Below are 139,869 nucleotides of genomic sequence, written 5' to 3'. Positions count from 1 at the left end.
GCCTGAAGGACGGGATTAGGACGAATAGTAATAACAACACTTATTGAGCACTTACTATGTGCCAGCCACTGTTCCAAGTGCTTTACATGAGTTGTCACTTAATCCTCGCAGCTACTACCCTGTAGTAGTACTATCAATTTCTTTATTTTATAGATGACAAAACTAAGGTTAAGCTGTGTCCAGAATCACACAGCTAGAAAGTAGAGGCTGTCAAGGAAAGAACCCAAATTGACTCACTTTAGAACATGCTCTCTTAGTCAACCTATGCTCTAAGTTCTTTGTTAACTCTGTCATCACACACTTAGTGGTGAAGTCTACTTAAAATTTATGATTGTTGCTTCGTTTTTATTAATACTGTCTTTTATTTTTTCCCAAAAGAATAAAGTTACCTATTCACTTTGAGTTACCAAACTCTTTAAGCATTCTGACTTGTTTAGTTTGACACTGAATCGTGGTTGCTTCTTATGTTTTTATGTTCATTTTGGGGACTGATGAATAAACTGTTTTCCAAGTGTTGCCAGTAGAATTTGTATAATCACATCTTTCATAATTTTGTTTATATGTTGAGTGTACTGTTATTTTGTGTTATGAATTTTTTTTTTAACCAATAAACAGAACACGTCTCAAAACCAAAAAGAAGGAAAAAAAAGAATATATCGAAAACTGTGAAGCACAGTGCAAAAACTGGTTAGCCATTCTAGCCCCATGTCTCCTGGAAACATGGCACGGCCCCTGAGAGAGGCTCGACGGTACGAGTTGGGGGTCCCTGTGCCTCAGCTGGGGAGGGGAGAGCGTAGTCAGGAAGGGAACCTGAGGAGACAACTTGAGGACAGAGAAATAAGATCAGTTTCATTTTTCATTTTCCTGTGATCTCTGATCTGGGAAAAGGAACTGTCTCTGGGTTTCCTCTTATGCTCGACAGGAAATTCCTGCTACGTAGCCTGTTGGGTAACAAAATCAGCACACTGAGAGGAATTGAGCTGTGGTACCGAGGGGACCAGACTGTACTGGCCCAAGGAGAAGCTGGGTGGGAAACCTGGGTGTAAAATGTGGTTAAAATGGCTTCTTTGGAAACTTTCCCAAAACTGTTATATTCAAAATATACTTAAGCAGTTAAGAGGGGAAACCTAAACTCATGTAAGGAGAAAGCTGTAAAAAAAAAATTTTCTGAGCGCTTAAAACCTATTTGTTGACTATTTATCGGAGATTATCAGAGACGGCAGCAAGACCTGCTTAAGCTAGTAATTTGAGTACAGAAGCATCACATCTTCATAGAAAATTACAGGTGAAAAAGATGGGAGAAATCTTGAAATATCAGAACAGAGAAACTTCTTCCTTTCATTTTGATCTCAGAGACGGAAAGAGACCAGGCCTTGCAAACGACCGCCAGGCTAAGATGTCCCTTGCAGGCCAGAGCCTCTGACTGTCCCAAGAACAAGCTGATTAAGGCAGGTTGTTCTTGGGTACGGAGCAAAAGGAGCCAGAGGGGTTTCCTTGGACCCCCCAAGCAAGCCCCGCCAGAGCTGGGTAGCTTGCAGGCTGGCCGAGCACACTTGGTGCAGAGAAGGATCTTGCTGTTTGAATTTGATATTCGGTAGCTCAGAAAAGGCACTAATGTTGTCATTTGGGGGAAAGGTTGCTATTTTGTTGCATGTCCCATCAATGTCATGGGTATGTTTTACTTTTATTTTGAATCTTGTGGAAGGAGAGGTACCTAATTCTTTCCAGTCGAAGGCTTTAATTGGGCCCTGCCAAGCACAAAATTCCTGTCTGGTTAGTGAGGTCACTAAACGTCAGGAAAAAGTGGAAATAAGTTTGCAGTTTGGGCGTAGGGGACCTATCTTATTACACTGATGAAAAGTCAGATGAGACAAAAAACTATGAATCTGTTTCTTTAACTTTTACTCATTCAGCATTCAGGGTGAAAATATAGGTAATTTGGTTTAAAAAGATCTATATAGCTTTTGTTATGGCTTTTTTTTTTTTTTTTTTTTTTCCCGGTACGCGGGCCTCTCCCGGCGGCGGCCTCTCCCGTTGCGGAGCACAGGCTCAGCGGCCATGGCTCACGGGCCCAGCCACTCCACGGCATGTGGGATCTTCCCGGACCAGGGCACGAACCCACGTTCCCTGCATCGGCAGGCGGACTCTCAACCACTGCGCCACCCGGGAAGCCCTGTTATGGCTTGTTTTTTAGTTACAAAAATTGTTTTTTCTTGTGACAAAAACTTTTAAGATCTATTCTCTTAAGCAACTTTCAAATATAAAAGTATGGAACGCCTCTTGAATTTGCCTGTCATGACGGGGCAATGCTGATCTTCTCTGGATTGTTCTAGTCTTAGTGTATGTGCTGCTGAAGTGAGCACTATTATGTGTTTTTTAAGACACAAAACCAAAACTGACTTTTGGGAGTTGAATTTCTTCTCTGTTACCCACACCTGATGTCTGACCTTTACGGTAGTACATAAATTTGGAGAATTCCACTCCCCTAAGTAAATCACGATTGCCCCATATGAGTCAGAGCTTAGCTGCTAGAGCTCCTATCATGGTGATGCCACCGTTCCCTCCTTTCCACACTTTCCTCAAAGTGTGCCAGGGTTCTCACGTGGGAGGGAAGTACTGGGTTTCTTGTCCCTCACATGCATTTTACTGTTAGGGCCACCACTGTCCCTCCCTCAGCATTTCTCCTTCCCTTCAGTCCTCCTTCCCTTGTCAGTCCTCCCTGGATCATGGACAAAACGGCCCTGGGAAAACAGCTTCGCAAACACTCTGGAAAGCCCTGACCGCCTACCTGATGGCAGCTGCTAGAACTGCAGGCACGGAATGAAAAGAAATATTTGATGACTAGTGAGATAAGATGCCTCAGGGAAGTGACTGGCAAATCCAACATATTCTGCAACAGCAAATTTCACAGTTGCCACAGAGACGCCTTTAACGTGACTTTCTCCAGCCAGCCTTTGCTGCCTATGGACATTTCAGCACTTTATGACCTGCTCTCTGCACAAGTGGCGTAGCCTCAAGTCTGCTTACGACTGAATGCCTCTTCCTTTATCATCTATGCCTGCATTTACCTGTTTGCCACTTTCCCTTAAGGTGACCCTTCCTCCTACCTGGGGTGCTGAGTATCCACCGTATCTGTTCTACAGCTCAGACATAAAGGCAAAGGCAAAGCTCCCGTTTCCCCAGAGGACAAGCCCATCCCCCACTGCTATCTTCCTACCGTTGTCAGTTCTGTACCTGGTACTTGTTGGTAGAATTAAAGGGAATTTCTGCCACCTTGGGGCTTTTCTCTCTCATCTCCTTCACAGAGCTGTAAGACTGCTCGATGAACTTGAGGAGGGCTGACTCAGAAGCATCCCCTGCTGTTGCCCACTGCCGGGATGGAGTTGGTATAATGAGCCCGAGAGGCAAGGCACCTGGGCTTGCCAGTGGTGTCAAGGAGAGGAACAGAATGGTGAGGGGTGCTGGGGGCATCACCGAGGGCCAGAAAAGAGATATTGAGGGGAGAGGGCAGGTTATACCCTGGACACTGAGGTACCCTTTACTCCCTTGGGCCTGACACCTTAGCTATGGGAAGGTACTCCTGATTAGCCTTAAAATCAGCCCGGTTGCAGAGGCCAGCGATTCGGGCCAGGATAAACCAGGTATCAGAGCCCTTGGCAAATGAATTCCCTAGGGAGAGAGAACAGAACTGTCAGCAGGGATAGGAGAGCTTAAAGCAGGAGTTTATTCACACCCCTTCTGCGCCCAGATGCTTCTCAGAGACAACATTTCATCTCCTCCACACCTCCCTGCTCTCCTCTCACTTTGCAGCTACCTTCTTGCTGTCTGGACTCACCACGCCCTGTCAGCTACTCATCACATTCCCCACATCCTTCCACTCTCCGACCGCCAACGCCACTAGTCACCAGTCTGTTCTTCGCTGGTGTCAGCCTCATAGATGGTCCTTTCGAACCACAGGTGGGCGACGGTCATGCGGTTCTGGGTGAGGGTGCCCGTCTTGTCAGAACAGGTGGTGGAGGTGGAGCCCAGTGTCTCCACCGCCTCCAGGTTCTTCACCAGGCAGTTCTTCCGAGCCATGCACTTGCCTGTCAGGGTCAGACACGCCTAAGGCCGTGAACAGGGGAGAGGGGAAACGGAGAGGAGAGCTCGGCTGCTCACAGCGCTTTGTGTTTTTGGAAATCTGATCGTTTTCACTGCTCTTTTAATTTTTTATATTTATTTCCCTTTTGTTACCACCTAGTCTTTAGAAACCCCATCTGTGGCTATGGGAAAGGAAATTAGGAAAGTGATTTCGGTTTGTACTTTATGGCAGAGTTTCAAAAGAAGAGTGCTTTCTTTTACCAGGGTATCATAGAGAATGATCTATTCCCCCTGGAATATTCCTCTCCCCCTCGATCCTTTCATCTTTTCTCTTCTGCAGCCTCTTCTCCATTCAAGTTCAAGCCACACTTCTTTCTCAAGTCCAGTCTTTCCAGGGACCACGGTGAGCGCTAACCTTTGATTGTGGCATAAGGTGCTCTGTGTGGAGGAGGGTTGTACCAGTAGTTTAAAAAAGGAGTGGGGAGGAGAGAATGATGAAACTGAGAAGGACTGTTGCAGCGCTGAGAATGACTTGAGAAGTCACTTAAACCAAAAGGTTTTTGTTGACCATAAATCCAGTGAAAGTCAGGTGTGGGGCAAGGTTATTTTAAAAACGAATGAATTCTTAGGCTGCGGTTATGTACAGAATTCTAATCATGGAGTTATTATTTATTTACATAATATCATGAGTACTGATGTTTTTGTGCTAGTCTAACCACACTCTGGGTATTATTCTCATTTCCATTTTAAGAAGGGTATTGATAAAGGAGAGCATACCCCAAACAGGTGATCAGCAAGACAAGGGGTCTGAAGATGTGTCACAGGAAGAAGGGCTAAGGGAAAAGGGATTATACGACCTCTCCCCTGGAGAGTTTGAGGGGACATAATGGCTATTGTCAAAGATCTAAAGGGTTGGGCTTCCCTGGTGGCGCAGTGGTTGAGGGTCCGCCTGCCGATGCAGGGGACACGGGTTCGTGCCCCGGTCCGGGAGGATCCCACATGCCGCGGAGCCACTGGGCCCGTGAGCCATGGCCGCTGAGCCTGCGCGTCCGGAGCCTGTGCTCCACAACAGGAGAGGCCACAACAGTGAGAGGCCCGCGTACCGCCAAAAAAAAAAAAAAAAAAAAAAAAAAGAGATCTAAAGGGTAGGTTTGTAGAAGAGAGAGAATTGACTTATTTTGTATTTCTTCAGATGGGAAAACTGGGACCAGACAGGGAACCGTATGTCTGTCAATATAATGAAATCCAGCTAGAGCAATCCAGCAATGAAATGAAGTCAGATAAAAAGGGGTGGGCTTCCCATGACTAGAAATCATCATCATCTCCTACGGATTTTATGCAGGGTATCTGGCATTGGTTGAAAGGTTGAATTTATATGGGCTTTGAAGTCCTTTCCAGCAAGAGTCTATAATCCTAAGTTAATCTTCTTCCATGAACTGATGAATAAATTGGGGCCCAGAGGGCAGTGAGTTGGCCAGATTCACCAGCCAGTACACCCAGGACTGGAACTCACTCCCGGTGATTGATAATCTATGCTTTCTGCATCGTAACTCACTTCTTTTCTCGTTAAAGAGAGAAGGCACCGGAAAATAGGGGTGAAGGAAGTCAGTGTAATTTGGGAGCTCAATGTACTCTGCACATGAGAGTACTCTGCCACTCTTTCTGTTCAGCCACGAAAGAGATACTAGTGATTTCATTTCCTTGGGGTTGTTTGTCTGTCCTGGGGCCACACTCCACCTTAGCTACTCACAGTGATGGTGGCCAGCAACCCCTCAGGCACGTTGGCCACAATGATGCCAATAAGAAAAATAACAGCCTCCAGCCAGATGTAGCCCAAGATAAGTGAGAGCCCAAAGAAAGTGACACCGAGGAAGACAGCCGCTGCTGTGATCAGATGCATGAAGTGTTCGATCTCCATAGCAATGGGGGTCTGGCCCACTGCCAGGTCAGAGGTCAGCGAGGCAATTCGGCCCATCACCCCGTGGAGTCTCCTGTGGCAATCACGATGCCCCGGGCTGTCCCTGTGGATGAAGGGGGAAGTCTGAATTGGAAAGGCTGTTGGGTTTGGTTCCTACAAAGAGAAAACTGTCAACAGTCAAAAACAAGGTGGAAACTCAAGGTCCCCTGAGAGGTTATAATGTTCTACTGTCTTTACAGTTCGCTTATGCAAGTGAAGGTCTCCTCATCTGAAGAATCTCTGAAGAGGTTTCACAGTTCTCCAGAGATACCCAATTTTATTGCCTAATTGCCTTCACTGTCAAGAAGGTCTTTGTTACACTTAGTCTAAATCTCTTCCATTGCCTATATGTTTCTTATTTTGTTCTCAGCAGCTGAAGAGCTTCTCCAGCCCCAGGAATAGTGGTTACCCTTCTGCTAGAATCCTGTGTTCCAATATCTCCCCATCCTCTAACCCAGGGCTACTCAATTTGCCGCCCCCATCCCCAGGAGACATTTGGCAAGGTCTGGAGGCACATTTGGTTGTCACGACTGAGGTTGCTACTGGCACCTAGTGGGCAGAGAGCAGGGATGCTGCCAGGCATCCTGCAACTCACAGGACAGCCCTCCTCTCCCGATACCACGAAGAACAGCGCGGCGCAATTGTCAGCAGTGTCGAGGATGAGAAACTGCTCTGACCGAGCCTCTTCTCTGTTTTGCTGGCTGGAGCCAGTCTGCCCCCTGCTGGGTGGCAGAGGCCATAACATGGCCCCTGAATCAGACGGGGAACTTGACATACCCAGGATGTAGCTTGAAGTGAGGGGCCCCACAAGGTTCTTTGCTCAAAATAATTCTTCCTGCTTTACCATGATGGCTGAAATTCCTACCATTAAAGTTACAGTCAGAATCACCCAGAAAAGCAACATATTATAGAAATAGCACTTATTTTCGAATCAGAAGGACTCAGGGCTAGAAGTTCAACTTCCAATGTACTAGCTGTTCACCCTGGAGTAAGTTACTTAAACTCTCTGAGACTCAGGTTTCCTCATCTTTAAAATGGGGTAAAAGCATCTACAAAGCTGTGAGAATTAAATGTTTTTAAAAGAGCCTAGAACAGGGTTGGGCACATAGTAGGCACTCAAATATTTGTTTCTTTTTTTTCTCCACTTAGATGAATTTAAGGTCTCCAGAAGGATGGCTAGAAAATCACACATACGCCTTGCAGGGTATCTCTAATCTGGCAGCTCCCACGAACATCATAGCATGAAGCGGCCAGTCCATTTTCAAGGTCACCTTCAGCATTATGAGTCTGAGAGCAGGTTCTGCTCCGACCGGCAGTAGACGAGTGAGGTCACTGCTATGTGAAGGGTGGTTCTGGAGCGCCTCACAGTATGAGACACTCTGCGGGTGAGCAGGAAGATACTAAAATAATTGAGAGGTGCTGAGAGGGTTTATTTTCGCAGTGGGTAGGGGTGGTTAGGGTATGGTGTCACTTATAGTCATTTTGTGCCGTGGTTTAATCTAGTTCTTCATTTTTCTTCCTTCTGCTATGGTTTTCGCCATGCTTGGAGAGACAGGATTTAATAACGAATCCCAATGTGTCTAGAGAGGGGGAAGGTTGATGTCAACCTTGGGGAAGGTTAAGAAGGCCAAGCCTCCCATATTCCAGGCTAGACTGACTTCTTCCTACGCCTTCTATACAATGCCAGAGAAATAGCTTACCATCTCCCCCCTACCCCCCATGAAGATGCATGAGAACCCAAAGAGAGATGTTTGTACCAGCAGCCCCGTCAAGGGCCACAGTGATGAAAGCAGAGAGGCAAGGGCCTAGGATAAAGGTTAAAGTGATGCTACCTGTTTGCAGATTGCACAGGGATTCCTCAGTTTAACAGTCAAGAGCTCCTTCAACCTAATTCCACCCTCTTGGTCACATCTTGGGTCCCTCTAGCCTCCTATTAAAGCCTTCTCTATTCTAGTCAGATCCCTGTTTCTTAGATGGAATTCCATCATCCACTTTCCCTGTTACTTGAAGCATATAATTTGTTGATGAAAAGCCTACTTTGGAAGGACAAATCTGAGCAAATTTCTTCCTAAAATTTAATAATAGGAATCTCATGTTTTTGGAGGAAGCTTGCTAACTTGCATCTTTCTGTTCAATCAAGTTAAAAAATTTTTTTTAATATATATTTTATTTTCTAGTTGGATTCTTCTTCAGTCTTAATGGTACTCTACTCCTTTAAGCTATTTCCAAATTAAATAATTTTATTACCAGAGGGGTCATTAGCAAGCTTTATTCCAGGGGAGGTTCTGTGGAAAGAGCATGGGCTTTGGAGACAGACCTACATTAGAATCCTTGATCCTCCTCTTTTTTGTTGAGTTGTGCTCTTGGGTGCTGCATTTAATTTCTTTGAACCTTGGGCTTTCACGTGTAAAATAGGAATAATATCTGTTGTATAGTCTTGTTAGAATCAGAGATTTCTGTGGCACTTGACACGTGCTAGGCATTCAATTAAAGAAGAGCTATTTCTTAGACACCCAAACATTTATTCTTAAGCATAAATGATGGTTTTCATGTGTGTTCCAGAGAGTTTTGCAGGCCTTCTTAAGCAGAAAGGATGAAGGAGGGGTTGACATAATGATATTGAGCCCCTTGGTACCACTTTGGCCAGAGCTGTCTCCCAGTTCAAGGATGCCCTAGATGCTAAGAACAAAGCCAAAGGTGTGAAGGGCACCTCTGGTAACTCAGATTTCCAATGCCAGTACCCTCTCTTGGGATAGTGAGAAGTTAGGGCTTACTTCAGGAGAAGAGTGACTTAGCAGAGCTGAATAATTTTCCTCCCTTCTGTGCTATTTTCAGCTCATAGAGCATAGTCCATTCACTAGATAGAATAAAAATAGCTACAATTATAGGGCACTTAGAGCGTGTTAGGTCTCGCGCTAGGCATTTTATTATGCATTATCTCCTTTAACCCACATAAAAATCTATGGAGTAGTGACTTTTAGTATCATCAGTGTACAAATGTGGAAATGATGGCTTTGACCTTTCATCAAAGTTTGTATAGCTCATGAGGGATGAAGAACGTAGACTATTTACTGGCTGTTACCTTCCCTACTGCCCTTAGAAGATAGAGAGGTCTGGAAATCTTTGTTTCAATCTTTGCTTTTGAATGTAGGCTACTTATGATGCGATATTCACCTTCCACACAGTTGGTGGAGAAGAAGCAGATATTTTGGGTCTCCAGAGGGTTCTCATTGGTGAAATCAGAGGAGCGGGATTGGGGCTCTGACTCTCCTGTCAAGGATGAGTTGTCCACCTGGGATGGGAGAGAGGACAGGTCATGGAAAAAAAGCACCCACATCTTCATTATTGACATGCAGAGAGAAGCATAAACTTACACACCACTGTGATCTCAGATCTGCACTTGTGACTTCTCAAGGTTCTGAACAATAAGATCATATTTTTTTGAACTGAGTCCAGGTCACTGCAGTGCTCTAAGACCATACTTGGCCTCTTTCCATAGCGTTTCACATCCCCTCACCTTACATCCTTGTGAAGAGATAAGCCGGATGTCAGCAGGGATCCGGTCTCCCCACTTCACTTCTACCAGGTCTCCTACCACCACGTCTTGTACAGGGATCTGAATCTTCTCTCCGCCTCGGATTACCAGAGCTTGCTGTGGGAAGGTGTTAGGGTCATTTCCAAAGCTTTTTGCTCCCCTCATCCAGTTCCTGGTCTCTTTCCCTCTGACTCCCTTTTCTTACACTGTCACTCACCCCATCATTCTCGAAGGTCTCTTGCAAATTCTTACCATCGCTCTCTGCAGGGCCCTTTGATGCTCCTCTCACTAAACTATGAGGTCTATCTTTCCATTCCTACACTTAGGCTTGGCTGTATGGCTTGCTTTGGCCCATAGGACATTAGCAAATGTAGTGCAAGCAGGCACGTAGAAAGTGCTTGCACACTGGGGCTTGCCCTCTGCCACCATATTGAATGTGCTCAAGCTACCCTCCTGGAGGGAGAAAGATGATAAGGAGAGAGGCCCCAGCTGTCCATGACATCTCAGCTGAGGCCCCAGACACCTGAATGAAGTCTTCCAAGGCCACCCAGCACCAGCCTAGGTCAGCCCAGATCGGAAGAACAGCCCAGCCCCAGAATTGTGAGAAATACTATGGTCATTGTTTTGAGCCACTATGTTTCGGGGTGGCTTGTTTAGCAGCGAAAACTGATAGCCTCCAAACTCCTGCTTCATTCTACCAAAACGTTTCCCACTGAACTCTTACCCAAGGAAGGAATTAAGTTACGTTGACACCAAAGGGAGAAGAAGCTCCTGGGCTATAATGCTAGAACATGATCGTGTCATTGGGAAACTTTGGAACTTATTCCTTTCCAAGCTTTCAAGCCCTGTGCCTAGGAACCCGCTTCTACTGTCATATTATTTCCAGGTTCTTTAGAAAAGTTTTATTTGAAAATAATCTAAACTTTCAAAAGAGTTGCAAGAATAAAAATTGTACCAAGAACACCCATATAACCTGTACCCAGATTCATCTGTTAGCATTTTACCCCATTTGCTTTGTCATTTGTTCCCTGTCTCTATATATGTGTGTATGTGAATATTTTTTTCCTGAACTATTCGAGGGCAAGTTACATACATCATGATATTTTATTGTACATACTTCAATGTGCATTTCCCAAGAATTAGGATATTAAATAACCATAATAAAGTTATCAAATTCAGTAAATTTCATATTGACACAATACTTTCACCTGCTGTCTGCATTCCAGTTTTGTCAATTGACCCAATATATCCTTTACAGCATTATTTTCTACTCCAGCACAGGATTTGGTCTAGGGTCAGATATTACATTTAGCTGTCATGTCTCTTCAGCCTCCTTTAATCTGGATCACTTCCCTCGCTGTTCTTTGTCCTTAAGGCCTCCCCTTTTGGGAATAGAACCCTAAAAGATTTGGGGTTTCAGATTATGCTCATTGGATTCAGATCATGCATTCCAGACCAGACCACTTCATGGATGTTATTGTGTTTTTCTCAGGGTACTTTTAAGGCCTGATAGAGTAAAACCTAAGTGAATGTCACCCTCATTACCAGCCTCACTCAGTTCACTCACCGTAGGAAATAATTCTTCAGGGGACACACAAATCATGCATTTGGCTACATTCTACACATCCTCCCACTAGATCCTTCCACATGAATCCTACCTGAGGTACCATGATCTTAAAAGACTCCATGATCTTGGAGCTCTTGGCCTCCTGATAATAGGAGAAGCAGCCGGTGATGATGACCACGACTGTTAGTACAATGCCGAGGTACAGATGGGGGTTGGGAAACAAAGGGCTCATCAGTAGGTCCTTTTCTTCTTCATCCTCAGAAAGTCAGCTTGCAAGGGTAACAGCCATTTTTTCCAGGTGGAAGAAACCATGGGACTCGGTGGGAGAGCACAGGGGCTGAGAAGAGTCTGAGACAGGCCTGGTTCTCTGGGCTTCCTTGTTAAGGAACCCGGAGCTACAGTGAGGGGCCAGCAAAATCCCAGGCCCGAGAAAGCCTATATCTTCCTCTCCAGGAAGGCTATTCATGAGGTAGAGTGTGGCTATTGAGGGAGATGGAGAGGAAGGATAGGAAGAGATTAAAATTCTATGAAAGAGAATGGACAGCAAAGTGCTTTGATGACCAGTTGGGAAGATAATCAAAGGATAGCAAGTTTCTGGGGGGAACGTTGTATCTCAGGGAGCTGAGTCAGGAGCTATCTAGATAAGAGGGAAACCAGGAAGGACCAAAGCTTCCTTAGAAAATCCTGGGAGTATAGGGATTTGGGCCAGAGGACTTCAGGAGTGCTAGGCTTCTGAGCAGAAGAGTATCGAGGGCTAAGCAGACACTGGGCTTGTCAGTAATAGTTGAACAGACTCACATTATCTTTGGTAGGGTCCTCATGGAAATATAACTGGATGCCATAGGCCACGAAGCAGAGACTGGCACCAGTCCACAGTAGGAGGGAAAAGCCGCCAAACAGTTGTTTACAGAATTTAACCCATTCTGGAGCAGTAGGGGGTGGGCTAAGTGTATTGGGTCCATCTCGAGCCAGGATTTCCTGTGCCTCTTCAGGGCTATGGCCCTGTGTGGAAAAGAAATAGGAGTGGATGGAGAACCATGAAACCGGACCAGTCTCCCATGCTCCTCCTTGGTTACCAGATGGCCATCCCAAGCCCCTCCAATGAAGAAATTCTAGAGTTAGGGGAACTTACATTTTGAGGGCTTTTATTTAAGTTTATTTGTGGTCATTGTATTAGTGGTTATAGTTGCAACAGCAGCAGCAATAGTGATAATAGCAGTAATAAATGATTTTGCTGTTGAACCAGCAGTTCTCAAAGTGTGGTCTGGGGACCCATGGGGTCCTGAGACCCTTTCAGGCGGGGTCCACAAGGTCAAACAATTTTCAGAATAATACTAAATTGTTCGTCTTTTTCCCTCTCATCCTCTTAAGTATACTGTAGAATTTTCCTAAGGCTACAGGGCACATAATAGCATAATAGCGTTAATGTTGAAAATATATGAGAATCTAGCTGTCTTCTATTAAAAAGCTAGACATGAAAGAGATTTGCAAAAATGTAAAATGCCACTAATTTTTTTTGTTTTGAAAAACATAGTTATTTGTCATAAAAATATTATCTGTACTAATATATAATGGTTGTTTATAAATGAGTTAGGAAATACTTTTTAATTTTCTCAATTTTAATTTCTAATATGATAAATATAAGTAGATGTAATCCACATAAGCAAAAGCTCTTTGGGGTCCTTGATGGGTCCCGAGGACAAAGGTTTGAGAGGTGCTGCCCTAACCCATCCTCATTCTCTCATCGAATCCTGAACCCTCTTTGCATAGTTACCATTTCATCTTTTTCTGAGTGTGTGTCCTTGGCTGGGCGCAGGTTAAGGGTAAAAACATTGACCTTGAACTTAGGGGCTAGATTTCTAGCCCTGCTTTTGTCCTGGCAGCCTCAAGGTCGGGAATGGAGACCCTCTGCCTCCCTCAGGGAGTTCCTTCACTCACCTTGGTTAGGTCCACAGACTATTTGGTGCTCAGCTCGTCCAAGGTTAATTTGTGATCACCCTGAGGGGACAGTAGAGTCATTGAGGGACAGGGAGTGACGCATCATTTCTAGGGGAAACATTTTGGGGAAGAGAGGTGGCACTGGCCTGTGTGATCAGTTTTCAAGGTGAGATGTTAGAAGCCTGAGGGTTGAGAGAGGTTTTTGGAGGGCAATTTGTCAGCACCCATTTCGGGTGTTCTTACCATGACCACTTCCTTCTTCAGGTCCTCCATCTCTCTCTTTTTTGTCCTCTTCATCTTTCTTTTACTCATTTTAGGACCCTTAGGTCTTGGGCTTGGATTCTGCTCACGAGGTGTCACGGTCCCTTTTCTCCCTCCAAGCCTCATGGCTCTCCCTGGATATGGCTGCCCCAGATCAACCGGTGGGAAGAAAGCAAAGAGAGTGAGGGGTGTGAGGGAATCAGGAGGAAGGAGGGGGAGAGGGGTGAGAGGAAGAATGGCTGAGCCGGGGAGGACCGAAGGAGAGAGAGAGGGAGGGTGGTCGGGAGGCAGCGGTGAAGCCCTAGATGGGGGAGGAGGAGGTGTCAGGAAGGAGGGCACAGGAGGGATGAGAGGAGCCTGGGGCCTGCGGTACAGGAAGGAGAGGGGTGAAGAGAGGGAGTCGAGGAAATGAAGTGTGGAGAGTACTATGTACCTAAGTGATGAAGATGCTGCAGGGCCCTGAGCAGGTGGGAAGTGCAGTGGGCTTCAGGGCACGCTGGGAGCTCCCCCCAGCACCGAGGCAACAACCAGGCCTGTTGTCACAAAGACCTCAGGAAAGTTCTAACTGAGAATCCACAAGTCTCAGTCTCTGGGTTTGAGAATGATTGGAGAAGTTTCTGCCACAGAGAGAACTGCAGTCTGATGGCAAGGCTAGAAAAATGTCCCAGTCTGGTCCTGCTGACCTCCAAGACTCAGAGGTACCCTAGATAGCTTGACTCAAAAAATAAAGCAGGCAGTCTGTGTGTGTGTGTGTTTTTGCTGAGGTGCCCTGCCCACAGACATTGACTTTGAGCTTTTGGTTGTAGGAGATCAGATAGCAGAATAGGTCAGATCTTGGACTTTTGAATTTGTCCTGGGTTTGGGTCCTGACTCCGCTGCTTACTGGCTGTGTGGCTTTGGGCAAGTTACCTAACCTCTCTGTGCCTCTCTTTCTTCATTGGTAAAGGGGGATGCCATCTGCATTGTAAGGTGGCAAAAGTAAGGATTGAAGCAGGGTGCTCCATGTAAAACACGACGTGTAACTTATATAGTATGTGCTCAATATATAACTTGAATTAAATATTATGTCTTACTTGTAGCTTAATGTGCAGCTCTTCTCAGTGAGACTAAAAATACGCTTTTCATGTAATAACCCTGAATTTCCTCACTTTAGTACAACATATTTCTGTCTTCCACTCACCTTCTTTGACATCTCAGTAAGTGGTTTGACCGTATTAACTTTATATGTTTTATGTGTAAATTATACTCTCCCTCCTTCTGAAAAAGGATCTGAAGCAGCTGTATATTTCTATAATGTACACATTTTTTTTTCAGTTATGCATGTCAACATACATTTTCCCTTTCTATTTTTGGGTATTTATTTAATTGCATTTTGGCTTGGCATGCTTTTAAAAAATATGACTGGATCAGAAAACATTCATCTTGGTGCTGATGTAACCCTCCTTCAGTATTCAGAAATAGAAATTTTCCCTTCCCAGCTGGGACAAATAATAGTCTGTTTCTTTAATAGATTGGATAAGGTTTTTCTTCTCTATTAAAAGTGTACCAAATAAAAACAGAAAGTCCCACTTTCTCTCCCCCCAGACTCAGATTCCCCACCACTGATGTTACTGTTGTTGGCAGTGTGCTGGGTATCCTTCCAGTCTTTTTTCTACATTTATACCAATAGTATCTATAAGGAGGTAGAGTCTTACCTTTCACAGCATCATTCAGCTCCCCTTTCATTTATGCAAAGATTTGCTTTTTAATGGCCACAAGGCATGCCATATTCTGTATTGACGGCGGTCTATTCAATTATTCTCACTACGGATGGATTTACAGGATATTTTCCTTTTTTTTTTTAACCACTGAAAGCACTGCTGCAGTGGCATCCTTACATATAGTACCTTTCGGCCCTTGAGCTTCAATTTATGTAGAATCGATTCCTGTTGCTGAATCATAAGATACTCTTATTTAAAACCTTAAAATGTTCTACCAGATTGCTCTTCAAAAGAGCTCTTCTTATCCATATCCCAGCAACAAGATGCAAAAATGTCCACTCCCCACACCTTTGATTATATTGGATGACCTTGACCGTTTTCATTTTTCCTATTATAATTGGTGAAATTTGGTATCTTACAGTTTGAATTTGCATTTCTTTATTGTCTATGTAGCATCTTTTTCTTATATTTATTGGCTTTCTGGACTTCATTTTCCTTTTTCTGAATTGTTGTTCTTATCATTTGCCCAATTTTCCATTGTTTTCTTTTCCTTATTGATGTGTTTGAAGGGGTTCCAATGCCTTTTCATATACATTACAAATATTTTCTCCCAGCCTTTGTATTTAATGTAGATCATAAAATCCCTAAGAGCAAGGTTAGAATTAAAGTTTAAATTGTTAAGTTAATCTATGCATCATCTATGTGACAACAGCATTTAGCCCAGCCTTGAACATAGGAGATCCCTCAAGGCAACTTTATTGACATAAAATCAAGTGAAATTAGTTTTGGAAACCCCGTTCTGTTCCACAGTTCTTAGCTCAAAAGTCTACCTCTTCAGAGAGACCTTCTCTAATTGCTAAATCCAAAATAGCCACTCTCACACACAGCCCTCAATCCATCACTTGTGGGCTTCACTGCGCTTTTTGCCCTCTGAAACTATCCTGCCCATTTATCTGACTTCTTGTCTGTTTCTCCACGGCAGTGGGGACCTTTTCAGGCTTATTCACGGCTTTACACCCAGCCCTTAGAATAGCACAGAGTGGTTCATCCACAAATAGTTCCTAAAAATAAGTTGAACGATGAATTTTCAGGTTTTATCTTAATGTTATAAGATTTGATACCCATCATTTTGGTCTGCTATGTTTTAAAACCTATTAGGGTAAATATGCTAGCATCACAGTTATCTACTCATTTGTTTCATAATCACTTATAAAAAATTCTGATATTCTTGCCTGATCACACTTGCTGCAGAATGTCACAACCAACATGTCATGTTTTACAAAAATACAATGAGGCTTTTAATTGATACTGGATTGGCTCTTTATAGCAACTTATTTTTATCTTTACTACATTCTATGTTCCCAAACAGCAGTTAAGTTTAGCTCTCCATGTATTCTTTTTTTTTGCGGTACGCGGGCCGCTCATTGTTGTGGCCTCTCCCGTTGTGGAGCACAGGCTCCGGACGCGCAGGCTCAGGGGCCATGGCTCACGGGCCCAGCCGCTCCGCGGCATGTGGGATCTTCCCGGACCGGGGCACGAACCCCCGTCCCCTGCATCGGCAGGCGGACTCTCTACCACTGCGCCACCAGGGAAGCCCTCCATATATATATTTTTTTAGTACTCTCATTGTGCTTTTTTTTCCCTAATATTTTAATTTTATTTATTTATTTAGCTACGCCGGGTCTTAGTTGCAGCACTCGGGATCTTTTTTAGTTGTGGCATGCGGGATCTTTAGCTGCGGCACGTGGGATCTTCGTTGCCTCGTGCGGGGTCTACCTTGCGGCACATGGGATCTTTAATTGTGGCCTGCGGGATCTAGTTTCCTGACCAGGGATCGAACCCGGGACCCCTGCATGGGGACTGCAGAGTCTTAACCACTGGACCACCAGGGAAGTCCCTCATTGTGCTTTGAATCTTCTTTAATAAGTACCATATGTCACACACACACTAAATCTTGAGTATAATTTGTTCTGGTTCTGTTGTAAATAAAAGCTCTTTGTATTGTATTTTCTAATATTTAGGGATAAATTTGATTTTTAAAAAATCGATATCTTGTACCCTGTAACTTTGAACTCATTACTTCTAGGACTTTTTTTTGTTGTTGCTGCTGTTGCTTTGTTTTGGTTGACTTCCATGGGTTTTTTTAGGTATTTAATCGTGTCCTGTACCAAAAACATATGTTTTTATTTCTTTCAGTTTGTCTCTTTATTTAGACCATATAGATACCAACTTCTTATCCGAGATTTCAAATGTTGCTGCTATGGCTTTTGTTATAGTTATCATTGTTTTCTAGACTTATGCATCCCTTCCTTGCTTCTCTGAACATGACTACAGTTTCCTATATGCTTTTTCCTCCAACATTTTAATCAGGAATAAATGTTACATTTTACTGATAACCTTCTAACAAATTTTGAAATGATTATTTAATCATTTTTCTAGTGAATATTCGTGGTTAGTTTTCTGTATAGTATACCGTCCTTGAATTTCACTATTTGGTAATAAAGTTATATATATATATATAAACAAATGTATATATAAGCAAATATATATATTTGTTTTTATTTTATTAAATTCTATCAAAACTGTATTTGTCTCATTAAATAGGCTGGGCCATACAAAATTTTCTTCTACATTGTAGTACAGTTGAAATAATATAAGAATGTTCTTTGAGGTATTTGGAAAAAATTCTCCACTGAATTCACTGGAGCTGAGGATGTCTTTGAAAGACTCATTTTATTTTAAATGTCTTCCTTGAACATTGATCTAGTCATTTTTTCTATTTCATCCTGCATTCTTAGCATTATGAATATTTAGCTTGTCGCCTGTCTCTGATGAATCATATTTCCTATTCTGTGGGTAAAAAGGAAATGGCATGGAAAGCATGTCTGCCTGGGTCAGAGGTTGGCCTTAACCTCTAACATTATATCCCATAGTAAGATTCTCTCACCTTTTCAGTAAGACCCTCTAAGATGGTTGACTCTTAATCCCCTACTGCATCCTTAAGGTCATGCCCTGTCCCTTTGGTTCTAATCACTTGGGTCTGCCCATCCCCTCTGGTCAAATGTTCATTGCCCAAGGGGAACTGGTTCCCCTTGCAGCCTCCCCAGTTCACTAAACCATTCTGCTAATCAGGCTCATTCCGTGCCCACAGGTTTACTGTTCCCACAGTTGCCGCTAAGTATGGCATGGTGGTGAAGAGAGCTGCCCTGTAGCCAGACTGGTCTTGGGTTTGAAATCTGATTATGATGTTTACCACCTTTGAAGCTGAATGCATACTTTTGCCTTTCCAAGCCCTAGTTTTCTCATCTGTAAATTAAAGATAACAGTAGTCTCCCTCTTACTGGATTAAGAGGATTCTTTCAGTCATCCAACCAACGTTTATTAATTGCCCAATACATGTCAGGCATCGTTTTAGGTGGTAAATAAAGGTGGTGAAGAGAAAAAAATCCCTGTGTACGTGGAACTTATTCTGGAGAAGGAGTCAGGCAAATAAAGTATAAGCAAAATACTATATGTATATATTTGTATACATATGAATTATATATATTAAATTAAAATAAAAATACATTAAAATTATATTCAATAAATATAAAAATTTAATGAAATATATTAAAATTTAAAAATATATATTTTAATGTATTATCTATATCTACTTATCTATCTAAATTTGAGGAAGTTAGTGTTTATGACTAGAAACAAAGAGAATGGTGAAAAGGTGTCAGAAGTGCTATTTTATTTGGTGAGGTCTGTGAGGGCCTTGCTGAGGAGGTAATGTTTAAGGAGTGATCTGTGTAAAGCGAGGAAGCCAGGCATGTGAGTCACTTAGGGAAACTAGGTCCCTCCTGATAGAGGGATCATCAAGAATAAAGGTCCTGAGGTGGGATTAAATGAGACTATACAACTAAAGGTCTGACGTAGTTATGGCACAGAGTGAGCGGCAGTTAATTCTCCTAAAACTCCTATTACAATCACCATCACCACCACTGCTAGACTTGTAATAAAGGGGCCAAGAACTGACTCCTGACGGGTATTCCAAGATCCTGGCACAGGGCTGTAAGTTTGGTGTCTTCCTTTCTCCAGTTATTAGGGAGAAACACACACCACCCGGCCACCCCTCCATCCCCAGCATAGAAGCATTCCTCCTTACTGCCCATCACACCCTGTCCGTGAAGGTTTTAGATGTCTGCTACTTTGATGAATTTCAAGGATTGCATCTACTTTTCCCTCCATCCCCCGCTAAAGACAGCACCCAGAACAGTATAGACTGTTAATTGGTGTTGGCCATCGGGGCCCCCTCAGCCCACCATCTCCTTCCCCTACCTGCTCATATTGAGAGTGGCCTGATTTTGGCCTGGGACAGAGAAAAGCAGAAGTGGCCCTGAGGGTTTGGGCCCATAGATTCATGGGCTTTCCCTGTGCTAGAAAAACCTTTATGGTTTTTTGGGGGGGGTTCACCTGCGAGGAAGGAAGGCCCCACTGTATTTTCATCTAGGTTGTTTTGCAACCTAATTTCTTCCCCTCTCTCTTGCTCCACTGACATCGTCTGTTCCCAGATTGTTTCCCTCCTGTCCTTATCTCCTGCCCTCTCTTTATTGCTTCCTCTGCAAGCCAAATCTTGCCACAGCACACATTTCAATACCACAGTTTGGGAGGGAAGCAAGTATTAAGGACAGAAATCTGAATTATGGAAGGGATTTCTTCTTTCATAAAGAAATGCAACTTTATTATTTTCAAGTACATACATAGTGCCTCAAACTAATGTCTTACAAAAAGTCACCAAGTAAAGGTCTTGTAGAAGGTTTCTTAACAAATACATAAGAACTGATGACAATTGGCCCATGCATTCACTATTTCTAAATGGATATTCCTAAAGTGCCCCAAAAGTATTGTTTTAGGAGACTACATATGCCACCCTAGCAATATTGTCTATGCTCTTAATTTACTAAACAAATGCCATTTTATTGATTGCGCAAAGATAAACTTTTGTCCATGGTCAATAAATCTCAAATTAATCAGGCCCAAATTAATATGGTTTCCCATTTAGTTTTCCAAGCCCAAGGCAATGACTCATTATTTCAAGGTACCTCTGATAAAGTAAAGTTCCAGTGTAATGAAGTAATAGCGTTTGGGAGGTTGTTTACGGGCCTGAGGTTTGTCTTTTTTGCTTCCTTCCTTTCTGCCTTAGGTCTTCCATTTTCCTTAGGTGTCTCTCACACTTGCTTTGTTCATCTAGGATTCTCTCTACAAGACATTCCCTAAGCCCTCTAAGCCAGGCTTAGAGAATGGGCAGAGCTGCCTGCAGAGCAAAGTGGAGGTGGGGAGGGGGTTAGGGAGGGAAAAGCATCTTCCTGTAGGAACCTGAAACCAACTCCTCATCTCAGGGGAAATTGGGCACAGTGATCATCAGCACGAAGGGCGTTGGTCTGGGAGGAGCAACCCTGCTGTCTAAGGTCAAAGGCAGGTCTCCTAACGCCCTCTCTTGCTGTCCAGAGGTCCTAACCACACCCATGACCTAAGCTGATTCTGCATGTCCCTGGAAGAGAGGACATTCCTGGGAACTTCTCAACCCCAATTCCAGCTTATGGCCAGGGACCTCCTTTTCCAGGTCTGGCTTGGCAGTGCCTGGGAGTGACGCAGGTTCATCCAGATGGGCATGAAGGGGAAGTGGGGAGGGGCAGGGAATGAGCTGGCAGCTCCCCCGCTCAGCACCACATGGAACTTCTGAGGACTTAGCATTCTAAAGGGCGGGGTGTTACCAAGCACACGTGGTGGAGAGGACTGGAGCATCTGTGACACCTAGGTCTCGGGGACCAACAGACCACAAACCAAGGGTCAGTGGGGAACACCATGGGCACACGGGTGTGGAATCTCAGTGAAGCCCCTCAGATTGCCTCCTGGTCCTGCCTCTGCTGCTACTCTGGTGACGTTGGAATTGGTTCTACTGGCGGGGTGCTCTAAAGCAGGGGTCCCCAACACCCGGGCCTCCGACCGATACAGGTCCGCAGCCTGTTAGGAACTGGGCCACATAGCAGGAGGTGAGTGGTTGTGAGCGAGCAAAGCTTCATCTGCAGCCCCCCATCGCCCCCCATCGCTGGCATTACCTCCTGAACCATTCCCCTGCACCACCCCTTCCCGTCTGTGGAAAAATCGTCTTCCACGGAGCCAGCCCCTGGTGCCAAAAAGGTTGGAGACCGCTGCTCTGAAGGGCAGGTCACAGAGCTGGAGCCCAGAGATCTATGTCAGACATCCTGAACTGACATTCTCTCTCCTTTCCTGTCCCCCTGCTCCGCCATAACCCCCTCTCCCACCTGTCCGCCCAGCTCTCCTCTGGCGCTTCCTAAATGGCTTTGACTGGGAGACGGGCCAGCTTCTCCAACCGGCTGGCTTCCCTTTCTGGCCTCAGGCCCTAGCACTCACCAGGAGGCACCATTTGTGATTTCCAGGTCTGAGGGGGAAGCAGGGGACAGAGTTGGGCAGGAAGCAAATGAGGGGTGAATGTGGGGAGTGGGGTGAGGTTGGAGAGATAAAGGGACACTGGTGATCTGAGACAGTTCCCCTCCTGGTCTAGACAGACCCCTGCCTTTCGGTGTTGATGTGTTCTAGTGGGAGGTGGGGGTGAAGGAACAGGGACCGGGGAGGGCTGGGGTACCCCTCGGGTCCTCAGGTGAGTTAGACAGCACGTGGAGTGCAGCAGAGCAGGACCTGGGGAGGGACCCCTGACACGTAGTGTCTGGGCTGATTGCTCCTAGACAGGCCTCTGGGGCAATCACCCCAAGCTGAATTACCCACTCCCTGCAACTCGACCTGCTGAGTTGCCTCATTCTCTCGCCCCAAGTCTTCTCCCCAAATGCCACCCCACTGTTTTCCACCCCTCCCCAACGCCATCCCTGCGACACCTTCAGGGCCCCACCCCCACCCCACCCCCGTCTTTCCCATGCTTGGCTCTTCTTTCCAAAGGGCTCAGTAGTACGTCTCCTTCTCCACCCAGCCTGTTAGAGAGATTAGGCACGGGGATTGCAGGGTGAGTTTAGAGGAGACAAGAGATAAATGCCCTAGGGGCTTGGTGGTTGAGGCCAAGCCCCTAGGCAGAAGGGAAGCCTGGGGAAGGGGCTGAGGAAAGCAGCTGTGGAAGGGGAGTGGGGGAGGGGACTCCATTAGGCCATGGATTAGGGGAAAGGAGAGACTTGCATTTAGTACAGGGGACGGTGGGCCCGGAGTGGTTTGGTTGGGGGTGAAAATACAAATGGCAACAGGGGCTGTTCAGGTAACAAGTGAGTTTCTAAAGGGCAGCCGTGCATTGTTGCTGTCCAGAAATGGGGCCCTGGGATCGACAGCGCCTGTGATTTTTCAGGAGAAGCCAGAAACTTGGATTCTATGTGAAAGCCCCTAAGTTTTAGATATTAGGCCAATTGAAAAATAAAAAACAAAAAACACCCGTACAAGATAGGGCAGCCAAACCAAACAACATTCATGGACCCTATTTGGCTTGTGGGCCACCCATTTTCAACCTCCAGTAAGTGATCAAAAATGCTTGTTGGGAAAAAAAAAATACATGGTTGATGCCTGGGAATTAGGAGGGCTGGGTTGTAGCGCCACTTCTGCTGCTTCTGGCTTTATGACCCTGAACGAATAAATTCACCTCTGCCCCTCTCTTTGTCTGTAAAATGTGGAGGTGGGACTAGATGACCTCGGAGGGCCCTTCTAGTTCTCATGTTCTGTGATTTCAGGTGGAAGGCAGAGGGCCTCAGAGACCAGTTGTGTGTTGGGTGGGACGGGAATTTGGGAGGAAGAGTTTCAGCAGAGTCAGGGCTCCTAGGACCCTGGACCCGAGGATCCGAGGGCACTGAGGAAAAGGAGCAAGGATCCGTAGTAGGAATGGAGTTCGGGTTTGGAGCCCTGCAGGGGTAGGTATCCACAGTGGGGAGTTGCACTTTGCTGGGGTCGGGGTGCAGCGCTGAGGTGCTTACCGCCTGGATATCGCCGCAGGATCAGCTTTCGGACCTCATCGTAGATGAAGATGAGGAGACTGTAGGGGAAGGCGCAGAACCACCAGGTGACCCTGAGGAGACAGAGGAGAGTGTCCAGAGCATCAGAGGTTGCTTCAAAGGGACCAGAACTTGGATCCTAGCAGAGGCCCATCTAAAGGGACACTCACTTGAGCGGGTACATGCGCAGGGCCACACCCATGCCCGGGCAGTAGGACAGAAAGGCCGCCAGCGCTGTCTCCTCCAGGAGCCCAAAAATCAGAATCTTGTTCCTGAAAAGGCAAGGAAAAGATGGTAGGTAGTGTTGGAGGGGAGGGCAAGGAGGGGCAGAGATCCAGGGTGACCCCTGGTGGTGGAAGGGAAAGAGGTGGGAAGAAACGTTGGGGAAAGGCTATACATGACGTATATAGCCTTCTCAAATGCTTCTCAAATGCTAAATGTAACCAAAGAAAGATTGTCTTTAATTTTTCTGCTTACTGATTTTACCTCCGATTATTGTCTATAACACTTACTTTCAGTCATCAAATACATGTTTCCTATGTGTTGGGTGATACGCTCTGTGCTGGAGATGCTGTGGTCAACGCAAGCTTCCTTCTGGAGACCCGGGAACCTGCCCTCACGCAGCTTATGATATTGTTACTGCTCCAGGCACGTGGCCTTTGAAGGTGTCGTCTCCCCAGCTTGTTCCTTCACTTCAGGACCCAATTATGTCTTCTACCCTCTCAGTGTCTCCTACAGCCCCAGGTAGTTGTTGATCATAGATATTCAATAAAGAAGGGAATGTTTGTAAAGTACTCAGAAAGGGAAAGCTCACTGGATAAAAAGTGCTGAATATATATTCACCACATCAGAACTGAAGAGCAGGGAAGAATAAGGCTCTGAGGACAGTGGAGTCGTACAGGCGGGGTTTAGTCCCAGCTGGGCCACTTACTAGCTTTTGGTTGTAAGCAGCAATGTTGCTTAACTCCTCTGAGTCTCATGCTCCTTCTGTGGAGGAGATAGTACCTTTATATCCTACGGCTGGTGGGAAGGTTATGGGAGATAATGCGTGGAGAGCTCTTGAACGTGGAACGTTCTTAGCTGTGTTTTATAATCCCATGCACTGCACCTCTTCATGGCTTAAGCCAGTGGTTCCCAAACTTTTCACTCATTAAGGATCCCTCTTATTTTTCTTCTAAAAAGGCCACATTTTAATTGATTTTTGTCTCTCCAGCTGCATTTGTTAATAAGTAATGGATATAGGGAATTCCCTGGGAGTCCTATGGTTGGGGACCTGCGCTTCCACTGCAGGGGTCACGGGTTCGATCCCTGGTTGGGGAACTAAGATCCCGCATGCTCCACAGCCAGGTCAAAAAAAAAGTAATGAATATATTTTCCCAATTAGAAACTTAATTAGCGATACACACGGCTTCCAAAGAGAATTGCGTGTTAGCATGTGATCGCTATAGTTCATACTTAGGCTTCTGCCTGACAATGACACTTTGGTAAGCTTGGGAATCTTCTTAGAGGAAGTGCTTAATTTCCATAAAGCTGTTTGAATAATGCACAGAGCATCTCTGAGGACCCCTGAGGGTCCAGACAGCCCAGGGTGGGGCATAAGGTGCTAAGGCTGCCTCGGGCCAGGTTACTTGTTGCTATTAGTATTCCTTCCCTGTCCCAGTCTGAATTTTGTTTAGTTTCTTTTCCACTTGCCTCTCAGATGGGCAGGATTTAGCCGGTCTGGTCCTGTCCCCTGCTTGCTCTCTCACCCATGCCCTGCACAGTCGGTCACCCAGTGTCTTGGTCCCTCTGCTCCTTGTTCTCTGCTCACTGCCTTGTCCCCGTTAGTGTTTTTAGCTCAGTGGAATCTCCTTCCTTCATCTAACAGACTTTCCCCTTTCCTCTCCCTAGGATCTCAAACGCTATTAACTTCACTGGAGTTTTGGTATATATATATTTTTTCTCAAACTAAGAAATTGTGACAAAACTCACGTGGGGACTTGTGCCCATTGTTTGCAGTAGAAGAAAAGAAAGATAATGGGAGTGATACCTTCGGCACCGACCACCATCCAGGCTGAGCTTCAGAGGAATCACTGGGTACCCCCCAGGTGCCAGGCTCTGTGACAGGTGAGCCACCCAGGGTAGTAGTCACGAGATTGGGCTTCAGAAAGAGAGCTGGCTGAGCTATTTCCAGCTGGGTGACCCCAGGCACACCATTTAACTTTTTGCGGGGGTCTCTTATCCATAGAATGAAAATAATACCTCCCTCACAGAGCTACTGTGAGGTTTGACGATGTCTGTGAATCACTTAGCACAGTGACTGGCAGGTGTAATTCACACTATAAGAACTTGACCCTGAGCAGCTCGCAGCTCCCACAAGGACAACATCACCACCACAAGGCAAGTGCTGTGAACTAGAGCTACCTGCGGAGTGGAGGGGAGCACAGGGGACCCTGTATTTAGGGCTGGGCCAAGGGGTGGGGATGAGTATAGAGTATAAGATAGAGGAAGGAAGGGAGGAAGGAAGAAGGGAGGGAGGGGAGAGGTAAGGGGAAAAGATGAAAAGGAAAGATGATGGAAGGAGACCATAATGAAGGAGATTTGGGGAGCAAATTAAAACTCATCAGAAAGAGTCATAGCCCTCCTTCCTCTTCGCTCATCTATTTCTGAAAAGGCTACGGATTTACAGCCGGGCAACTACAGTCAGAGACCCCAGCCGATGTGGGTGGGTGAGTGCGCCCTGAATGCGCTCTGCCTGGTGGGCAGGGCCGGTGGGCGGTGCTCACTTCATGCCCTGCTGGAAGACTGAGTTGCGGCGGGTCTTGCAGATGATGAGGTCAGCCCACTGCACGACCACGATGCTGGCAAAGAAGGCCGTGTGGCACGTGAACTCCACCACCTTCCGTTGCTCATAGGTCTGGGGGAGGGCGGGCAGAGAGAGGTGAGGGTGTGAGAGGAAAGGGTAGGAACAGGGTGCAGCGTGGTCCAGGGCAGATGTTAAACCCTGGGCACCTACTCCACCCTTAGCCCCCAATCCCATTGGCCACGACTGACCACTCCTGCCAGACGTTCAGCCCTACCCTCTCATATGTGTGCACCTGCACTTCCACAGCCCCACTCACCCACTCCTGTCCGTAGCTGTCCTCCAGGTCGTTCATGGACCGGTCGTCCCAGTCGAGGCGGATCCCCAGCAGCCGTGAAGGCAGGAAACCATTCTCTGCCAGGATCACGAAGTAGGTGAAGAAGCCACCCAGCGCCTGGATCATCCCTGTGGGTGGTGGGCAAAGGACAAAGGGCAGGGCCTGGGTCATAGAAGGTAACAGGATGGGACCAGCCCCTACGGGCCAGAGGAGGACGGACATCCCTGACCCTCGGGGAGTTGGCCCCTGTCCTGGAATTTTGCAGGGGGATCATCCCCTCCAAAGGCTGGGAAGAGCGTCTTCTTGGGGTTCCCTCCTGAGCCCCGGGCCCGGCCGCACCGATCTGTCCATAGGCCATGCTGATCAGCCTCTCGTTCACCAGCTTGTCTGTCTGCGGGTTTCTCGGCTGCCGCTTCATGATGTCACTCTCAGCTGCCTCATAGGCCAAGGAGATGGCAGGGACCTGTGCAAGGGGGCAGTTGGGGAGAGGACGGCAGTTGAAGGGAGAGGGTGGGAGCAGGGGATGATCAACAGTGAAGAATCTTTGACACAATTCAAACACTTATAAAGACCCAAGACCCTGGACTTCCCTGGTGGCACAGTGGTTAAGAATCCACCTGCCAATGCAGGGGACCCCGGTTCGATCCTTGGTCCGGGAAGATCCCACATGCCGTGGAGCAACTAAGCCCGTGCGCCACAACTACTGAGCCTGCGCTCTAGGGCCCACATGCCACAACTACTGAGCCTGTGCTCTGGAGCCTGCAAGCCACAACTACTGAAGCCCGTGCGCCTAGAGCCTGTGCTCTGCAACAAGAGAAGCCACTGCAATGAGAAGCCCGTGCACCGCAATGAAGAGTAGCCCCCGCTCGCCGCAACTAGAGAAAGCCCGTGCGCAGCAACGAAGACCCAACGCAGTCAAAAAAAAAAGAGACCCAAGACTCTATCATCTTCCAGGCTTTGTGCTCATCTTCTCTGCAACCCTCACAGCCTGCTCAGCTGTCCCTGATGCACCTTTCCTTCCATCTGTGGCCCACCCCTACCCACTGCACCCCCACGACTGCCTTGCCTGTCCCCTCCTCCAACCCATGGCCTCACCATGTCAGTGCCCAAGTCAATGCAGAGGATGGTCACAGTGCCCAGAGGCAGGGGGATGTTGGCGATGATGAACAGCAGGAAGGGGGTGATCTCGGGGATGTTGCTGGTCAGGGTGTAGGCGATGGATTTCTTCAGGTTGTCAAAGATCAGGCGGCCTGTGGGGAGGTTCTGAGGGCATCAGGGAGATCAGAGGGACCCTCCCCACCCCTAGCCCCTGAATCATGGGCCACTTGTCTACCCAACAAAGGGAGATTTTGCGTTAGAGGGAAGCTAAAGCAGGCGGTGGATGCCTGAGATCCTGAGTTGAGTCTGTAATTGGGGTAAAAGGCAGGGAAGCAGATGTGCCAGCTCAGACATCCTGGATGGCATCCCAGCCCGTGTAGCCCCTCACCCTCCTCCACACCAGTGACGATGGAGGCAAAGTTGTCGTCCAGCAGGATCATGTCGGCTGCCTGCTTAGACACGTCAGAGCCAGCGATGCCCATGGCGATGCCGATGTCCGCCTTCTTCAGCGCGGGTGAGTCGTTCACCCCGTCCCCTGTCACCGCCACAATGGCTCCCTGGGGAGAAGGTACAGCCAGGCTGGGGGTGCAGCCCCTGCATGTGCCTGGCCCTGACCCTGACCTTGACCCTTACCCCCTTGCTCACCTGCCTCTGACAGCCCTCCACGATGATGAGCTTCTGCTGAGGAGACGTCCGGGCAAAGACAATCTCAGTGTGGTTCTTGAGGATCTCGTCCAGCTGCTCTGACGTCATGTCCTTCAGGTCAGAGCCATGCACCACACATGCCTTGGCCTCTCTGGAGGCAGAGGCAGAGCTGGTTGATTCCCTGGTAGCCCACCACCCCTCCTCGCCACTGCCGGGTCTTCCCCAACAGCTTCCTTCTTCCTCTCCCTGACACTCAGTGACCTGTCTTTCCCATTTCTCTCTTTGAGGGGGTGGTGCTCAGTCCTCACCACGCGGCAGCATCACAGTCGTCAGTACAGTGTGCTGGGCCAGGCGCTACTTCCTTTATACGTATCTCGCTCCTACAGAAACCAGCAGCGTGGATACTACCCTAATTTTGAAGTTGAGAGAATGGAGGCTCGGGAAGGTAAAGTGACAGGTCCGAGGTTACACAACTGATCAGTGGCACAATCTGGCCACAGGCTCAGGACCAGGGAACCAGCAGTTAGGACCAGATACCCTCAGGGGCTGTTCAAGTGTCCAGTGGGAGAGGCTGAGTTGATGGGGGAGGGGTCCTACGGAGCCTCACCTGGGGTTGACCTGGCTGACAGGAATGTTGAGCCGGGCTGCAATGTCCTCCACCGTCTCGTTGCCCTCTGATATGATACCCACACCTTTGGCAATGGCCTTGGCTGTGATAGGGTGGTCCCCGGTCACCATGATCACCTGGCAGCAAGGAGAAAAGAGAAAAGGAAAGCAGCATTAAGGTTTTTTTTTTTTCTCTTTTTATTCCTTTCCAAAAGTCGGAAGAGCTAGACCACTAGATGGTGGGACTGGAAGATCCCAGCCAAAATAATGGAATTCTGTGTGTGTGTGTGTGTGAGAGAGAGAGAGAGAGAGAGAGAGAGTGGGTGAGGGGAAGAGACAACAACAAGCTGTGTTCAGGAGATCAGAGATAGTTTGCCTAACTGGAGGAAAGCCTCTCTGACAGAGTAACAAGTTAATGAGGGTCCCTTGGAAGAGCAGTCTCAGGATTGTTTAGGAGTTTGAATGTCATGGGGTATGAGGTTGTCACAGCTGGAAGGACCCCTAACATCTCCTTCATTTTACCAATGAGGAAACAAAGGCTTAGCAAGGAGCCCATGATTTGCTCCGGGTCCCAGGGAACCAGAACGGACATGGTTTTCCTAGTGCCCAGTGTGATGTCTGCCGACATCCTAATCAGACAGGGCAGGGACGGGAGGGAGACATTCCCTCCTATCCCTCCCTGCTGCCTTCCACCACCTGTCTTCTGCCTCTGACATCCCTTCACAGTGTGGCAAGAAGGTGATTCCTGACTGAACCGTGATATTCATTGCTGCTGTTGCAGAATGGATGGAGCTGGATGGGGAAGGTGGTTAGCATCTGAGAGGCTGGTAAAGAGGATGTTGCAGGCATCAGGAGGTCAGAGCTGGCTTAGGAGACCATTTGCATGTGGGGGTTTGTGGGGCAAATCCCACACATACTGAGAAGGAAGCCTCTTCACGCCCCGCTGTCTTCTCTTCCACCCCCAAAAGCCACCTGGGTCTCCCAGCTGAAAGACAAAAGCATCTTTGCAGTCCTCATCCTACTCAACCCTCTGAGGGGTTTGGCACTGTCTACCACCCCCTCCTTGAAGCCCTGTCCTCCCTTGGCCCCCATGGACTCCTTCATTCCCAGTTGCCCTCCATCCCTCTTCAGGTGGTCTTTCCCACCTGAGTGAGGAAGCAGCTTTGGTGTCGCCTAGCAGACCTAAGGTGAAACACTGACCTTCCCCAAGTGCCTTCACTAAATCTCAGCAGGACGGAGATGATGAGTCTTTCCTTCAGGGTCGTCTTGAGGAGTTAGTGGCCTTAGGTGGACACTCGCTAAGGGTTACCTGTCACCACCTTCCCCCTCATCGCTGGTTCCTCCTCCACTTGCCCTTCCTGTTGGTGTGGCCTGGGGTTTCCTTCCCCTCCCCTTTCTTCACTCCTGCTCTTGTCCTCAGCGGCAGAATCAAGCATACTAGCGTGTCTTTAATCTGTACTCACATGGGAACGAGACTGAACTCTCCTGTCCTGGCCCGCTTTCTTGAGCTCTCAACCATATTCCTGCTTTCCCTGAAACATCTCCCCCTGAGCATCTTACAGACCTTCCGATCTCAGGGCGAAGGGAACTCCTTATCTCCACTCCCCACCCCCACGGAGCCTTCTCCTCTGCTCCCCACCTGAGATACCATCCGTTCGCTTCATTCAGTCCCTTTATCTCCTGGGTCTTCTCACCTCCCCATTTGAGTTTGGTCACCAAGTTCTCAAAACAGCTCTCAAAAGTAACTACTCCACTCCTTTTGTCACTTCCCTCATTTGGGTCATCATCTTGGTATTGCAATAGCCTCTTATGCTGTCTCCGCAACCCCAGTTCTTCTCCAAATCCAGCCCCTCCTCCATCCAGGGAGCCTCCTAAGGGCTAGCTCTGCCCTGTGACACCTGCGGCCCTCTGTGGCTCTCAGGATAAGGCCCAAGTCTGGCATTTAAGCAAAATCCTTCCAACTGGCCCTGGCCCTGATTGCAGTCTCCATCTCCGGTGCTCCTCGGCCACCTCCCACTGCCACGCGCACACGCCCCGTGCAGTCCAGCCACCGCTGGGTACACACTGTTCCCTGCTCTTGACATGCCTTCCGCTCCCTCCCCGCTTTACAAAATGCTCTTCACCCTTCGGGGCCCAGATCAAATATCATGCCCTCTGTAAAACATTGTCCAGTTCTCCGAGGTGGACTTAACAGCTCCCTGCTGCTCTGAGTTCCCTGGACATGCTTTCCCCAGGCCTTGGTGACTGTTCTGATCATGGTAACAGGCTGCCTGGCGAGAAGGGGAGTAGGGGCTTTCCGGATGAGCTGGCCAGGCTTCCTATAGCCAGTTTCCCTCTTACTAGCAGTTTTATTTTGGGAAAGCTACTTACCCACTCTGAGTCTCAGCTTGTTTTATTTTTAAATGGGGATAATGATGCCTACCTTAGAGACAGAGTGGTTGCAGGGTTCAGAAATCACATATATGTGCATATATACATATAAGCCCTCTAGTGTGATGGTTAAAAAATAGCAGAGGGCTTCCCTGGTGGCGCAGTGGTTGGGAGCTGCCTCCCGATGCAGGGGACGCGGGTTCGTGCCCCGGTCCAGGAAGATCCCACATGCCGCGGAGCGGCTGGGCCCGTGAGCCATGGCCGCTGAGCCTGCGCGTCCGGAGCCTGTGCTCCGCAACGGGAGAGGCCACGGCAGTGAGAGGCCCGCGTACCGCAAAAAAAAAAAAAAAGCAGATACCTCAGTTCAAATCCTGGCTCTACCACTTACTAGCTGTGTGGCCTTGGGCATGTCACTTTGCGTCTCAGTTTTTTTCTCTGTAACTCAGGGAAAATACTAGTGCCTACTTGTAGGGTTGTTGTGAAAATCAAATGAGATCATACAGGTTTGGTGTTTAGAATAGTGCCTGATACATATAAATCCTCACAAAACAATGGCCTCTTTTTATTATTAGAATATCTGGCCCTTAGCGGGTGCTCAAAGACCCTATCTGTTAAAATTGTTCTGTGATTAACTTCAAGGCGTTTGTTTCCCCTGAGGGATCATGAGCTCCGGAGGCCAGGCACTATATCTTATTTGTCTTTTGTATCCCCAGTGCCTGGTGCAGTCCCTGGCCCTCAGTAGACAGGTTGAGTTGAACTGATTTGGAAGTAGGTGAGAAGTTGCAAAAGGAGGAACAAGCGAGGGCATCAGAATTGGTAACTGGACAGGTTAAGAGTGGTAAACGGCTGTATCTTGGAAACAGGAAAGTAACCAGGATGGAAGGGATTATTTTTGTTTGTTCGTTGAACTCCAGCACCTTGAACAGTGCTCAGTAAACAATAAATATTTGTTGAAGGAAGCACAAATGTCGTACAGAGAAGGGAGTGGTCATTGAGAAGCAATTGCAGTTGGAGAAGAGAACGTGGGAGAGGTATGCTTGGTGGAGTGAGGACTGGAGCTAGTCTACGGGGTTATGGGGCGGAGGTGAGTGGCCGCAGGCGAGAGCCTACTAATCTCATCCTAAACGGCTAGAGAGAGTGGGCACTAGCTGGGAAGGGGAGGACAACCAAATCTCCAAGATAAGGGTGACTGATCGGCTTGAAACCAGAATGGAAGGAGCCGTGCCCCAGAGAGAGAGGATTGGGTGTGGGAGACTGGTCACTCTGAGCAGAAGGGACAAGGGTGAGAGCTCCAAGGCAGGGACCGACCTTTCCTTGCAGATGGACGGCTTCTCCTCTCAGTCAGCAGGAAGGAGGCCAACAGTGGCCCAGGTCTCCCCAGGGCAGCAGCCTCTGCGGCCCCTGGACTTTTGGTGTTTGGGAGGAGGGACGAAGTGAGGCTAGTACCTTGATGCCTGCACTCCGGCACTTGCCCACAGCGTCTGGCACGGCAGCCCGTGGAGGGTCAATCATGGACATGAGCCCCACAAAGCAGAGCTTCTCCGTGGGAAAGTTCAGCTCATCTGTGTCGAATTTGAAGCCCCGAGGAAACTTTCCAGAGGGCAGATTCAGTTGACAGAAGCCTGAAGGGGACAGAAGGGAGGAGTGAGAGCAGCAAGGTGGCCGCCGGGTTGCCCCCAGAGCCCCTCATCCCACGGAAGCCTTTCTCAGCCCTGCTCCCTGCTTCTGGCCCCTCACCTAGCACTCGCTCCCCCAGTCCTCCCAGCTCCAGGTAGGCATTCTGGAAGGCGTCTTGCATCTCCTTGTCTAGAGGGACCTCCTTGCCCTGCACCAAGATGGAGGAGCACCGGTCCAGGATGCGCTCGGGGGCCCCCTTCATCACCAGCACGTAGCTCTGGGGGCTGTCTTCTCTCTCGTGGATGGACAGCTGGAGAGACGAAAGGCAGTTACAGAGGGGTCACACTTGTCTTGAAGCTCCAGTGCCCAGCACGGGGCCTGGGACAGAGCAGAGGCTGGTAAGGAAAACTCCCTTAATAAAATACCCCCTGATCCATCACCCATTGTCAACATAGGGAGAGTCTCCGTGTGTGGATGGGTGTTTGGACCTCATAGTCCTAACCCTGTAACCTGAGAGTCACCTTCCTAGAGGACATTCATTCACTCAGCAAATATTTACTCCAATCAGTTAGGACAAGCACTGTGCTAGGGGCAAGGTGGCTTTGTCATCAGCACGCCCCATCACCACACTGGCCTTAGGGGGGCTTTACCCCTATGGCTTTTACAGGACACAGCTGAGACTGCATTCTTGGCATTTAACAGATGCCCGCAGGCTGAGGGATACCCTAAGGAAATTTCCGATGTATGGTTCAACTGAATGGGATGGAAGGGTTGAGGGACTGAAGCCAGAGGATATGGAGCCCTGGGAAGAAGAGTTGAGAAAGTGACAAGTTGTAGTAAAGGAATGAAGGTTTGGGAGCTGGGTGTGGGGTTGGTCGTTGCAACCAGACATCTGGTCACCCACGTTGCCCCGGGGGATGATGCAGGGGTGAGAGGGTGCTCAGATGCTCTCTTTCCTGCTGTTGATTCCCCTTCGACTCTGTGTGCCCCTCACTTCCATCTCTCCCTCTTCCCTTGACCTGGCACCCAAAGCAGACCTGGTACTTATTGGTTGAGTTGAACGGTATCTCCGCCACCTTGGGGTTTCTATCCCTCATCTTCCTCACGGAGCCGCAGGATAGCTCAATGCACTTGAGCAGAGCTGACTCTGAGGCATCACCAGCTGTGTCCCGCTGCCAACAAGGAGAATTCAGTGTCACAGTGGAGGACCAAGGAGGGAGGGCACTGACATCCCCAAGGCAGCCACAGGGTGCAAGAGGGGAAGCTGGGCGTCAGCAAAGTGGGCGGGCTGTGGCGATCCACCGACCCCCTACCTTAGACACAGAGATGTTCTCCTGCCCTGCCTTGAAGACAGCACGGTTGCAGAGACCAGCAATCCGGGACAGGGCGGTCCACGTGGGGGATCGTTTGTCGAAAGTGGCCCCTGGGAGGAAAGGAGAGAGAAGCAGGAGCTTGGCTCTCCTTTAGACCTCTTATCTCACCCCACCCGTCCCACCACTCCAGTGCCCTGAACATCCTCCGGTCCCCTCCACCCACTCTGGGTAGAGCACTCAATCACCAGACTGATCTTCTGTGGTGTCGGCCTCATGGATCTGGTTGTCAAACCACATGTGGGCGACGGTCATGCGGTTCTGGGTGAGGGTGCCCGTCTTGTCGGAGCAGATGGTGGAGGTGGAGCCCAGCGTCTCCACCGCCTCCAGGTTCTTCACCAGGCAGTTCTTCCGAGCCATGCGCTTGGCTGTCAGGGTCAGACACACCTGGTGGAGAGAGAGGGCAATAAAAAGGGCTCAGCCTGAAGCTGGAGATACCCATGTCTTTACCCCAGACCATGGCTCTGTCCCTCCTCCCTTGATCCTACTCCACAAACACTGAGAGAGACCTAGGTGTAAGTCATGAATGTGTTCCATTTTAGACGTATTGCGCTGAGATCATGAGTGTATATTTAGGTGAAATGTCCAGTAGGGAGTTGAAGATATTTGGCCAGAGCTCCAGAGAGGGCCAGAGTAGAACAGGGTGTAGGTATGTGTGAGTCATCAACACCGAACAGGCACCAGAAACTGGGAGGAGATGAGCTTACTCAGGGGCATCAGGAGGAAAGCAGAGCTCTGAGGACTGAAGATCGGTGGAGGTGGGGAAGAGGACAGTGCAGGGGACTGGGGAGAGGAGAACCGGGGTAGTGATGAGTCACAGTCAGCAACGAAGGAGAGAATGCTAGGAGGGTGGACAGCAGTATCCATTTCAGCAGCAGAGTTAAGGATGGGAGAGGAGGAAAGGTCACTGGACTTGCTAATTAGTCACTGGTGACCTTGGAGAGAGCCTTGATGGGAGGGTTAGCCAGGATGAGCTCCAGAGGGCAGTGGGGAGATGACTAGTACAAGGGTTGTGAGAAAAGGCGACCAGGACAAGCTCTGGGAGAGAAACTGAGAGTGAAGGCACAGCCCAACCTAAAACCTTTCAGACTCAAACTCTGAGCCACGTATTAAATGATCTTTTTCAGACTCACATTCTAAGCCATGTTTTAAAGGAGAATCGAATATGTGATTTCAGGGGCTGGAAGTAAAAAAACTGCAGAGAAGCCATAGCCTCTCTTGCTTTTGAGGCAGGGTAGCAAAGCCCTCCCCTGGAGGCCCCTTGGCCTGACCCACTCACAGTGACAGTGGCCAGCAGCCCCTCAGGCACATTGGCCACGATGATGCCGATGAGGAAGATGACCGCCTCCAGCCAGCTGTAGCCCAGGATGAGGGACAGCACGAAGAAGGATACCCCCAGGAACACAGCCACCCCCGTGATCAGCTGGATGAAATGCTCAATCTCCATGGCTATGGGTGTCCGCCCGACCTCCAGGCCTGAGGCCAGAGTGGCTATGCGGCCCATCACGGTCCGGTCACCTGTGGCAATCACGATGCCCCTGGCAGTGCCTACAACACAGGAAGGGACACGAGGTTGGGTGCCTTGGGGTCCCAGGAACTGAAGTCTCATCCTACTTCCTGGGAGAGGAAAACCATCACAGAGTAAAGAAGCCAAAGACTGTGGGTCACTGTCATTAGATTGTACCTCCCTTGGCTTCCTCTCCCAGCATAGATGGCCAATCCCAGACTCAATACAACAGCCAATTATCTTCTCTTATACCTGGGCCTGGGGAGGAACCTTGCAAATAAACTCAAGGTTCAAACTGAGGAGATTCAGTAAATGAAATAAAAGTATTGCCTGTGGTATTTCAGTAAAATCAATCATTACAAACACAAAGTAAAGCGCTTATGGATTTTCCCTGTGGTCTTTTTTTTTTTTTTTTTTTTTTTTGTGGTATGCAGGTCTCTCACTGCTGCAGCCTCTCCTGCTGTGGAGCACAGTCTCTGGACGCGCAGGTCCAGAGGCCATGGCTCACGGGTCCAGCAGCTCCGCGGCATGTGGGATCCTCCCGGACCGGGGCACGAACCCGTGTCGCCTGCATCGGCAGGTGGACTCTCAACCACTGCGCCACCAGGGAAGCCCCTTCCTGTGGTCTTAAGTTTTTCTTTCTCAACACTAGGCACGAATCTCTACAGAAGAAGCTAGGCAATCTCTAGCCCTTATGGAGACATTCCAGGGGTCTTCAGGGGAGGAAGTGTGCTGGAGTGCAAAGAGCACGCATCGGAGCCAGCCAGACCTGGGTTTGCATCCATCTTTGAATTTCTACCTAGGGATTGTTTTAATAATGAAATGAGACAGTGTTGTCATACACCTAGAGCAGTGCCTGGCACATAGTAGGCACTCAACAAATGTTAGTTCCATTCATTTCCTCTCCTCTCTTCAAAGCCAGTTCAGAGTAAGCAATGGACATGTTTTACTAGGCATTTTTATCAATTGCGGGAAATGTAGAGCAAATTTCAGAATCTCAGTACATTAAGAATTTAGGAAACAATGTGTGGTGATTTTCACTATGATTCTAACTTGCTGAAGGAGGGGGAAAGCCCAGAGAAACAATACACACTGAAGAGAAATGAGAAACGGGAAGGGAAAGGTATGTATGAGGAGGCCATTTTCTGAGGCCCATGGTCTAGTCAGCCTCTTCCTCCCACCAGCTCTGGCCCTGGCCTCCCTCTCCGAGTCAGCCTGACTCTGCTCACTGGCACAACCAAAGAGGGCAGGGCTTTCGGTGGTGCTTGGACTCTGGCCACTCAGTGGCGGCAGCTCTGGGAGCTCTTCCTGGCCTTTGGTCATCTCTAGAACCCAGAGCAGTGGTGGGGCACACCGGGCAGCCTGTGCATGACCGACAGTTTCTTTTGGTGAAGCGCAGGCCAGGATGCAGCCTGAAGGAAGGTCTGAATGTTCACCTGGACTGAAAGCTTTCCTGTCCCTTCCCCAGCCTGGGCCCTGGTCAAAGCAAGGGTCAGAGAATGAAGCAACTAGTCCCAGAACCAGGAGAGATGGAAGCCATCAGTCAAACCAGAGACTTCTAGGAATCAAGGATGGTTTGGGGCATGTGCGTGTGTGTGTGCATGCGTGTGTGTGCATATGTGTACGTGTGTACGGGTCTTGGCCCATATCTGAAGGCTTGGGAATCTGCGCGGTCCTGGGGTGGACAGAACAGAGATCTTTCTGTGGGGAGGTGACTTTTCCCTGGAGTCATGCCGCCCCAGCCAATCCCCTGCTCTCTGGAGGGGGCTACTTCTGTAATACTCAGGGCTCTCTGCCCCTTCAATTCCCTCCTCCATAGCCGGGCTTTTGACAAGTAAGTACAGCCATAGCCCCCAGTCCTGCCTGGAGGCTCAGGATGGAGTCTCCTCCCTCAGCTGACGCTGGGACCAGGGGTTCCCCACCAGGCTAGGCTCTCACCTTCCACGCAGTTGGTAGAGAAGAAACAGATATTGCGGGTCTCCAGGGGGTTCTCGTGGGTGAACTCGGGGGAGCGGGTCTGGGGCTCCGACTCGCCTGTTAGGGATGAGTTATCCACCTGAGGAGGAAGGCAGTGTGGAGTCATCAGATGGGCAGACGCATTCAGGCACGCACAGCTGTGTCCTGACTCCAGCCACACTCAGTCTCCATGACACCCAAGACAGAATTACACTTGCCCTCATCACATATTTATAGCATTACTCAGCTATTGTCCCTGCTCTGATTTGGAATCTGGGCTCTCACTGACTTCTTCTGTGACCTTGGGCAAGTTATTTAACCAACATTGCCTCCCTTTACTCATCTATAAAATGGAGAATGGAAGTAGAATCTCTGCGTTGCACAAACTACAGGGGGTGCCATTCACACCGTAGTCAATGAAAATGGCACCGTCTAGGGTTGTGCATGGCATGACTTATGTGGCCACATGCAACCACCCGGCACGATTATACCATTCTTGCAGAGTTAAGTTAGGTAGCCTGTGTGAATGTATATAAAGCACCTGACACATAATAATACTCAATACATGATTGCTATAAAGTGGATATCAAAGAAACACCGGGGGTGCAGAGCATTCATGACACACAGATACAAGGAGGCGTACATGTAATACGTTAAACAAGGTGTGGCTGGGCAGTGTGGGGCAGGTGTTGACATCTGGACCTGGGCCTCCCAAACTTCAAACTTCTAACGGGCCCCTCTCAGCTTTACCCAGCTTGCTTTGTGGACTAAGCCAGTGGCTCTGGCCTGGCCCCCTCACCTTACAGCCGTGAGAAGAGATGATCCGGAGGTCGGCAGGCACTCGGTCTCCACCCTTCACCTCCACCAGGTCTCCCACCACCACCTCCTCCGCGTTGATCTGCATCTTCTCTCCTTCCCGTACCACGAGGGCTTGCTGTGGGGAGGCCCCGGGGATCTCAGGAGATGCTCATCTTTACCCCTACCTTCCTCTTTTGCTGGTGTCCCACCTCACCTCCAACCCCACCAAGGAGGACAGACCTTGCACGCTTAGCAACAGAATAGGTCCTGGAGTGAAGAGTTGGGGGGTCTTTTTTGCCCAAGCCTCCATCTCAGAGCCCAAGGAGTTGAAGAGATGAGTCTCCCAGAAACCTTATGCCCCAGCCTGGAGCCCAGCTCCGCCATCTACCTGAGGCACCATGTTCTTGAAGGAATCCATGATCTTGGAGCTCTTGGCCTCCTGGTAGTAGGAGAAGCAGCCAGTCACGATGACCACAGCTGCCAGCACCACGCCCAGATACAGCTGGTAAGGAGAAAGGTTTTGAGGGACCTACCCTTTTCCCAACCCGAGAGGGGCAGCTGCCACTCAGGATGAGCATTCAGTGCCCCCCTTTGTCTGCATCTGGGAGTGAGAACGGTGGAAGAAAGTCCTTCTCTCCAACCTCTCCTTCAACCTTCTAACCCCAGCCTCCTAAGACTGGAGGGGGTGGGGAAAATCATAGGGAGTTCCCAGGACTAGGACCTCTCTAGGGGGTAAAGACCCAGGGATGCAGACAAGCCCATTCAAGTGCAAAGGAACAGGGAGGGGCTGTCTCAATCGTGAATGATCGTGTATGTTTGTGTTGGAGGAGGAGTGTCTGTAGATATGTACAGAAGTCTCACCCCCTTTCAGCCTAAAGAGCAGAGGGGCTGTCAGCCTGTACAGGAAGGTCTTGCCCCCTGACCCCCACCCACTGTACTGGAGATTCAGGGTTGGAGGACAGAATCATGGGCTGGTCCAGGGGTCAGGCGTGCTGGCTCACATTGTCATTGGACGGTTCATCCTCCATGGCAGCCTGGATGCCGTAGGCCAGGAAGCAGAGGATGGCCCCAATCCACAGCAGGATGGAGAAGCCCCCGAAAAGCTGGCGACAGAACTTGACCCACTCAGGGGTGGTCGGGGGTGGGGTGAGGGCATTGGGTCCATCCCGAGCCAGAATGTCCTGGGCCCGCTGGTTGGTGAGGCCCTGAGGGAGGCAAGGAGAGGTGTAGGAGCTGAGCTCGCACCTGGAAGCAGCCAGGCCCCTCATCACTTCCCACCAGCTCCGTGGCAGCAGAATAATGTCCAGGTGGAGAGAAAAATCCCACCTGGTCGGAAGGGGTAGGGGACCATCAGGAGAGGCCACACGGAGGAGGTGGCATTTGCAATGGGTGTTGGAGGACTTGAAGGCTGAGTAGGATTTTGGCTGTGGTCCCCCCACCTCTGGTCAGCCTTGGGTTGAGACACATTTTGGTTAGGGCCCCAATAATCTCCTCTGGAGGCAGCCTTGATAAGACTCCCTGGAAAGACATCTCAATCGATCTCCACCCCCCCACCCCAACTCTCTGCCTTCAGATTCCCCCCCTTCACCAAGGATTCAAGAAGAGTCCTACATTACTGACCATGAATGTCACACAGCTTTGGTCACCAACCATCTCTTTCCCCAGAAAGCTTTGCCTGACCCTGTTGCCCTAGCCCCAGGCTGGCTCACATGCCCCCTCTCTGGGTCCCATTGTATCCCAGGCGTGATTCTAGAGCTGTACTCACTATATGGCATTGGAATTCCGTTTGTCTTCCTTTCTGCTGCTGGACTTTGAGCCCCTTGAATGCAGAGGCCACTTCTTAGTTCTCTTTCTCTCTGTCCCCTCATTTATTTAATAAATGTGTATTGAGCACCTACTACATGCCAGGCAATATGGTCAGTGCTGGGGATCCAGAGATGGACAAGACCCACAAGTTCCTGCCTTGCACAGCTTATGATCTCGTGGGGTAACACACTATAATAGACATTACTGCCAGATAGTGAAAAGTGTTACTTAAAAAAATAAAGTAAGGTAAAGGAAGGGGGTGTAGAATTTTAAAAAAGGCAGTCAAGGAAGGCCTACAGGAGGAGGTATGCACCCGTTACATTTCTGATGAACGATTTATTTTACTTTTCACAATGATGGGCTTGGCAATGTGACTGTGCCACTAACTATTGACATGAACGTGGGAAGCTACGCTCTCTCTGAGTCTCCTTGTTTTAATGAACAGGTCTCCACACCTGGCTCGTTGTAAGGATCATCTAACCCAGCGCTACATGCATAGCAGCGCCCAACGCGTTACTCTGATAATAGTCACGGGTTCCCCCACTATTGCATGTATGTCAGTTCCACGAGACAAGGTGTGTCACTGAAGCTGCTTGGGATACAGCCCTGCCCAGAGGCCCTCCAGGGCCTGGGTTTTAAGGAGTTCTGGCTTCCAGGCACTCAGGGAAGGAGCCGTAGACCAGGAAGCAGGGGATCTGTGTTCTAGCTTTGGCCCTGCCACCAACTAGTCCCTTGTCTCTGGGCCTCGGTTTCCTTAACCGTAAAGACGGTTGGCTTTGAGTTTTAAGTCCCCTTCTACCCTGAGGCTGCGTGGTTCTCTCACCTCTTTGGTGCCCTCCCTAGAAGCCCCTTCACTGACCTTGGACAGATCCACTTGGTACTTGCGGCCCAGCTCATCCAAGGATAGCTTGTGGTCATCCTGGAGAAGGGAAGGCAAGTTTGCTTTGGGGACGGAGGCAGACTGTGTGTGTCTAGAATGCAACTGTGGGCACTGAGAGCACAGCAGTGAGGCAAGGAGCATGGGGGGGTGGGCACGAGCTTTTCCCTGAGGAGCAGCTGTCCCAGCATGGGAGCCCTTTTCCATGGCCTGGCTGGGGGCTCACCATGGCCACCTCCTTCTTCAGCTCATCCAGCTCCTTCTCTTTCTGTTTTTTCTTGCCGCCCCCATTTTCCGCAGTGGTGGCCGCAGGTGAGTACTCGCGGCCGGCCTGCAAGAGGAAGGGAGAGCCCAGGGAGTCAGGGAGGACGGAGGCTGGAGCCTCTATTCCCCCAGGATAGCCTGGGATCCCAGGCATTGGGAGTGGGGGGGCGGGGCAGTGGATTCAAAGTCAGTGGTCATCCCAGGGGAGGAAAGGGGGTTGCAGGGTGGCGGGGACCCCAGGCCCTCAGTTTGAAAACGATTAGCAGAGCCCCAGGGCTCTACATTTGAACTTCGGGAAAGGCTGAGGGGCTCAGGACTCAGGAGCCCACTTAGCTTTTGAGTAGTTGGGCTCATGCTAAGATTTTGTTGAAAGAACGCTGCTCTTAAAGCAAAGTAAACAAAACCCTTAAAAACCACCATCCTACACTATTTAGAGTTGTAGAAGGGACTGGACAGGGCTGGGGGTTCATTGAGGGAGCAGTACCCTGTAGGGATGTCTTTGTTCCAACACCGTGGCTGCTTTACTCAGAGAGGAGTAGAGACAGTTAGGAATGGGGGTGCAGTTAGGAGTCTTTGGGGAGTCAGGGGTCAGGGCAGGGAAGTGTCTGGAGGAGGAGGGGAACCACAGGGTCTGGTGGTGGAGTGTGGAAATGGGATGAGCAGGGCTCACGGACTGAGAAATCAGTAGTCGGAGGACAAGTGCGTCCAGGAAATGGGCGCGCAGAGCGTCCTGGGAGCCCTCTCCATCCTGCCGCCGCCTCCCACCAGAATGCAGGATTTGGGGTTGGGGTGAGTCATGGCCTCTTGCTGGCAAAGGTTTCTGGGGGAGTACCCCCAAGCCCCCCTCGCCTCCAGCCTGGAATGTGAAGTGACTCCCCAACCCCTTTGGCCATGACACTTGGTACTAGGCTGCCGCTGCTTGGGCAGGATAAAAGGTGCTGGGAGGATCATGTGTCTGCAAGTCCTGTCAGCCAAGAAATAAAAGTTGACCTCAGAGCTGAAAAAAAAAAAAAAATTGCGACTGGGCAAGAGGCAATTCACAGGACTTGAGGCCCCAGAGCACAATGGGGTGAGGAGGGAACTGTTTGTCTAAAAATATAAGAAATTGTCTCTGAGCGTAGAGAATGGACTTGAGGACACGGGGAGGGGGAAGGGTAAGCCGAGACGAAGTAAGAGAGTGGCATAGACATATAGACACTAGCAAACGTAAAATAGCTAGCTAGTGGGAAGCAGCCCCATAGCACAGGGAGATCAGCTCGGTGCTCTGTGACCACCTAGAGGGGTGGGATAGGGAGGGTGGGAGAGAGACGCAAGAGGGAAGAGATATGGGGATATATGTATACATATAGCTGATTCACTTTGTTATAAAGCAGAAACTAACACCATTGTAAAGCAATTATATCTAATAAAGATGATTAAAAAAAAAGAGAAATTGTCTCTGAAGATAAATCTAAAACTGAAAATGCATGGAACTCTTAGGTCCAGGCATTCCTGGGTCCTTTAGTGAAGTCAGGTGAACTTTTCAACTGGAGCCTCGTGAGGCTACCATCTCCCCCTCCTCTTACTGGCCTGTGGTCTCCTCGCCGCCACCAGGCTTCCAGGGTCTCACAGGGGCCTTCTGGGGGAGAAGGTGGGGAATTTATCCTTCCAAGGGGTCTTGGGTGATAGGATAGGAAGTGGCTGGGGAGGCCTGGGGTGGCGTGACAAGTGCCTTCTCACCCCCTCTACCTCCCCAGGCTCCTCTCCTCCCACCTCCCTCGGGATGTTGTGTCCTTGTCACAGAGGCACTGCTCAGTTCCTGTCCTGTGCCTCCACTTTTCCACTGGACCCTAAGGGCCATGCCAGGGTTTCACAAATGAGCTTTTCTATACTATGATGAAATTCTTTTTTTTTTTTTTTTTTTTACTGTAAAGAGGGAACACCTGGGTGGGATCTACAGTCAAGGTGCTTGCCCCCCCCCGCCTTTTTTTTTGCACGATAATTCATTTTTTAAAAACAGACTTTTTCTTTCAGAGCAGTTTTAAGTTCACAGCAAAAATGAGCAAAAATTACAGGCTCCCATATACCTTCTACCCGCCCCTGCACGGCCTCCCCACCATCAACATCTGGCACCAGAGCGGTACATGTGTTACAATGATGAACCTACGTTGACATATCATTATCACTCAAAGTCCATAGTTTACATTAGGGTTCATTCTTGGTGTTGCACATTCTGTGGATTTGGATGAATGCATAATAACATATATCCATTATTATAGTATACGGAGTAGTTTCACTGCCCTAAAAATCCACTGTGCTTGGGGATGATACATTTTTTTTTCTATCAAAGAGGAGCCATCCAAGGAATGTGGCAGCTGCCCTGATCACAAGAGATCACGAATCTAACACCTGGAGATACAGAAGTCTGGCCAGTGAAATCAGGAACTGGGGTGGGGGAGGTGCAGAGAGAGGTGGACACCGTTATCACCCAGACACTAATGATCTAGAAGGATATGAGCTCTTTGCACGCTGTGTTGCTCAGAAGTGCTCTTCTCAGCAAAGGTGATCAGTAAATCTTGCATTTGTTTCCACGTGAAGCATCTACGGATCAAGGCTATCTTTGGCTTCCTGAACGCTGATCTTCCTGGGGAGACTGAAGCAGCCCAACAGGAGCGGGGAAGGGCTGTGACTAGTGTTACCTCTCGCTTCCCCAGGTGACTCAGGGGGGCTCATTTAATTGAATGGATTGAAACGTCCTGGATTCACAAATCTGATGCTTTGGATTCTGTCCTCGGTGGGACAGCACTGAGAAATGGATGAAAAGCAGCGAAGAGACAAGAAGCCAGAGACCGGGCTGGATAAGCTTCAGTGTGACCCTCCATGTGACCCTCTGGGCATTCACAGAGGAGGGGGCTGTGCCTGGGGGCTAAGGAGCAGAGCCCAGAGAATTTCTGTACATACAGGCATGAAGTTCATGAAAATTAGAATCAAAGGCATGGTTTAAAAAATTTCCCAGCCCACATACGTACGTCTGGCATGTACAGATGGTGGCTAAGCAAAGAAGCTCTCAGCAGCAGCCCCTTTCCCTAAGTGCCCATCCTGCTTTCCTGCCGGCAGGCGGCAGGCACAGAGCTGGGGACACACTGCCCCGTCCCCCCTCCTGTCCTGGCAGGGATCTCAGGCTCTGCAGCCAGGAGCCTGCAGAGATTCGGGGCCAGCGGGCTGCCCAGGCAAGAAAGAAAGAGAGGAAGCAGGACCACTCCCCTCCCCTCCTCCCTCCCCCATCCACAAGTCCACAAGTCCCCCTCTCTGGGCCTTGAGTGCTGAAGGAGAACAGAGAGTTCTTTCTGAGAAAGCCCAGGGCTGGGACAGAGTCGGGGCAGCTGGAAATCAGCCAACATTCCCCCTTCGGTGGCAGCTGGAGCAGGCCGGGCTCCCTCCCACCGGGGTTGTCCCTTCCCCCAATTCCCATGCTGCCCTTCACAGTCACAGGGTGATGAGGTGACAGTGAGCCCTTGCTCTGCAGGGAAAAAGAGGATTTGGATGGGGGGGTGCCTTCCCTCTTCAGGGGTCTCCTGGCTGGGTGAACTCCAAGCTCCCCCCTTAAGTCCCCCCACTCTCCCCAGCCTCAGTCTGGATAGAACCAGACCTGCTCTCTGACTCGCTACTGGGAGTGGACGGGAAGGGAATTCAGGGATGCTGGGGGGGAAGCACAGACCCCTGAAGAAGTCAAGGTCAAATCACTTCTCAAGCAGGACCTCTTGAGCTGGGTCCACCCTGTGCTAAGGTGAAGGAGGGGAGAGGTTCGAGGTCCAGCGCCTCAGCTGGGGACTCCCGTTCCCTGGGGGAACAAAAGATGTCAAGGTGCAGCTGAAGGTCCCCAGACAGTATCTTCCCATGGTTGTGAGCTCTTCCTCTGTGAAGCCCACACGTCAGACACAGCTCTTCACAGACCTCACGCGCCCTCACACTGTGACATCTATGCTCACTCATGCTTGAAGGTCTGCACGTTTGCAAATTTGTCTCCTGAGACACAAGCATAGGTGCTCACCCATGAATGTCTGTATCAACTGCAGCCTATGGAGAACACATGAAAACACACACACACACACACACACACACACTCACACACCAGTTCTATTTATAGCTCCCACCCTAGCTCAGGAACCCTGGTGTCCAAGCTCCGAGTTTTCTCAGCTGCTAATCTCAGTGTGATACCATGTCCTTGCCTGACCCCCTAGGCCCAAAGAGCCCTACAGCTCCCCACAGGCACCTTCTTTCCTCAGCACCCTCCCGTTGCTCCCCAGGCCCTTTCCCTCCCCGATCTCTTCTGCCAGCATTCCACAAAAGGAAAGCCGCCAGGGCGCAGGATGTAAAGGGATTGGGTCACTTTTCTCCATATGGAAATTTCATTTCCAAGCATTCAAAGCCCTGGCCCTGTCCCCCACCCCCTTCCCTGGTAGTTGTTAATCTTCCCCTTGGCATACCCAGTGCTGCAGAATGCCACAGGCTGGGGTGGACTGAGGGGGGTGCCTGCGGCTCTCACCAGCCTCTGGGAAAGTCCTCAAAGCACATGGCTTGCAGCCAGAGGACAATGCTGCCCGGGACATCCGGGGGCGCTGGACGGGGGGCTGGGGGCACGTCACTCTTCCTCCACACCCTCCGCCCAGCTGTCCCTGGAGCTCAGGGCCCCTGGAGCTGGTGTCCGGAACTGCTTGGTGACTCTGCAGTGGATGGCCCCTGCCCCTCTCTCCAACCTCAGATTGGACCCCTGTCCTCTCGGGCTGGGACTCCCAGAGGAATGGATACTTTCAGAGGGTGGCGAAGGCGGGGAGGATTAACAGTACCAAATGTCCCTTCAGCTGGGAGGCTGGGAGATGCGGTGAGAGAGGAGGAACGGTGGAGATGTGGCTGGAGGAGCAGGGACGGAGACGAGAGAGGGGGTGGAGGAGGGAGGGCCGGAGGGGATGCGAGTAGTGGGCTGCGGGGCTCGTGCTGGGGGTGCTGGTGGAGAGGACAGCGCTTGGGCGGCTGAGCTCTATGGGTCTGTGCCCTATGGGTCTGTGCCGTGGGGCTGTGCACACAGTCGTAGCCGGGACACTGTCAGTTCCAAGTTCAAACCAGCCCACTGCTCCTCCCTCCGTATCCCATCTCCACCTCATCCTTTCCCTCCAGCCTCCCTCACCGTCCAGAGAGCCCTACTGCTCCCCCCAGAGAGGCCCCTGCTCTTTGGGGATACTCACCCCACGGCCCATCTTGGGGCAGAGTGGCTGAGGAATCTAGATGGGGGAGGTCACCGGGAGGATCCCAAGCTCACACCACCAGCCTGGGGTGGCCAGAGACCCCAGCAGACAGACAGTGAGCACCAGGGTAGCTTTAAATAGGTCCCTCTCCCCCTCCCCGCCCTTCCCCTTCTCGGGAAAGAAACGTTTGTTGAAACAGGATCTCTGAGGACTCCTCCCCTCCCGCCCCTTAAGCAACAGGCCTGTGGAAGGTCCGTTTGTCCCTGCTGAGTGCCCCCCCTGGGCTCCCCTCACCCTCCAAGCCCTGGCCTGGGGCCACCACTGCTGAGAGCAGGGAGAGGCTGTGCCGGGCTGGGAACATGCCCCTTAGGGACAGGCTGAGCGGGAGCAGTCCCCTCAGCATCCCAGAGGCCAGATGCCATGAGATCTGACCCTTCTTCTTGTTTTCCTGTTGGGGAAACTGAGGCTCAGGGAGATTGAACTATTTGACCTGATAAAACAGAGTCAGAATCTGGGTCTCCTGAGTCTACATCCAATCTCCCAGAGAAAGAAGCAGAGACTGTTCCTTCCAACTGTAGCGGTGTTGGGGATACTGAAGCCAGGAAAAGGTAGTGTTGGAACCCCAGGCCAGCCCTTGTGTATGAAGGGGGCCCCGGTGAGAGTCAAAGGCAGCTCAAGGAGCAGCATGTAGTCTGCTTGGAGATGGAGGGGAGAGGGTCTCCCAAGCCCTCCAGATGTAGCCTTTCCAAAGTTTGAGAATCAAGACTCCTGGGGCCTGGGAGGTGGCTGGCGGAGGGACAGGCTGGGCACAGAGGAGACAGCCCAGCAGGCTTCCCAGATAATATCTCTGGGTTTCGTTCACCTTTGTTACAGGCAGGACATGCCACTCCCTTAGTTGAGGAGCTCTAGGCTGAAATTATGCCTGGGGTTTGTGGGTGCGTGGGGAGAAGCCCCAAAAGAGGCAAATTCAGAGCTTCTAAGAGATACATGGAGATCAATACCAAGTACCAGACCTGTGAACTAGAAAGGAGGGCTACAAGCTTCCTTCTTCTGGTGGGGAAGGGAAGGCAAGTCTGCAGCCGGCAGGATGGAGGGTAGGAGACAAGGGGCCGTTCTTCAGGGAAGCATGGGAGAAACTGAGGAAGTGCCTGGGGAGAGAGGTGGGCCCTCACCTCTGGCAGGAAGGGGGTCTGGAGCCTGACACCAGCCAGAAACAGTGGTAGAGGAGATGGCCAGGAAAGGACCCTCTGGTCTAGAGGTGGTGTTGCTGCTTGTTTGTTAAAAGAGCCAAAGAATCGGGACAAAGGGAGGAAGCAGGGAACCAGAAGGGGCAGAGAGTGAAGAAAAAATCCGGTGCCTGCTTTCTCGTGGGAGCAGTCAGCAGACAGGGTTCTCCTGGTGGAGGGAAGCCAGCCGATAGGGGGCAGGTCTGAGCCCTGGCTGGGAAGCTTGAAAGGAAGTTAGGAGGAGAGGAGGGTGGGCTTGGGGCCCTTGGGCCAGAGGCCTGAGGTTTCTGCTGGCTGGGCTGGTCCCTCTCTGACCCCAGAGGGAACTCCCCACAGAGGGATTATCAACCTCTCCTCAGCAAGTCCACTCTCAGGGCACAAGGCTCTGAACTCCCCAAATAACTGGCCCCCTCCGGGCCTGCAGTTGGGATTTTCCATTACAGGGATCCGGTAGGTCACACCCTGCATCTGTCCTCCTTCTCCTCCTGGGTTTGCAGCAGGAAGGGTGGGTGGAATGGGGTAGACACCTTCTCCACATGGGCCCCTCGACTGACCTTGAATTTGGACCTGGGGAGAACAGGTAGTGGGAGGAAACAACGAGGAGAAAACAGATCCCAGTTCAAGCCCAGGTGTGTAGGGGGGAGAGCGAGAGAAGTAGTTGAAGATGTAACGAGAAGGCTGGTGGTTAGACGTCAGGAGAGACTGCCTGAAGAAGAGTGACCCACGTGTGTGGGGCTCCACACAGAGGGCAGCTTTGCCCTGGGGTAGGGGTGGATGAGAGATGACTTGGGATTTAGGAAGCACCTGTTCCTCGGTTCCTAAGTTGAAGTATCTGGTTTATCTTCTGTCTTGCCCTCTGCAGGACACAAGGTGAGGTAGAACATGGCCCCCGGAACTTGAGGGTCTGTAGACTTCTGGCATTGGGTTCTCCTAGTTTTCACTCCCCACCCTCACCCCCCGGCACCTCCCACTACTGCCCAGTCTTTCCAAGGCCCTGGCTCTGGTCCCCCTAGCCAGGCCCAACACTGGAAGGGGCTGTGCCCTTCCTCTGCCCACACAGCCCGGTGGGCGGTCCCCGCCTCGCCCTGCATTTGGGCTAGCGTGCAGCTCCAAGGGCACTGGTGCATGCACATCTGGGGCTCGGACAAAGGAAAGGGTGGACAGGACACCTGGGGCCCATTCCTCACCCGTGTCGCGCATCCTTGACCACCCTCCCTGCCCGGGACAGTGTGGAGGCTCTGGGAGTCTACCTCCTCCTCCACGGTGGACCTCAGACTCCAGGACATCAGCCAGTGTAGACATTACCTGGTCCTTTGATCTGGGGGGCCCGGTCGGGCTCCTGCTTCCTTTGAACACAGCCGGTGGTGCCAGCTTGGATCAAAGCCCTTGGGGTAAGAAGAGCAAAGCAGAGAGTGAGAAAGACTTAAAAGTAGGAGGTGGAAAGGCCAGGGGGACTGGGCTGGGGGGTGGGTTTGAGAGAAAGTCATAGATCAGATAGGGGGTCCACAAAGGGCAGGGTGGCCGGTTGTGAATCAGGTGTTTGGTTGGTATGGGAGGATCTGGGAGGGAGGTGTGTGTGTGTGTGTGTGTGTGTGTGTGAGAGAGAGAGAGAGAGAGAGAGAGAGACAGAGAGACAGAGAGAGACAGAGAGAGACCGAGAGAGGGTCAGAGAGAGGCAGAGGAGGGCATATTCTGGCGTGTGTGTGTGAACGTGCATGCACCTGTGTGCTCGTCATTGACTGAGGGGGGCGTGACTGTGTGGGGTCCTGTGTGTGGGGAAGAGACCGTGGGAAGGAACCAAGGTAACTCCAGAGGGGGATGTGTGGTCAGTGTAGTAAAAATCAGTTCTTTGTGTACCAGCGCATGTCAGTACCCCGGTGCGTGTGTGCGTGTGTGCGTGAGTGCGTGCGTGTGCACGTGCGGCCGGTGGGGAGGACGTGTGGAGCCGGGTGGGTGTACGTGAGAGGCCATGGGAGAATGTGTATGTGCACGGGGAGGGGGTGGGGACGCCGCTCAGCTGCAGATGGGCTTTCAAGGTCTCCAAGAAACAGTTTTGTTTCCTGAGTGACTGGTCTCCTGGGGCCTCCAGCCCAGACTTGAAGGTTGTTTCAAGATCATGAAAGAGAGCGAGGGAGGGAGAATGGGAGGGCAGGAAGCACTGCCGCCCCTCTGGCCCTCTGCCTGCCCCTCACCCCACTTCTCTGCCCCAGTCCCCGATCGGGGCCCAGCTCCCTGGTCCTGCTCTGGTTCTTCCTCCTTTCCTGCTGCCAGCCCGCTCTGGGCGGCCTTGCTTCTCCCCCCCTGTCATTCCCTCTGAATCCCTTTTCCCCTTCTTCTTCAGGGCCTGTGGTCTTGTCACCACTGCCAGGCCCCCAGGGCCTTCTGGGGGAGTGAGTGGAAAAGTGTCTCCTTCCATGAGGAGGCTGTCTTGAGGTGATATGGGGAGGCTGGGAAGGCCTGGAGTGGCCATGACACGTTTCCCAGAAAAGGTACCTCTTCCTCCCTCTTCCTCTCCAGCCCTCTCTCCTTGTACTTCCAGCAGGTTGCAGTGACCCTGTGGTGGGCAGAGTGGCTGTCCAGGTCCTGCTGCTGCCTCAGTTTCACCACTGGACCGCAAGGACCATGTTGGATTTTCTCTCTCACTTGCTCTCCCCGCTTTACATCTGCACCTGTTTTCTTTCTGGTCTTCCTTTTCAATCTACACAAAATGTGTTCTAAAAACCTGTCATATTTAATTTTTCCTCCAGATTATTCTTATTATCTTTTTTATTGTTAAAACCACATTATAAAGAGGTCAGGGGTGTGGGCCTAGAGAAATGGGAGGCTGGTGTTCTGTTGTACTTTGGTTTCCTGTGGCTGGTATGAAGACTTATGTTTGTATGTCAATGGTAATTATCTGGTAGAGAAGAAGAAACTGATAATTCAGCAGAGACAGAGATAAATTCAGGAATTAAGTCCTTCCGAGTGAGGATACAATCCAAAGCACAAAAGGAAGTCCCGGGTTACGTGTCTGATTGTAACAAGGAAACAAAAATAACTAAGTGTCTCTCTTCCTTTTGATTCAATATAAAATTATGCTTCCTGATTGAATTTACTTTTTTCATTAAGTTTGTCATATTAAAGTAACTAAACAAGGAGACCATTAGATTGAGGTGGCAGCCTATGTAAGCAAACCAAAATCCAAACCCAAACATGTAAATGCCTCAAGATCATGAAATCAAAATGCTAAGGACAACCAATTCTAAGCTTTAAACTACAGTCATTAAATAATTTCCTTCCTCTTCTTCCACAGCTTCTTTATGTAAGTCTTTCTCCTAGCTTCTTTTAGCAAAACACTCCTAACCACTTCCAATTTGGTGGATTGGAATGGATTTTTGCTCAAATGAACTCTTGAAATTAAAAAAAAAGAAAAGAATTCAGAAAATAGAGAAAAGAGCACCCTGAAGAATTTTCCTGCATCTCTCTGCCTCTGCTCCATGCCCACCTCTTTTGGCCCTCTTTACGGCTCTCTGGCTTTGGTTAGCTCCATGCTTGTGTCCTAGCACAGTGGAAGTCCTGGGGAGGAAAAGGAAAGGAACTGGGTGTGGCCCAGGGGGAGCGTGTCAATCCTCCTCCTTGAGCACGATGGCCCAGAGCTGCTCCGTGCCTGTCTTCCCACTGTCCTACCTGCGGCCCACACCATGCTCCAATGCAAAAGGCACATGTCTGCAAGACAGGCTGGCGAGGTTGGTCTCAGTGGGAGAACTCATGTGGCCTTGGGCAAGAGGCATCCCCGCTCTGCCTTTGCTTCTTCATCTGAATAACGAGGAGTAGAGCTAGAAAATCTCTGAGGTCCTTTTGCAGCTCTGATGATCCCCAAATTCCAGGCTACTTCCTCCTCAGCTCATGGCTCAGCTCAGGTAAATGGGAAAATTTACCTGTGGTTCTATCACCAACCACCCGTTGGAGACCAGGGTTCCGAAGGAGATATAAGGGGGCAGGCACTCCTATTTTGTTTATTAGTGTGACCTCCAGAAATGGGTCTGATCCCTTCAACTCTTGGCATAGAAGCAAGGAAGGGCTCAGGGTTTGGGCAAAGTCTACCCTGGTTTCTTACAGAGAGCCTGTGTGAGAGGGGGAAGGGTCTGGCTGTCTTTTGGGGAGAAGGGCAGGGCTAGGAGTGAGGTTGGAGAAACTTGACATTTCTTGGCTGGCATTTGATCCACAAACAACAGACGAGTCTGTTTCCAGAGATTCTTCAGGCTGGGAAAAGTCTGTTAGGGGTAATGGGGAGGATGGGGTTAATGGGCCCCGCTGAGTGTGGGGGGCAGGGGTCACAGCTGGGCCCTCTAGGGTTCCTGTTTGCCTTTGATTCCATCTGGGCAGGGAGGGAGTGGCCCCCAGCCCCCTGAGGCAGGTTTGCTTTGGCCCGAGATCTGACCCAGCCACCGGCCCAGAGCTCCCCGCCTCCCTGCTCCCCCTATCAAGAGACAGCCCGGTTCCCCCTTAGCCTCCTCCTTTCTACCTCCTTCTTCCGTAACCAGGCCCCCTCCACTTGGTCCAGAATACAGCTCTGCTTTTCTGCCTGTCCCCTTTGGCGTTCCAGACACCCGGCTGGGACAGGATGCCCTGCAAACATCTGGCACACAGGGCCGAAATCTTGCGCCACACAGCGAGCTCTCCTTGGGACCTTGTGGAGCTCAGCCTCCACTGTGCCTCGGTTTCTCTGCAAGTCCAGGATCCTTTCACTCTTGTGCTCCTGTCTGGATGTTCTCAGCCTTGTCCCTTGGGGAACCCAAGTGCCCCCACGGATAATTCAGTCAATGATGTGGGCTCACGGTCAGTCCACTGCATCCTTCAGACTTTCTCCCAGTATTGCTGGAGCACTTACTGTGTGCCAGGTTCTGTGCAAGGTACTGGAGAGACTGTTACAATCAAGGCAAATAAGGTTCCCACCCTCATGGTCCTGTTTTAAGAATCTCATGGCCTTTTAGTCACCAAATCCCTTTACCCCATCCCTTGATCTGGTCTTCCCAAGGGCAGCTCTGAGCCCTCAGGGTTGCCTCATTTCCTCTAGCTCCCCTCACTTCTTTACTTTCATTTATGCTAAGTGAGATTGGGTGGGCCTGGGCTCTGCTTCCCACCTGGGCGATTCTCCCATCCCAAAGATGCAGGAGCAAAGGCTGGGCCATGGAGTACTAGACATCACCCTGGGCTGGACCAGAGGGAGAGCAGAAGCTTGCCAGATAGGACTCACTCCACCATGAACTAGCCGTGTGAACCTGAATAAGTCATTTACCTCCCATCAATAGAGTGAGGGGGTGTACTGGGTAGTACACAGCTCACCTCTAGCTGTATACTAATAACCCATGCCTGGGCCTCACCCCAGGGATCACGTTTTAGCTGGTCTGAGGTGGGACTCAGCCATCAGTAACTTTTAAAAGCTCCCAGATGATTCGATGTGCAAGCAGAGTTGGAACCAATCATGTCTAAGAGCTCTAGCTCATCAGAGCTAACAGTTAATGAGGCACCATGCTAAGCACTTCCCATGAGTTACTTCATTTAATTCTCATAGCAACTCTTTGATAGATGGGGAAACTGAGACATGAAGATCCCAAGATGCTTACCCAAGTAAGGCAGCTGGAATTCAAACCCAAGCAGTTTGGTTCTAGAACCTGCACATATAACTTCTGGGTTATAAGGATGCAGAGAAGAAGCTGCTCTATCCCTAGGAGCACACGCGCAGAATCCTCCAGGCTGCAATGGCGAGAGGGAGGAATGCCCCAGAAGCTACAGGGAAGGAACAGTACAGCTGGCTGCTGGCCGCGCACTGTTGTGTTTAGAGGGTGATGGGAGCTCAGAGAAGGAAGAGATGGTTCTCAGCTGGAAGAATTAGGAGGCCTGCAGGGAGGAGGTGGCATTCTAGTTGGGTCTTGATGGATAGGTAGGATCTACCTCTGGCTCAGAGAACCAGAGAGAGCGTGTTCTGGGTAGAGGAAACACAATAGGCACAGGCACAGAAGCCTGAAGCACCCAGTGTGCAAAGAAACAAGGGAGCTGATACCGGGAATGGGTGTGGGAGCCGTTTCATGGGGGATCTTTGAACACCAGACTAAGTGCCATTCTAAACGCCAGTATTTCCTAAAAGGCTCTGATGATAATAATCACTTCGGGGGCTTATTGCAAATACAGGAGAGCAAGCCCATCTCTTAGAAATTCTGATCCATAAGGGCAGGGGTGGAGAGTGGGAATCTGTATTTTTACCGCCAAGCAACTTTGAAAGATATTGTTATAAGCAACATGGAGCCACTTCAGATTTTTGAGCAGGGAGTGATGCTCTCGGAAGGTTCACTGATTGCAAGGGGTGTGTGTACATGGACCGAGGTGCTGGGCTGGAAGGGAGAGACAGGTAGGAGGTTATGGCAAAAATTTAGCCAAGAGGTAACAAGGGTCTGGAGCAAGAGAGTGGCCATGGCAATGAGGAGAAAGGGACTTTGAGAGGTAGAATTTCAGGATTTGTCCATTAATTGTACGTCAGGATGAGAGAGGAAGGCGCTGGAGATGGGGGAGGATACTGGTGCAGAGTGAACTAAGAGAAGGGTGTGGAAGAAAGGAGGTTGTGTGAGACAGAAGACGCACATTTGCCCCGGGGCATAGTCAGTTTGAGGTGTTACTGGCAGGGTCTCCAGGTGAAGGCGCTCAGTGGGTGGTGAATTGGGGACTGGAACTTGGGAGAGAGGGCAGGCTGTGGAAGTCACCTGCACAGAGGTGGTCACTGAACCAGGAGCATCAACTATCTTGGACAGAACCTTGGGTAACACCCGGTGTAGAGAAGGAGGATCCAGAAGATGGAGAATTAGACAAGCCAGAGAGATGGGGGAACTAGACCAAGTAGGAGGCCTGGAAACCGAAAGAGGAAAAAGTTATAAGGGGCAAGGAACTAACAGCTTCAGATGCTACAGGAAGCCAAGGGGAAATGAAAGCTGCTCACTTTGGGGGGAACTCAGAAGTTACTGGTGTGACTTTTGAGAAAACCATTTCCATAGAGGGTGGAGTTTGGAGATAAAATTGTGAAGGGATAAGGAGTGTATGGAAACTGAAGCAGGCGTGGAGATTACCCTCTTCCAAGAGGAATACAGGAAGTGGAGGGAAAAAGACAGTGGGAAACAGAGAGCAGAGGGGGTGGGAACCAGGGGACAGACACGGCTCACTTAGAAGTATCTCCCCGCCTCTATTTGCTGCAGGTCCTGCTCTGCCGTGTGCCCTAGCTTTGATCACAGCCAGGCACCGTGATACCTATATTCTCATTTTATCCTCACAATAGTCCTCAAAAAACATAAGATCAACACTACTAATTCTCACGTTCCACACGGTGAAACCGAGGCTAGAGGAAGTCAGTAACAGGATGGAGGCAACACAGCCAGTAAAACTAGGTTCAGCCAGACCTATGTTGTCTGATTCTCGAATCTCAGCCACAAAGATTTTTTTAAAAAATAAATTTATTTATTTATTTATTTTTGGCTGCATTAGGTCTTTGTTGCTGCACACGGGCTTTCTCTAGTTACAGTGAGCAGGGGCTACTCTTCGTTGCTGTGCGCGGTCGTCTCATTGCGGTGGCTTCTCTTGTTGTGGAGCATGGGCTTCAGTAGTTGTGGCACAAGGGCTCAGTAGTTGCGGCTCGCGGGCTCTAGAGCGCAGGCTCAGTAGTTGTGGTGCACGGGCTTAGTTGCTCCGCCGCATGTGGGATCTTCCCGGACCAGGGCTCGAACCCGTGTCCCCTGCATTGGCAGGCGGATTCTTAACCACTGCGCCACCAGAGAAGTCCAGCCCCAAAGGTTTTTTTTTGCGGTACGCGGGCCTCTCACTGCTGTGGCCTCTCCCGTTGCGGAGCTCAGGCTCCGGACGCGCAGGCTCAGCGGCCACGGCTCATGGGCCTAGCCGCTCTGCGGCATGTGGGATCTTCCCGGACCGGGGCACGAACCCGTGTCCCCTGCATCGGCAGGCGGACTCTCAACCACTGCGCCACCAGGGAAGCCCGCAGAGTTTTTGACTAAGATGAGAACACAGAAGTTTTACTTCATATGCCTGAACTCCTAAAGCTAACCGGCTTCATCCCCCAACGTGGGGGTCTGCTCTGTCTAGTCACCTGCCCCCAGGGACATCTAGTTCAGAAGCTGGCATCCTCAGCACCAGCGCTCGGTGCCTCAGTGCCCTCTGGAGCAGGCAGTCCTGCCCACCTGGATTCCCATCACCCTGTCCTGCCAGCTGGCTGGACCTGCACCCTTGTCGTTCCCCCAGACACTGGCTCTTCGGGATTGCCGTTTGTCCTATGCAGAAGCTGCATGGCAACGTGGTCAGGAACTACTGTGGAGTCAGAATGCCTGGATAAGAAACCCTAATCTACCACTCACTGGACAAAAGTTTAGCTTCTCTGAGCTTCAGTTTCCTTATCAGCTCTAATTCACAGGGTTATTTTGAGAACTCAAATGCTCGATGCATGTTCGCTACTATATTTTCTGCCCTTGCTCTTCCATGTCCTGGTCTTGGGACCGCAGTTTCTTCCTTAGCTGAGTCCAGTCTCCAGCACACTTCCTCCCCAGAGGACAGAGCTCGGCCCTTCCCAGGCTGCCCAGGAAGCCAGGCTGGGTTGTCTGCAGAGGGATGGAAGGTTAGGGCTCTGAAATAAGAGGAGAAGATTTCTGTCAGCTGTGGATGGTCTGTTTGTCTGTGGAGTGTCAGACAAACTCCAGAGGGGGCAACAGTGCCCACCGTGGAGGCGATCTGGCCACGAGAGAAAGGACCCAGCTTCCCTCTCTCTCCATCACCCATTTGCTCCCGCGCTTCCTCAATTGCTTGGCACTTATCTGTGGCGCTTCTCCTCCTTGCCAGGCACTGCGCTAGGCGTGGGGGCAGAGCAAAGAAGAGCCAACGGTGGCCTTGAGCGGCTCGCAGCCAGGATGGAGAGGCAAATATAAAGCAGGCTTGGGACAACAATGCAGAGTGGAAAACGCCATCAAAGGGCTGACGACAGGTGCTGTGGGAGCAGGGGAGGGCACGTCAGCATCAGGACCCCAGGCCCGCTCCACCCCCCCCGGGGCGAGCTCCTTCACCCTCACCCTCCACTCTGTTTCTTTGTTTTTGTAGTCTTTATTTCTGGCTTTGTTTTCCCTTCTCTTTTCCAACAGAGAGCCTTTGGAAAAATTCCACCCTTGTTTCAGTTGGACTAGGGAAAAGGGCATTTGTCTACTCTTTGGCCAGGAGAACCAAGGGGTGTCAGGTTCCTGGAGAGTCCAGGTGTGGACATTGGGGTGCCAGGGCTGTGGGGAAGGAGGCTTGGAGAGCACGCAGCACCGGGGCAGGGAATGGTGACAAGCAGGGACTGCATGCTCCCATACCCTCTTCCCAGAGCTTGCCTCATATCCCCCGTCCTCTGTTCTGATTGGAGGGGAGAGTTAAGGCCCCCGTCCATCTCAGGGAGCCCTGTGAACCCCGCTTTCAGTCCTTTTTCCCCACCCAGGGTGCTTGGAAGGGCTGGGACCCCAGAGGTAGAAGTGAGCCTTTGATACCGGCAGCTCTAGAGGGCTGTGTATGTGTGCGTGTGTGCACGTGTGTGAAATTCCTCTCGCCCATTTCTCCCCCCACCCCACCCTCCATACCACACACACACACACACACACACTCCTCTTATAGATTCCTCTTTTCCTGAGCCTCAGCACTGCATTCATTCATCGAACAAATATTTATTAAACACCCATTATGTGCCAGGAGCTGGAGATACACTCGTGGGAAAAGACTGTTATTTCAAGAGGTTGTATAGACACCAGGAGTGCATGCGTGTGTCTGTGTGTGCGTGTGTGTGTGCGTGCGTACACATGTGCGTATATGAGCAATTGTGTGAGGGTGACGGTAGCAGGAGGGAGAAGAATGTTAGCAGCTTAAGTTCAGGAGACAAACGGCTTGCACCTGCGTCCGGATGCTACCATGTGCTAGCCTGGCGGCCTTGGGTAGGGGATATACCCTCTCCAGGCCTCCTGCTCCCATCTGCAAAACAGGTGGCAACAGGACTCAGCCCTCGTATTTGTTGTGAGGACCGGGCCGAGGGAGGGAGTGCGTGTGTGCAGGGGCGCACAGCAGGTGTTCAGGAAGCATTAGCAATCGCCCGTGCCTCCCCCTCACCTTGCTCAGAGCTGGGTGTGGGCAAACTTGGAACGACCTGTTCTCTAAACCTGTCTCCCGCTCACTGACTCAGAGGCAGTCACCAGGCGCTTACCACCTCCTGCCCCCGGAGTCTCATCTACAACACGCAGCCCACAGACCTCTGTCTAGCCGTACCGCTGCCATCTTCTGCCCACTGCCCCACCCCAGCTGCTTGTGATGGGGAAGAAGTGACGTCACACAATGGGAGCTGCCTCAGCCCCATTGCCACTCTCCAGACACATAGGTCTGCACCGGCAGCTCCCTCTCAGCTGGCTGGGAATGGAGGAGAGAGATGCGGGGAGCACCTGCGGTGGAGCCCAGGCACACAGCCTTATGGGACCGGGGACCAAAGGACTTGTGTGTTGGGGGAGGGGCTTCCAGCAGAGAGGGATCCATCCACAGCCTTCCAAAGTGGGCGACCACTGGCACTAATCCTGGCTTTAGAAATGGCAGGGCTTCCTCCGGAGTCAGGGTTAGGCCAGCAATGGCGTTGTGGGTTCTCTGTTCTTTTTCTTCTTCTTCTTCGTCTTCTCCTCTTTTTGGCCACGCCATGTGGCATGCAGGATCTTAGTTTCCTGACCAGGGACCAAACCTGCACCCCCTGCAGTGGACGCTTGGAGTCTTCAACACTGTACCGCCAGGGAAGTCCGTGGTTTCCCTGCTCCTGAAGAGATGTGCCGCCCCCTTGGCATAGGCTTTGAGAACTGGGGGAGGAGTGTGGGCTCAGCCAGGGCTAGAGGAGGTTCAGGGAGTAGATACACACACACACACACACACACACGATCCCCCATGAGGGTGCAGATGCCTGGCTAGGAAGGAAGGAGGGAGAGGGTCTGGTGTGAACGTGTGTGGGTGTGGGAGGTAGCTTTGTGGTTGTGTGAGTGGTTCTGGGTGTGCACGCTGCCTGTGTGTTTCTCTTTTGGTGCACCCAGGTCCCTGTGTCTGCATCTCTGTTTCAGTGTGTCTCTGCATGAGTTGGATGTCAGGGTAAAGGTAGGTTTTTTGCTCCGGCTCTGTCTTGTCTCTTTACTTGAGCCTCTCAGCAAGTCAGCAGAGGGAATTTTCCCTTTTGGGAGGGTGGGAAAATATGGCTCATCGGGGCAGTATGGGTCAAGGCTTTCATAAACACACACAAATCACAGGACATTCTTGTGTGTGATCCTTAGCTCCCACTAAACTGGCATTTATACACATTTAAGAGGAAGAAAGCCGAGGACTGCGAGTGTGTTTGTGGCTCTTCTGTATGTCTACTGTCTGCTGGGTATGTGTGCTCGCTTCTTGGATGTGTTTGTCACTCTGTCCCCAAGGCACTGTCCGTATCCATAGAGGGGTGTGTGTCTGCACACACATGCTGGTCCACGTTTGCCTCTAAGAAGCCGTTTAACAGAAGAAGCACCGGCTCCTCAGACAACCCGAGGTTCAAATCTGAGTTTGGACAGTAACTAATCCATTAACTTTGGACACATTCCTAAACTCCCGTAAGCCTCAGTCTCCCCACGGGGGTGATAATAGCACTCATCTCACGAGGTGCTGGGAGGATTAAATGAGATCATGTTACACACCTGGCACACGTGAGCATATGTCAACAGCCCCATCTGTGAATGTGCCTCTCTGAGAAAAATGTCTCCACGGTGTGACATCTCAGCCAGATTATCCATTCCTTTAGGGCACAGCGTGGGTCTTATCTTTAAGGACTCAGGACACCTCAGTGCCTTGTATATATTTCATCTTAGGGGAACTGAGTTAAATAAGCCTGGGAAACATAGGCCTGGTGTCTGATGTATGCCCACCCCTGGTGGTACAAGGAGGGCGAGTTGGCTGGTGATGGCATAGTGACAACAGCCCCCCATGATCACTACCGCCCGCTTCACTCACATCTCTGCAACCCCAGGCTCCCTCCCTTATGGCTGATGAGGCTGGCCCAAGACTCATGGAAAGGCCGCCTTCCTCCTTTCTCTGCTCACCCCACCGCAGGCATCAGCCTCGGTGCTGGGTAAGCCTGGGTGGAGTTTTTAGGGACCAGATCGGGAGGGTACAGGAGACCTCTCCACTCCCGACGATATATCCCTCCTCTGCAGCATGTGGGTGTGCTGTGTGTCTGTGCATCGCTCCGTTGGGGGTGTGACGTCTTTCTGTATGAAGCTTCTCTGTGTTATTGTAGGTACGTGCGTGTGCTACTGTGTGACGCGCCTCTGACTGGGGTTTGCTCTCCTCCCCCAGTTTTCCCAGTTACATAAGCATCTGAGGGGCTACTCAGGCCTGGGCAATGGGCTCCCCCTGCTGGCAGCCTCTGGAACTCACAACCTGGGGAGGGGCACGTGCGAGAGCGGGTCTCCCAGGACCTCCTTCCCACCGGAGAGGCCAGCCCAGCCCTCAACAGCTGCCTGCCCTCGGCTCCCTCCCAGCCCCAAGCCCTAGGGTGTTCTCTGGTCCTTGAGAGTCCCTCTCATGACACTCATTCTGGGGGTTGGTTATTACTTGCTTATGGTACAACCCTCTGGCACGACTGTATGTTCCCTGAAGGAAACATTTCTGCCTGTTTACCACTGCATCTCTAGTGCCCTGCATGAGGTGTGGCCCAATCGGTATTTTTGTGTGTGCGTGTGTGCTTCCACAGCACGTCCATTTTTTGGGAAAAATTTTTATTGGAGTATAATTGATTTAAATGGTGTGTTAGTTTCTGCTGTACAGCAAAGTGAATCAGTTATACATATACATATATCTACTCTTTTTCAGATTCTTTTCCCATAGGTCATTACAGAGTATTGAGTAGCTTTCCCTGTGCTATACAGTAGGTCCTCATTAGTCATCTATTTCCAGTCGGTATTTGTTCAATGAAAAGGTTATAGGGTGAAGAGGCTTGGGAAGAGAGACAGTGAGGTGAGGGAAGATTTAGAGTTTGGGGGACAGATAGGCCTGAGCTCATCATACCTTGGCCACTTAAAAGCTGTGTGGCCTTGGGCAGAATGCTTAACCCCTCTGAACCTCAAGTTTCTCATCTGTTAAATGACACCATCTGGCACAATATGCTGTAAAGACCGGAAGTAATGTCCAAAAAGGCCTTATTGTACAGGCATGTGTGAAACTGAACAAAGGAAACCTAAATCAAAATGGAGTCAGGAAGCCATGAAGGGAGGTCTCTCATGCACTCATTGCTCACCACAGCTTACAGATCCCAGCAGGAAGAAGGAAGTCTTCCTTTTGACCCAGCAACAAGCTGCCTGCCACTTGCAGCCAATGAAAATTCCCTGCCACCGCCTGCCCTCTTCTCCTCCCATTTCTTCCTAAAACTTAGTAAAACTTGACCTTCCCTTTGTCTCCTTGGACTTGCCTGTGGTTCACCATAGTTTGCTTGTCCCGAATTGCAATTCCTGTGCTATTAACGGGTAAACTTATTTTGGTTAGTTTAAGACCATGTTTCATTTTTATTTTGTTTTATTTTTTAACATCTTTATTGAAGTATAATTGGTTTGCTTTTATAAAGTTTCTGCTTTATAACAAAGTGAATCAGCTATATGTATACATATATCCCCATATCTCCTCCCTCTTGTATCTCTCTCCCACCCTCCCTATCCCACCCCTCTAGGTGGTCACAGAGCACTGAGCTGATCTCCCTGTGCTATGCAGCTGCTTCCCACTAGCTATCTATTTTACATTTGGTAGTGTCTATATGTCCATGCCACTCTCTCACTTTGTCCCAGCTTACCCTTCTCCCTTCCCACATCCTCAAGTCCATTTTCTACGTCTGCATCTTTATTCCTGTCCTGCCCCTAGGTTCTTCATAACCTTTTTTTTTTTTAGATTCCATATATATGTGTTAGCATACGGTATTTGTTTTTCTCTTTCTGACTTACTTCACTCTGTATGACAGACTCTAGGTCCACCTCACTACAAATAACTCAATTTCGTTTCTTTTTATGGCTGAGTAATATTCCATTGTATATATGTGCCACATCTTCTTTATCCATTCATCTGTCGATGGATACTTAGGTTGATTCCATGTCCTGGTTATTGTATATACTGTTTCATCTTTAATGGTGACATTTCATGACAACCATTAAGGGATCTGAAGGAGATGAAGCCCTCTGGAACTGCATGCCCTCTGCTCCTGTGAGATGTCTTCTTAGCGGTTCACAAGCCTCCTCTCAGATTCGAGCTCCCTCTTTTTGGCTGAGCCCTCTGACTTTATTCAGGATCTGTTTTCCTGAAGGCATTGTCCTTTTGGTGAGTACTTGTTTGTTTTTCTGAACTTCTAAGTTAACATTATGGGATCCCACAAACACTCTCAGGATGGCGCTTCCTTTGGGACCCTGGCCCATTCTGTGTTTAAAAACTATGGTCCCCCTCACTTGCATTTTTAATGAAATGGACTGACCTAACCAAAGATAATTTAGAACTTCAGTGGCCATTATGGCGAAGCTTCAACCTCCCCAAATTTGTTTCTCTCAGAACTAAACTTGAGGACCAAAACTCTAAAATACAACAAATTGAATGGGATACCTATTTCAGTTGACATTTTGAGGCTTTACAAAAAAACCTTTCTAAATTGACAGGGGTGAATAAACCATTACAAGAAGATTAAAACGCATTGAAAGACTCTTCATCCTCTTCCCCTACTGCACTTACTCCACCTCCTTTGTACCCACCACATCCTCATTCCAACCCTTCCAGTGAATTTCCATTTTTCTCCAAACCTCTCCCTATTTTCTCTTCATCCGAACCTCTTAGAACCTGCTCCTTTAAAATCAGTCCCTCTGAGGATCGTATTGCTAAGCCCCCAATTTCCTATGTCCTCTAGACTAAGGCCAAACTAAAAGCCATAGTCAAGGATTTTCCTAGAGCTACTGAAGATCCTTATAGATTTTGCAGAGACATTTAATACAGTTACCCAGATTTACCAGTCAGGTTCCTCAGATTTATACCAGCTAGTTCACATGCTTGTTGGCAAAGGCCAAGCCTAGCATTGAATGAAAACAGCTACTTGGGGTAATCCTGAAAAATCTCTAGAACTGCAAATGAGAGACCTACCCCCTGCCTTGTTATAGGATCAGGCTGGGCAGTTGCTAAATGACTTCACCTGGAAATCCCCAAAACCTGTGAACTTGAATAAGATTCAGGCTTACACTCAGAAACCCAGTGAACCTGTGTACAACTATTACAGTCAACTCCAAATGTTTTTGAGATTTCTGGTCTCCCTCTGGATGTCCGATCCGATTGCGTAGGCTTCAAATCTGTGTTCATGAATGGGCTAAACCAGGACTTTTCTCTCTTGGTTAAGAGAACCAGAATAGAATGGGAAACCATGTCCATTGCAGACTTAGTTTGGCAAAATAATTAACCTGCACCCTAGATGATTACACTAAGAAAAAGACCATTAAAATCCTTAATCTCTAGCTTCAGCAGATGGAGGCCTTTAAGCAAAATCCCCCCGGCCTGTTGTTATTGTGAGAAGTCAGGACACTGAAAAAAAGGCTGCTATAAACTAAATGGTCCAGGAGTCTTCAGTCACCCAACCACTCTTTCCAATGTCCTTCCACATCCCAATGATGGGACTCCGAGGAATCACAGGGGCTTTCCCCAACCCTTCTCCAGGCTGCGAATGACTTTCCACTGGGGCTACTATTAAACAGCCCCTGCTTCAGAATACTAAATGATTCATATAGTGGGGATCTCTGATAAACTTCAACAAGTCAAGAGAAAAAAACCATTGCATCAAAAATGCCCTTTGAACAAGACCATTGCATCAAAAGTGCCCTTTGAACAAGACCGAACAGACTGGTGATGACAAAGTGAGAGAGCAGGTTGACACACTGTTGAAAGTGTTGCATATCGTGAATTTTAACACCAGTGTGCAGACTTTAAAGTTGCTTTCCCAAGTAATGAATTCTCCGCAGATGATAGCAGACCAAAATTATGCAGCATTGCACGGAAGATGTTGATCCAGGGATGATGTTTATTCCTAAAATACAACCCAGGAAAATCTGTCCTCACTGCTTCTAGGCACTTTACGTTGCCTGATGGACCATGCGAGCCTTGGCGAATGGATTTCATACAGCTTCCCCCACCTCACGGACGTAAATATGTCTTGGCAACGAGTTGCATGTTTTCTTTCTGGACTGAAGCTTCTCCATGTAGACAGGCTACTGACTCCTCCGTGGCTAAGAACCTATTGGAAAAGATCATTCCTACCTGAGGGAACCGCCCCCAAACTTCATAGCGATAGGGGAACCCACTTTACTGGTCAAGTGTGACAAGAAGTCTGTGCCATATGGCCAGTTCTGCAACGTTTTCACCGCAGTTATCATCCACAGTCTCCAGGACTAGTCAAATGTACCAATGGCATCATCAAAACCCAACAGGAAAAATCTGTAGAGACCCTTCAGATACCCTGGCCAAAAGCATTGCCATTGGTCCTTCTGAGCCTTAGGGCCACTCCTTTCGGAACCCACGAACTATGCTTAACCATATATTAGAACAATCTTTCCATGGCATGCTCCCAGGACATGAAGACCTTAAGCACCATACCTTACAACCTGGAGAGTTGTCTATTGGAAAAGACATCACTCTCTTCAACGCCACTGGAGAGGTCACTATCAGGTAATGTTAACCAACCCTTGTGCCACGAAACTCCAAGGAATAGGCTCTTGGATCCATATATCACATCTAAAGAAAGCACCAAACCCTGACTGGACCTACATCCCAACTGGTGACCTAAAAGTAAAGATGTGCAAGAATTGAAGCATACAGTAGCTTAAGGAAACAGCTTTCCCATGATGACCGGCCTGTATATCTTTTCCTTACTCTTACTTCTTGCCTTATCTTCTCCCTCTCTTTCTTGGAAAGACAATGCTCTTACCCATATTTCCTAATCCATTGCCAAAGGGGGAAACCTTCTGACTGTTGAATATGTTACCAGAAACCTCGATGTGTCCATGACAGTGGTGACCCTCTGGTATTAAGTCTGCTTGATGTGACGAAATAGCCCCTCTCTTTGCAGCCTTTAGGGACAAAATCCACAGAACAGAATGTTTTCTTCTTAAATATTCCCCAAACGTCATTGACTCTTGGCTCTAAAGGACCAACTGGTAAATTCCAGTTAGTGGCACTGTTAGTAAGTCTTATGTGGACCACCTGGCTTTAGCCTTGTCTGTGGCAAATGAAACTCTCAATGAGCCTATGAATGTTTGGACAGCTGGTAAACGGGAGGCCAGTGTTTACTGGGATATTTAACCATCCTTGTTAATATCTATAATAAATCCGAAGCTTCCCACTGATCTTCCCCATTATATCTTCGTAAGCATCTTAAATGGGAACTACCTGGGGCATACATGACTCCGGGCTTGCCTCCATAGCGAGAGGCTTTCCCCCTCGGGTCAAAGTTCCAATGAGAATATGAACATAAACCTCTCCCTCACATTAGAAGAGCTAGCTGATCCTGCAGCCTGACAATGATCACTTGATTCCTTGGCTAAAGTAGTGGTAGACAAGCAATAGCCTTGATTTTGAACCAGGTGGCATTAGCATATACCACCTGTTGCATATGGGTAAACGCCTCTGGAGAAGTAGGAACTCAATTATACGAGAACAGGGAACGAGTGCACTTGCTAGTTGACTACTTTAGGATCATGACTTAAAGCCATCATACAAACAAAGTCATATTACTTTTAATTCGCTTTGTATAATCTTAAATTTTTGCACCTTTGCCTGCCCAACCTCTGCAGAAACTATGCACCAAACAGAATGTTGACTCAACAGATGCTTTCAAGGAAAGATTTTGATCAAAAGGGGAAAATGTGAAAATGAACCAAGGAAACCTAAATCAAAATGGAGTCAGGAAGCCATGAAGAGAGGGCTCTCACACACAAATCACTCACTGCCGCTTACGGATCACAGCAGGAAGAAGGGTTTCCTTCTGACTCAGCAACAACGAGCTGCTCGCCAGTTGCAGCTAACAAAAAAGAAAACTGCCACAGCCCTATCCAGTTTCCTCCTAAAACCTAGTGAAAGCTGACCTTCCCTTTGTCTCCTCTGACATGCCTATGGTTCATCATAGTTTGTTTCTCTCAAATTGTAATTCCTCTGCTATTCCTGAATAAACTCATTTTGGCTAGCTTAAGACCTTGTTATTTTTAAGATCAACGCGTCCCATAAACTGCATCGATGATGATGATGATGACGATGATGTTTGGCAACACCTCTCATCTCTCAAGCATCAGGAAGGCATCGTGTTCACTCCTCTCCCCAATAAAGGGAGAGTGGCTTTCCTCCAAAAGCTTCCCTATACATTTCAGTTTTCACACAGCTCAATCTGGCCTGTGGATGAATTCAGATGGAATGAATCTGGAGATATCAGGCTGTGGCTATGACAAAGTAGGAGGAAAAAGGCACCCTGCTGCCCTGTTCCTGGGCCAGAACTGGAAGTATTGAGAGGGGAGGGTTGGACCTCTGATTCCCTCAACTTTCCCCAGCATTCTATCTCAGAATTTCTCCAGTCTCTCCAGGGTTCCTGAATGTGGCTTCAACCGAGCACCTCCTCTGATCTAGCCACTGTGCCAGTCTCTGGGAAGACAAAGTCAAGGAATGCCGGGTCTGGCCTGTGTCACTTCCCCTCTCTGGGCCTCCATTCTCTCCTCTGTAAAAGGGAGTGAGGAGTGAGTGGGAGGGTTGGGGGAATGAGTGGGGACTGATGGAAGTTTGAGGATGGAGGTGCTAGATGAGCTCTGGGGTCACCTCCTACGGATGGCCACTCTGACAGGCTTAGCCTTGCAGACCTGGCTGTCCCTTTTCCTGGTTCTAGCTCCACCCTTCCAGCTCCTCCCCACTCCCCACATTCTCCATAGTTGAGAAAGAAACAGAGTGCCTAGGAAAGATGCCTTTTCCTGTCTCCAACCTCCAGGGCACACCCGACCCCTCCCAGTGCAGAGTGTTGTCCACTTCTCCTCACTGGAACTAGAGACTCCTTCACCTAAACCCAGGCTCACCCTTTCCTTAGGTCCTAACTAAACCTCTTAGCAAAGAGTTTAAATAATTTATCCCCCGGTCCCATCTCCTATTTAGTGTGTTCTGTGCCAAGCACTTTCTGTACATTATCTCAATTAACGTCACAAAAATCCTTTGGGATGGATGTCATCCACCTCAATTTGCCAACAAGAAAACAGGTTGGAGGAGGTTAAGCAAGTTGACCAGGATCGCCAACCAGGAAGTGACAGCATCCAAACGGCCCAGCCTCCTAACTCACTTCTTCTGGTTCTGCCCCGAGGGGGTGGCAAACAGGTCTCCAGTGACATTGCACAGCCCTGAAGCACCCTTCAGACCAGATCCTCCTCGTTGCTTAACTCCTAGATCCCGCCCTTTCCCACTTCAGCAGGGTTTGCGGTAAGGCCTAGAGGCCTAGAGCAAATGGCTGGATTCAAAGTGAGAAGCCACAGTCACCTCGCCGACCCCCGGGCCCCTGCACCCAACTCTCAGGGAAAAGCTGGAAGGTGCAGGGTACCTGTGCGCTCTGCGGAGCTGCCGGGGATTTGGCCAAGACCAGGTGCAGCCCGCCCCCGGACCGGGGTCGGGGCGGAGACAGGGCTGAGGGGGGCGGGCCCGGGTGGGGGTCGGGGCGGAGCCGGGTACCGAAGAGGGGGCGGGGCTAGGGCTGGAGTCCGGGCGGAGCCTGGAGCAGGGGCTGGGGGAGCCGGGGCCGAGGTCCAGGACCCCGTTGGGGCACACCCGGGGACCTGAGCAGGGCCAAGGTCTGGAGGGGTCAGGGCGGAGTTGGGGACCGGAGTGGGGCCGGGGCCGGGAGCCCAGGGCGGGGGCGGGGCCCGGGTAAGGCGGGGCGGGAATGGTCTTCCGAGTTGCCAAGGCGGGAGGGAAAACAGTAGGCGGAGGAGAGGAGGAGGGGAGAAGGGAGGAGGGAGGAGGGCAGAGGGAAGAGGGCAGAGGGAAGAGGGCCGTGACTTGGCAGCTCCAGCTTCGCTCAGCTTCGCTCCGCGCACCCACGCCTCGCTGCCCCGCTTCGTGCCCCCCACCCGGGCATGCGCCCCCCGAACCCCCGGCCACCCAGAGCCCGCGCCGCCCCCCAGAGCCTTCGCAGAGCCGGCTGCGCAGAATGGGCGCCCTCGGTCCCAAGCCGCCGCCGCTGCTGCTGCTGTTAATCCTGGGTAAGCCCGGCTCTGGCTCCCAGCCCCGCCCGGCAGGTGCCTGCCACCTGGTGACCAGCCCTGCCCTCCTCTCCAGCATTTCGGAGCCCCTCGCACCCCCTTCTCCGTCAGGGGCTCCCCCAGCCTTCCCGGGCCTGGCGCCCAGCTGCTGTCTGTGGCCGCGCTCCGAGCCAGTCTTGGGGCGGGCGGGGGTGGGGGAGCGGTGAATGCTCCCCAGTTCTGGGCCCCGGGCTGGGGCACAGTGAGGACCCACCGGATGTCGCCCCCAGGAACCGCCAGGCCCCACTTCTCAGCCGGCACACTCAGGTCCTGAGGTCGCTGCGCACAAATGCTGCGACTCCTCTCTGCCTCACTTAGCTTAAGGCCCAGCCTTGCGTGCTCGCCCTGGTGGGCAGTGCCTGTCCATCTTTATAATTGCCCAAGTTGGCTGGAGGCCCAGGGGCCGGTTCTGCCCACAGTCTTTGAAGTACGTCTACCCTAACTGCACCCCCCTCCCACCCCCCTTCATCATCTGAAGTTGGAGGCAGTTCCATCTCCATCCTGGGCTGGGTCTTTCCCCCACTTTCCCTCTCCCAGATAGCAGCACTTGGCTCTGTAGCCTCCCACTGGTTGTCACACCCCCTTAGTCCCAGCTTCCCTGCCTCAGGAGAAACCAGGCTCCATGGAGACTGATGCTGAGATCTCCAAGCACCCTGTACCTGTTGTGGTGGGTGTTCACGGTGGGATGTTCTGGGCCACCGCTGCATGGATGCATGAGGACCGTGACAGTGGAAATGTTTTTGGCGTGAACGGGAGGGCTCCCTGTAGGGATGGTCTGGGGAGGAGTATGGTATCGAGGCAGTGAGACTGCCTGTACAGATGTTCAGGAGACTGAAACCCTTGAAGTAAGAATACAGGGTGGTGAGGGGGTGGCTTTGGTGCCAGGATTTGGAGCTGCCATAGTTAAGGCAGAGGCTGACGTAGCCCCAGCCGCCTGTTTCTAGACCAGAGCTCCATCGTGGTGCCAAGGAGCCTCCCTGTGCTGCATAGGTCCCTGGGCCCTGGGGGACTAGAATGAGTCCTCTCCTTGGGGCCCTGGGTGGGAGGCAGGAGGATATACAGAGGAAGGAGCTGTGAGGCCTGGCTGCCTAGTACTTGGCCCTTTTTCCCCAGTGGGCAGCGTGGAGCAGAGAGGAGCCCAGGGTAAATGTGGTGCAAAGAGACAGAAGAGCTTGCCGAGATGTGAGCGCCCTGGGTGTAGGTGCTTAACTTTCATTTTGAAGATGAGGAAATGAAGTCACTTGCCCCAGAGAACATATCTAGTGAGTGTTGGGGCTTGGATTTGAGACCACTCCCATGTGACTCCAAAGCAGGTCTCTTTGCTCTCCTTTCCCTCTCCGCTAACACAGAGGAGGGGACCTGGCTGGGGAGAGAGCTGCCTGGCAGCTGGTTTCCCAAGGCAGTGGGGGTGACTTTCCCATGGGGATCTCCAAGCATCAGCATTTGTGGAGCCAGGAAGATGGGAGGGGGCCCTCCTGAGCAGAGTCTGCCCGGAGCCCAGGGAAGGTGTCAGCTCGGTGTCTCCGCCATCACTCTGATTATGAAACATCCTCGGGCAGAGCCCTGCTGAGACACAGGCTCACTCACTGTCAGGGTGGAAGCTCTTAGCTCTCCTCCAGAAACTGAGGCCTGGGAGTGGAAGGGGCTGGTCCAAGCGGTACAGCTGGGGATGGGGATGGGGCTGGGGCTGGAACCCGACCTCCTGATCCCAGCCTGTGCTCTAACCGAGCAACCACAAGTTTTCCCTCTGACTCAGCCGCAGGAAGAAGGGAAAGGTAAGGGTAGTGCTTCTGGAGGAGCTGAAGGACAGTTTGACTAAAGATTAGGTGTTTTCCTCCAGCCGGTTATGCCCCTGGGAGTGACATTCTGGTTGGTGAGGTCAGTGCCCTCAGGCCTCTCCTTGGAGTTCCCCATGCCTCTCTGGCTTTGTCCCTCTGCAGGGGCGTGTGGAAGCTAGCCAAGGATAGTAGGAACTTGGCCAAGACGTTATACTTCTTGTACCTTAACTTTCTCATCTGTAAAATGGAGGCAGAGGGCTGACGCAGCCCTTCTTCCATTCTGAGGTTCTGTGATCTGGGGCTGTGGAAGGATGGAAGGAGAGAAGGAGGAAGCTGAGCCCTCCAAGGCCACCGGGAGTATCTGCGAGGGCAGGGTAGGGGTGAGGGTGGGGTGAAGAAGAATTTTGGCCTCTCTGAGGAGAGAAAGATGGGAAGGGGCAGCTGGGGGGTTATTGCCACCCTACTGAAAGGGAGCGGGGATGTAAATAAATGCACACCATATGCAAATGAAGGCTTCTGTTAGGGAGTTGGAGGGGGTGGGGTGAGGGTTGTTTGTCAGCTGGGCCTGCCCAGGAAGATTGGCAGGCACTGGTGGGGGAGGGGAGCTTCTGCCTCCAGAGGCAAAGGGCAGAGGCTGGTTCTTACCCCATGAGCCTCAGCTGCCTCGGCAGCCCTGCGGGGCAGAGAAGCAGTGAGCTCATGGCACAGCTGGAGTGGGGAGGGATTGTGTGGTGAGAACTGACTGGGCCTGTGCTCTGTCCTGCTCCGGCCACTGGCTCCATTGTCTGGAGTCCCCTGGCCCAGGTGACACAGCTGAGTGAACCAGCCCTTCTGATCAAGATTTTGCCAGCTCCCTTCAAACAAAGGAGGGGGACATGTGGTCTCAGGATCCCTTAGCTAGAAGGCTCAACTGGCATAAACGTCGGGAGACGGGGTGGAGGGGGAATTAAGGCACAGCTGGAATCGGGAATGGTTAAATCAGGAAGCAGATACACTCCTTTCTGACCTTAGATGCTCTGCTTCTGGCCTGCCAGTAATGGGGTGTTTCTGGGGTCTGAGGCAAACCTGGCTCTATACCACCACTTCCTTGAGACCCAGGTGTCTTACCTCCCAGCATCCTTTGCCTGTTCTCGGAACAGGGCCCAAGTGTATACCAACTTTCCTCAGGTTTCCTTTCCTTTCACAAGCAGAGGTCAAGAGTGATGCGGGGGTGGGGGTGGGGGGATGCAGTAGGGACCCAGGCATCCCTAACTTCTCCTGTCCTTCCCTATAGGAGTCGGGTGCTGTGCCCGGGAGGTGCTAGTCCCTGAGGGGCCCCTGTATCGTGTGGCTGGCACAGCCATCTCCATCTCCTGCAATGTCACTGGCTACGAGGGCCCTGCTCAGCAGGACTTCGAGTGGTTCCTGTACAGGCCTGAGGCCCCAGAGGCTGCCCTGGGCATTGTCAGTACCAGGGATACCCGATTCTCCTATGCTGTCTTTGGGCCCCGAGTGGCAGCTGGTGAGGTACAGGTGCAGCGTCTGCAGGGTGATGCCGTGGTGCTCAAGATTGCCCGCCTGCAGGCCCAGGATGCTGGCATTTACGAGTGCTACACACCCTCCACTGATGCCCACTACCTGGGCAGCTACAGCGGCAAAGTGGAACTGAGAGGTACTGGGCCCTGGGATGGGGTCAAGGCCGTGCCCTCCCAAAAGGCAGAAAGTCAGGGCCAGCAGGGACCTAAGAGGAACCTGAGCCCCAACGAGGTTAAGTGACTTGCATGAAGTCACCCAACAAGTTAGTGGCTGGCCTGAGACTCTAACCCAGAACTCTGGGTTAACTCCCTTCATTCCAGTCCACTGCTCTTATTCTGTCCAGCTACTTCCTGGGAGAGAAGAAGTGTCCTTAAGCTGTCCAGCACCTTTCCATTCCCTGATGGGGTAGGGGAGCCTGATAGGGTGAACAGACTCCATTCCTGGAGATTCCAGGATCCAGATCTGGGGGAGTGGGGGTGGCGGGGGAAATAGAGGCAGGGTAGGAGGAGTGAGACCACATGACATTCTTGCTCTCAAGTTTCTTTGTCTTCTGAGAAAGAAGACAGAGCCACTCTTCTGAGTGTTTCAAACAGGGGTCAGTCTCAAACATAAGGGTCAGTAGGCGATGGGCTGGTTCTATGAAATTCAACAAGTATTGAGCGCCTGTTGTGTGCCCGGCACTGTGCTTGGCACCATTGGGTTACAGAAGAAATAATACAGCATGAAGTCTCTGCCTTCTAGGAGCTCACAGTCTATTTAGGGAAATAGGTTGTAAGTAGGAAACAGTACCGAGGGTTAGTTACTGTACAGCTCCCAGCCCTCCCTCACTCCAGCTGTTCTCTCCAGTTCTTCCAGATATGCTGCAGGTGTCTGCTGCCCCCCCAGGGCCCCGGGGCCGTCAGGCCCCGACTTCACCCCCTCGCCTGATGGTGCACGAGGGGCAGGAGCTGGCACTGGGCTGCCTGGCACGGACGAGCACGGAGAAGCACACACACCTCGCCGTGTCCTTTGGGCGAGCTGTGCCCGAGGCGCCAGTGGGGCGAGCAACTCTGCAGGAAGTGGTGGGACTCCGGCCCGACATGGCCGTGGAGGCCGGAGCTCCCTATGCTGAGCGGCTGGCGGCAGGGGAGCTGCGGCTGGGCAAGGAGGGGACTGAGCGCTACCGCATGGTGGTGGGGGGCGCCCAGGCGGACGACGCAGGCACCTACCACTGCACTGCCGCTGAGTGGATTCAGGATCCCGATGGCAGCTGGGCCCAGATTGCGGAGAAGAGGGCTGTCCTGGCCCATGTGGACGTGCAGACGCTGTGTGAGTGCCACGCGTCCCACTGTGCCAGCTGGGAGCCTTGGTATCTCAGTAGGCACCATGGGCACTAGATGGCTATCGTCTGGCTCCAGGGAGCCCACCTTCCCTAGAGTGAAGTCCCATTAGTATCGCTTCCTGTTAGCACCTGTACCCAGCTGTACGGGCTTTCTCTGCTCAGAAATTGGGTGTGGGGATGGGAGGGCCATGGCTGAGGCGTGAGAGCCAGGCCCCTGGGTGGCAAAGACGGGTGGCCTCGAAGTTGCTGCTATCAAGGAAGGACAGGTGCTCTGTGCCCTCTCCTGCCTCCCTGACACCCCTTCCCCTTCTGTGTTTCAGCCAGCCAGCTGGCAGTGACAGTGGGGCCTGGGGAACGTCGGATCGGCCCGGGGGAGCCCTTGGAGCTGCTGTGCAATGTGTCAGGGGCCCTGCCCCCAACAGGCCGTCATGCCGCGTACTCCGTGGGCTGGGAGATGGCACCTGCAGGGGCACCTGGGCCCGGCCGCCTGGTTGCCCAGCTGGACACGGAGGGTGTGGGCAGCCTGGGCCCTGGCTACGAGGGCCGGCACATTGCCATGGAGAAGGTGGCTTCCAGAACCTACCGGCTACGGCTGGAGGCTGCCCGGCCTGGGGATGCGGGCACCTACCGCTGCCTCGCCAAGGCCTATGTCCGAGGGTCTGGGGCCCGGCTTCGGGAAGCCGCCAGTGCCCGCTCCCGGCCCCTCCCCGTGCACGTGCGTGAGGAAGGTGAGAGGGGGCGGGTTGGCCCTGGACAGGATATGGGGTCTGCAGAACCTTTCCCTTCTGTTTCTGTGCCTCTCTCCCTCTCCATCGGCTGCCTCCGCGTCTCAGTCTCACACTCCTCTTCTAAGATTGTGGGAACACCCGGAGTTTCTGGGGTGTTGCTTGGACAGCAGTCCTAACCCCCACGCCCCTTTCACCTTCTGACTTTTGTTCTGCAGGTGTGGTGCTGGAGGCTGTGGCCTGGCTAGTGGGAGGCACAGTGTACCGCGGGGAGACGGCCTCCCTGCTCTGCAACATCTCTGTGCGGGGCGGCCCCCCCGGGCTGCGGCTGGCTGCCAGCTGGTGGGTGGAGAGGCTGGAGGACGGGGAGCTGAGCTCTGCCCCTGCCCAGCTGGTGGGTGGCGTGGGCCAGGACGGTGTGGCAGAGCTGGGGGTCCGGCCCGGGGGAGGCCCCGTCAGCGTGGAGCTGGTGGGGCCCCGAAGCCATCGGCTGAGACTGCACGGCTTGGGGCCCGAGGACGAAGGCGTGTACCACTGTGCCCCCAGCGCCTGGGTGCAGCACGCCGACTACAGCTGGTACCAGGCAGGCAGTGCCCGCTCAGGGCCTGTCACGGTCTACCCGTACACACATGGTGAGTGGTGCAATCCCTTGCTCATGCGCCCCCCGCCTCCCTCAGCCCCATGCTCTTGTTCTCCTCTCTGCATCTCATCCTCCTGCTAGTGGTCCCTCTGGTTCCTCTTTCTCTTCCTCTTTGCTTCACACGGAAAGTCTGAAAGTCCAGCTTTCAGCCCTTCAGTGCCCGGCTGCCCCGGTGTCCTGGTGGTAGGGGCTGGCTTGAGCGCAGAGCGGGCAGGGAGCAGGTGGGGGAAAGCTGTGTGGGAACGGGAGGAGGTGGTGTGGACAGCCTGACCGAGAAGGTACTGGCACGTGGGTGGAGGGCAGTGACACCCCAGACTGAACACAGCCATCCTCTCTCGCCCAGCCCTGGACACCCTGTTTGTGCCCCTGCTGGTGGGTGCAGGGCTTGCCCTAGCCATCGGAGCCACCATCCTGGGCTCCATCACCTGCTGCTTCATGAAGAGGCTGCAGAAACGGTGATCCCTCACACCCCAGGTGAGGGGCAAGGACCCCCATCCCCACCCCTGTCTTCCCTAGTCCTGAGATGAGCAGCTCCCTCCCTGGTCCCAGCTGGAGAAGGAGAAGCCCCTCTCAGCTCTGCGGGCCAGGGCCAGGAGGAATTCACACTCTCCTTAGCCCCCTCCACGTGCGTTCTCCCGTTCCTGCAGGTGTGACTATCTTCCAGCCCAGCCGCAAGCCCGCCTCTGGTGTCTGAATACCCTCTCCCTCTGCCTGCCCTTCCTTTAATTTATTTGACCTACTCCCACCCAGAGTGGGGGACACGGCCCCCATGCCCCACTCCTTCCTTCCCAAGCTCCTCCCTCTGGCCTTCTGTTCATGATCTCATACATAGCCCAACGGGAGGCCGTTCCCTGTCCTAGAATTAGTTTTTCTAAAATGTGAATAAACTTGTTTTATAAAATCCAGGGCTGGCTGTGTCTTCCCCGCTATGAGGCTCTAAGAGGCAGGGGCGCGTGGCAGGTGGGCTACTGGGGGCTGACAGCCTCTTCTGGACGACCCGCACCTCTCTTCCCCCGAAGAAACACCATCTGGCCACCGTGGGCCGTGCCACCTACCCCGGGAGGGGAAACCTGGGTCCCATCTGCTGTCTGAGCTGTCAGTGCAGAGCCAGTTCCTGTTGGGATTCCTCCTTGGGGTGGGGAGAGAGAAAGGGGGATGAGTTCCAGTTGAGCACGGCCTCTGCCCCCAGACGTCTCCTGGGTTGCAGGGCAGGGTCTTCCAGGGCCCGGTGCCCTTTTCTGAGTCCCCACGCTATTCTGCAGTCTCATTCTCTCCGTCAGGCTAATCTTGGACCTGACTCCTCCCCCCAGGCCCTGGGGCCTCAGCCTTTCTCCTCCTGATCTCCATTATTCTGCCTGACGGCAGCAGAATGGAAGGCCCGGAACACAGCCACCTAGGCGACGGGGACGCCAGCAGTCAGAGGGGCCCCTGCATACACCCGCCCCACCACCTGCGCGCAAGCCCCCTTGCTTCACCCATCCTCCCGTGCCCCCGGTGCTCCCCGCATTTGTCTCCGCCTAAGGATTCTCGGATCCTAGAATTCTTAGCTGCACTGCACCTCGAGAGGCACGCAGTCTACCTCTTTCAACTCAGTGATTTAAACATTTATTGAGCATTACCAGTTTACCAAGTGTTGTTTTTACAGATAGGGAAACTGAGGCCCAGAGAAGTGATGCGACTTGCCCAGAGTCATAGAACTAATTCGTGACAGTGTCAGGCCTAGAACCCAGGTCCCCAGACTCCTTGCACTGCACACAGTGGGGCCCTGAGTGGCAAGGAGAGGGGTGGCGGGGTCTCAATGCCTTCCATCCAGCCTCAGTTCCTCTACGGTGGGTTCACTTGCAATGGGTGAACTACTGCGTGAGTGAGTGTGGACACCCAGAGCCCGCTCCCTCCTGTCCAGACTCCAGATGTTTCAGCAAATTAAACCAGAACTGTTTCTTACCCCATGCCCCAACATTTGTTCTTTGGGAACAGCCAGCACCAGTGTTCAGGGACCTCATCTTTGGGTGATAGTGACCCAAGTCACCATGTGACCTGAGGCAAAGCTGTTCTCTCCGAGCAGACCCAAGCTGGCGTGGGCTCCCTCCGCAGCCCCCTTTCCTGCTTCCAGGAGGCACAGCATCCCCCAGGACCCCAGCTTCCCAGCCTGGAATGCAGCACACTGGGGTGCTTCCCCACAAGGGGCTCAGACTTTTGTTAAAGAACAGGAACGGGGTACAGCCAGGGCCAAGGGCTGGAGGTCACTCCTGGGCCCGTGTGGTGGGAGGGTGTGTCTGCCTGTGTGTACACGTCTCTCCCAGAGGCAGGTCCCCCTACCTCTGCCCCTTCTCGACTCGCCATTGCTCCTCCTTCACAATCCTGGGGTGGGGGGTGTCCCTGGTGACCGCGATGACACCAGGAAGGGGGTGCACGTGGCATGGGAACACCTCTCCAGGGGCTCCTGCCCCAGCTGGGCAGACAGCAGGTCACAGTCACATCCAGACATTTGGACTCTCGCTTCTCTCTCACATCTTCTCCCACATTTAATCCTGCCTCTTAAGTCCTACGTGGGATTCTCTCCTTTGCCACAGATGCCCTTCCTACCTCAGCTCGCCACCACCTTGGCAGCACGTCCCCTGAAGCCTTCCCGACTGCTCTGTACCATCTATCTTGCCTACTCATCTTGCCCAAACACCATCTCTAGCTTGTCACAGCCCGATTTCCACTGACGGGTGAGTCCCTAGGCCCAGAGTCAGACTCTTCAGCCTTGGTTTCACGGTCTCCTTTCCCCCCACCGCAGTTCTCCATACCCATTATATTTCAGTCTCCTCCCCAAGGACCCTCAGCTTGATGCCCACCTCCTGACAGGACCCCCAAGTCTGCTTAGGGAAGGGCTTCTCGGAGCGTGGTCCCCGTTCCAGCAGCGTCAGCAGGACCTGGGACTTGTTAGAAATGCAAAGTTTTGGTCTCTACCGCAGACCCATTAAGTCAGAAACTCTGGGAGTGGGACTCGGCCATATGTGTTCCCAAGCCCTCCAAGGGACCCTGATGCCTACCCAAGTTCGTGACTGCTGGCTCAGGTCACTCTCCAGGCCTGACGCAATGCCTAGCTTTCTGATTACCAAGCCCTTCCACCCCGTGCTCGGAGAGATCGCCCAGGTTCTCAGTTTGAAACAGCTGCCACAGGCATATTTCTCTGTTTTCCCCACGTGTACTATATTCCTAGAATAGGAATCGGGTCTCTGACTGTCCTCCCCACACATGCCTGGGTCAGTGCTCTGGACCCAACGGGCACCCAGTGAACCACGTGAATGACTCCCTCTCACTGTGCCCTAAGACTGATTCTGCTTTCCTGAGGACCCCGTGTCCCAGCTCTAGTGAACTCATGTTTCTCTATCTCTCCCCGGCCCTTCTTCCTCCTCAGAACCTCTCTATCCCCTCCCACCCCTGCAGTGGTACTCACGAGACCTCACTTCACTGTCAGAAAATAGCCATCCTTTGTTCGCCTCTCCTAGGCCCTGCCCCAGGGCCCCAGCTCTGGCATCTCCCCCATCGCTGGTTTCCCTGCACACATGGACAAGGTCATTCACACCCTGCTGAGCCGCCCTGCAGCCTTTCACCCTCCCTCTCAGCCTGTCACAGTGGCAGGGGTGGAGCTGGGAGGGCACCCTCCTCATCTCTGCCCGCCTCCGTCCAGCTTTCTCACCTCTGGGTCAGCTTGGGCTACTGTGTCCAGTGAGACAGGTGCGCCAGACTCAGGGAAGCTGGCTGAGGAGGTGAGTGGGGACTAAAATCCAGCCCACACTCTGCTCCCCAAGCCATGCACCCTAGTTTGGGGTAGTGTCAGTCTGGAGGAAAAAGCCGCCTTTTTAGAATTTGCACCAAGATGCTCTATGAGTTAGCGGCAGCCCTGAGCACACCACCTGTCTGTTGGTCTGTTGGCCCATTCACCTATCCACTGGCTGGCTGTCTCTCTCTGTTTCCACCTTCTCATCCAACCCGCATAGGTCCATCCTTCTGTCCATCCATCCACGCGTGAACAGAAGTGAAGGTCAAACACAGACAGGCTGGCAAGTTTACCCATTCCCCACCCTCCATTCTCCTGAAATCAGGATCTCTCCCATCCATGTTGGATCCCAGACCTGAGATTCTGAGGAGGCTCCCCAGCTTTAGTGCATTCCCAGGGACCTTGCCTGCGCCCTCCTCCACCTTCCGTAACCAGCTCCCCAGGTACCTGTGTCTGGCCCTGCCACAGGGATCTGGAGGAAACTGGTCACACCTTGGACTCACTCTCCGGGGGCGGCAGGCAGCCATTCTGCTCTTTGTCAGCCCCAGCCTCTTCGCCCGCCCCCTCCCCCAGCCCCTCCTCCTCCACCTTCTCGTCCAGCCGGCTGGGGATGGACCAGTAGAGATGGGCGTCAAGGCGGGCTGCAGCCTCGGCCAGCTCCCGGGCGCTGCATGAGGGTGTGGGCACCTCAAAGGTCTGGTGGAAGCTGGCATAGTCTACCTCGTAGAAGCCATCCTCCAGGGTCAGCACTGACGTGAAGCGGTGACCCCACAGCACCTCATCCACCAGGTAGGAGCTCCGAGCTTGGCATGTCATTCCTGGGGGTAAGGGCATGGGTCAAGGGGGATCCCGGCCCCAGCCTTCCCTCCCCTGCCTCATTCCACAACCCTATTCCTAGAACCCTTCCCTGGAGCCCTCCTCAAGGACCCCCACCCACCCACTTTGGTCCAGCCTGCTTTCTCTTCCTTCCCAACTCTTGTACTTATCCAGTTCCCCCTCCTCCTCTCCATTTGCCCCAACTCCTCTTAACCTCCAGCCCACATTCTCCCCTCCTCTCCACTGGAGATGCCAGTCAGAGAAGCTTAACCTTGAAACTGACCTTGGGGATCGTCTAGCCCAATTTTCCTCTCCATACAGGGCTCCCCACTGGAGCATTCCCAATAATGGGCAACTAGCTTGCTCTTGATTACATCTCAGGATTGAGAGCTCACCACCTCACAAGGAGCCCGCTCCTTTGTGTGACGGCTCTAATATTTGGGTTGTTCTTTATACAGAGCTAAAATCTGCCACCCTTATTTTCACTCTCCTGCTATATGACACCCCTTCAAGTATCTGGAAGCAGGAGTCTCAGTTTTCATCATGTCTTCTCTCCTTCAGGCTGAACATCCCTGTCTCCCTCCACCATTCCTGATGTGACCTGGCTTCCAAAAATTTTACTTTCTTGACTGCAAACCAGAGTGGCCAAGGAGGATCCTTTAAGCACTCTGAGTGTGATAAATACTCCGACTGTGGCCTGATCCATGCATAAGAGAGGGCTCGCCACTTCTCTCTTCTGGCCATGATGCTTTAGCTAATAGGGCCCAAGATTACATTACATAAACATTTTTGGAAGCTGTATCACATTGCCTGTGGCCAACTAAAACCCCCAATTCTTTTTTCACCAGAGCTCTTCCATGCTGTGCTTACATAAGTGATTTTTTAAAGCCTAAATGTAGAACTTTATATTTATTCGTTTTAAATGTCATCTTGTTGGATTTTGGCTCATTTTACTTGCTTTTCAGAAGCATTTTGGATACTGACTCTCTCACCCAAAATATTACCATCCTTTCCAGCTTTGTCTCTCTAGAAAAATCCAACAAGCTCCCCTCCCTATCTCCTCCACCCCACCCTCCCCATATCTCCTCCACCTCACCCTCCCCTGTCCTCCTTGCTGTGGGCCTGTGTCCTGTTTTCTCTGTGGGGTGGGCACACCCACCGGGGCAAGTGATTTTCCTTCTACCCTGAGATCTCTCATATTCCCCTCAGCTCATATGCACCTCCGAACAAGGGAGAACGGAAGAGTGAACATTAGCTAAGCAGAGACTGGCTCTCAACATTGAAAGCCCTGCCCTGAGCAAACTTGGGGACATTCCTTTGTTCCTTTGGTGAAGACTGGCGTAGGAAATGTCCGGTAGAGGAGGGGAAGAAGAGGCAAAAGGGACACTGGGGAGAGGGGCTGCGAGGAAGAAAGGGAAGGGCTGGAGGTACAAAGGGAGAAGAGGGTTGGGCAGGGACTTCTCAGGTACCAGCAAAAATGTGCCAGCCGGTGAGATGAGAGGAAAGGAAGCAGGGTACATGGGGGAGGGGGAAGGAGTTAGGGGAGTATGGGGGTGGGGAGAAGGAGTGGGGAACACTGAGGCAGAGAGCCGTGAAGTAGAGGCTCAGCCTGAAGGGCCAGGAAAAGGGTTTGATGGCACCAGTCTGGGAGAAGTCAGCAGAGGGCAACACTGGCAACAGTGGCAGGAACTGCGGGGCCCCCTGCCGGGCCTTTGGTTATCCCACTCGCACTTTTCTTCTCCACTTCTGGATCTCAAGTCCCAAAGGACTCATTTCCTGCCCCTGCACTGGTCTTATCCTACCTGCTCCCAAACCTTTCACTGTGTAAGCCTGAGTTGGAGGTTCTCACATCACAGGTACATTGCTAGTTCCTTCTGGAAAGGGGTTTGAAATGTGTAGATCATCTATCCTTTGTCAGTGGAAACCGACCTGGAGAAACTGAGGCAGAAGTGAGCCCAGCTATCAACCTCTCCCTAAGGTCCAGCCTAGGAATAACTCAGGCCATGGAAAACCTGTACCATCACATGCCAGGGGCCTGGACCTCTCAGTACCGAGAAAAACCCGGAACCTAAGCCTTCCTTCCTACTCTGCACCCTAAATGCTGAAGCCAGACTGCCTGGGTCCAATCCAGACGTGGCCACTTATTTAGCCTATGACTGTGGACAACTTAACCTTTCGCTGGGGCAATTTCCTCCCTGAAAAATGAGCACAGTAACAAGAAATTACCTTCATGGGGCTCCGATTAAATAAACCAGGAGGTGTAAAGTGCTTTGGAGCCGTGCAGGGCACAGAGTTAAGCACTGGGTGTTGTCTATTATCATTACTGTCTCCTATTCCCAGTGACACAGACCACTCAGCCCAGGGCCCCAGGCCAGGGCCACTTCGGAGGATTCCTTCGCTCCCCTCCTCCCCCTGCACTTCCTCCTCTCCCTTCTCTTTCAGCCCGCCCGCACCCGTGGCTTCCACCATGCCCTCGAGGATGACGACGATCTCGAAGTCGTCCCTCTCGAGGGCGCGGCGCGACGCCTCCCAGAAGGGGCTGGCGGCGTCGATCTCGTGGCTGATGACGAGCGGTGAGACGAGGAAGAGGCGGTCGTCGCCCGTGTCAAAGCCCACGCTGAGGTCGGTCTGGTGCAGCGGGATGAACTCGCCCTCGAGCGTCTGGCGCGAGCGGATGAGCTTGGCGCGGATGGAAGCCTCGACTATGTGCGACGAGCGCAGGTCGCCCACGCGGAACATGAGGCAGAGGCGCCCGTCGCGCAGCGACACCACGGCGTGCGAGGAGAAGACGAGCGTGGCGGCGCGCTTGTTGGGCTGCGAGATCTTGACGAACATGCAGCCCACCATGAAGGCGTTCACCATGGAGCCCAGGATGGCCTGCAGCAGCAGCAGCACGATGCCCTCGGGGCACTGGTCGGTGATGACGCGGTGCCCGTAGCCGATGGTGGTCTCCGTCTCGATGGAGAAGAGGAAGGCGGCCACGAAGCCGTTGAGGTTGTTGACGCACGGCGTCCACGCCGTGTCCTCCAGGTGCTCCAGGTCGCCGCGGCCGTAGGCGATCAGCCACCAGATGGCGCCGAAGAAGAGCCAGGTGAGCGCGTAGGCCAGCACGAAGAAGAGCAGGCTCAGGCGCCACTGCAGGTCCACGAGCGTGGTGAACAGGTCGGTCAGGTAGCGGTACGTCTCGCGCACGTTGCCCTGCTGCACGTTGCAGCGGCCGTCCTTCTCCACGTAGCGCTGGCGGCCGCGACGCCGCGGCTGCTCCTCAGGCCCCGGCGAGAAGGCGGCGTTCTCCTGCGCCATGGCCGTGGCCGCGGCGGGGAGGTCACGGCCCGGGCGGCGGCGGCGCGGGGCCTGGAGGGGCTGAGAGGTGGGCCAGATTAGCCGAGCCGCGGGAGAGGCCGAGACGTCCGGGCCTGCGCCCAGGGGCCGGGTGGCCCAGAGCGAGTCCCTTGCTGTGTCAGCCTCAGCTTTCCGCATCGGTAGAATGGGAGCAATACACACAACCCTAGCCGTCCCCACCCCCAGCTCACAACACCGTGAAGATCAAATGGGATAGTGTGTATGAACTGGATCGCACTCTGCACGACTGAGTATTTTCAGGGAAACGGGGTACCAGAGGTCTTGGTCCCACTGCTCTAACTGGGCTGTGCAGCACCTCACGGCCACCCCCAGGCGAGAGGCCCAGGCCAGGAGGGAGTTTCCTGAAACGCTTAGACCGTGGGTTCCTTCGAGGCAGGTGCTTAATCTTCCTCTCCCGTGCAGAGCCCTCCCTGCCCGAACGCCACCCCCGCCCCACTCCGCCCTGGCTGATATCAGGCAGTCCGCTAATCCCTGTCTCCGCAGTTCAACCTGCTGTCTAACCAGGCTCTTTGGAAGTTCACCTGGAGACTGACACAGAAAGTCTTTCCCATTCCTCCCTCCTTGGACCTCGCTTACTCTACCCCCTCCCACATCTTCTTCCTCTCAACAAGCTTACGAAGGAGAAATGGAAGTGGTGGAAAACGAGTGAAAAAATCTCCAGTGGGCAAGGGTTGAACATTCCCACCTTGGGAAATTCCTACTGGAAATCCTCCCTGAGGACTGACCATGATCATTGCGGCTGTAGCGTCAGCCCCATTTCCCCTAGGTTATTTCCACAGTGGAGACAGCCTGCAAATGGGCAGGAGGACGGGAGAATATGAGATCAACACCGACAGCCAGGGTAAAGGAAGCACAAAGTTCAAGGTAGGCTTGCAGCCCTCTAGTATCCTATTCTTCATGAGCCATTAAATCAGATAAGTGATTTAAGCACACACCTTTACCTCCTTCCTCCCTTCAGTTCGCCCCTCCCTCCCCAGCCTCCCACCTCCCTTGACTATCCTTAAACAGCCCCCCTCCATATGCCGCAAAGCTCACATTCCAAGGGAAGCCTACCTGATTTTGCTTTAAGTTCTTCCCCGTGAGGAGCTCTCTGAGCTGCAGGCTACCCCGAGAGAGACCCAGAGCCCTTCCCTAGGCACCCAGGGGCCCCTAGGAGGTATGGCTCGTATGAGGAAAGGTTAAGAATTCAGGACTTTTCAACTTTCCCTTCTTCTTGGGAATCATCCTCCTTCCCCACTCCAAGGAAACCTGGGCTGGCTCGGGTGGGGTGATGGAGGGGAAGAGTGTGACATAAGGACCACAGATGGCCTGGACGTTTGACCAGGTCCTGGGGAGAAACTGCCTGGGTATGTAACTCCAAACCCAGCACTCTCGAATTTAAATTCTGGAGTGAGGTGTTCTGCAGCCAGACCTTTGGAGGCTCTGGGGGTGTGTGTGTGTGTGTGTGTGTGTGTGTGTGTGTGTGTGTGTGTGTGCTGGGTAGAGGGCAGGAGGAAAAAACAAAATGAGATGGCTTGGAGCTTAGGGGCATCCCTTACATTTCCAGGAGGAATCAGGGGACACAGGATCCAGGAACCCCAATGCAATGGCAGATTAGGGTCTTCCCCTCCCCCAACCATGAGCTTGCTTTTTCTCTTCCTGCAGCCCACGATGTCCTCGATTGGCTTAGAGATCACAGGTCATTCAGAGAAGTACCTGGGCCCACTTATTCCAGCTTCTGCCAAGGTGGGCTTTCGGATGTTCTCTCAGGGTCTTAGGTAATCTGACCCCCAATCTGCCTGCTGAGGCAGATTTCTCTGCCCAGGTGTGGGGAAGAAACGCCAGAGTCTGATGGCCCCCAGAACTCTCTCACCCGCCATTGCCCTGGGAATCTAGGTGAGCCTCACTTTGATGGTGTTTTATCTCCTGTCTTCGGGCTGCACTTTCTCAATGGGTAAGGAAAGGTGTGAAACTGTTGCCTCTACCTCAAGAGCAAAGACTCGATTTCTACACCTTCCCTCCAAAGAGTCCTGTTCCTCCAGCCTATTCCTCCTTATTTCATGTGCATGCTGTGTCCCCTTTCCAGAAGACCCCAGTGCTGCATTTTCCTGGATCTCCCTTTCTCTGGCTAGAGAGTGCTGGCCAGCAAGGGGGCTTATTTTTTGGAAGGGGATCGGGCGAAAACTCCCTCAGGAACCAGCTCTTCCCAAACCCCCACTTGCCTTGGAAATAGGGGCCCAAACCCAAGTCCCCTGGAACTCAACTCACAGCGTGTGGAGAGGAGAGTAGCCGGCAGCAGAGACCCCTGGGGGTGTAGCGTCCATGCCCCTGACACCGCCTCCCCCCCCACCCCAGCCCCCTTGGAGGGTGGGAGCCGCAGGCACCGCTGTTTCTCCTAAATGTAGCGGCAGCTCTGACTAGGACTTGCTATCTGTGTCATCCGCACTTCCCAGGCTCCCCTGCTCCTCTCCTGTTTCCACAGCAACCAGTCTGGCGACAGCTCTAGAGCATCCCCCTCCCCTCCCCAGTCCTGGGTACCACTAGAGGCTGATCCATACGCCATAGCTATTTTTAGCCAAAGTTCCTCCTCTTGGACAACTCAGAGCTCGCCTCCTCACCCCCTCAGGAAAACAAAACAAAACAAAAAAGAAAAGCTAGCATGCTGACTCTTTCCCAAGAAGCTCCTTGCTCTGGGAAAATACAGGCCTTGATGTGTTTGGGAATAAGGCATTTGGTTTCCTAGGGATTCACCTCCAGCCGGGCTTCTGGGTGCATGTGCTGCTCTCGGGTCAGGCCTGCCATCACAGTCTCCGTTTTTGGAGAGGTCACCCTGATCCAGAAGAAGGTAGCTAGAGGGAAAAGAGATCCACCCAAGGAAGGGAGGTAGGGTCAGAGGTTCTAATCTTTGTCACTGATTTGCGATGTGACCCATAGGAATCACTTCCCTTCCCTCAGCCACAGTCGCTCCATCTTTCACAAGACGTGGATATGTGCAAATAGCCCCTTCTGCCTACTTTACAGGGCGTGCAGATGGAATGAGGGAATATAAATACAAGGGCTTTGAGGAGTAGTTTCTTAACAGCAAAAGGTCTAGAAACAACCCAAATGTCCAACAGAGAGAAAAGGCTAGTTTAGGGCTTACTAACTCTTCATTCAACAAATTTTTGTGGAGCCCACGTGCCAGGTAATGTGCTAGGTGGGGCTGGTTACAGAAGTGGATAAGTCCCTGGCCACCAGGAGCTCATGGTCCAGTGGGGGAGAAAGATCCATAAGCACAGAATACTAACACTACTCCTGAGAATTGATTGAGCATCAGCTCTGAGCTAGACACGCACCTTATTCAACAACCCTGGGCGATACCCTATGAGACAGGTATTATTTTCTCTATTTATAGATGAGAAAATTAAAACTGAAAAAGGTTAAGTGATTTACCAAATGTCACAGAGTCGGATATCGGCAGAGAAGTAGTCACACTCATACACCTGTGTCACACCTCCATGCTCCGCTCCCTTGGTAATGCAATATTTGTGGCAAAGCAGTCTAATCAGTTACGATGTTCGTATATGTAAATGTGCATGCAGGTACGCTGTTACATAAAAACCAGGACACGAGAGTATTCTTTTTTATTTTTGCCCGCAGCACCACACGTCTTGCAGGATCCCAGTTCCCCAAACCTGTGCCCCCTGCAGTGGAAGCGTGGAGTCCTAACCACTGGACCGCCAGGGAATTCCCCAAAGTATTCTTATAAACTGATCATAACTGTATAGAAATAGCTTTAGGAATACTGATAAAAATCAGGGAAAAAAAATTGGAGAAATGGAAATACTTCCATGTTTATTTTCCCCAGGGAAATAATTAAAAGCAGAGAGTGGTAGACAAATGCCAGGCGTTGCTAGTATCAGCATTATTATACCCGAGATATTGATCAGTTCTCCAGCTGCCTTAAAGTTGGAACAGGAAGATGTGAGCTAGAGAAGCAGGACGATATAGAAATGGATACCAGCAGGCAAAAAGTCCCTGGAATGGCCTGGCAAGGTGGAAAAGGTGGTGTTGAGTAATATAGTCTCAGGAGGCAGTGTCCTGGATTCAACCGCCAACTCTGTCCCCTATTGGCTGGGTGACTTTGAGCAAGTTACTTAACCTCTCTGACCAGTTTCTTCATCTAAGAACTGAGAACAGCTGTATTATCCATCTCTGGGGGATTGTCATGAGGATTATATGAGGCAGTGGGGGCACACTGTAAGTACTCAGTAGATGCTAGCTATGGTCTTCCTTCTCCTCCTCCTCGTCGTCTTCATCCCAGGCATCTCCTGAAATCTCCACCTACCCTGTGCCGCCTTCTTCTGTGCTGGTGCCACCCAGTGAGACCTGCAGGGGGCACTCCTGGTACACCGCCCTCCTCTCCCAGCCCTCTCGCCTGTGTTTCTTGTTCCAAGTGGAAATATCGAGTTTTCAGCCCGAGATTGGCATCAGGAGGGCTGTTAAAGCCCCAGTCAACATCCCCGTCTCCTGGGCCTGGCCCTGTCACCTGAGCCTTGGGACTGCTAGCCTGCCCTTCTCTGTCCTGCCAAGCAGCTGCTCACGTTGGTTCCACTGTGCCAGGAGCTCAGAGAGAAGAAACCAAACTCCTGGGCAAGAACGTATTTGCATAGAACTGGCCCCATTTCCTGGAGGGGGAAATCACAGGGCTGGCAGCGTCCTCCAGAAGATGTATCAGCCAGCCCCCTGCCTCAGTGCAGGCTGCCTTGAGCGCGGCCTTCCTGACAAAGGAGAACACCACCCCCTCCGCTGCTTTATGGATCTGGCAGGTCCTGGACTTTGCCTGGTATCTAACCTCAATTCTTTGTTTATCATTGAACTTGAACAGAGTGAGGGAAAAAAAAAATGTTTTCTTAGGTACCAGGATACAGAAAAATAAGCAGGATCCTAGCTTTCAGGTATTATGAAGTAAAGAAAGCAACTTTACGAGGAGTCAATGAAATATGTCAGTACAGTTGTGACGATGGGAGATTGGGTTTGGAACTGGAGAATGCTGAGGGCGGGAGGGGCACAGCTGGGGCCACACTGCTGGTCTATAAAGAACCTTGGTACAAAGTAGAAAAAAGGAACCCCCCTCTGGGCATATGCACTCCTTATGGCATGTAGCAGGTGGTACTTCGGCATAAAAAAAAAATAAAAAGGGGAATCCCTCCAGTAGACACGGCTCCAAGCCATGATGCAAGGAATGGCAAACTGAACGTGGTTCAGTCCTCAGTTTGCCCCCTCAGTGGGTGCCTTAATGCAGCGCACAACCCGTACAACTGTATGTGGCAGCCTTGGGATCAACCAATCTGGGAAGATTTCCTTGAGCAGTATCATGAGACTTCTTAGGTAAAAGGTTGGAGGTGGGAGAGGAAGCATGATGGGGAATACAGGAGATGGCTGAGGATATGAACTTAATGGAGCAGGGCGGCCAATCAGATAGATTATAACAATTTCTATAAATTCAAGGGAGATGGGGCCCTAGAAAACTCAGAGCAGAGGGAGCGTAGGTTTGCAGGAGTGAAATGTGGCTGGATATTAGAGTGAAATTGGGAGAAGCAGAGCACAGACCCAGGACACACGGAGCCCCACTGGGCTTCTGAGGCTGAGGGCTTTGCTGGTCTTCTGGCTGAGTTCAGGAGAGCAAAAGGATCAGAACCTTCTCATACACAGGTCTATCTTGCTTTATAGGACTGGAGGAAGTAGACCAGGATTTAAAAGTCACGGACGTTAGAGGTAGTCCAGAATTAATCCTCACTTTACAGGTAAGGGATGGGTCCCAGGCAATTTACAGACAAGGATGGGTCCCAAGTAATTTACAGGTAAGGGATGGGCCCCAAGAGCATAGACAGAACTAAGACCCAGGCCTCCTGGCTCCTGGTCCCTGGTTGTTTCTTTATTCCCTGTCGCCTCCCTCCTACCACAGTATATTGGGTGTTTTAATAGAATTTCTGTCCATTGGACCCAATTAGAAAGGTACTAGAGAAACCACCTAGTTAAAGAAATTCTGGATAAAGCCCTTTGGTAATGTGATTAAGCATCCCCTAACTTATGTCTTATAAATGCAAGTTCTTGTAAATTGCATTTACTGAAAGGAGGTGGTATACCTAAATAATGATCCACTCATGCCTTGGTAGGGGGTGTAGCTCAGGCCCTCTCTTGGATTTCTCCTCTGTGGTCAGGATTATCCAGCTATTAGGTGCCCCACTACTAATGGAAATTGCTCAGCCTTGTGGGGCCCGAACACTAAAATGCCCCTCGGAATCCTGTGGGGGGGCGTTGTCAGTATCTCCATTTCCAGCCAATCCCTCTGACTGTGAAATGTTGCCTGTTCTGAGCCTCCTCATGCCTCCTGACCCAAAGCTTCCCTCATCCCTTCCGTCCGCACTGGCTTTTCCCAGCAGAAGCCCCTCATACTGCTGCCCACTTGTGGATTCTTCTTCCCAAACAAGTTACTCACCCCTTACTGTCCTCTGTGCTCTGAAGGAGCCCCTGCCCTATGACAAATGAGGTAAAAGAAGAGATGAGGCCAAAGTTGGGAGGAGGGAGTTAGAAAGGAGCAACTGAGAATAAGAAAGACAGAACTTGCTGAAGTGAGGAAACAGAGGGGTGTCCTTAAAAAGAGATGGTTCCCCTAACTGCCATTTTGTGTGGGAACACTGGACATCGCAACCCTGGCAAATTTTTCATACCGATGTGTGCTCATATGGACACGTTTATGTTTCAACTATGCAAAATCACTCTAGGATTACCTCGAGACAAGCTTTGGAGTTCAACGTGCGTGGATTCAAATTCCAAATCGAACGCTTTCTAGCTATGTTACCATAGGCGAGCTGCTGAAACTCTCTGAACCACAGTTTTTCCATCTCAAGTAACATGTATATCTTGCGTAGTAAACACTCACAAATATGAATGCCCTATGCCGTTTATTATTGATTTCCTATTGGGCTCCTAGTGACTGTTCTAGGACTTCTTTCTTTTGTAAAAAGACTTCGAAATTAAAAACTGACATTTGATACATACAGAGGAATGTATACATGATGGATATCTGTGTATATGCTATAAAACGTAATTTAAGAACAAAAGCTCGATTTAAATCACTCTTGTAAAATTAGAAACTTACAGCGCCGTTCAAGCTATCTGTGTCTTTTTCCACAACCTCTGCACACCTGCTGTTATGGAACTTCTAAATGCTTTCTAATTGCTCAGTCCCACCGCCACCCTGAGTTTCAGTAAATGGCTTTTTTGAACTACAGAAGAGTGAAAACCATTTGGAAGGAACTTCTGCAGAGACTCCTTGACCACCAGGTATCTCTATCTGCTCCTGCCCTTTGATTCTTTCTTCCCTCCTCTCTCAGAGGAGTACTCCAAATGTCGAGCTGAGGAGTTTGGACTGCGACCTGCAAGCAAGGGCCATCAGTTTGGGGTTTTGATCCAAGGGCACAGGGACTGACATTGTGAATACAGGTTACCTCTTCCTTTGAGACTAGAGAGAAGGGTGAAGGGTGGGTCAAGGTCCTGGGCTGCTAGTGACCTTCCTGATCCTGACAGTAGCCGTGAAATGAGAAAGGATATCCTAGAGACATAGAACAAAGGGAGACTTGACAGAATTTGGTGGTTTTGTTGACATGTCAATGGATGGAACATAGGGTAAGGGTGAAGAGTGAAGATGATTTTTAGCTTTTTAATCTGATCAACTGGGAGGAACACAGAAGTAAGGAAGGAAGTCATGAGAACTCCCAGCCTTGAGGAGGAAGAGGATGAGTTCAGTTTGGAGCCTGTCCAGGTGGGAGTGGAAATCCCCTGCCAGCCACTGGAACTGTGGAGGTAATGCTCTAAAGAGAGCCTAAGGCTGAAGGTAGAGATTTGGGTGTAACTCAGGAACGATAGTTGGAGCCATGTAAGTGACGAAGGGTCCAGGAGCAGGACACGGAAAGAGAACGTAAGACTGAACCTTGGGTATTGGAGGAGGAAACAGCTGTAGGTCGGGGTGCGTAGGGGCAGTGGAAGAAGATGAGGCTGGAATGGCACCAGGTCCAGGTCATAAGAGGCCTTCTGTTCCACGGTTAGGAATTTGGACTTTACTTATAGACAATGGGCAGTCTATGGAAAGCTTAAATCGGGAAGTGACACCGTCAGATTGGTGTTTCAGAGAGATTGGTGTTTCTTCTTAAATGAAGGATTTCATGATCTGACAGATTATTAGAGTGGAGAAAGACTAGAGGTAGGCATTAGAAGGCTGCTGTAGTAATCCTGGTGAGAGGTGATGGGGTCCTGGACCACTGGCATGATGATGAGATGGAGAGGAAGGGAGTGGGATTTATGTGATTTAGAAGGTAGATGCGTTGATTAGATAAGGGAGATGGGGTGAGGAAGAATGAAGTCTAGGATTGCTGCCATGTTTCCTCTTGAGTCAAACCACTTTGTTCACCTGCTGATTAGTGATCCTAAAATTCTGCTCTACCTTTGTCTCCCCTCTGCTCGAGAAAACTTCATTTACTCTCCATTGCCTTCAGAGCTGACCATGAATGGGCACAGCTCTATATTTACTAGAGGTCTTCCCCCACCACAAACGCTACGCTTACCTTCAGCCCAGTGGCCCCCCACCCCCACCATGGGGGCTATTTGAAATGGACATTGACCCGTCATAGGGCGTCTAGAGGCTGAACTGAACTAAAATGTCAAGTGCCTTTCCTCTTGTCCCCCCACTATGTATATCAACTGAATATGGTAATACTGGTTACTGATTAGTAGTTAAATATCTACGATGAGCAAAAATGGGGAAATAAATGTTTTCTTCCTTAATACATGCCAAGAGTGGGAGATTGTGGATAAAAACCTCTCAAAACATGGATTCCGATAATGAAAGAAGTCCTTCGTGATGAAAAGGTTGAGAACCACCACTCCGTATTCTGGTCCAGTGGACCACTTTGCTGCTGTTTCCCAAGCAGACTTGTATTTTTCCTGTCCTCCCAGGACTTTGTGAATGCAGTCACCTCTGCCTTAAATGCCCTCCCCGCCGTCTCCCCGTACCTGAATCCTCTGCATTCTTTAGGGGCCTTATCGGATGGATGTCACGTCTGTCCTCCCACATCTGCAGGACCCCCTAAGTAGAGTGATCTTTCCCTTTCTGCTGCCTCCAGCACCTCCTGGGCACTTGGGCTGCGTGTTCTGCCCTCTCTCAGACCAAGCCACTGCAAGCGGGAATGATGTCTGCGCATTTCGCATCCAGGACCTCACCCTGCACTTAGAAAATGGCAAACAGCATGGAAATGGTGCTGAAGGATATAACCCCGTAGTCCCGAGCCCGCCCCTTCGGCGCTGCCTGTCGGGCCACTGGGCCGGTCCTGAATTCATTTCCACCTCATTAACTCGGCCCCAGGTCCGCCCCCGCCTGCTCCCGCTCTCTGTTCCCCATCCCTGACACGACAGCCTCCTTTTTCTTCCTTCTCTCTTCCCCTGTCATCTTGCCAGCTCGGCTTCTATCGCTTCGCCTATCGTCTCTCTATTTCTCCCTGAGTCTGTCTGGGTCTCTGTCTTTGGGTGTTGCTCTCCGTCCTGCTCCTCCAGCTGTCTGGGGCTCTGCTTCGTTGCCCCTACGCCCCACCCCCTGCCCAGTCCCCTCCAATCCCGGCAGCTCGGGCCTGGCGCTCCACATTCCCATTGGCCTGTCCGGAGCCCCCCGCCCCCGCCCGCCCGGCCCCTCCAGGTCCCTCAGTTCACGCAAAGTTTGGCTCTGCGCTGCGGAGGGAGGGGGCGGCCCGGCCCGGCCCAGCTCTGCCCCCGGCCGGCCCGACCCCGGCCCCGGCCCCAGGACCAGCCCTTATCTGATCCCGGCTCCGGGTTTAAGAGTCCTGGCCCTGCCCGTCGCACAGCTCCGTTCCTCACGCCTGCCCGCCCCGTCTGTCCGTCTGTCCCGCTGCCCATCCGAGGGGCCACTCCACCCTGGACCCAAGGTAAGACCCTGGCCCTGATGAAGGAGTGCTGCCGCCGCAGCCGGGGTCCTGTCCACCTCACTCTCCAGAGATACCGGGGCCCCCAGCCCCTAGGTCCCTACCCTGACTTGCCTCAGTGGTACCGTCCTATTCCCCAGCCTCCCACCGGGGCGGCCCCAAACGGAGCCTTATAGGAAGGGCTCACCAAGAAGGAAACTTTCCCAAACTGGTCACCTCAGCACTTTCAGCTAAGAAAGGGGCTTTCCTAATGCTCCTTCCTACTGGGCAGACCTTCAGTTGCATCACAGCCCTCCAGCTAAATACAGTGACCACCACATATAACCGTGCACCCTCACAGGCACTGCAGACAGCGCCCCCTCTTCCCGGGATCATCAGGTTACTCCCACTCCCATGCCCAGCCCCTCTTCCCCCTCCCCATGATGTGACATTCACATAGGGACACCCACTGATCACTAGTTCACACAGGGGAAGAAAACACCTACAGCTCAGGTTAGGGAGATGTAGTAGCCTGGTGTGACTGGGACCCCTGCCCGCCCAGTTTCTTCCCTTCATTCCAACTTGCCTCCCACTTCAAGACACCTCTCCCCATTACAACCCTCCTCTCCTCGCCGCAGCTGTTTCACACTGAGATCACCTGGAGGAGAGCAGCAGGGTCACCTCTGCTAGAGTAAGAAGGGCAGATTGGGTTCCATAACATCCACCCTCCAGGTGAGATGCCCCTTCCCCATCCCATCCCTTCTCCCTATCAGGAACTAACCAAGGGCACCTGCGTTAGGAAAGAGACAGGTTGGAACTTCCTGATTTGAGGGAGAAGAGTTGAGCTCCAGGATGCATGGAAGGACAAAACTGGGGACGAGTGCGAGTAGGACCTCTTGTATCTTGAGATCTCATGCTTGTTAATGAAGGGCCCCAGGCACAGTGAGGCAGATGGGGAAGTGGGGGTGCGGAAGAAGCCAGTACAGATTTGGACCCCAAAGGAGGCCTAGGCTTAAAGCCTGATTCCGTTGCTTATTGATACGTATTCTGGCTAAAGATTTCTGGCCCATCTGCCTTGGCCATGGTGCTTGAAATTTTTTTCCCCACCAGGACTGCTTTAGGCATTTCTGGATGGGAGGGAGATGATGTTGGGAGACTTGGTGCGCTTCTGTGAGGAGGGACACCTGTTTAGGCGTGACGAGGGCCTGGAGTGGGTATCAGGAAACCAGTCTGAGAAGGGACCAGAAGCTACTCTGCATTCCATTCAGTTTCATCTTGAAACGCTGTTGCTAATCTCCAAGGATTTCTGTTCTGTTACGTGTTCCTGGCATGATGGTGGGTACCATCCTGTGCAGGGCTTGTTAATTCCTCATGGTATAGGCTTGGTACGGGGGACCAAGTGTAGAAGCAGCCAAGTGTCCTGGCTTATAGCTAGTTCTTCAGGGAGGAGGAAACGAGGGAGGAGGGGGAGGGAAGGCATCATGCCAGGGAGAGGGGCCAGGGCTGGTCTGCAGAGGCAACAGGCATGGCCCAGGCAGTGCCAACTCCTCTTCCCCGCCCTCCAGTCCTTTGGTGGTGGTGGCGAGGGAGGGAGAGAGGGGGTGTTGGGGGGTGATCTGGGCCAGTCCAGCCTCCCAAAGCCCTTGCCAACCTGGGTCCTGAAAGAAGCTGCTGTTTTCTGAGCCATCCCCCCGCCCCCCACCCGAGCTGAGCAGCCAACTTGTCTCAGTGGATATCAAATGGCAACGACTCCACTGAGTGGAGAGGGCTGGCGGGGGCAGGGTTAGGGTCCCAATCCTGAGGTTCTAATGCAGAATCCCACTGCTGCCCCCTACCCTGAGGGAAAAAAATCTGTCTGCCCAACATCTGCCCTACATGCGGTCCGTGGACACATACGTTTGTGTGGGAGGGTTAGTGGTCCAACTCCTGGCATCCCTCACCTCCTCCCTGTGCCCCACTGAACAGCGCCCCATCCCCACACCTGCACCTCTGTGCACGAGCTCGTCTATAACTCCAGCCTGGTTGGCTTGGGCTAGAAGGGAAGGGCGTGGCAGAAGACCCAGGGGCTTCCTTCCCTGGTCCTCCTTAGGGACCAGAGAGGCTGGGACACTTGGATCTGGGTGGGCTTAGATCAAGTCCTCTGGGGTCATGCCCGAATTGATGGAATAAGGGGTTTAGGGCTCTGGGCGGCGGGGGGGGGTGAGTCATGCAGAAAGACCCACTTCTACAAAGGAGAAAAGACCCCCTGCATCTTTTAGCAAAATGCTTGGTTTCTGCACACAAGATGGAAGATAGGCCGAACCTCCTGGCATCAGTGGGGAGGGAAAGAGATGTTGGGCAATGGAGCCCCTCAACTTTCCTGCCAAGGGTTATTTAGGACGGAAGGAAAAAAGCTCCAGTCTCCCTCCCCTCCCCGGCCTAGATTCTTCTCTTGCCTGACTGGTCAGTGCTACTGTCCGGGTTAATGCCAAACTGTCCAGGATGGTGGTGAGGCCCTGGAAGGGGCAGAGAGAAGGGACAGTCCAAGGCACACTGCTAAGATGAAACTGCAGAAAGATTAGAGATGGGAGATCTGGAATCCAAGTGTTTTAGCACCCAGTGAAGGCTGGTTGGCAGGGGCGGCTCTTGGGAATCAGAGCTTTCTGAGTTTACCACATCACCCTGTCTCTTCCACAGGCTGCGTTCAATGCTTTTCTCCCTTCATCCAAGTTTAATATACGCGTTGCCACCATTTTCATGGAGACAGTGCATCTGAGTGGCCCCTCTTCGTCCCCTCCCCACATCAGAAGCTTGAAAGGGCACAGAGAAAGGGATTATGGGAAAAAGTCTCCCGTGGGTGTCTGCCAGCTGGGAGCTGGATTTGAGGTGGGGGAGAAGGGAGGGGCTGGCTCTGGAATGCAGGAGAGAAGCGAAAACTGAACTGGGTGGCCTGGAGAAAGCGGCTGGAGAAGCATGGGCTTCAGAGGACTGAATTAGCACTTCAGGCCCCTAAAAAGGTGTAGCATAGAAGGGAGTGGATATGGCCATTCTGCTCCCCTTCCAATGGCAGAAGACCCGGGGAAAGGATTGGGGCTGCAGCTTGAAGGACTTAGGCTAGATTTCAGGAAGCGGGTCCATAAAAGGAAAGAGATCCGAAATGGAGTTTGGGAAAGAGAGGCAGACCACCTTCTGGACCCAAACTAAAACAAACCCACCCCCAACAAAAAAAGCCCATCATTGGGGGCTTCCCTGGTGGCGCAGTGGTTGAGAGTCTGCCTGCCGATGCAGGGGACACGGGTTCGTGCCCCGGTCCGGGAAGATTCCACATGCCGCGCAGTGGCTGGGCCCGTGAGCCATGGCCGTTGAGCCTGCGCGTCCGGAGCCTGTGCTCCGCAACAGGAGAGGCCACAACAGTGAGAGGCCCGCGTACCGCAAAAAAAAAAAAAAAAAAAAAGCCCATCCTTAAGGCTTGTGAGGGGGAGCTGTGAAGCTCGGAGAAGCGCACGGATTATTGCAACAGTTGTCAAGAGGCTTCTTCTGGAGGGAAAGTGCGACCCCACAGTGCTGTCTGTCTCAGGGCTCCTTTCTGTTGTCTGAGAGGCAGAGGCGTAGTGGTTAAGAGCACAGCCTTGGAGTCAGACTTCCTGGGTTTAAAATCCTGCGTTCACTGCTTAGTAGCTACAAATGTCTCCTCAGCCTTACAATGGGGCTAATTATAGTTGAGTATTAAAAGACTCGATATTTGTAAAGGGCTTGGAGTGGGGCTCAACATGTTAAAAATAAAAAGTGCAGTTGTTGGCTGCTATGGTTCTCCCACCTCTGTGACTCTTTCTACTCCCTCATCTTGCCTGGCTCCTGGGCCTGCTGCAGCCCTTCTCTGTGGCTTTTCTGAGGTCTGTCCTAGGTCTCTGTCTCTCCGCCCTTCTAGAGTTTGGGAAGGTGGGAGAATTATCAAGTCGTTTAAGATGAGGTTCCTGTCTTCATTCCAACAAGGTGGGCGTCGCCTGGGTCTCCACGCCCCTGGGCCCTTCTTTCCATGAGTTTTCACCAAGCAGATGTGCTGTCTCCAACTTGGATTCGATAAATGTAACCGAGCTGCTGGGCTTCCCTAAAATAGTCTCTTTCCCCGTCTGGGTGACTTACGTCTTCCAGCGAAAGACGCCAGCTTCTCTCTACCCCGACATCTCACCCCTGTCCCTCCATGGCCCTGCCTCTTTCCTCCCTGCCCGCATTTCCCCCACAACTCCCCTCAGGTGTGTGAGTCCATCTCTTCTCTGCCCCCTGATCAGCCTGTTCGTCCTGTGAGCCTGGGTGCCCAAAGCGGCCTCCTTAATGATCTTCCTAACTTCCACCTTTCTTTCTCCTTGATTCCCTCTTTACTCCACACAGAATTATCCCTGGAACTGTCATGAAGCATCAGTTTTATCTTGCCCCTTTGCTACTCAGACGTCTCTGTGGGTTTTCAGATGAAAACTCCCACTCACAGTCTTCAAGATACTTTATATCAACCTTTCTCCCATCCCCTCCAGTTCCCCTATCTTTTGGGACCCCCATCGATTCAGACCTTGTCTTGGGGGAGCATATCCCATGGCAATCCCTGAGCCACACCCCTTCCACCCTGGGCCCTCACACAGGCCTACCCCTCCAAGTCCTGCCCCTCCTACAAATCTCCATCCTTCTGTTTCCCTATCTGCTCTGTCATCTTGTACCCCTTCTCCTCAGCATCCTGCCTGTTCCTTGTCCTTCGTGTCTATGAATTTGCCCAGGATGACCTGGACAGTGGTAATGTTGGAGGGGACATCCTGTCTCCTACCATAACAGGAGCTCCTCTAGGGTGGGGCCTACACCCCTGTCAGATTGTCGACTCCCTGAAGCAAAGGCATCTCTTCCCTCCCTGGACCCCTCTGCCCCCAGGGCACAGACTGTCTACTGACCAGCTTGACTCTAGGTAGGAAACCTTTCTGGTTGCTAATTCTGGGGGAGGACCCTGACTTCAGAGGTTTAGGAGTGTCCTAGACTAGGGTATATGTAAGACTCTATTATCCAACTCTCTAGGGAACCTCCAGAGAAACTCCTCTCCTACTAAACTCCCCATCCTGTGGAGACAGTTTTACCCTCAGATTATAAGCAGCAGATTAAACGCTGCTGGCCCAAACACAAAAATCCACGTGGGTATCCACAGAACCTTTCTCTCCTCGCCAGGGAGGTCTGCTCCTGCCTGATGCTGGGCTTGTCAGTGGGCGTCTGGAGTGGGAAAGGGGCAGAGGCCAGAGTCCAGTCTGGGACAGCCCAGTTGTCTGCAGCATACCTCTGGGTGGGAGCCTGCAAGCTGGGAGACATGTGGGCATAGCTCTCAAGTCGGGTTAGGCCTGACCTTTTAGCGATATATCCTCAGCTCCACCCCCATCCTTTTCCCAACCACAAGACCCGGGCACACACCGTCTCCCCACATCTAAATCTCCCTGGTTGACCCTCTATAAAAAAGACATGGGCAATGGCAAGAGGAAAGGGTGAGGATGTCTGAGTCTAGGGCAGTGGTTCTCAAACATTTTAGTCTCAGGACCCCTTCACATCTTAAAAATTATTGAAGACTGCAAAGCGCTTTTGTTCATGTGGATTACATTGATAGGTTAGAAATGAGAGGAAACTTAAAATATGCATTCATTCATTTAAAAATAACAGCAATAAACCCCTTTTGCATGTCAATTTAGATGACTTTTTTTTTTTTTTGTGGTATGCGGGCCTCTCACTGTTGTGGCCTCTCCTGTTGTGGAGCACAGGCTCTGGACGTGCAGGCTCAGCGGCCATGGCTCACGGGCCCAGCCGCTCCGCAGCATGTGGGATCCTCCCGGACCGGGGCACGAGCCCGTGTCCCCTGCACCAGCAGGCGGACTCTCAACCACTGCGCCACCAGGGAAGCCCTAGATGACATATCTTTAATGAAAAAATAGCTATATTTAGAAACAGACAAACAAAAGTCTAGTAAGTGGCATTGTCTCACATTTTCACAAATCTTTTCAATATCTGGCTTAATAGAAGACAGTTGGTGTTTCATATCTGCTTCTGCATTCAATATGTTATAACATCATATTGCAATGTAGCTTCTGGAAAACTCCATTGAACACTCATGAGAGAATGAAAGTGAAAAGAAGCAAATAACATATTAGTATTATTATGAAGATAGGCTTGACCTCATAGAGCCTCTGAAAGGGTCTCAGGACCCCCCCAGGGTCCCTGGACCACACTTTGAGAATTACTAGTCCAGAGGAACGTCAGAAAACAGTTTGGAAAAGCCCCAGGTGATTTGAACATCCTGGTTGATCTCCCTTAGCTGCCCATGGTCTTTTGAATGTTTTCACTAGGGAGGCAGTATGGGGTAGTGGTTAATCATGTGGGTCCTGGGGACAGACTACCTACTGGAGCCTGAATCTCAGTTCTACCACTCACTAGCTGTGTGACTTTGGGCAGATTATTAACATCTCTGTGCTTCAGTTGTCTCGTCTATAAAATGGAGCTTTTAAAAAGTGCCTCCTTTTTAGAATTGTTGAGAATTAGATGATGTAACGCTAGAAAAGGGCCTAGCATAGTGCTAAATAATATGAGCTCTTATTAAATACCAGAGCCTTGCCCCTGAATCCACTGCCCATGGGCCCAGGAGGCAGTGCGATGCAGAAGTGACCTTTCCCAAATTGCAGGTGTGGGCTTCTTGAACCAGAGAGGAAAAGTGACTTGTGTGAGGTCCCAGGAAAAGTTAACAGGGTTGTTGGGCCCTGAACCCAGGAGTTCTAACTCTTAGCCCTACACTTTCCCCACCAGACTTTTTCAGTGGGGAAAAAAAACCCAAGGTCCTGAGAGGAGGGGAGCAGAACTTACCTTTCCCCCAGCAATCCCAAGTGTGCCATCCAGGGCCAATAGCAGTAGAGCAGGAAGCCTTGAGTTGAGGGCGGGTAGCAGGGAGGGACTTCCTGACCTCAACAGCAACTGAAAAAGGAGAAAGCAAGTCAGGAGAAGGCATTCCTAAGCCCAGAAGGTTTTTCCATCTTGCCTTGTGGGGAGCAGTTCTGTAAAGTGGCCCCAGCCCTCTCTCCTAAGGGTTCCTGGCCCAGGGCAGAGGAAGTCTGTGATCTGTGATCGGGCAACACTGCTTCTCCTGGGGTGTCTCTTTCCTGCTCACTGCCTGCAGCCCCCTCCTGGATCATTCCCTCCTCTCAGTCTCCCAGCACTCCAGGCTCTGGGTCCCTTTCCCGGTGGCTCCTGACCCTGCCCTTTGTGCTGTGGTGCCACGGGCAGTGCATGCACCTTGGGAAGGGTGCCAGTGGGGGTGGGGATGAGGCAGATGGGGAGACAGACGAACACACCAGGGGCAAGGGTGGGAGGAGCCAGCCCTGGCTCTTTGGCCTGTCAGCCAAACCCCCCTGAGCTGGGCTGCAGGCACCACCTTGTCAGAAGCCTAAATACCCCAAACCCCAAGCACACACCCTGAGCAGAAGCATTCTGGAGGGTCAGATCCCACCAGCAGCCCCCGAGCCTGAGGAGTCGGGGCGGGCTTAGGTTTGAGACCTTGCTGTCTATTGCTCAGTTTTTCCTCTGCCACCCACACAGTTCCCTAGAATAGATGGGAAAACTGAGGCCCAAAGTGGGTGGGGTCAGGCTGCGCACGTGCTTCTTTCCAGAGTCCAGTTGGGAGGAAGGGGCCTGGCCTCCCACAGCCCCTCCTCCCCCATCCCGCCCAGTCCCCCTGGTTTTTTCCATTTGGAAAGCCCTTTTTGGCTCGTGGCAGGTTTGGGGGCCCTGGTCTAGTCTCCCTCCCCTGTCTCCTGGGCAGTGTCCCCAGGGGAGCCCCCGGGGGCTGAGATCTCTTCAGTCTCAGCCTTGCCCCACCCCCTGCCTCCACCCGCGAGGCCAGCATCCCCCCCAGCCCCCGCCCCTGGGCTGTGGGACAGGGAGAGGGCCGAGGGGCTGGCTCTGCATACTAATGTCCTGCCCATTGTCAAAGCCCCTTTGTGCCCCAGAGCTCCATTGAGGCGCCTCCGGGGCGGGCACAATGGGGGCTCTGTCCCCGAGTTCCCCCAAACAGTCACCTGCTTTCAGAGCCTCCCCCCGCTCCCACCCCCACCCGCCCCAGTGTCCGGAGGGCCCAGCGAGCTTGGGGGAGTGGGGGCCAGAGCCAGGGGGGATGGGCAGGAGGCGACCCCTCCCCCCCTTCCTCCCCGGGCAGGCTGGGGAGATGGGCCCAAGGCCGGGAGAGGCCCCGACTTACAGGGGGCGGGGGTGGGGCAGTCTGTGGATGGACTTGGAATGCAGGTTCCGCGAGGCCGGCCAAGGGGAAGGGGCACTCAGCCTGCCCACTCCTCGGTTCCACATGCCCGGCCGCCGCGGCCCGTGCCTTCCCGCCTCTCCTCCTCCTCCCACCACGAGGCTCATATATGCAGAGACACACAGGCACACGCTCATGCATGCGGCCCCACACACGGCTCCCGGACGCACGCCGGAGCGGATGTGCCCAGACCCAGCATAGGTTTTGTGAGCCAGGCCCCCCGCCCCAGAGCGGAGCCAAACACACTGAATGGAGTGATGCGGGAATGACCAACCCCAGCCTGCCCCAGCACCGGCCCAGGGCCACCAGCCCTTGCATCTGCCCAGTGCACTCAGGGTCACGGCCTCTCACCACCCTGTGAGGTAGATGGCCTCGTTATCATTTCCCCGTTTTATAGTAGGGCTCTGACAGGTGACATGACATATCCAGGTGGCAAGACTGGGACTCCATTCTCGAATGGAAGTCTCTTGCTGCTGGGTGTTTTTCTGGGTTGTATTTTGCCGGGGAGGGGTCACTATGCCTCTTGGCTTCACTCAGATGACCCAACCCATGTGGAATTTTCACAGAGTTATCTTTTGCCCACCTTCTTTGGGAAGAGTGGGGGCATGTTGGGGTTGGAGTGGGGGAGAACAATGGGTACAGGGACCTTAAACAGGATTCTGCGTCCAGAAAGAAACTCAAAAGTTCACCTTGACCCTTGACTGCCTCTAGGCAGGGTGAGCCTACCTCCTTTCATTTCCTACATTCCCATGGGCCCCATTCCCACTGCTGATGGATCACTGGAGAGAGGAGCCCCCTGGCCTTCTTGGCCAGGGTTTGGAGTTTGAGATCTCTGTTGATTATAAGTTCTTCACCACACCTGGCTCTGACCTTCCCTGTTAATATCCTATGTCTGTATAAGGATCTATAGGGCATGTCTATGCCTCTCCTACTATTCTGGTCTGGGGCATCTTCTGGAAGCCTGGAGCAGGTACCCTAAAAAGGGAAGGGATAATAATAAAAGATTTTAAAAAAAAAAGGGAAGAGATGGAGGGCTTACCAGGACCAGGACCCCGAGGATTTGAGGGCTGCTTGCATGATGGTGTGCTGGGACCTGGGACGGTTGATGGGGTCACAGTTGCAGAAACCCCATTAGATGGAGAACTAAGCTGATATTGGTTTGCTCATCTGCAAATGTTATCGAATGCCCATCTCCACGACGTTTCCCTTACATCAGAATTGCAAAGACCCCTGCAGGGCCCTTCTATGCCTTAACCCCAATGCTCACCTAGCGTGCTCCCCCGCTGGCTGCCAGATTCTGCTGAAGCGTTACCCATCTGTCTTCCTCCATGCAGGAACACTCCTCTCCCAGCCCTTATTCTCTGGTGTATTCTTCTGACTCCAAGTGCCCTTCCAAATGTCCCCTGTTGGAGAAGGAGCCCTGGCCAAAGGACAGTTTCAGCCCCTCCAGCTGCACTCAGGCTCGGGGTGGGGGGCTGGGGGGGACAGTGAGACAGCCACCTCTGAATCTAGTTCTGCATCTAGTCAGTGTCGTTGGGCCACCCCTGCCCCCATCCTTCTAGTCAAAGGAGAAATGTGGATAAGGAATAAGTGGCAAGTTGGGGAAGGGCAGAGAGATTCCCTCCCAGGGTGACAGTAGACCCCCCACCCCCCCACGCCAGGCTTCTCTGTGTGAGGGTCAGAGGTTGCTCTTCAAATGTGGAACCTGAGAAGGAAAGGGAGTGGCGAGGACCCCTGTCGGGGAAGGTTCAATTCCCTGAATATGTATCAGAAGCACAGGGTGCCTATGGGGCTCCATCTCCACCAAGGGTGAAAATAAGAACAGATTCCTTAGGCAGCAGCAAGTAAATTTTGACTTAGCAGGAAGCATTTCCTGGGTATAAGGGATTAGCAGGCAAAGGGGAAGGATGGGAAGAGGTAGAAGACTCACTCCCCCTGATGAGAAAGAGAGGCCCAGCTTAGCCGCCTACTGAACAGAGGTTGGGTGGCCTAGGAGACATTTCCAAAGGGGCTCAGGGCCCCTGTGGGCCATGGACTTCCAGCTGTCTCAGATAACTCCCTTGATCATTTCCACAGCCCCTAGCAGAGAACATCATTGAATCTGCCCCTTCCCAATGGGCCCGCTATCTGCTGTTTCTTCTAGCTCTTCTTGTTGTCATATTTCTGGGCCAGCTGCTGTGGGGCAAGGAGATTCCTGAGGCCTGCTGATGGGAGGTGCACACTGGACACCCCTAGGCTGGGGCTTTGGTTGGAGGGGAAGAGCTCAGTGGATAATGCTCCCAGGTTGGCCCTTCAGGACCCCAGGGTTAAGAAAAGATCTGGTAGGAAGAGAGAGCTTTGGGATGAAGAAGAAAGTCAGGATTATTGCTCTGATTCTGGTGCTATAAGCCGGCTGTGTGATTGTGGAAAAGTTACTCAACTTTTCTAAACCTTGGCTTCCTCTTCAGTGAAATGAAGGGGTTGAACAGGATGACCATGCGGGCCTTCCAGCGCCGACATGCCATGATGATATGGTGGCCAGATGAAAAGTGCAGTTTAAGTGGGCCTGGGTTCAACTTGCAGTCACCTCTTCCTTACTAGTGGTCCTTCTGGACAAGTCAGCTAACCTTTCTGAGTCTGGTTTCCACACATTCACATGAAGGCAATGGCATTACCCACCTCTCAGGGAGGATAGGATGACGCGGTACGCGGAAACCCAGCACAAGGGCTGAGGTGGGGAAGTCCGTAGCACGTGGGGACACAGAGGGGCAGCAGCTCACACTGGGGCTGTGGGCGTCTGGAAGGGCTTCTCAGAGAAAGTGACATCTAAGGCGAGGCTTGAAGGAAGGGTAGAGATTGACCAAGTGGAGTGGGGAGGGGAAGAGTGCTTCACGGAAGAGGCCCCATTGTTTGCCAAGAACTGTTGGTAAGAGAAGGCATGGCCCGTTCAAGCACTGGGAGAAGCTTAGTGTAGCTGGCGGGCAGAGGCTGTGTGTGAGGGGTGGGTGGAGGACCAAGAATGCTGATGCTGGAGAGGCCAGCTTATTACATACTCTGTCCCACCTGTCATTCTAGGGGCTTGCGAGTTGGGATCCTTCCACTTGCCCTCCATCTTTCTTTTCCTACTTTTCTTTCTCCCAAGCTCAGTCCTCTTGTCTTTGGTCACGTGGGCACCAGGAAGCACTGGGCTTCCCAGGAGGACCTGGTCGGTCCAGGGAGAAGGAGAAGCTCTATCCATAGTTGCCCGACTCTGGACCAGTTTGGGGTCCAGGTCTGGAGTTTTCCGCCTCTCTCCTTTCCCACGATGAAAGAGGGATCTGCCCCCTGCAGAAGGCTCTGGGTTTCTGGCATTGAGGCTCTGTGCTAAGCACTGAGTACCCACTGTGGGCCCTCCCCCACCTGGCCCCTCATGAGAGAGAGACACGAGAGTGTTGATGGCAGTGGGCTGAGGGCAGTGTGGAGTGAGAACTGAGGGAAACTAGAGAGAAGACAGCTCTTCAGCCTGGAGTAAAGGCGGATGGAGAGACCGAGTCACTGCGCGCAGCTGTCTGAAGGTTGACGCTTTAATGGGAAGCTCGGAGGAAGGACTTCCCAAGGATGAAGCAGGTCAAATACCAAAAAGGGAGCCTGAGGGAGGGTAAAGAAATGTACAATATCAATACTATGGGCTCTTTTAAGCCAAGAAATACTTAGACAAAGCTCTATACTAGGCACTGAGGAGGTCACAAAGATGAACAAAACACAGGCTAGGAAGCAGTTCAGAAGTGATTCTCCTGATTGACAGGAGAATCATTGACAGGAGGGGGTAACTCTCCTGCCTCCCCGCCGCCTACACTGCCTCTCGGACCCTCCACCGACTAGGTCCAAGGCCTTGCTCATCAGAGCCACACAGCTTCTAAGATCACAGACGAGAAAAGGTATAGAGAAGGGTGCTTCAGCCGGGAGGTAGGTCAGCCTCCCTCTCTTCTCTCAGGTGGGGAGCCCTACTGGTTCCAGGACCCTAAGGAACCGGTCCCATCAGGTTGGCCTCTCTCTGGTTTCTCAGATTCTGGTGGCAGATCTGGTGACAGCTCAGTGGCTCCCTGGCCTCCACCCCAAAAACCTTATCTTCTGGGGGCCTGGCCATCCTGGGCTCCTTAAAAAATTAAAAAAAAATTTTTTTTTTTTAATCATTTCTTAGTGAGTTATTCTCTTAAGGCTCCATCAGCAGGTGGAGTGGAAGACCCCTCCCCCCCTGATGCCTTGGGTAACCAAAGCATTATCCTCCTTCAGTGCCTGCTCTGTCTGGAGGATCCGCACATCAATGCCTTGTTTCCTGAGGTACTCCACAGTTGATGAGGGTACCTTTGAGGCCTCACTCATCCCCTGGCCAACAACAAGGGTCAGCACGCCTTTCTCGACAACTTCCTGCACATCTGCAGGCTGCACACCAGGAGAACACTCAGTTCTTGTTTCTCTCCAGTCCCAAGCCTGACTTCCCCCTGGCCACACTTTGCAGTCCTTACAGATTTTAGTAGAGCCTGGTACTTTCATTTGCCCCCTATGAGAGGGAAACAATTTCAGGGGAAGAAGGAACTTAACTGAACTCCAATGCCCTCTCTTTTCAGAGTTACGATCCCAAACCTCTCCGTGTTTTACCCCTCATCCTGGGCTTTGAGCAGCCTGCCAGCTGGCTGGAGCCACCAAGGGGAAGCAGGAGGGCAGGGGACCAAAAAGCATGATGTAGGAACTGAGTTCTATGTGTCATCCCTCACTAAACACCTTTCCTACCTCTTGGCAGGTTGAATGGGTTTTGGAGGGAGCTTTACCTTGGGAATTATGATGGAATTATAGGGAGGTAGGATGAAGGAGGTGGGCTGGAAGCCTCCTCCAATTCCAGGGCTGTAGTAAGTCCTACCGCATGAATCGCTGTTACCCTGGAGAAAGGACAAATAAGGCAGGAGGTAGCTGGAGCATCACCAAGCCCACGTGGGTGTGGAGAGGCAGCATGAGTGAAGGTCCATGGGACTTGGAGACAGAGGGTCCGGCTTTGCCATTAAATAAACATCAGCAAGTTACTTTACCTCTCGGAGCCTTAGTTTCTCTAATTTGCTAGATATTTTTCTTTCATCTGCAAAGTAGGCTAATAATAATATATTTGCATACAGGCCTTACAGATTTCACATACTTTTATCTCCTGTAATCCCAACCAAACAATGGAAGGTTTTATTGCCTCCTTAGGTGAGGAAACTGAGCCCTAGAGAGATGAAGAGATTGACTGAAGTTCCCATAGCAAGTAGATGGCACAGATCTGGATGGCAAATAGTGGGAAAGAAGGATAGATAGGGAACTTTGGCTGTGACCCAGACCTGCCAGGATAACAAATAGGTTTCATTTGTAAGGCTAACTGCATTGGATTGAAAATGGCTCTCTGTATCACCATGCTGGGAAAGATTCTGAGGTTCAGTGAGGAAAAAAGTACTGTGATGAATTAGTGATATCTGTTAAGGGCAGGAGGTGGGGTAAATGACGGCCCAGACGCAGTTGGTTGGCATCCCTAGCCTGGAATCAGACCAGGGATTTCATGTCTAAGTCTTTCCTCTATACTAATCAATTAGGTTAAATTCAAAGGCACCAGCTTGAAAAGAGAACTAAGGTGTAGTCTCTGCCTTCAAGGAGCTCACCATCTCTCAAGGACAGAGGCGTGCTATATTGATGATGCGGCAAAATGTCCCAGGAACGTAGAGAGAGTAATGAGGGCATTTTAGGCAGAGAGACCTGCTTGGTAAAAGCATGGGGCCGTGCAAGTGGGGTGCAGACTGCGTTTGAAGAGCCAGTGGCAATTCTATATGGCTAGAAGATGGGGTCCATAGGGAAAAGTACCAAAAGGAGAGGCTTTGGAAATCAAGGTGGCATCAGATGGTGAAGGGTTCTGAATGCCATGTCTAGAAGTTTGGGTTTTACTACAGAAGCTGTGGAACTCCTTGAAGGATTGAAAGCCAGAGCGATGGGATGTAACTGTGTTGTTGAAAGGCACTGTGGCAGCTGAGGGGGTGGAGGTGAGGGAGGCGAGGCTGGGGGTGGGAAGACAGGAGATCATTGCAGCACTTCAGGTGAAAGAGAACTAGGGCAGCCTCAAAGGAGTTGGAGAGAAGCCCACAAAGGCAGAATTGATAAGACCCAGTGACCCGCTGGATGAGCGGCAAGAGAGAAACCGAGGGCAACTCTAAGGTTTCCAGCCTGGGCACTGAATGGATGGTGATGCTGGGAACAAGAGGGGAAGCACAGGAGAGACTCCCTTCTGAGTAGAGAGGATATCAGTCTGAACACATTAAAACTAGACTCTCCAGTTAGAGGGAGCCGGTAAGTGTTGGTTGTACAGGGCAGAGGTGAGGGGAATCTGTGGGAGTGGTTGAAACAGCCGAGGAAGGGAGAGCAGAGTGGTTAGAGATGCCAAGGGGGATCCCTGAGAAACACCAACAATTCAGGGCCCGCGAGAGACCACAGCAAGAGAGATGGACCAAACCTAAAGAGACCGGGAGGAGAGAGCCTGGAGGACCATGCGAGAGAGTGATGATGAGACTCTGTACCCTGTTAGTGCTGACCCCACCGAGTGCTCTTGGTATGTCTTTGCACTTGTCTAATTCTCCCAACACTCTGGTGAGGTAGATATCATTAGGCCCCTTCTTTTTTTGCAGGTAAAGGAGAAGGAAACTCAAAGAGTTTAAGTGATTTGCTCCAAATCCCAAAGCCTAGAAGTGGCAGGGCCACTAATGAGCTAATCAGGGTCTCCAAAATCAGTGGATCCCCACCACATCTCAATAAGAACCGAAGGACAGAGTGTCCAGAACGGACAGGCTGGCCATCAGTCTCACATGACGCAGAGAGACTGCTGGGGTCGAGGACTGAGAAAACGCCCTTGGCTTTGACGATTGGAAGGTTAGCTGTGACCTTGGAGAGAGATTCTTGCGGCTCTAACTGCCACCAGCTGGCTGTGCGGATCAAGCGGAATTGCATCTAATGTGCTTCATATCACGCAGAGCCTGGTAGTCTGAAGGAGGCTGATGCTGTTATTTTTATTGGTATCAAATATTGGTAAATTGGACCACTTGATATTGCTGACATGGGACCCATTCTTTAAAACTGGTAATTTCATATGGTTCAACCTAACAGTAAGAGGGGGTGGGCTGGGGTCGGTGGGCAGGAGAGGACAGGAAGAAGGCAAGTCGCCAGGGCAAGGGCAGTCCCATGGGGCTGGGGAGCCCTGCCCCCTGGTGGCGGGGAGGTAATCTTCAGCACCAGGCTGAGGATGGGTGAGGCTTGAAGTTTGCAGGAGTCCCTCTCATCTCCTCCGCTCCTCTCCAGCCATCTGTAGTCTTGCCAGCACCCTCTCCACTAAGTCCAGCTGGGCATGGGGGTGAACTCTCCCTAGGGGGCTCTGTCTGGAAGAATACTTCTAACCTCTCAACTAGGGTGATCCTCTCAACCAGTATCTTTGGGGATCAGTTGGGTTCTCCCCTATGGAGAATCCAGGAGCCTAGGCCAGGTGGTGACTGATTAAATAGTCAGAGCAGACTGACACACGAATAAGAGGTCTTCAACAGACCCCTTGGTCATCGCCAGCCCAGCCCCTCTGAAATCTCCCCCAGTATGCTTGGGAACCCTTTCAGTGTCGCAGGTCTTACTGATAACAGTAGAATAACAATGACAACAGAAGTTATTTGTACTAATGCCATCACTTCCAGCCATGTCTTAGCACCTGGACTGATTTTTCTGGCTGTTCGGTCAAGGTGAGGAGGGATGGGTTAATGTCTCTGAGATGTTCCTCTAGGGTGAGGACCCAGATGGGGCCAGGCCTGCAGGCTCTTGGGATGGCTGGAGCTGGGGCTGAGGAGGCAGTGGTGCATCCTTTGTCCTCAGCTGAACTCTGCACAGTGCCAAGCTTCTCAGACAGGACCAGGATGTGCAGCCTTGCAGCCCTACACAATGGGTAGGCGCAGGCGCTGTGGCCGCTGTGGTGACTCAGAGAGGGAGCGTGCTGGGGGTGTGGGGGGGCTGGAGGGTGAGGAGGCAGGTGCATCAAAGAGGCAGTCCCCATGGGCTGCATGTGCCAGGAAGTCATCCTCCCTCTCCAGCTGGGGAACGGGGGGTCCCTGAGGTACCCCACTCTGGGCAGTTCTCTGCAGGAACACTGTTCCCTTCTCATAGGGCACAGAGGCACTGCCTGGGGATTGGGGCGGAAGAAGGGGCAGTGGTCCCAATCAGCCCACACTGACAGGACGGGTGGTGTCCGGACAGAGGCAAACATCTGACATGGCCCCATCTCTGTGTTCTTCCCTCTCTTGACCGGAAAACACACAGGGGGGTCAGAAGGGCCAGATGGAGGTCACAGGCTCCCAGGAAACGCTTTGAAGGCTTTTATCCTTTCTTTTGATCAGTCTATGAGAACTTTCCAAACGTTGACACAAGGGAAGAAAAGCCTATTCTTCCTTGGGCCAGGGCCTTGTGTCAGGCCGAGGCTAGAGGATGGGAGGGAAGGGGAAGGAGACTGGAGGGTGAGAGGCAGAGGCAGCAGTGACTCAGCTGGCAAGGCAGGGCCCCCCGACACACACACGGCCCTTTTTTTCCCCACCTCAAGATTTGTGTGCATCTGGCTCTGTTTCTATTTGTTTGTTTTCTTTGGGGCAGGACAGAAGGGAGATTAATGAACAAAGCCATCAAGTTTAAAAAGAACCCCAAACCCGACTCCATTCTTCTCCCAACCTTGAGGGCTTACATAATCCCGCAGTGCTTTTCTTCCAGGCCTTCCTTGACACCCGTCTCCTTTCTCCTCTCTTCCCCCCTCTCTCATTAAGAACACTTGAAAGCCCAGAAATGCTCCTTTTCAGTCCCCAGTGCAGCTGATCTCCTCCTGGAGGCCTCCAAGGCCACTATTCAAGTTGGAGTTGGTATCCAAAACAGAGATAATATGGTTGGTGAGAGGGGGCTGAGTAGCAGTCTCCTGTCTCCACCAAGGCCAGTGGGAGGGATGAGACGAATCTGTATTGGGAGGGACACAGGCTGCATGTGGACATTTAAAACAGGAAATGACCTTGAAAACCCTCAAGCACAGAGCCTCCCAACCTGACCCAGAAACAGGTTGTGAAGGGCAGAGGGAATTTTACCCCAGAAGACACAGGGATGGGCCATAAGCTCCCACACACTGGACATCCTTGAAATCTGTTTTGTCTTTTAAATTATGTAAATTTTTCATTCTACTCTATCAGACATCATTTGATTAATATTAAAATAAGATTTTCCCTCAAAACCCTTGAGTAAAATTGATAGCTCAGGAAAATACATTAAATTTAATCCTGTGGTTCTGAGCACTTCCTGGCACACTACTTTGAGAAGTATGGAGCTAATCCAATGCACTTTTTCCACAATTAAAGATATAATGGCTGAAGAGGTTTAGACACCTACCCAAGGTCACTTTTAGTCAGAGGCAGAGTTGAGGCTGGCACCTAAGTCTCTTGCTTCCCAGTCGAGCCCACTTTCCACCAGGTAATGCTGCCTTCTTAGTTCTATCTCCAGGATGCTAGGCTTGGACATGTACTTAGCTCAGCTGTCTAAGATGAGTGTGGGCTGAGAGACCAGCCCAGCCTCAGGCCCAGGGGCTGGTCGTGCCCACAACCCCTCTGTGCGCAGGGCTCTCTCAAAACGTAGCACTTGAGCATGACAGGAAGTTACTGGGACAGAGAATGAGCTGGTACTACCACTTTCTATTTCTACCTCTACCCCCCAGTGACTGGTTCAGGTATTCCTGTACCTTCAAACCTAAAGTAATCGGATTAGTTCATAGCTATAGTGGGAACACCTCCTGTCTTCCTAGAAACTGTCTCCCTTTCTGATCCTGTTTCCAAACCCCTAAATGAAGAAGCTCTTTTCTGGAGGGAAGAAGCAGGGAGAATAGAAGGTTGTAGGGCTTAGAATGCCTTTACTAATGTGGGCACCTAGGCTTCGGGTTATGGGTGGAGATACAGCGTGACGCAGAATTTGAGGGTCAGAGCTGCGATTTGATGGATAGCATAGTATTCTTCCGTATCACCATCTTCCAAAATCAGATTTCTAGGAGGCTGAAGAAACTCTTAGGGGAAGAAGGGATGATCCAGACAGATGTGCAGGGAGTGAAAAGACAAAGAGGACAGTGAAAAGGAGGATAGGATCAGGGAGACACATTTTGGTAACGGCCAGCATGAAATACGAGCAAGGCAGTGTAGATGATAGAAGAGATGAGAAGAGACTTGGGAGCAGAGCCCAAGAGAAGGAAATGGGGAGGATAAAGACCTGCCATGCAAACCTAGGAGAGGAGCACTGAGATGGAACAATCATAACAAAAGAGTATCACCGCTAACCATCAGATGAGCCCTGGGTGTCATTGCTGGTGAATTCATCACACCTGGCTGGTTCCTGCTAGACCCCTATCATGCGCTAGGTGTCCATCTTCTCTGCTTGTGGAGTTGGAATTTGCTCATCAAAGGCAAATTCAGTATATAGTATTAACCTGAAGCTATAGTGGAAAGGACTTTGTAATGCAGCCAGAACTAGGTACTAATCTCAGCTCTGCTCCTTGTATGTTGCATTGCCTGGGCTCTCTGAACCCCAGTTTCATAAGTAAATGTGGAGATAAAAACTCTGTTCCCCAGAGTTGTTGCAAAGATGAAATGTGAAGTGCTGGTTTAAACTAGGCATTCAGTAAATGATAGTTGCTCTCCTTCTCTCTTCTTCCATTTCCTTGAACCAAACATCAGGAAGAAGTACTCCATGGTCAAAAGAGAAAACTCACCCAGTGGCTCTGTGAAAGGGTATGCAGCTAGAGCACCATGAAGAGGAGGACAAGTCCCTGCATCTGATCCCTGTGGGAGGCATGGGGCTCCACACCCACGCCGTGTGGCTCTCACCCTTCATTCTAGTGGCCACAAGGCAGGAGGGTGTTGTGGGATCAGAGCCCATCATTGTTTTCCCGATTTGTCCTGTTAAGTCTTTCATGTGCTCCCAACACTTCAACCAAAATGATTGGCTCCTATCCCCTGCTGGCCCTGAATCTACTCAATGCTATACCTTTTGCTTGTACTGCTCCCTTCCCTGGAGGTGCCTGCTCTTTGACACCCCCAAACTCCAGTCTCCAAGGGTCCAAATCTTGCCTATCCTTCAGGCCCAGTCCCAATGCCACCTTCCTCTATATAATCTCCCCTGAGTGAGACAGTCAGGTATGGAGGAAAAAACTCAACTCCTGGTTGTTACTTACTCACAACAACCTAGTAACAAGTGGGGATAATAACATTCCTACAGGGTTGTTTGAGGAATTATATGAGCTAACATTAAAATATCCCCAACAACTTAGCCCAGTGCCTAGCACCTAACAGGTTCTCAATCAGTACACTTCATTACCTTGTCAGCCCCACCCCCTTGAGCTAGATGTCACCTTTCCCTTTGCAAAGTCCCTCAGCACTTCATGGGTCCCTATTCCATGGCACTTATCACTTCTTGCCTGTTATGTGGTTGTCTCCCTTAATAGACTGTAAGGTCCTCAAGGCCAGAATCCACACCTAATTCACCTCCATAATTCAAGTGTCTTGTTTAGAATCTGGCACCCTGTAAATGTTTATTGTATAAATGCATGAAAATACAACTGAGACTGCATGGATCTTCCTGTGTGGTGGGCAGCATCATTGCAGATGAGGACATTTGGTTTGTTTGTATATCTGTTAGTGTCTATAATTAGTTATTGGGGTTTCTGTGGATACAAGGAAAAAGAGAAAGCATCATAAGAAAAATCAAGAGAAGACACAAACAAGAAGGGGGAGTGAGAAGGCCCCAGAGGGAGAGAGGCCCTGGACCAGAGTGAAGTTCCATCTGTTGTACCCAGGCCAAGAGCTTCCACATATCCTTAGTCCTCCTGGAGGATGGAGTCCGTTCCCAGTGCTCTTAGATTGGCCCCTACACCTGGAGTGATTTGGGATCCCCCTTCTGCTCATTTATTCACTCATAAACTACTTCTTGAGCACCTACTATGTGTCATACGTTGTGTGAATCATATATCAGACTCATCAAAACATATTATGGCTGAATCCTTATTTTAGTAAGCTTCTTTGTAGTAGAAGACACATGCTATACCAAGTAGATGTGCCATAAGAGATATAGATGGAGATATATATATAATACATATATTCAGAAAAGAGAGGCCTTACTTAAGGCTGTGGGGATCAGAGAAGGCTTCCTGGAAGAGGAGTCATTTGAACTGGGCTCTGAAAGATGTCATGGCTATGTAGAGACAAGGAGAAAGGGAGGTCGGGAAGAGAGACGAGCGTGAACAATCACGTGAAGGCAGGAAAGCATGGGTGTATACGACAGGGCGCAGGGGACGGTTGGTTTGTCTGAAGTTTGCCATAGGAGAGATGAGGCAGGAAATAAGGCTGGAATGAGGTGTAGAAGCAGACCATGCAACTGTGTCAGACTGAGTTTGGCTTCTCTTTGATAGCTAGTGGACACATTATCTGTCAAACCTAAACCCAAAGGTAGAAGGGATTGAGTTGGGGAAGGATTTGAGATAGTTACAGTATAACGACAAGTGGAGTATGGAGGCAGAGAGGTTTGGGAGGCCGAAGATCTCGATTTACCAAGTCACATCGTCTCTCGGAGCTTCAGTTTCTTCATTCATAAACTAAGGATTGTAATCTTAATACCTTATAGGAATTCCATGAGAATAAAATGTGAAAGTGCTTTGTGAAGTGGTGGATACATGTGCACTGATTTGTGATCAGAGGTGTAACTGAGGAAGAGTGATCCAGTAGTAGCGTAGGAAGGATTTGGGGAGAGAAAGAATAGAGACAGGAGATGTGTAGGAGGCTGAGGATTCAGCAAAAAGGTGTGAAGGACCTAACGTAAGACAATGAAATGAAGGGGAAGAGACACAAGTAACAAATCCACAGCTTGTGGCATCCAATGAATATTGAGATGAGATGAGGAAGGAGGGGAGTTGGAGATAATCCCCAGATTTTCAAAGGATGATGGCACCGTTAACTATTTAGGAAACCAAAGAGAGGCAGGGGTAGAGAAGAAAGGATTCATTCACACGTGGAGGTGGATGCATTTAAGATTCGTGCCCCAAAGCTTCTTCATTCAGGTTGCTCTTGCCACAGAGAGAACAGATAAAGCTCTTTGCTCAGGGCTGCTTCCCTGCCCACCACCCCTCCCTACCCCAGCCTGACAGGTTTCAGGAGAAGGTGCACAGCTCTAACCTGCCCCCTCCACCACTGCCCTGCGGAGGGGCTGAAGCCTCCTTTCTGGTCACTCAATTTGACAGAGTCTGCCCCTATGCCCACAGCTATTCCCAAACAAGGCTTGTTTTCCTCCTTCATCTTCCAGCAAAGGGGACAGCGAACCCAGAGGGAGCTGGGACCAGTGTCTCGGGGCTTGATCTCTCCCATCCTTAGAAAAAAGAAATCGCCAACATTTGCACGTGAGCAGAGTCCGTGAGGCAGACCAAGGCTGCAGCTCTGACTCGGGCCTCTGTCTCTCTAAATCAGGCTTCCAGTCATCCCTTTACTCAGACTTTCTTAACAAACTGCACTTGGTACTGGGGAAACAGGTGACGTTCACAGTCTGTGGGCTTAAATTGAGAACTCACAGATGGCAAACAGTGGTAAACAAACCATTGCAAAGCACGATGATGTTTGAAAATAGGAATGTGTACAAACCATGCTTAGTAAACCCATGCTGGGGGTGGGGAGGTAGAGAAGATGAGCTATTTCTTCGAGGGTCAGGGAGGCTTCCAAAGGGGCAACTAACACTTGAGTGAGTTTTGAAAGATAAGCTGGAGGTCATCAGGTGGGCACGGAGCGGGTCCAGTGCAAAAGCGGGTCCAAGGGTAGAAGGGATGAACAGCGAGGTGCTTTGTGGAGCTGGAGTCTACGATACGTGTGGAAGAGTGGCAAGACCAAAGCCAAGAAGGAGGCAGAGACCAAATCATGAAGGGCCTTGAGTGCCACGCTCAGAGCAGTGGGGAGCCGGGGATCAGTTTTACTCACAAGAGGAGTGTCTGTACTGCAGAGCAGTCCTGTACTCAAGAAGGGCTCTGATAAATCCATTCATTCTGGAGAACAAATGACTCAGGTAAAGAAAGCTCTAGGTCAGTCTGCAGGCAGGAAGCAGAAGGAGGGAGAGTTATTTGCTGAGGGAACCTGCTGGACATCACTGTAGGTGTGACTGGCTTTTGTTTTAGGGACTCGTTAGTTTAATTTTTAGAGGAGAAGGAAGGTGATTGTGTCTGTTTCTCTTCTGACCACTCAGAGGCTGCTTTTTTTTCAGAATTCTTCAGCTACTGTCCCTGGTATCTGGCTGGGACTGTTTTGGGGGAAACAGCACCCTCTAGAGGAGAGAGTTTGTGTGTTTCAGGTGGGGCAGCAACAAACCATTTCCAGAACTCTGGCCTGCTCCCTTCCCAGGGGCCCGGGGGGTGGAGTGTGACTGATTGTTTATCTGCTGCTGACTCTCACTACCGGGGAGAACAAAGCTGCCTGGCTCTGGGAGGTGGCACAGCAGCTGGGAGCAGCAGATAATAGCTGGAGGAGGCAGATACAAAGGCTGGCAACAGCAGGCACACAGCTGGAGGTGGCAATCACAACAAAGAGGTCTAGCCAGTACCAAAATCTCCAGTGCCCCGAATCTGTAGCCTTAACGCTGGGCTCTGGAAGCTCCGGGCTCTGTCTTCTCTGTCTCAGCTGTGATCCTCTATACAGGGGACCACAGAGGCACCTCCTGAAAACGAGAGACTGTGAGAATGAACCTGGGATGCACAGAAGCAGTTGCTACAATTTAAAAGCTCTGGATCAGAAGCCAGAAGACCTGGGTTCTGGTTCCAAAACTACTTGGAGCAAATCTCTCTGAACCTTAGTTTCTAATGATGCCTCTCCTACTTACCTCATGGTGTGGGGGTCAAATGACATGTTTCATAAACTGTAAAATGATATATAATCATAGACTATTATCTTGGGAACGATAAGCAAGACTTTCTTTGGGCCCCAAGAGCTTCCATTTCCCCAGATATACAGAGTCTCTCTTCGGCACAAACAAAGCTAGGGCTTTGATGTGGGATCTCTGGATGTCATGGTAGAAGGGGCAGGGTAGAGATGGGGAGGAGGCAGGCATCTTGATCCTCTATGAATGTAGTTGGAAACTTAAAAACAATCTTTAACCTTCCCACCCAAAACTTTAATCTCCTTTCTAGAATCTCTGCAAAGCGCTCATCCAACCTGTCCTTGAACACCACGGGGGGCAGGGTACTCTCTACCTTTTGAGATGCTCTTTCTACATTTGTTACAATGTTCTTCATATCAGTCTGGAATCTTTTTCTCAGTGGTTTGAACTCACTGGTCCTGGTTGTTCCCCTTGGAGCTCAAAGAACAAATCCAAACCTTTGTTCACATGGCAGCCCTTCAAACCAAATATTCTCACATAGCCTTCATATCCCTCAGATCGTCTCTCCTCCCAAGTAAAGTTCCCCGTTTCCTTCAAACACGTCTCATATGATTTGGTTCTGAATCCTCTCATGTCCTGATTGCTCCTTGAGACTCAATACTGCAGATGTGGGATCAACAGAGCAGAATCAACTGAATCCTTATTTTATTCTAGATACTTTAATTCAACTAAAGCAGCTTAAGATTGCATTGCTTTTTTTGGCAACCAAAACATGTAGATAACTCACACTGGATTACTTTCTGCTAAAATGCCTAATTTCATTTTCATGGTTCTGCTTACGAGATCACATCTTTCCAACGCAGAACTTGCTCAGGTAATTTTTGGACCCAAATGTAATCCAACGTTTATCCTTTTTGCTCGATTTGGCCCACTCCTCTGGCCCCTTTTGGATCGTAATTCTGCCTCAGACCTTTCATTTGCAGTCCGTCCCAGCTCTGTGTCATCTGCATAACTGATGGCCATGTGTTCCACATTTTTGAATAAAATTAGTGTTAAGACCATCGACTAGGGCAAGGCCAGAGATAATGCTCTGTGGTACATCGCTAGAAAACTGATTCCAGGCTATCATGATCCACTCACCAGTAACACTGATTTTTTAATTTTTATTTATTTATTTTTTTGCGGTACGCGGGCCTCTCACCGTTGCGGCCTCTCCCGTTGCGGAGCACAGGCTCCGGACGCGCAGGCTCAGTGGCCATGGCTCACGGGCCCAGCCGCTCCACGGCCTGTGGGATCCTCCCGGACCGGGGCACGAACCCGTGTCCCCTGCATCGGCAGGCGGACTCTCAACCACTGCGCCACCAGGGAAGCCCTGATTTTTTAAGTCACCTAATTAGAGAAGCATTCTGTTCATTTTTCTCTGTCGTATCCCCAAGGACCTAACTTGAGATCTTGTTAAAATCTTGCTTAGATGCACTTTCTCTGATCTGCCAATTTAGTAACCTTGTCATAGAAGGAAATTAAGTTAGCGTGATGTGATGTTACCTGTTCTTAGTAACCCCAGGCTGGGTCCTACTGATAACTACCTTTCCCCCACTCTGCCCAAGAATTCACTATCTTAATGTTCCATTCTAGAATCTTGCCTGTGGTTGATACCTTATCTGTTTGTCTGTAGTTTGTGAAATGTACTTCATTTTTCTTTTTGAAAATTAAAATTATGTTCACTTATCCACAACTTTCCAGCACTTCCTTTGTTCTCTAGAATCTGTTAAGGAGGATAGGATCAGGGAGACACATTTTGGTAACGGCCAGCATGAAATACGAGCAAGGCAGTGTAGATGATAGAAGAGATGAGAAGAGACTTGGGAGCAGAGCCCAAGAGAAGGAAATGGGGAGGATAAAGACCTGCCATGCAAACCTAGGAGAGGAGCACTGAGATGGAACAATCATAACAAAAGAGTATCACCGCTAACCATCAGATGAGCCCTGGGTGTCATTGCTGGTGAATTCATCACACCTGGCTGGTTCCTGCTAGACCCCTATCATGCGCTAGGTGTCCATCTTCTCTGCTTGTGGAGTTGGAATTTGCTCATCAAAGGCAAATTCAGTATATAGTATTAACCTGAAGCTATAGTGGAAAGGACTTTGTAATGCAGCCAGAACTAGGTACTAATCTCAGCTCTGCTCCTTGTATGTTGCATTGCCTGGGCTCTCTGAACCCCAGTTTCATAAGTAAATGTGAAGATAAAAACTCTGTTCCCCAGAGTTGTTGCAAAGATGAAATGTGAAGTGCTGGTTTAAACTAGGCATTCAGTAAATGATAGTTGCTCTCCTTCTCTCTTCTTCCATTTCCTTGAACCAAACATCAGGAAGAAGTACTCCATGCTCAAAAGAGAAAACTCACCCAGTGGCTCTGTGAAAGGGTATGCAGCTAGAGCACCATGAAGAGGAGGACAAGTCCCTGCATCTGATCCCTGTGGGAGGCATGGGGCTCCACACCCACGCCGTGTGGCTCTCACCCTTCATTCTAGTGGCCACAAGGCAGGAGGGTGTTGTGGGATCAGAGCCCATCATTGTTTTCCCGATTTGTCCTGTTAAGTCTTTCATGTGCTCCCAACACTTCAACCAAAATGATTGGCTCCTATCCCCTGCTGGCCCTGAATCTACTCAATGCTATACCTTTTGCTTGTACTGCTCCCTTCCCTGGAGGTGCCTGCTCTTTGACACCCCCAAACTCCAGTCTCCAAGGGTCCAAATCTTGCCTATCCTTCAGGCCCAGTCCCAATGCCACCTTCCTCTATATAATCTCCCCTGAGTGAGACAGTCAGGTATGGAGGAAAAAACTCAACTCCTGGTTGTTACTTACTCACAACAACCTAGTAACAAGTGGGGATAATAACATTCCTACAGGGTTGTTTGAGGAATTATATGAGCTAACATTAAAATATCCCCAACAACTTAGCCCAGTGCCTAGCACCTAACAGGTTCTCAATCAGTACACTTCATTACCTTCTCAGCCCCACCCCCTTGAGCTAGATGTCACCTTTCCCTTTGCAAAGTCCCTCAGCACTTCATGGGTCCCTATTCCATGGCACTTATCACTTCTTGCCTGTTATGTGGTTGTCTCCCTTAATAGACTGTAAGGTCCTCAAGGCCAGAATCCACACCTAATTCACCTCCATAATTCAAGTGTCTTGTTTAGAATCTGGTACCCTGTAAATGTTTATTGTATAAATGCATGAAAATACAACTGAGACTGCATGGATCTTCCTGTGTGGTGGGCAGCATCATTGCAGATGAGGACATTTGGTTTGTTTGTATATCTGTTAGTGTCTATAATTAGTTATTGGGGTTTCTGTGGATACAAGGAAAAAGAGAAAGCATCATAAGAAAAATCAAGAGAAGACACAAACAAGAAGGGGGAGTGAGAAGGCCCCAGAGGGAGAGAGGCCCTGGACCAGAGTGAAGTTCCATCTGTTGTACCCAGGCCAAGAGCTTCCACATATCCTTAGTCCTCCTGGAGGATGGAGTCCGTTCCCAGTGCTCTTAGATTGGCCCCTACACCTGGAGTGATTTGGGATCCCCCTTCTGCTCATTTATTCACTCATAAACTACTTCTTGAGCACCTACTATGTGTCATACGTTGTGTGAATCATATATCAGACTCATCAAAACATATTATGGCTGAATCCTTATTTTAGTAAGCTTCTTTGTAGTAGAAGACACATGCTATACCAAGTAGATGTGCCATAAGAGATATAGATGGAGATATATATATAATACATATATTCAGAAAAGAGAGGCCTTACTTAAGGCTGTGGGGATCAGAGAAGGCTTCCTGGAAGAGGAGTCATTTGAACTGGGCTCTGAAAGATGTCATGGCTATGTAGAGACAAGGAGAAAGGGAGGTCGGGAAGAGAGACGAGCGTGAACAATCACGTGAAGGCAGGAAAGCATGGGTGTATACGACAGGGCGCAGGGGACGGTTGGTTTGTCTGAAGTTTGCCATAGGAGAGATGAGGCAGGAAATAAGGCTGGAATGAGGTGTAGAAGCAGACCATGCAACTGTGTCAGACTGAGTTTGGCTTCTCTTTGATAGCTAGTGGACACATTATCTGTCAAACCTAAACCCAAAGGTAGAAGGGATTGAGTTGGGGAAGGATTTGAGATAGTTACAGTATAACGACAAGTGGAGTATGGAGGCAGAGAGGTTTGGGAGGCCGAAGATCTCGATTTACCAAGTCACATCGTCTCTCGGAGCTTCAGTTTCTTCATTCATAAACTAAGGATTGTAATCTTAATACCTTATAGGAATTCCATGAGAATAAAATGTGAAAGTGCTTTGTGAAGTGGTGGATACATGTGCACTGATTTGTGATCAGAGGTGTAACTGAGGAAGAGTGATCCAGTAGTAGCGTAGGAAGGATTTGGGGAGAGAAAGAATAGAGACAGGAGATGTGTAGGAGGCTGAGGATTCAGCAAAAAGGTGTGAAGGACCTAACGTAAGACAATGAAATGAAGGGGAAGAGACACAAGTAACAAATCCACAGCTTGTGGCATCCAATGAATATTGAGATGAGATGAGGAAGGAGGGGAGTTGGAGATAATCCCCAGATTTTCAAAGGATGATGGCACCGTTAACTATTTAGGAAACCAAAGAGAGGCAGGGGTAGAGAAGAAAGGATTCATTCACACGTGGAGGTGGATGCATTTAAGATTCGTGCCCCAAAGCTTCTTCATTCAGGTTGCTCTTGCCACAGAGAGAACAGATAAAGCTCTTTGCTCAGGGCTGCTTCCCTGCCCACCACCCCTCCCTACCCCAGCCTGACAGGTTTCAGGAGAAGGTGCACAGCTCTAACCTGCCCCCTCCACCACTGCCCTGCGGAGGGGCTGAAGCCTCCTTTCTGGTCACTCAATTTGACAGAGTCTGCCCCTATGCCCACAGCTATTCCCAAACAAGGCTTGTTTTCCTCCTTCATCTTCCAGCAAAGGGGACAGCGAACCCAGAGGGAGCTGGGACCAGTGTCTCGGGGCTTGATCTCTCCCATCCTTAGAAAAAAGAAATCGCCAACATTTGCACGTGAGCAGAGTCCGTGAGGCAGACCAAGGCTGCAGCTCTGACTCGGGCCTCTGTCTCTCTAAATCAGGCTTCCAGTCATCCCTTTACTCAGACTTTCTTAACAAACTGCACTTGGTACTGGGGAAACAGGTGACGTTCACAGTCTGTGGGCTTAAATTGAGAACTCACAGATGGCAAACAGTGGTAAACAAACCATTGCAAAGCACGATGATGTTTGAAAATAGGAATGTGTACAAACCATGCTTAGTAAACCCATGCTGGGGGTGGGGAGGTAGAGAAGATGAGCTATTTCTTCGAGGGTCAGGGAGGCTTCCAAAGGGGCAACTAACACTTGAGTGAGTTTTGAAAGATAAGCTGGAGGTCATCAGGTGGGCACGGAGCGGGTCCAGTGCAAAAGCGGGTCCAAGGGTAGAAGGGATGAACAGCGAGGTGCTTTGTGGAGCTGGAGTCTACGATACGTGTGGAAGAGTGGCAAGACCAAAGCCAAGAAGGAGGCAGAGACCAAATCATGAAGGGCCTTGAGTGCCACGCTCAGAGCAGTGGGGAGCCGGGGATCAGTTTTACTCACAAGAGGAGTGTCTGTACTGCAGAGCAGTCCTGTACTCAAGAAGGGCTCTGATAAATCCATTCATTCTGGAGAACAAATGACTCAGGTAAAGAAAGCTCTAGGTCAGTCTGCAGGCAGGAAGCAGAAGGAGGGAGAGTTATTTGCTGAGGGAACCTGCTGGACATCACTGTAGGTGTGACTGGCTTTTGTTTTAGGGACTCGTTAGTTTAATTTTTAGAGGAGAAGGAAGGTGATTGTGTCTGTTTCTCTTCTGACCACTCAGAGGCTGCTTTTTTTTCAGAATTCTTCAGCTACTGTCCCTGGTATCTGGCTGGGACTGTTTTGGGGGAAACAGCACCCTCTAGAGGAGAGAGTTTGTGTGTTTCAGGTGGGGCAGCAACAAACCATTTCCAGAACTCTGGCCTGCTCCCTTCCCAGGGGCCCGGGGGGTGGAGTGTGACTGATTGTTTATCTGCTGCTGACTCTCACTACCGGGGAGAACAAAGCTGCCTGGCTCTGGGAGGTGGCACAGCAGCTGGGAGCAGCAGATAATAGCTGGAGGAGGCAGATACAAAGGCTGGCAACAGCAGGCACACAGCTGGAGGTGGCAATCACAACAAAGAGGTCTAGCCAGTACCAAAATCTCCAGTGCCCCGAATCTGTAGCCTTAACGCTGGGCTCTGGAAGCTCCGGGCTCTGTCTTCTCTGTCTCAGCTGTGATCCTCTATACAGGGGACCACAGAGGCACCTCCTGAAAACGAGAGACTGTGAGAATGAACCTGGGATGCACAGAAGCAGTTGCTACAATTTAAAAGCTCTGGATCAGAAGCCAGAAGACCTGGGTTCTGGTTCCAAAACTACTTGGAGCAAATCTCTCTGAACCTTAGTTTCTAATGATGCCTCTCCTACTTACCTCATGGTGTGGGGGTCAAATGACATGTTTCATAAACTGTAAAATGATATATAATCATAGACTATTATCTTGGGAACGATAAGCAAGACTTTCTTTGGGCCCCAAGAGCTTCCATTTCCCCAGATATACAGAGTCTCTCTTCGGCACAAACAAAGCTAGGGCTTTGATGTGGGATCTCTGGATGTCATGGTAGAAGGGGCAGGGTAGAGATGGGGAGGAGGCAGGCATCTTGATCCTCTATGAATGTAGTTGGAAACTTAAAAACAATCTTTAACCTTCCCACCCAAAACTTTAATCTCCTTTCTAGAATCTCTGCAAAGCGCTCATCCAACCTGTCCTTGAACACCACGGGGGGCAGGGTACTCTCTACCTTTTGAGATGCTCTTTCTACATTTGTTACAATGTTCTTCATATCAGTCTGGAATCTTTTTCTCAGTGGTTTGAACTCACTGGTCCTGGTTGTTCCCCTTGGAGCTCAAAGAACAAATCCAAACCTTTGTTCACATGGCAGCCCTTCAAACCAAATATTCTCACATAGCCTTCATATCCCTCAGATCGTCTCTCCTCCCAAGTAAAGTTCCCCGTTTCCTTCAAACACGTCTCATATGATTTGGTTCTGAATCCTCTCATGTCCTGATTGCTCCTTGAGACTCAATACTGCAGATGTGGGATCAACAGAGCAGAATCAACTGAATCCTTATTTTATTCTAGATACTTTAATTCAACTAAAGCAGCTTAAGATTGCATTGCTTTTTTTGGCAACCAAAACATGTAGATAACTCACACTGGATTACTTTCTGCTAAAATGCCTAATTTCATTTTCATGGTTCTGCTTACGAGATCACATCTTTCCAACGCAGAACTTGCTCAGGTAATTTTTGGACCCAAATGTAATCCAACGTTTATCCTTTTTGCTCGATTTGGCCCACTCCTCTGGCCCCTTTTGGATCGTAATTCTGCCTCAGACCTTTCATTTGCAGTCCGTCCCAGCTCTGTGTCATCTGCATAACTGATGGCCATGTGTTCCACATTTTTGAATAAAATTAGTGTTAAGACCATCGACTAGGGCAAGGCCAGAGATAATGCTCTGTGGTACATCGCTAGAAAACTGATTCCAGGCTATCATGATCCACTCACCAGTAACACTGATTTTTTAATTTTTATTTATTTATTTTTTTGCGGTACGCGGGCCTCTCACCGTTGCGGCCTCTCCCGTTGCGGAGCACAGGCTCCGGACGCGCAGGCTCAGTGGCCATGGCTCACGGGCCCAGCCGCTCCACGGCCTGTGGGATCCTCCCGGACCGGGGCACGAACCCGTGTCCCCTGCATCGGCAGGCGGACTCTCAACCACTGCGCCACCAGGGAAGCCCTGATTTTTTAAGTCACCTAATTAGAGAAGCATTCTGTTCATTTTTCTCTGTCGTATCCCCAAGGACCTAACTTGAGATCTTGTTAAAATCTTGCTTAGATGCACTTTCTCTGATCTGCCAATTTAGTAACCTTGTCATAGAAGGAAATTAAGTTAGCGTGATGTGATGTTACCTGTTCTTAGTAACCCCAGGCTGGGTCCTACTGATAACTACCTTTCCCCCACTCTGCCCAAGAATTCACTATCTTAATGTTCCATTCTAGAATCTTGCCTGTGGTTGATACCTTATCTGTTTGTCTGTAGTTTGTGAAATGTACTTCATTTTTCTTTTTGAAAATTAAAATTATGTTCACTTATCCACAACTTTCCAGCACTTCCTTTGTTCTCTAGAATCTGTTTTAGATTCCCCTGTTCCTCAAAATCTCCTGTAGAGGTTTCACATCTTTTTGCGAGTTTGAGGGTCAAATGAGAAGGCATGCTAATGTGTAAACTTTGAATGGTACATAGATGCAAGCTTTGTGGTGGTTGTTTCTTTTATTAATATTACTACTATTGAGTACTGAATGGGGCTTCACTTGGGCTCTAAATAAGAATTCTTCAAACTTCAGAATTACAAAGCCTCCCTCTTGCTCCAAAGTAGCCAAGGATATTGGGAAGTGGATGGCATCCAGTTCTGGCCAAGGAGTCTCATGTGTATGGAAGTTCCAAGTGGGTGGTGTAAAATGGGCTTCAGGTTGCCTCTGAATATTCTGGGATTCTCGTCTGTTGGTGATTTCCAATTTAGTGTCTGCTTGGGTGGATATATGAATAGACCCGAATAATTTAGAGTTTCCCAGGGGTAAGGCCATGGGAATATAGAATAAGGGCAGGGTGAAGGAGAATGATAAAATGCAGTGGTATAGCCTTCTCGGAATGGAGAACGTGATGAACCACTCTGTGTTCTCCAAGAAGAACTAAAATTCCCCAGAGGTCACCTGCTCCTTCCCAGAAGGTCTGGCCATCAGATCCAGAGTCCAAGGGCTCAAGTGATTGCAATTCTTTCTCTGATGGAAAAGTACAAGTTATTCCTTGGGCAGGGGTGCCAGGCACTTTGTATTAAGTGAGTTGTCTCCTATTTCAGAGCCTTGTCCCACTTTCTACTATCAGAGTAAATAGCAATCCTGAATTTGAACTTGTGCAGACATAGCCACAAACTAACATACACTCCTAACTCTTCTACTTCACTCAGTCAAGACAATTTTGCCACCTACAACCTGGCATTTCTCCCAGTCCTTGGGAAAATGTTCCTATGCTGCCAGGAGGCTTCAGTTTGATGTTTTTCCTCCACCATCGCTTGTTTATTTATTTATTTAATAAATTTATTTATTTATTTTTGGCTGCATTGGGTCTTCATTGCTGCGCACGGGCTTTCTCTAGTTGCGGAGAGCAGGGACTACTCTTCACTGTGGTGCGCGGGCTTCTCATTGCAGTGGCTTCTCTTGTTGCTGAGCACGGGCTCTAGGCGCGCGGGCTTCAGTAGTTGTGGCACATGGGCTTAGTTGCTCTGCGGCATGTGGGATCTTCCTGGACCAGGGCTCGAACGCGTGTCCCCTGCATTGGCAGATTCTTAACCACTGCGCCACCAGGGAAGCCCCCACCATCACTCGTTTATTTTTGCTCAGTTCTGTCTGTGCTCTTCCCAACACCACCCCAGAGCCTAACCCGGACCTAATTTCCCCAGAAGATGCAAATAGATGATGACAATAATAATGAGAATGACAATGATCATAATAAGAGCGAAATGGGCAGGGTGCTTAGAGAACATCCTAAGGGGTAGAAGAATGGGTAGTTTCTGCTATCTTCTGAGCCAGGCAAATATCTTTGTATCACCAGTGAGTACTGATGTGGAGGTAGGGGAGAGAATGGAGAAATTAAGGGCATGTGTGTGTTAAGGGGGACTGGCTTGGAAGGAGTTCAACAGGATAGTCTTTCTTGCTGCTGCCATTCTTGAGGGTGGGGAGGGATCCTATTTCGGAATGAGAGATCTTCACGGAACTGGTTTTGTGGTGAATGGAGACCAGTAGAGCCCTCTTTAGTCTCACTCCCACCTTCAAGGAACTGTGAGCTTATTACTCTTTCTTCTCTGCTTCTCCTAAGAATTGCAAATGTCAGACTGTACTGCAATTGTTTGCTTACTGAACATGAATCTTTCTCACTATGCTGTGAGTTCTTGGCGAGCAACGATGCTGTCAGATTCATCTTTGACCTTCCAGCATCTTGCACTACAGTGCCTGGCATATAGCAAGTGCTCAGTAAACATTTGCTAATAAGAGGACAAATCAGTGGCACTAAAATGAATGTTTCTTCTTCCTTCCCATTGGATGGTGGCTGGGAGTTGCTGGATTTTTGCAATACCGCTCATTATGCTGTCTTGCTCTCTGCAGATGACGTCGGTTGCCAAGGTGTATTACAGCCAAACCACTCAGACAGAAAGCCGGCCCCTAATGGGCCCAGGGATACGACGGAGGAGAGTCCTGACAAAAGATGGCCGCAGCAATGTGAGAATGGAGCACATTGCTGACAAGCGCTTCCTCTACCTCAAGGACCTGTGGACAACCTTCATTGACATGCAGTGGCGCTACAAGCTTCTGCTTTTCTCTGCAACCTTTGCAGGCACCTGGTTCCTCTTTGGTGTGGTGTGGTATCTGGTAGCTGTAGCCCATGGGGACCTGCTGGAGCTGGGACCCCCAGCCAACCATACCCCCTGTGTGGTACAGGTGCACACGCTCACCGGGGCCTTCCTCTTTTCCCTTGAGTCCCAGACCACCATTGGCTATGGCTTCCGCTACATCAGTGAGGAGTGCCCACTGGCCATCGTGCTTCTTATTGCCCAGCTGGTGCTCACCACCATCCTGGAGATCTTCATCACGGGTACCTTCCTGGCAAAGATTGCCCGGCCCAAGAAGCGGGCGGAGACCATCCGTTTCAGCCAGCATGCGGTTGTAGCTGCACACAATGGAAAGCCCTGTCTTATGATCCGAGTCGCCAACATGCGTAAGAGCCTCCTCATTGGCTGCCAGGTGACAGGCAAACTGCTTCAGACCCACCAGACGAAGGAGGGTGAGAACATCCGGCTCAACCAGGTCAATGTGACTTTCCAAGTGGACACGGCTTCTGACAGCCCCTTCCTCATCCTGCCCCTTACCTTCTACCATGTGGTGGATGAGACCAGTCCCTTGAAAGACCTGCCCCTCCGCAGTGGTGAGGGTGACTTCGAGCTGGTGCTGATCCTAAGTGGGACAGTGGAATCCACCAGCGCCACCTGCCAGGTGCGCACTTCCTATCTGCCGGAGGAGATCCTTTGGGGCTACGAGTTCACACCCGCCATCTCGCTGTCAGCCAGTGGCAAATACATAGCAGACTTTAGCCTTTTTGACCAAGTCGTGAAAGTAGCCTCTCCGAGTGGCCTCCGTGACACCAGTGTACGCTACAGAGACCCTGAAAAGCTCAAGTTGGAGGAGTCATTAAGGGAGCAGGATGAGAAGGAGGGCAGTGCCATTAGTGTACGCATCAGCAATGTCTGATGGCTTGGTTCCCCACCTCCCCGTACTTCTGGTCTCTTTTCCTCTTTTGGCATCCTGGGTGAGGGATATTACCCAGGCTTACTGGACAGCCCCAGAAGCACCCTTCTCCACTCCCTCTTCTTTAACCCAGTTGGCCTGTAGTAGTCTAGGCCAACTGGACTTCCTCCCGTTGTTCCCTTCACCTCACCGCACTTCCACCCCAAGATGCACACGTCCCTTAAGCCAGGATGGGGGAAGGAGAGGGAAGATTAGGCTGAAGTGGCTTAGAAGGCCTCAGCCATGCCTGGAGACTCACATTAGGAGGACCATGCAGTTGGATGGATAGGCTCCCCCCACCCCGCCACCTCTCACCACCACCACCAGAAAGTTTGGTGCTTTGAGGCTGGAGTCCCCTCCCTATCTTTCCACTTAGCAAGTTCCCTAAGGCAAGACTCTCTCTCTGATGGTCCCTTTGGGGTTTGTGCCCTCAGAAATATAGGAGTCCAGAATCATTTTATTCTGAAGTCTCTACCAAAACCTGTTGAAAGAAGCCAGGGTTTTTCATGGTGTAGTTAATTTCTGTTGGCAACTCCTGACTATAACCTGGGACCTTGGTCCCCATTGTTCTCCTCTTTCTAGTTTCTCAAGTGGACACTTTCTTAGGATACCCAGTTCCCACATAGATGCCTCTGCTCCCAGAGAACTGAAGTTGACCCGGGAGATATAAAGCACACAGGCACAGCCACCACACCTGCTCCTGACCTGAATACTGAACTCTTCATTGTGGGGTGACTAATGCAGAGCTATTGTCTAAAACCTTGAACCTGGCCTCCAGGCAGCCCTGGGGGGATCTGTTTCCCTGTGTCCCATGAAAGTAATGACCTTCCCCAATATGTTCCCCTGGAAAAAATCCAACGCCCAGGCCCCACAGAAAGGTCTGGAAATGGTGTTCCAGATTACACTGTCCCTGGCTTCTCTGATTCTTTCTTGCCCAGCCCACTCTCACCTAAACCCAACTTTGGAGGAAGGGGGAGAAAATGCAAGGGCCTTCCTCTCTTACCACTAAAACTAGACTCACAGGGCACAGAGTCCCCAGGAAAGTTAAACCAACCAAATGGGATGAGTACATTCTCCGATTTCCAGACTGCTGTATAGAGCTTCTGGGAATTGGCAATGCTTTGTTAAGGTTTGGGCAGAGGCAGGACTCTGTGGCTGGCAGATACTATTCACCCTGTTACCCCTCCCAGTGCCCTTCTGAAAAGTGCCAGCTATTTTGTTAGGCAGTGCTGGGAGGGAAGGAAATTATACCTCCTGATCAAATAACCATGGTCTCCCTCAGCCATTCCTGAGACAGTATAAAATGAATATCAGTCTCATCTCTCCTCTCCTCTGCTATGAAGCCAGTTTCAGGCAAGTTAAAAGGCATACTTTACGAGATCAGACTCAGGCCACTCCTTGTTCCCTGATGGGGACTGTAGTATGGGGTCAGGAAGGGTGTATGGGCACCAGAACTTTCTCTAAAGCTCCAAATCCCAAGAGTGCTTCCTATTCTCATTTAGGTACCAAGGGACACTCTCCCCCACCCCAAATGATTTGGCACAGAGTCCCTGTATGAATCAAGTGGCAGTTTATTTAAGGTGGACCAGCCAGTTGTTATAAGCTACACATTTATCCAGAATGAGTACCTGCATCTGTGTGCAGAGCCTCACAGAGAAACCCACGAAATTTGGAGGCTGGGCCCATGGTCACCATTTACTACAACTGCACAAGATCCTCTTATATTGATCTCTCCTTGAACTCAACTAACTATATCTTGAAGATGAAGACCCTTCATTCCCTACTTACTGTAAACCCCACCATCACTACCTAGCTCTCAAGAAAACAAGAACCGGAACAACTTGAAAATCTGAGACAGAGAACAGAAGGCAAAGAGCCAGCTTCTGGGCTCTCAACTTTATTCAAATGTTAGACTCACTTGATTTCTTTCAACGTGTGTGTGTGTGTGTGTATCTTCTTATCCATTAGCAAGTTATCCTCCATCAAGTTTCTTCTGCACAGAGCTGCTTCCCTCCTGAGGGAAACACTCTCTTCCCATTCCCCTGCTGTCTATTCCAAGCCTCCAGAATCCTCAGATTCTTGGATAACAAAATGAGAACACTTTCTGACTTAACTTTTTTGACTCTCCTGCACGATTCCACACTTTCCTTTAAATTGCACTTTAAATCATACTCTCCTCTTAATACAACCTGGCTTATTCTCCCATAAGTCCCATCAGAGAGCAATGCCCCTCTCCCTCAACCCTAAGTGGTTCTTTAGACTACAGCCCCCCTCTCCTCTGAGCTGAAATCATCTTTCAGGCTATCAGGCAAGCTTTAGAAGCAGCCAGGTCTGATGAGAAATGGGATCCCTGACCACACCAACCATGGACTTGGAATGTCAGGAGAGCACTGGGCACAGATCTTAAGGGAGGAGATTTCAGAGGACGGGCAACACAACTGATGGGGGAGGATACTCAGGGTATGAAGATGAGGAAGGGTGGTGCTGCGGGATCTGGTGAAATCAATGAAACCCTTGAGTGTTACTTGGGCTAGCAGGTAAGAGGTAGGTGGAGGCTCAGGGAATTAAGCTATGATATATAAATGAAAGGTTTATCTAAGAAAGAGAAACAGATTTTATATATATATATATATATATATATATATGTAGAGAGATGTATATAGATGTATATAGGACCAAATATACTGAATGTACAGAAAGAAAGTATTCAGAGAGCTTAGCATGGGGGCAGAGATCTTGCTCTGGTTTGGAGGTAGGACTCCCCAGATTCCCAGACTTACAGCCAGTGATCCTGGTTTCAACATGGAAGTGAGATACCTGACTAAGGCTTTCAGGTTTGATGACGGGAAAGGGAGGGGTGGAAGCTGCTCTTCAGAAATAAAGAGGCTTCCAATGAGGTTTCTGACAAACCCTGTGCTGCTGACAGGACCAGGAAGAGGGGAGATAAGAGGAACATGAGGAGGGAGACACTCCATCTGAGGAAATCTAGGAGAATCTACTACTTAGGCTGTGCGCTCCCATCCCCAGCAGTGTCCTGTGACTGTAGCACTTAAAAAATAAAATCCTGTTTCCCTCTCTTAAGGTACACTGTATTTCCCCTTCTTCCACAGGGGTGGGGCAACTGCAGCTCCAGCCCCGGGAGGTGATGGCTATTCAACTAAGAAGCTGAACACTTCAGTGTGCGGGAGGCACGAAAGGGAAGCCTCAACTCTAGAGTCTAAATGCCAGGACTAAAGAGCTGTTGGGCCCAAGATACTCCCAAGGCAGAGGATCAGATTTCTGTATGGTTGCAAGCAGCCCAAAGAGAATGCCCTCTATGCTAGGAGAGTCCCAATCCTGGCATCTGAGCATGGGGGAGGGCGTGGTGCTTTAGCTTTGTATCTCTGTATGAAAATGAGGAGTGCGGGTACCAGCTGCCCTAGGGGATGGGGAGAGGCTTCTGAAATCCCTACTCTGTGCTTCACCTCATTACCTGCCCAACCTCCTACCCCAGCCTGTCAGCTAATAAGACCATCCAGGGATTTCTCTCTGAGGCCTGAGAAGAGGAAGGAAGCCAGTTATACTATTGCTACAAGCCAGGGACACTGCCCCCTCCCAAGGCTGCTACCCTGGTCCTTTACCCTTGCTAGTTAACCTAGCTTATTTGTAAAATAACACACTACCTTTGCTGTAAAGTTAGCCTGGGCTCCGGCTCAGTAATGGCCAACTCTACTGAAGGAGAAATATCTAGGGATGATTTTTCCATTCATTGCATTAAAGACTAAACAAGGTCAAATGTACCTAGGAAAAAAGACATGTGAGTTATTTTGGTTTATTTTATTCTTGTCTGTTCAGAACAAGTTACTAAATAAAATGGCTGAATCTCTGTTCTTCACTCTAGCTTCTTTTAGAAATGAAAACTAATCCTGGGGACTTCCCTGGTAGCGCAGTGGTTGAGAATCCGCCTGCGAATGCAGGGGACACGGGTTCGATCCCTGGTCTAGGAAGATCCCACATGCCAAGGAGCAGCTAAACCCGTGCACCACAACTACTGAGCCTGCTCTCTAGAGCCCGTGAGCCACAACTACTGAGCCCATGTGCCCAAACTACTGAAGCCCGCGTGCCTAGAGCCCGTGCTCTGCAACGAGAAGCCACTGCAATGAGAAGCCCGCGCACCGCTATGAAGAGCAGCCCCCGCCTGCCGCAACTAGAGGAGGCCCTCGCGCAGCAACGAAGATCCAACACAGCCAAAGAAAAAAATAATAAAAAAAAAAAGTTAAAAACAAAACAAAACAAAACTAATCCTGTTACTAAGGCCTGAACTCACTGACCTACCTTTGGGAAAGGAGGGTGGAACTGAGCTGTGCTGGAAGAGCTTCTGACCACACAGCCAGGCCTTTCCCCTTTGGTGCTATCATGCATTCCCCCAACTCCCTTCCCACACCTCCCCTCATTAACTTCAGGGTCCTGTAGCAAATACCTTTTAAACTCAGTTTTTAAAGGATTACAAAAAAAGTTAAGACCTAGACATCTGAAAATTGGCTCAGGTTAATCCAGGAAAGTCAAGTTGCTTTGGAACCCAGGCACTGTCCCTTTCAGCCAGTGATCATGCACCCAACTTCCCTGCCACACTACAGTGCAGGTCGTCCCTTATATATCCTCAAGGCTCTATATGCCTATTCATTTAATCACTGGGCATTTCCTGGCCCAGTTCTCAAAGAAGTGGGTTTCTCTTCTATTCTTATCTATCAATAGCCTGAAAAAGGCCTGGCTATCAATATCCAGCCCTGAATTGAAGTAACAGACCCCTATGGTCACTGACTCTTGTTCCCCAGAAATGGAAGGACAGAGGGAGAAAACTGGGTCTCTTACCATCGTCAGTGAATACTTATCTACAACATTTGGGAAACACTGTTTTTTAGGGATGAGTCATAAGACATGAGAGATATATAAGATATGTGAAATATACAGTCCCATAACATATGAAGAAACTTGCCAACTTGTGAAGAAAATAAGATAAAATAACAAGTAGCATACATTAGGGCCAGATATGCCATTAACAACATGTTCTAAACAGTGAGATCTCTGTGGAAAACATTCCCCAGGGATAGGCACTAGGCAAGGGATGGTATCAATCTAAGAGGTCTGGTTAGAACACATTTGACACAGGATTCAAGAAAAATCAACGGAGTTCCTATTACATGAAATGTACCATTCAAGTGACAAAGAAACAGAAGACATGACACATGCCAGCAAGGTACATACAGGTTTTTTTTGGCTTTATACCTGCTATTCCTTCTGGGGAACTCTCTGTACTGCCTGCCAACTCCCAAGTTAACTCTCAGTATGCCCATCTTAGACCAAACCCTGTTAAAAGCTGTGATTGCATCATGTACCCCTCTTTCATTACACTTGTCACCGATGCAATTTTATATTACTTGTGAATTTATCTGACTAATGTCTGCCTCACTCACTAGAGTTTAAGTGCCATGTAACTGTAACTGGGATTCCTGTCAGTGGTGGGTCACCAGTACAGCTGGGCACTTAGCACAGCACCTGCATGTATGATGCTCAATATATGTAGAAGGAAGGAAAGGAAGAAAAGAGGGAGGGAAGGAATTTGCCTACAGTTCACACAGCTAGTATGCAGTGGAGGTGGTATATTGGTTAAATAACCGTAAAAGATTTAGACAACATATTTCATAAGGCATGACAAAATTAACTGTTTAAAAAAATAGAACAGACAATAAACACCAACGTTTTTGGGGAGAGATCATTTCCACTAGTTAAGATTTAGGAAGAGTCCAGAGAGTTCAGGTTTGAGCCTAGCATTGAGAGACAAATAGTATACAAATAAGTGATGAGAAATAGGATTCTTTGTAGGTGGGACAGCACAGGCAAAAGTACCACAGTAAGAAAGCAAAAGGCATATTTAAGAGATTAACCATCTAACCATTATATTAGAATATAATCAACAAGGACCTACTGTATAGCACAGGGAACTCTCTCAATATTCTGTAATAACCTATATGGGACAAGAATCTGAAAAAGAATGGATCCATGTATATGTATAACTGAACTACTTTGCTGTACATCTGAAACTAACACAACATTGTAAATCAACTATACCCCAATATAAAATAAAAATTAAATTGAAAAAACCTAGAACAGAGGGCTTTCTAGGTGAACAGGTTGAAAAGGCAGGGTCATGGAGGGATTAAATGTCAGTCTAAATTATTATTTTTTTCCACAGGCTTGGGAGCTATTGAAGATGTTTGAGAAAGGAAAGCATCTAATTATAGTACTGTTTATGAATAACAATCTGGCAGTAGAACTGAGAGACAGGAGACACTAAACCAGTTAAGAGACTTGCAAAACCTTAGGGGAAAGGTAATTGCCACAGATCCTAGTTGAGTACAGGTGTTAATACTGTTATCAAATTGAGTTGTTGAAGTCTGGACTAAGGTGCAGGACGCTGAGCCCAAAAAGAATTAGGGATAGATTCAAAAGAAGTTACAAAGCAGGAAATATAAGCAAGATCTAGAAAAAGAAAAAAGAAGGTGACTGAATTACAGTGCCAGCAGGAAGCAGATGGTACACTCAAAGGGCTAATTGGACAGGACTTAATGAAGGGAGTATTTACAAAGGTGTGGGCAGGGTCAATAAACCAACAAGGGCTTGTGAAGCACCCTGGGACTTGCAACAGTAGGAAGCCTTTACCGGTATTAAAGCTGAAGGGACCATCATTGAAACCTGGTGAGAGTTTCTGAAGGGAGAGGGCTACAGCTTTAGCAGGAGCCTTGGCCTTAGGTAGAGGAACTCAGCCACTGCCGAAGATCAGCTAGTGCCTGCCACTGGCTCGTTCTAATGAGAAGCCAGAGGGCAAGGGAGACTGCGTGATGACGCACAGAACAGGGCAGAAGAGATGGCGAATGGATCTAAAAAGGTAATGACAGCATATACGGCATAGTGACCAAGGCCAAGGTCCTGGCTAAGGATGCTAGGGATGAGGTATGCATGTGTGTGCCTTCCCTAGCCACTGGCTCTAAAAGAATGGAAACCTAGAGACAGACAGTGAAAGGGAGAATGAGGAAGGGCTGTAATAATTCAAGAGGTAATGAACAGTTGAGCATTTGAAAAAATGCAGCCCTTTCAGGGAGAAGTGAGAAAACAGAACCCCTACACCCAATGCAAAAAGCTCAATATGGCGTTCTCAGACCCCGTGATACTTCTGTCTCGCCTAGAAATAGTAACAGTAGTTGGCACACCACGTCCAGTTAATTTTACTGGACTCCCGTCCCCTCTTCAGTCCCACAAACACTATCTACATCTCATTTTGATCCAAGCTTCGTTTCTTTTGATGAGTTGCTTACTGTTTCCTTATTTGCCCAAATTTGGTGCCTCTCACCAATTTACTAGGTAGGCTCTATAGGGACAAATTAGCTGAGGCCTTTCTGTCATACTACCTAAACCAACCCAACCAGAGGAACCCTCACTTAATTAATCCTCTTGACATCTACCTCCCATATTCTCTACCTTCTGGGACTAACCCTCACTTATCTATCACTGGCAGAAAAAAAGAATAAATATATAGAATCACAGTGACAGAAAATATCAGAAAGATTCAAACAAGAGATCAATGAGAGGAGGCAGAGAGGGAAATTAGAATTCATCAACAACATTTTATTTGCAGGTTAGCCACATAGTAGTTAAGAATACTCTGGGCCAGAGAGACCTGCTTTTGAGTTCCAGCTCTGCCACTAGTTGACTATATGACTTCGGAAAATTACTTAATCTCCATAAGCCTTGATTTCATTTGTGAAGGTGGGAATATCTACCTTACATGGTTAAGTATTTAGCACAGTGACTGACACACTGCAAATAAGTTCTCAACAAAGCTGTCTATTAGAAATCATCATCATGGACTTCCCTGGTGGCGCAGTGGTTACGAATCCGCCTGCTAACGCAGGGGACCTGGGTTCGAGCCCTGGTCCAGGAAGATCCCACATGCCATGGAGCAACTAAGCCCGTGCGCCACAACTACTGAGCCTGCGCTCTAGAGCCCGCGAGTCACAACTACTGAAGCCCTCGTGCCTAGAGCCCCTGCTTTGCAACAAGAGAAGCCACCGCAGTGAGAAGCCCGCGCACCACAATGAAGAGTAGCCCCCGCTCGCCACAACTAGAGAAAGCCTGTGCGCAACAAAGACGCAACACAGCCATAAATAAATAAATAAAATAAGTAAATTAAAAAAAAAAAACTATAGCTTTCATAAATCTTTAAGATTTGATTTCTAAATGTGAGAATAGCATTTAAAAAAAAAGAAATCATCATCATCATTATTTGAATGATGATGTGCTGCCACTGTATATATGGCTACTGTACTGCAAAAAAAATGGCTAAAAGTAATTATCAACATAAGGCATATACTTATACCAAGGTACAGATAAAGACAAAGAGATATCAGAATATGAATATGGAATGTGTGAGATTAACTTGGTTCATACAAAGGATGAATGTAAATTGTATGATGGATGAATGGAGGGTAGTCCTGGGAGCTGCATGTTCAGACTGGATGGAGCCATCTACTCTAGTAGATGCTAGTTTAAAAGACGTCCCCTAGGAAGCAGGATCAATCTGTAAAATCAAGTCAGTCAGTAGTTACTGAACACGTACCATGTGCCTAAGACTGCAATAAATTATGAGTAATTTTTAAAAATTAAGGATAAGATATAACCCCTAACCTCTAAAACCCTACAATCTCATTGAAAGGGTTATGAATACAATCTAAAATAAATTATGAAATTCTGAATTGCAGACTGTAAGTTCAATAAGTGACCACAGAAGGGAAAGAGCTAATGGGTTAGAGTCCTTGGTGAGAAATTCATGGGAGTAAGGTTGGAGTGGGATGGGTGAAGGGGGAAGAACTTGAAATAGATAAAGGATATTTGAAAGAGGAAAGGACTGGGAGTTGGGAGCACCCCAAAGATGCCACTCCAGAGGTATCCTGGTAAGAGGAACCTCAAAAATCAATTCAACTTGTACAGAATGCCTCCTGTGTCTGGTAATGTGTTATATACTGAGGTACAGAAAACAAGATAATCTCTGTTCTCAAAAAACTCAAAATGCCCTGACAGAAAACTAGGAAAATGAAACCAAAAAGTTATCACTGACAAATATAGGGATGGTCATTCCAAAAGGGAATTTTGGAGCAATGGGAGGGCAGTCAATGGACAGGACTCTATATTTACATAGAAAGGCAGGGGCTTCTGTGTGAGTGATTTTCTAGAGCTTAGAGCCCTTCGGCCTCTGTTCGTTTACCCTCAGTTAGCGGAAAGGCATCTATATCGCAGTGCATGATGAAAAAGTGTGCTGAGAGCCAGGATATACTTTTAGGAGTTAACACTTGAGCCGAGGCCTGAAGGGTTACGTAGTGACTGCGGAGGGAAAGGTAACGTTGACAGAAAGAATTGCAAGTACAATGACACTGAGGCATGAGGGCGTGATATAGTTTAGTAACCCTACGAAGCTTCCTGTTCTCCCTTCCCATCCCTCCATCAAGGTTTGCGGGATAAAATACAGGATGCCCAGTTAAATTCAAATTTAGATAAACAACGAATAATTTCAAAATACAAGTATGTCCCAAATATCGCACACACTCTGGGCCCCCTTCAATTCATCCTAGCTCGCCCCGCCCCCGGAGCCCACAAACCCCCCCCGGTATTACCCACGAGCTGACGAGGTAAAGCATGAGAAACCATCACAGGTTTATTTTTCCTTCACTCCTATTTTTTTTCACTCTCGGGTCACCAGCCCAGGCCTGAGGGATGAAGCTCGAAGCTCGTTCCGGTTCAGGGGTCAGTCTCCATCAACTGGAGTTGAGGCGGGGGAAGTAGAGGGTCACCCACAAATAACACGCGCCCGGCTCTGTAAAAATACCTGCCAGCGCCGGCCTTCCGGGCAAACTGAAGTAGCCGGACCGGAAACCCCGCCCCCGCCGGAGGTGGAGAGGACGCGAGATAGCCTGTCCAGAAGGAAGGTAATTCTCCCGCTGGGGCCACTAAGAACCCAGTGCCTAGCGTGCGACCGGAAACAGGACGGGGGCGGGCCTTCCTGCCGGAAGTTGTCGTCCCGCAGTTGTTTCGGTTGCCAGTCTAGCTGGTAGGAGTAGTGCCGGCGAGCTGAAGCAAGGAACCGCAGCTAAGGTTAGACCTCCCAAGGCAGTTTAGAGCTGGGGACTGAGCTGCTGTGGTGCAGTCAGATCATGAGCCCGACCACGCCCTCGGGAGAGTGGTTCCTGAACCTGTGGGTGTCCCCCGCCGGGGTATTTGGTGTGGCCTTTCTTGCCCGAGTGGCCCTGGTTTTCTATGGGCTCTTCCAGGACCGGACCCTGCTCGTGAGGTATACAGACATCGACTACCAGGTCTTCACCGACGCCGCGCGTTTCGTCACGGAAGGGCGCTCCCCTTACCTGAGGGCGACGTACCGTTACACTCCGCTGCTGGGGTGGTTCCTCACTCCCAATATCTATCTCAATGAACTCTTTGGAAAGTTTCTCTTCGTCAGCTTCGACCTCCTCACCGCCTACCTCGTATACCGGCTACTGCTTCTTAAGGGGCTGGGTCGCCGCCAGGCTTGCGGTTACTGTGTCTTTTGGCTTCTTAACCCCCTACCTATGGCGGTGTCCAGCCGAGGCAATGCGGACTCAATCGTCTCCTCCCTGGTGCTTATGACCCTGTACCTAATAGAAAAAAGGCTCGTCGCGTGTGCCGCTGTGTTCTATGGTTTCGCAGTGCATTTGAAGATGTATCCGGTGACCTATATCCTTCCCATAGCACTCCACTTGCTTCCGGAACGCGACAGTGACGAAGGCCTCCGTCAATCCCGGTATTCTTCCCAGGCTCGTCTGTATGAATTCCTGAAGAGACTGTGTAATCGGGCCGTGCTACACTTCGTAGCCATTGCTGGACTCACGTTTTTTGCCCTGAGCTTCGGTTTTTACTATAAATATGGTTGGGAGTTTTTGGAGCACACCTACCTTTATCACCTGACCAGGCGGGATATCCGTCACAACTTCTCTCCATACTTCTACATGCTGTATTTGACCGCAGAGAGCAAGTGGAGTTTTTCCCTGGGAATTGCTGCATTCCTGCCGCAATTCATCTTGCTTTCAGCAGTGTCTTTCGCTTATTACAGAGACCTTGCCTTTTGTTGTTTTCTTCATACGTCTATTTTTGTGACATTTAACAAAGTCTGCACCTCCCAGTACTTTCTTTGGTACCTCTGCCTCCTGCCTCTTGTGATGCCACTAGTGAGAATGCCTTGGAGAAGAGCTGTGGTTCTCCTGATGTTATGGTTCATAGGGCAGGCCTTATGGCTGGCTCCTGCTTATGTTCTTGAGTTTCAAGGAAAGAACACCTTTCTGTTTATCTGGTTAGCTGGTTTGTTCTTCCTCCTTATCAACTGTTCCATCCTCATTCAAATCATTTCCCATTACGAGGAGGAACCCCTGACAGACAGAACCAAATATGACTGATAGATGCTCCAGTTCTTCTGCAACTTGCATTCTGATTGTTATGAATGGACCAAAGAGAGCTTTGGAAAGAATTTTTTTGAACATCCTGAGCACTCTAGTGAAACTTCAGTTTAGAGCATAAAACCCTATTCCAACAAATTTAAATGAATATTTGCCTTATAAAGGGGACTCAGTAACTGAGGTCCACCCTTTAGGAAATCTCAGGACTCATTTATCTGGGACATGATGGGAAGTAAAGGTTACTAGTTTGAATACAGAAGAGCTGGGGCTTCCCTGGTGGCGCAGTGGTTAAGAACCCGCCTGCCAATGCAGGCGACACAGGTTCGAGCCCTGGTCTGGGAAGATCCCACATGCCGCGGAGCAACTAAGTCCGTGTGCCACAACTACTGAGCCTGTGCTCTAGAGCCCGTGAACCACAACTATCGAAGCCCATGCGCCTAAAGCCCGTGCTCTGCAACAAGAGGAGCCACCGCAATGAGAAGCCCGTGCACCACAACGAAGAGTAGCCCCCGCTCACCGCAACTAGAGAAAGCCTGCGCCCAACAACAAAGACCCAATGCAGCCAAAAAAAATTATTAGGCTAAATTAAAAAGCAATTAAAAAAACAAGGGCTGATGAAATTATCAGATGCTAAAAGGTTTTTTGTAGAAAATAGAGGAAACATAAAGTCAAAAAACATAAAATTCTAAGCCAGTATTTGTTCCAGTATTTATACTGAGGTACTATCTGAAGCTGTCTTATCTTTTAACTCCCACTTTTTCGTTCTGAAGCTTTCTTGATAACTGAAAACTCATAAAATGTTCCTAAAGTACAGCTTTTAGATATGAAGTGTTAAATAATGATGCTGTGCTTAGGTTGGGAAAGTTAATTCTGTATTAAAAGTGGGGGCTTAGAAGATAAAGAATCCGAAGAATTTAAATTGTAGTCATGTTTCATGTACTTGTTTTATAACTTAGTTTTTCAGTGCTTAGTCCCAGTGGTAATAGACTGCTGTTTGGTTTTTTACAAAAAGGATTAAATTTAAATTCATCCATCTTTAAACTTTTCAACATATTTTAAAATAGCATCTTGCTTTATATGTTTGAGGTCACACACTGTAAGGACATTTTAGAACTCGCTTTTACCCCTTTGTTTTTAATTTGCTGGTTGCTAAAAAACATTTTTCATTTAGAGTTTAAGTTAATCAAATGTTATCAGTGTTGTAAAAATGATTAGTAGGTTTTAGGTGGTAAAATGTTACATTGTTAATAAGGCATTTCCCAGCTTACAAATACCTTACTTGTGAAAATTCCATGATAGGAATGGAGGCCTGCATGGGAGGCTCCTGGAAAGCATAAGAAGCATTCTAATAGCCATTAGTCTTTTAGACCAGGAAATTGAGGGAGAGATTGTGGAAATGAGGCTTTGGTGGCCAGATCCATTTACCTTATTACTATAATATTTCTAGGAAAAAATGCTTTGTGAGTTTCAAACAAACAAGCTAAAAAAAAATTAAAAAAAAAAAGCCTATCTAAGTGGCGACTCTCTAACACTCTAAAATGCATTAGCAATGAGTGAGTTTGAGTTTATTATTTTGATATTAAAAGATGAGTAATTTAACAACATTGTTCTTTCACAGTTAAACAGAATAACAAAAACCTCCAGAGAAGTAGTATATTTCATGTCAGTTCAGGCCTAAAAAGCCTCCGAGAATAAGATGTCTGTAGGCAGGTCACAATTAAGAATGCTATTACTGGCAGCACTTCTTAGATGGATACCTTTTAGGACCCACCATTGGAAAGAAGGGATGAATGGGTGGCTTTGCATGGATTGCTGTTAGGGTGAAAATAGCAGAGACAATTAATTGTTGAGGATGGTGACCTTGCTTATAACATCTTTTTTCATATCCCACATTAGGTATTATCTTA

At 50.4% G+C, this 139,869-nt stretch overlaps 6 protein-coding genes and 1 pseudogene across 9 annotated transcripts in view; 3 read left to right on the top strand and 4 right to left on the bottom strand.

Moving 5' to 3' along the window:
- Positions 1–13,464, bottom strand: part of LOC112403052 (sodium/potassium-transporting ATPase subunit alpha-4-like) — a 28,901-nt gene extending 15,437 nt beyond the window's left edge. Inside the window, 11 exon segments of the mRNA XM_024750363.1 lie at positions 3,235–3,369; positions 3,560–3,669; positions 3,906–4,104; positions 5,831–6,058; positions 6,061–6,101; positions 9,212–9,329; positions 9,555–9,689; positions 11,231–11,346; positions 11,940–12,141; positions 13,078–13,137; positions 13,321–13,464. Of these exon segments, the coding sequence (XP_024606131.1) occupies positions 3,235–3,369; positions 3,560–3,669; positions 3,906–4,104; positions 5,831–6,058; positions 6,061–6,101; positions 9,212–9,329; positions 9,555–9,689; positions 11,231–11,346; positions 11,940–12,141; positions 13,078–13,137; positions 13,321–13,464 (1,488 nt within the window).
- Positions 2,263–2,363, bottom strand: LOC112403593 (uncharacterized; annotated as a pseudogene).
- Positions 13,465–21,960: 8,496 nt separating the features above from the next.
- ATP1A2 (ATPase Na+/K+ transporting subunit alpha 2) lies at positions 21,961–46,366 on the bottom strand. Its single transcript, XM_024750651.1, has 23 exons — positions 46,279–46,366; positions 41,019–41,123; positions 40,775–40,834; positions 39,111–39,314; positions 38,498–38,611; positions 38,111–38,245; positions 37,294–37,411; positions 35,128–35,396; positions 34,037–34,235; positions 33,792–33,901; positions 33,516–33,650; positions 32,599–32,788; positions 32,308–32,483; positions 28,493–28,629; positions 27,886–28,036; positions 27,629–27,797; positions 27,238–27,392; positions 26,482–26,605; positions 26,125–26,270; positions 25,789–25,919; positions 23,194–23,295; positions 23,006–23,097; positions 21,961–22,027 (listed from the first exon to the last, which is right to left on the bottom strand). Exons 1-23 carry the CDS (start codon positions 46,288–46,290, stop codon positions 21,999–22,001), a joined length of 3,063 nt encoding a protein of 1,020 aa, XP_024606419.1. The 5' UTR covers positions 46,291–46,366; the 3' UTR covers positions 21,961–21,998.
- A 21,245-nt stretch (positions 46,367–67,611) lies between these two features.
- IGSF8 (immunoglobulin superfamily member 8) lies at positions 67,612–74,754 on the top strand. Of its 3 annotated transcripts, XM_024750887.1 has the most exons (8): positions 67,612–67,831; positions 68,984–69,132; positions 70,922–71,299; positions 72,010–72,471; positions 72,805–73,212; positions 73,428–73,841; positions 74,193–74,323; positions 74,497–74,754. In XM_024750887.1, the coding sequence occupies exons 2-7, from the start codon at positions 69,102–69,104 to the stop codon at positions 74,306–74,308; spliced, it is 1,809 nt and encodes a 602-aa protein (XP_024606655.1). In that variant the 5' UTR covers positions 67,612–67,831; positions 68,984–69,101; the 3' UTR covers positions 74,309–74,323; positions 74,497–74,754. The 3 variants fall into 3 exon arrangements, with proteins under 3 accessions (XP_024606655.1, XP_024606643.1, XP_024606648.1); XM_024750875.1 differs by lacking the exon at positions 68,984–69,132; XM_024750880.1 differs by lacking the exon at positions 68,984–69,132 and having other exon boundaries at positions 74,465–74,754.
- A 750-nt stretch (positions 74,755–75,504) lies between these two features.
- On the bottom strand, positions 75,505–136,993 carry KCNJ9 (potassium inwardly rectifying channel subfamily J member 9). Its single transcript, XM_024750495.1, has 4 exons — positions 136,898–136,993; positions 98,582–98,689; positions 80,888–81,797; positions 75,505–78,436 (listed from the first exon to the last, which is right to left on the bottom strand). Exons 3-4 carry the CDS (start codon positions 81,735–81,737, stop codon positions 78,105–78,107), a joined length of 1,182 nt encoding a protein of 393 aa, XP_024606263.1. The 5' UTR covers positions 81,738–81,797; positions 98,582–98,689; positions 136,898–136,993; the 3' UTR covers positions 75,505–78,104.
- KCNJ10 (potassium inwardly rectifying channel subfamily J member 10) lies at positions 91,621–130,318 on the top strand. Of its 2 annotated transcripts, XM_024750476.1 has the most exons (3): positions 91,621–91,753; positions 125,274–126,392; positions 127,032–130,318. In XM_024750476.1, the coding sequence occupies exons 2-3, from the start codon at positions 125,274–125,276 to the stop codon at positions 127,053–127,055; spliced, it is 1,143 nt and encodes a 380-aa protein (XP_024606244.1). In that variant the 5' UTR covers positions 91,621–91,753; the 3' UTR covers positions 127,056–130,318. The 2 variants fall into 2 exon arrangements, with proteins under 2 accessions (XP_024606244.1, XP_024606251.1); XM_024750483.1 differs by having other exon boundaries at positions 125,274–130,318.
- PIGM (phosphatidylinositol glycan anchor biosynthesis class M) lies at positions 136,594–138,028 on the top strand. Its single transcript, XM_024750463.1, has one exon. The coding sequence runs from the start codon at positions 136,691–136,693 to the stop codon at positions 137,960–137,962; it is 1,272 nt and encodes a 423-aa protein (XP_024606231.1). The 5' UTR covers positions 136,594–136,690; the 3' UTR covers positions 137,963–138,028.
- Positions 138,029–139,869: the final 1,841 nt, after the last annotated feature.

This window comes from Neophocaena asiaeorientalis, unplaced genomic scaffold (genome assembly GCF_003031525.2).
Source record: "Neophocaena asiaeorientalis asiaeorientalis breed wild unplaced genomic scaffold, Neophocaena_asiaeorientalis_V1.1 scaffold315, whole genome shotgun sequence".
Taxonomy (NCBI): domain Eukaryota; kingdom Metazoa; phylum Chordata; class Mammalia; order Artiodactyla; family Phocoenidae; genus Neophocaena; species Neophocaena asiaeorientalis.
This window is presented reverse-complemented; position numbering and strand designations above follow the sequence as displayed.

What these genes read in the sequence shown, in the direction of transcription:
- ATP1A2 (XM_024750651.1), bottom strand. An exon ending in TCTCTTCTCACGGCTGTAAG is followed by an intron (nt 37,412 to 38,110) that starts GTGAGGGGGCCA and finishes CTTCCTCCTCAG; the next exon opens with GTGGATAACTCATCCCTAAC. An exon ending in CTGCGCATGTACCCGCTCAA is followed by an intron (nt 23,098 to 23,193) that starts GTGAGTGTCCCT and finishes CTGTCTCCTCAG; the next exon opens with GGTCACCTGGTGGTTCTGCG.
- IGSF8 (XM_024750875.1), top strand. Translation starts at nt 67,780, where the DNA reads ATGGGCGCCCTCGGTCCCAAGCCGCCGCCGCTGCTGCTGCTGTTAATC. An exon ending in CGGCAAAGTGGAACTGAGAG is followed by an intron (nt 71,300 to 72,009) that starts GTACTGGGCCCT and finishes TGTTCTCTCCAG; the next exon opens with TTCTTCCAGATATGCTGCAG. An exon ending in CGTGCACGTGCGTGAGGAAG is followed by an intron (nt 73,213 to 73,427) that starts GTGAGAGGGGGC and finishes TTTGTTCTGCAG; the next exon opens with GTGTGGTGCTGGAGGCTGTG.
- KCNJ9 (XM_024750495.1), bottom strand. Translation starts at nt 81,737, where the DNA reads ATGGCGCAGGAGAACGCCGCCTTCTCGCCGGGGCCTGAGGAGCAGCCG. An exon ending in GGGCATGGTGGAAGCCACGG is followed by an intron (nt 78,437 to 80,887) that starts GTGCGGGCGGGC and finishes CCTTACCCCCAG; the next exon opens with GAATGACATGCCAAGCTCGG.
- KCNJ10 (XM_024750476.1), top strand. Translation starts at nt 125,274, where the DNA reads ATGACGTCGGTTGCCAAGGTGTATTACAGCCAAACCACTCAGACAGAA. An exon ending in AGGAGGGCAGTGCCATTAGT is followed by an intron (nt 126,393 to 127,031) that starts GTACGCATCAGC and finishes TCCTCTTTCTAG; the next exon opens with TTTCTCAAGTGGACACTTTC.
- PIGM (XM_024750463.1), top strand. Translation starts at nt 136,691, where the DNA reads ATGAGCCCGACCACGCCCTCGGGAGAGTGGTTCCTGAACCTGTGGGTG.